Source organism: Ochotona princeps, chromosome 7, assembly GCF_030435755.1.
Source record: "Ochotona princeps isolate mOchPri1 chromosome 7, mOchPri1.hap1, whole genome shotgun sequence".
Taxonomy (NCBI): domain Eukaryota; kingdom Metazoa; phylum Chordata; class Mammalia; order Lagomorpha; family Ochotonidae; genus Ochotona; species Ochotona princeps.
Genome location: NC_080838.1, coordinates 44,913,798 through 45,050,378, shown reverse-complemented (window position 1 = coordinate 45,050,378; position 136,581 = coordinate 44,913,798). Strand labels below are relative to the sequence as shown.

Sequence of the window (136,581 nt, the reverse complement as noted above, 5' to 3'; positions counted from 1 at the left end):
ACTGGCGCCCATATGGGATCCCAGTACATGCAAGGCGAGGACTTAAGCCACTAGGCTACCGCACCGGGTCCTCTACACATTTTAAAGTTACCATTTCATCATATTTCAAATAAAATTTCCATCATTAGAATCAAGGACAAAACTTTATAAGGAAAGCATACCACCTTAATGTCTAGCTAATTCATTTAGTATTTGGAACAAGGACTGAGGAGAATTTAGCAGTGAGATACTATTTTTAGTGCAATAAGTGTTTAATCCACACAAAATTCCACATTGGCTTTATAATACTAGATTGAAAAAAATCAACATATTTAAGATACAATTCAGGACAATGGCTAGTGATACACACAAATTGTCCGTGGAAAATATAATTATCTGCAATGCAAACCAACTCACATTCACTCCTCTTTTTTTTTTTAAAGATTTATTTATTTGATTACAAAGTCAGATATACAGAGAGGAGAGACAGAGAGCAAGATCTTCCGTCCGATGATTCAGTCCCCAAGTGAGTGCAACGGCCGGTGCTGAGCCAATCCGATGCTGGGAAACAGGAACCTGTTCCGGGTCTCCCACACGGGTGCAGGGTCCCAAAGCTTTGGGCCGTCCTCGACTGCTTTCCCAGGCCACAAGCAGGGAGCTGGATGGGAAGTGGAGCTGCCAGGATTAGAACCGGCGCCCATATGGGATCCCCGGCGCATTCAAGGCTAGGACTTTAGCCACTAGGCTTAGCCGCCGGGCCCCTCTTTTTTTTTTTTTTAAAGCAATAAAAAGAGAAGGAACAAATCAAAACCTATGCTAGATGTTATGCTAGGAACAAAAGCATTTCACAGGCTCTTTGTTTTTTCCAACCTTAGCTAGGACCAGCTGCTAAAGGCCTCGGTCTGGGATATCGGTAGTGCTAACTACTCTGGACGGTGAGTTTGGGCTTGAATAATGGAGACAACTGCTAGCTGAATGGTAGAGAATGAAGGGAACACAGTTTGGTCACAGCTAGGACATGGCCCCTTCCTTGCACAAATGGTGGGGGTGGTCTACATTTGATCATAGACTTGCCTGTGTTTCTCGACAGGTGGAGACTGTGGAACTCATCGCTGTGCATGCTCCTGAATCTTCACATCCAGTGGTTTTAGCTTCATCCTTCATGATTTATAACTGAGAACAAGGAAGCAGAAAAAGATCTTTTTGAAGGAGAAACAAAATAGAGACAGAACAGCAACTTGAACATCTTCAGACGTAAATGAATAAGCTCTATTATTTCTTCCCTTGGACTACTGAATGGCAATGGAACTATCCTTAACTTTCAAATGATAATCTTCTGTTTGATTCAAATACATTAGTCTCATTCTTACTCAGTTTTGACTTACATTGAAAAAGCCCTTGTTGACCGATCAATTTTCATTTCTTCCCTTGCGCCTCAATTTTTGAGGTGTATTTCAGGCATCCTGAGCAATAATCACTACAAAACCATTCCCTTTAATGGCCCAACTTGATGAATCTGGAAAATTCCAGCAATTTTCCAAGGCTGAATGAGTCATCAAGGGGAAATATCTGGGTTCCATTACATTCACAGACCGGTGTTACTACTTCCTGCTTGATTTTCTAAACTAAACTTTAAAATATAACATCATCGACTGTGTAGCCACAGGGTCTAGACACTCTGTAAATGCTGCAGAAGTCACTGACAGTGATTGTAGACAATTCAGCTGTCACCAAAGCACATTCTTTGTCTTTCAAAGGCTTGTAGTATTTTAGGAAAGCTCACCCTATACCAAATACCCGAAGTCCTGTAAGCCAGCCTGGCTCAATACACAACCACTTCAAATATTTCTGCCTTGACTCTCCACACCACAGAGGCTGAAAGGACAAATACTCCAAAGCCACTTTCATAGGTAGAAGCAGTCCTCTGTCAAAGGGCTATGCATGAAGGGCTATGGGAGTCTTTGGAGAAGCCTTTAAAGGATTATGATTTTCCTAAAATTTACCGTCTAACATTTCTCTTTCTAGAAGGTAAATACCATGACTAGTGGAGAAGCAGTCATCTTCTAACCTTGACATTAAAAGCCCCATGCCTGGGATAGTGGATATGTAAAACAAGAGGAGCTGGTTTCTTGATGAAATCTGTTGAGTTGCTACTTAGGCATGGGCCCAAGCTGACTTCAAGGCAGTTGTTGAAACCACTTTTATTCTATTTTTCTTCTCATGAGTAGCTAAACTTATTCCACATGCAATAACTAGAGTGGCCTTTATAATAGAGGTACAAAATATATTTTAATAGAACCAGAGACAAAATTATATGAGAGAAGGGAAAGTCTAATTCAACATACATTTGAAAGCCTAGGACCCGGTGCGCGACAGCTAAAGGATAAATCCTTGTCTTGCATGTACCTGAATCTTATATGGGCACCGATTGGTGTCATAGCTGCTCCACTTCCATCCAGCTTTCTGTGGCTTGGGAAAGCAGCAGAGAATGGCTCAAAGCCTTGGGACCTGTACCTGTGTGGGACACCCAGAAGAGGCTCCTGGCTCCTGGCTTCGAAACAGCTCAGCTCTGACTGTTGCAGACATCTGGGGAGTGAAGCAGTGGATGAAAAATCTCTCTCTTTGTATCTCCTTCTCTGTGTAAATCTGTCTTACCAATAAAAATAATTTTTTTTAAGAGAGAGCCTAATATGTGCCAGTCAAGACAATAAGCCATCAAGTCAGGGATGAGTCAGGCAAGACTCCAGGCTCAAGGAATCATTTTCTCAGTTTAACAAAGTGCCAAGGAGTTTGTGCTTAAAATTTCAGAAAACATCATAATCTCACCAGCACCACAATCACAATGATTTTTCTTCTGCAGAAAACACAGTAGCTTTTTTGGCATTTCAAAAAATCTTTTTATTCTATATAAAATAGAGTATATTTGCTATATATTGCCATTTGTATATATATAAATTTTTTTAAAGATTTATTTATTTTATTACAAAGTCAGATATACAGAGAGGAGGGACAGAGAGCAAGATCTTCCGTCCGATGATTCACTCCCCAAGCGACCGCAACTGCCGGTGCTCGCTGATCCGAAGCCGGGAACCAGGAACCTCCTCCGGGTCTCCCACGTGGGTGCAGGGTCCCAGTGCTCTGGGCCGTCCTCGACTGCCTTCCCAGGCCACAAGCAGGGAGCTGGATGGGAAGTGGAGCTGCCGGGATTAGAACCAGCGCCCATGTGGGATCCCAGGGCGTTCAAGGTTGAGGACCTTAGCCACTAGGCCACGCCGCCGGGCCCTCATGTGTGTATATATAAATTTTGAAGTTTAAAAAGTTACTCCAAAATTTAGATTGACAATGATAAAAATAATTACTTTAATAGGAAGATGCTGGACTCAGAGCATTGGCCTTCAAGGCATGGGGCCTGCAAGTCAGCACAGCATGAGGGGAAACTGTGACTGTGGCAGGAGGCTGACAGTGATGGGAGGTTATGCATTTGGGATAGTATCTCCCAAAGCACAGCATCTGTTCATCACCTTCAGAAGAAGACTACCCCTCCTAACAGCATGGTAGGTAATGAGACCTTCTGGCTCTGGAGTTGGCCAAGCCTGCATCTAAAGTCCAGCTCCAAACTCCTTGGCCTTTTTGTGACTTATTCCTCAGGAATTAAATGGAGACCAGTATAGTTCCAGCTGTGCATGCGCGTGGCATTCAATAGCATTGGCTCCTGCCACTCCGAAGCTTTCTCCATGACTATTGTAAACTGTCAGGAATCTTCTGCCTTTCCTACTGCACACGACCAGGGCTCCCAAATCTTGAAGAGGTTACTGCTTAATAACACTGACTGAATTTGATCTTTAAATCTCTCTTTCATGATCAAGTTCTTGAGTAGGTGGCTATTATGCCAACCACGGTCATTTTTGTTCACCTTTCTTATTGTATAGAAATTCTTGGCAATTTCACGGAATCACTTCTTCTATAAAATTCACAAAACCAGCCAATTCTGACTGAAGAACCTTTTAAAATAGTAACCAAACATATGACGTTAAAATGTTAAAATGAAAGCTTCAGGAACTGATTTTCTCAATCCTATTTATAATCCCTTTGCACATAAACAATAAGAAATTTGCCATGTTGTATAGTATATGCTATCTATAGGAATTTATATAGTTTCATAGTCCAGAAAAATCTCCCTAATCTTCCATAATCTCCACTATGGTGTTTACTGGAATTATTAAGAAAGAACTTTCTTTTTGCTAAGGTTTTTTAATCCAGACTTGCTATTGAAAATATTCATTATGCTCAAGAAAAGCCTTCCAAAGAAAGAAGTGGCCACAAAGCAAAGCTGATTCTTTAAATGGAAAGAAAGAGAAATTAATCACCACATTGTTGGAACATCTAGGAACAAATATTTTTCAATCAGATGAGCCAGTTTGTTTAATTAATCCAGCTGGAGCCGGGTGTCTGACTCTTGCTTCCAGATGAATCCTCCCCAGCAGCCTTCACGCCAGGCTTGGCACTGACAGATTCCCTGTAAGCCAGCAGTTGTTTCCCAAGGGCTCTCGGCTTCAGCTTGCCGAGCCTTGGTCATGATAAACTCTGGGACAGTAAATCAGTGGGGGAGAGTGCTCTGTCTCTAACCCTCCGACAAATACATTTTCCTGAAAAGAATTTATCTGAGTGTCTGGAATAGGAAAGTTAAAATGTGGGGGAAATACAGAGAAAGCAGCTTGCTGCCAAAGATCATAGGTCAGTGGACTAATGAAAATTAGGAAGGCCTTTAGAGGTTATCTACTACCTCTTTAAAATTGAAATAAAATTATTAAGGCCTAAAGAAACTAAGTGGCATATGTCAACTTACTCAGTTAAGTCTCGTGGTAAAATGTCTAAATATGCGAAGTGACACACCTTTTAATATGCATCCCTGACTTCATGTCAAATCACTGTATTTTACATATGTATGTATGTGAACACAAACAAGTTTACATGACATCAGTTTAGATGCAATATATAAACTTTGTATAACATACATATATGATAGCTTTTGCTATATTTTAATATCCAATTTTTAATGGATTTATTTTCACTGGAAAGGCAGATTTACAGAGAGAGAGAAAGATCTTCTGTTCTCTGGTTCTCACTCCAAGTGGCCACAATGGCTGGAATGGAACTGATCCTAAGCCAGGAGTCAGGAGCTTCTTCTGGGTCTCCTACATGGATGCAGGGTCCCAAGGCTTTTGGCCATCCTCTACTGTTTCTAGGCCACAAACAGGGAGCTGGATGGGAAGTGGAGTAGCTGGGACATGAACTGGCACCCTATGGGATCCCAGTGCATCCAAAGTGAGGATTTAGTCATGAGGCCATTGCGCAGGGTCCAAATTTGTAAAAAGATTTATTTATTTTTATTGGAAAGGCAGTTGTACAGAGAGAAGAACAGAGACAGAGATCTTCCACCTGTTTGATCACTCCACAAATGACCACAGCAGTTAGAAATGAGGTGGTCCAAAGCCAGGAGCTTTGAGCTTTTTCCAGGACTTCCATGTGGAGTTTCTGTTCCTTTCTCAGGCACATTAGATTTCTAAGGCATATCTAAAACAAGTTTTTATCTAGTAAATAATAATTCGAAATATGTAATAGTATTTATCATGTGAATAGACATCCCCTTAATTTTGCTGACTTTCTGTTTATAATAAACTCTGTAACATTTGTAACATGGGGAGTATCTAATTACAATTTTTTAAAAATTTTTGTTTTGAGGGATTTTTTTAATTTCAGAAAAGCAAGCTGAGAACTAGCAGGATAAGGTACTTGTTAAAGAAAACATCAAAGTGCCTATATACAGAAGTAGCCAATTTTTTTCAAAATAAATTATTTTGACTGTTAGACAACCCATAAATTTTATTGGTAAAAAAAATTATTCTGCTTCAAGTGGCAAAATTTTGTAAGTCTCACAAAGTTAGTAAATAATGTGAATACAGTGAGCTTTGATCTAACCCAAGGGACTTGACTATTTTTTCAAAGATTTATTTTTATTTGGAAGCCAGATTTTATAAAGGAGAGACACAGAAAGACCTCCCAATTGCCTGTTCATCCCCCAGATGGCTGCAGCGGTCGGAGCTGAGCTGATCCAAAGCCAGGAACTGGGAGCTTCTTCTGGGTCTCCCACGTGAGTGCAGGGTACCAAGGGGTCGGGGTATCCTCTACTGCCTCCCAGGCCATAAGGAGAGAAGTGGGTCAGAAGCGGAGTATCCAGGATACCAACCAGCACTCACATGAGATGCTGGTCATAGGATTATCCTACTATGCTACCACACCAGGCCCCAGGCCCTTGGTCATTAGACCACTGTGATTGCTGTGTTTGCCCATTTCCCTGGACATTAGTAGGTCAAGTGTTTCTACAATTATAAGGAAAGGTTACTGACCATGTATGCTTCTCCTTAATAAACCCAGTATTCAGAATTTCCTACAGGACTGATATTTAGCAGGAATTTGGCTTAATCTGAATTTCACTTTCCAATGCTAGGGACACATGTCCCCAAAATGATAGAACTGTGGACTCAAAAAGGAAAATTGCCTTAGTGTTTCCTACAGACTTGACAGAAAATTGAACCTAAAAGAGCAATATGAGTTCTTCGTCGGTAATGAAATAATAATAATAATAAAATGTTAGCAGTAAGTGCTTATGGGAAGGAACACAATTAAGGCATGCATTTCATTTTTAATTTTCATATTGTTAAGATTTTAAATGAAGATTTTCTTATGAATATTTAAATACATCTTTTAAAAAAAGAATCTGCAATTATTGAAACTTTCGAGCAAACAAAATAACATAATTTTCTTTGGTAATATTTTCCAGATACATTCTGGTTACTTGATTTTAAGTAACTTAATTGGCCCATTCCATTATAGCCTTGGGTCATTTATTGCTCTGATGGCTTTCCAGTAATGGGACACTGCTTAGGCTCTTCTACAGCAGTGACTTGAAGTTTTAAGCCAAAAATCTTTCACCAAATGAAAGCGCATTCTTTTGTTTTAAGGTTTATTTATTTTTATTGGAAAGGCAGATATACAGAGAGGAGGAGAGACAGAAAGGAAGATCTTCCATCCACTGATTCACTTCCCAATGGCCAGAGCTTAGCAGATCGGAAGCCAGGAACCTGGAGCTTCTTCTGGGTCTCCCACGCGTGTGCAGCGTCCCAGAGTTTTGGACTGTCCTCTACTGCTTTCCCAGGCCACAGGCAGGGAGCTGGATGGGAAGCCGTGCTCTGGGACATGAACTGGTGCCCATATGGGATCCTGGTGCGTGCAGGGCGAAGATTTTAGCCACTAGGGTATTGTGCCTCGAAACCTTATTCTTAAATCCAACAAATGGACAGATCGTGGCAGAGCTACAAGAGCCCTAACTACTAACTTCTTTGCCCAGTACATGCAGCAGCCTTTGAAAACCATTTCTGTCACTAAGCTTTCCATACAGACATAGAGTAAAGTAGCTTTCTCTCCTGGCTGTTTCATGCATCTAAACATTTAAACTTATTTGATTTCAGAGAAAGCAAAGGAATTATCAATTTGTAAGTGTGCTCATGTGCTGGATCAAGTAAAACATGTAAAGTGCTGTCCAATTAGTCACTGCTGAAAGATGTGTGCAGGGCTAAAGTCTGCTTCTTGTCTTGTGGTGTGTGCAATGGATGGCCTGGCAGTGAACGGGGGAATCTTACTGAGAAATGCCATCATTATTTGCTATTGAATGGACATGTACCTCCCAAATTCAAATGTTGGAGCATAACCCCCAAGGGATGGTTTCGGAGGCATCATTTTTGGGGGAGGATTAAATCACAAATGCTCCGGGCAATGGCCTAATAGCTAAATCCTCACCTTGCACATGCCTGAATCCCATATGGATGCTGGTTTGTGTCCTGCCTGCTCCACTTCCCATCCAGCACCCCGCCTGTGGTCTGGAAAAGCAGTACAGGTTGGCCCAAAGCCTTGGGACCCTGCACCCACCAGGGAGACCCAGAAGAAGCTCCAGGCTCTTGGCTTCGGGGTTGGCTCAGCTCCAGCCATTGAAGCCACTTGGGGAGTGAACCAGAAGATGGAAGATTTTACTCTCTGTATCTCCTTCTGTGTATAAATCTGCCTTTCCAAAAAAATAAAATACATCTTTTAAAATGGCTTAGCACTTTTTTTGAAGAGGTCGAAGGGTTCGCCACAAAAGGACATTGTTGTCCCTCCCTTGTCCCACCTGCCCCTGGGGACAGAGCAGGAAGGCGCTGACCTGCGCAGGCCAAGACCTGCTCAGACACTGAATCTGCTGCAGCCTCATCCTGAACTTCCCACACTTGCGAGCTGCCAGAAATAAGCTTCCATATTTTCCAAGCTCCCTAGTTTGTGTTTTAGTCACAGTAGCAGGAGTGGACTAAAACACTGCTGGTGCTGTGAGTTACTCATATACATGAAACTGCATCCCCACACCTGTTCATTAAATATTCTGTAATGTTATAATAGCAAACCTCTACTTTTGATCTGGATCCATCTGTGTGTTGGAAGTCACCTCTCACACACTCTCGTTATATAGGTCATGTACAAACATTTCAGCTCCTGGTTCTTTTTAACCAATTCTAATGTAGATATCCCTTTCCTAAAAGGAAGCCTACCCAACAGAGAGGAACTCATTTCTGATGGCACAGTGGGCTGAGCTGTCCCTGACAGCCACTAAAATGATTCAGAATGCTTCCCTGAAACGCTTTATGTGAAAGTGTGAGGTGTGTCAGCCACAAGGTTACCAAAGAAACAATCGCTATTTGGTTAAACTGGTGGGTCGGTTGACTCATGAACTCAACACACTCTATAATGAGATACGAAGGAAAAGAAATTATCGCAAGGTAAGATGGAGCCCAGTGTTTTACTCTCTCCATTCGATACCCTCTGCCCACTGAGGGGGAAAATATATTTATTAAAACTTTAAAATGTTACTTTTTAGATTTACAGAAGACCGACTCTCCAGAAACCGAATGTCTCTAAGTGTGGCAGCAGCATGGCTCCCACCCACACAAATGGATATACAGAGCTCGTGTGGTACAAACTGTCTTTAATTTCCACCCGTGTTTCCTGTCCTCACACCCATAAGGCACACAGAAGACACAGGGGTATTTGCTGATTGGAAACGTTCCCTTCACAGACTTCAACGCAGGCAACAGCAAACACAAGTGGAACTCCTTTCAAAGACCGGCAGAGGAAAGCGGTTAGGCATTTCTGAGAAGGCGCAGGCTCTCCCCGCAGCAAAAGAAAAGGGCGGAGGGCGGGGAGAGGGGGTGCAGAGAGGGTTCCTGTTGTGAAGTCTTTTAGGACAAATCACACCAGCATCTAAGCTGAGGTAACCAACTGATGCCACCAGTGCGTAGCGCGCTTCCAGCCCGCGTTACAGCCACCAGCAGCAGGGTCTCGCGATTGCTAGCACCTCCTCGGTGCTCGTCCAGTCCATAAACGCCAACAACTCCGGGTTGATAGGAGAACCAAAACAAACCGGGAGAACCAGCAGCAGCAGACACAGGCCCGAACCCGCAAGTACGCCCGCCACGGATAAGACACCTCGTTCCGCAAAGCCTTCAAAGTGCCCCACCCACGCAGGTGCCAGGCTTGCCTGCCCACTCGTACCCACTCACAAGTCAGCCGGGCGTGGTAGCCGGGTCCGCTCGGCCGATGAGGATCCGGCTAACGGGGCTGCGGAAGGCGCGCCGCGCTGCGCGCTTCGCCCCAGGCCGACCCGCGCGCAGGCGATGACTGCCGAGAGCTGAGCGCGAGCCGGACGGCGGTGCTGGCTCTGCTTGCCGGGGCCTCGCCGCGGCAGCTCTGCGCCCGGGGCGCCGGAGGGGACGGTGGGGCGCGCTCTGGCGCTTCCGCCGCGGGGTTTCTGTTCAAGATGCGCAAACTCAGGGCCCGCTGTGGGTTACCAGGGGCTACTGCCACCAAACCCCACACAGGCCCAGTTCTCAGGGCGCGCCAGGCGGGTCCCTGGCGGCAGGACCAGTGCGCTCCCCAGGGGAGGCTCCCGGAAAGGCGCTCGCTCAGGGCGGGAGGCTCCTGCTTGCACCCCGGGCAACGCCAATGGCTTGCTTTGTTGGTCTCTAAACCAAATCTCTTGGTCCAGGCGAGCCTTTTCAGCTGTGGTGGGACCAGTTAAGCGGCAGGATTAGACTCATTCTTATCCTTATCGTATCTAAAATGCATTCCCTTGCTGTGGTGGCTTATCGTTGTGATTCCATCGAAAGTTGTGATTCTTTTTCATTTAATCCCTCCACCCCCATTTTCCTGGTTCCTTTTCTTTGTATGTTACCCTTCAGACGCGTGTGTTTTGTGTGTCTGTGTGCTCAAGCCACTCACCTGTTTCTTTCTTCGTGATGCAAGCCCCGGTTTTCTTCACCTCGACTGGGGCTGGAAGGACTAACCCCAGGTACATTAATGTACCGGGAGCAACTCCCTCCCCTTCCTGGATGCCATCCAGTATCCTTCTTAAGAGCATCTAAGATGATGATTTTCCTTAACTCTTCCTAAAGCGTTCAAAAAACGTCTAGGGCTTTCCAGCTTCCTCTTAGCGCAGGAAATATGTTTTTCCTTTTGTGCCAGTCATATGATCTTCATTCACACACCGCCCGATTCGATGGACATCATTTTTATTGCTTGTGATGTTTTCTACTTTATGGTGAGCCTAGAGAAGTAGCACACAGCAGTTGTTGTTAGAACCTGCCGTGGAGTTCATTGTGTTTATTGGGAATTCATTCCTTCACAGCCTGCCTGCATCTCTGCTCACAGCGGACAGTATTTTCTGTTAATTCTCCACGCTTGCGTTTTTTTCATTTCTTAGCTGAGCAGCTACAGGGGCTGCCACTGTGCTGTAGTGGGTTAAGCAAGGCCTGTGATGCCAGCATCCCATATGGTCACCGGTTTGCCTCTGCGCTGCTTCCCATCCAGCTCTTTGCTAATGGCCTGGGAAAGCAGTAGAAGATGGCCCAAGTGTTGTGAGCCCCTGCATCCAGTGGGAGACCTGGAGGAGGCTCCTGGCTCCTGTCTTCAGATGGGCCCAGTTTTAGTCATTGAAACCGTTTGGGGGTGAATCAGCACTCCCTCCCCGCACCCCCCCCCCCCCAATACCTACTTCAGAATCCCTGAGCAAACCTAATAATCAAGGGATTCTTTTAGGATGCTAGTCAAAATCCTTTGCTGGGAATTGCAACTCAACTACGTGCACAATATTCTTCCTCATGCATAAAATGCTATCTTGTTGTTTATTTCAAAATTTTCCCTGGTCTAGAGGGAAAAGGCAAAGAATTACTACTTAGTTGTTATCAAGGACCATCATACCATTTGATCTTTTACAAAAGTTTTTATTTATCCTCACTTTATTTGAAAGGCAGAAAATGAGACAGAGAACCTTGCTCTGGTTTATTCATTCCAAATGCCTGCAATATCCAGGGCTGGGCTGGGGCAAAGCCGAGAAGTTGGAACTCGATCTGGGTCTCCTGTGTGAGTGGTAGGAGCCCAACTGCCTGAGCCATCACCACTGCTTCTGAGGGTGTGCATTGGCGGGAAGCTGGAACTGAAGCAGAGCCAGGACATGAACTCCAGCATGTGGATTGATATAGGTGTCCCAAGTGGCATCTTAACCATGTGCCAAATGCCTGTCCCCACTTGGCCTTTAAATATATATATATATATTTAAATATATATATATATATTTGTATAAAAAGCTATGGGACAGAGATCTTCCATCCATTGATTTACTTCCCAAATGGTCTGGGCCAGGCTTAGTTCAGGAGCCTGGGACTCCATTTGGGTTTCCTGTGTGATGGCTGGGGTCCAAGCACTTGAGCTGTCTTCTGCTGACTTCCCAGGCACATTAGCAGGGAGCTGGAGTGGAAGCAAACCTGCTGAGACTAGAACCAATGTTCCAATAGAGCCAAGGCGCAGGCTGCACCCTAACGTGCTGTGCCACAACACTGGGTCTCCCTCATGGCCTTGATAGTTCAAGATAGCAAGAAACACAAAACAAATGTAAGCCTAAAATGCAAATCACAAGACTTCTTCCCTAACAATACTATGGAATTATCATTCATAAATTGAAATGTTTTCTTGATGTCATTTCTTCAATTCCATTTGTTTCTTATTATGGTTTATTTATATTTAATTATCCAGAGACAAATTTTAATATCCAAGAGATTTATTTACTGTTATTTGAAACACAGAGTTACAAGAAAAAGATGAAGAAACATTTGGAGAGAGATCTTTTATCTTCTGGCTCACTCCCCAATGCTGCAATGACCAAAGCTGGGCATGTCTAAAACCAGAAGCCAGGAGCTTCTTCTGAGTCTCCCACATGGGTGCAAGGTCACATGAACTTGGGCCATCTTTCAACTGCTTTCCTGCTTTCCCAGGCAATTAACAAGGAGGTAGATCACATGTGGGGCAGCCTGGATTGCAATCAGCACTCACATGGGATGGTGGTACCGCAGGAGGAGGCTTTTCCTGCTATGTCACAGCACCAGCCCCCAAATTCCAAATTCTAAATCGTATGTCTTCCCTGGAATTTGCTTTTTCTTTTTAATACACACACACACACACACACACGTATATATAAAACAAATTTATTTAAAAGGTGGAAAAGATGAGAGAGCAAGCAAGCAAGCCACCTCCCATCAGTTGTTCACTTCCCAAGTGGTTGGGACTATTGAAGCTGGGCCAGGCTGAAGCCAGGGACCTGGACCGCCATTCAGTTTTATATGAGCATAGCAGGTGCCAAAGAACTTGGGTCATCTACCCCCACCTTCCCAGATGGTCAGCAAGAATGCTGGATAGAAAGTGGAGCAGGTAGGATTTCAACTTTACTCCAATATGGGATTCCAGACTCACATTATGCCACAGGTCCCTGGAATAAGAAATCTGTACCTATCGTTTAAAAAAATCCTCAAACTGCCAATCTTATCAGTTAACCATATATTTCTTGAGCCCACATCAATTTCATTGCTTAATTTAATGAGGATTGTTTAGTTTTCTAGTCTTTAGTAATTAAAAAGTAATGACATTAAGTGTAAAAACAATATATATGTGTGTCTGTCTATCTATCTACCTATCTATCTATAAGTTACTGGGCCTGGAGCAATGGCTCAGTGGCTAAATCCTCGCTTTGCACACGCCAGGATCCCATAAGGGTGCTGGTTTGTGTCCCGGCAGCTCCACTTCCCATCCAGTTCCCTGCTTGTGGCCTGAGCAGGCAGTAGAGGACAGCCCAAAGCCATGGAACCCTGTATCCATGTGGGAGACCTAGAGAAGCTTCTGGTTCCTGGCTTTGAATCAGCTCAGTTCTGGCTGCTGCAGCCACTTGGGGAGTGAAGCAGCAGAAGGAAAATCTTTCTGTCTCCCCACCTCTCTGTAAATCTGCTGTTCTAATAAAAACAAATCTTTTTAAATAAAATCTAAATTACTTTTGCTGCGCTTTATTGTAAGTTATTGAGGTCACAATTTTTCCTACCTTTAAGTGTTGATTTATGATGATGGAAACATTTTAAGTTAGTATCTACACACAGGACAATGCGGCATTATACAAAAATCTTTGAGTGCTAGAACATGGAAAAAGATAGAAATTATTTTCCCTTAGGATATTTCTTTTGAGAGGGTCTGGGGGTGGGTATTTGGCGTGTTAAAATGTTGGTGTTCCCTATCAGCATTCCTGGGTTCAACAAATACTCTGATACCTTGTTCTGGTTTTGTACTAATGTGGACTCTGGAAGATGGCAATGACCATGCAAGTAAGTGGGTGGGCTGCCACCTACATGAGAGTCCTGCCTTGAGCTCCTGGTTTTCTTTTGGTCTGGATCTGGCCATCGGGACCATCTGGGTGCTGAGCCAGCACGTGGGAGCCCTGTCTGTATATTCCTGTCTTTAAACTAAAATTTTAAAAATTTCTTTTCTTCATAATCAACTAAGCTGCGATGGACTGATCTTTACAATTCTATTTTGAGGGGCAGAGGGAACACTTTCACCTGCTGGTTCAGTTCCCAAGTACCTGCAATGGCTAGGGGAGCTAAAGCCAGGAATGAGGAACTCAGTCCAGCTCTTCCACGCGGGTGGCAGGGATCCAAGGACTTAAGCCATCGCAGCCACTTCCTAGATCCAAATTAGTAGGAAACTGGAGTCAGGAACTAGCTAGGGAGTGAGCCCAGGAACTCTGCTATGCAACACAGGCAACATAATGGACATTTTAACCGCTAGGCAGGATGCTTGCCTCTGACTGAATGCTTGTATCTTGCCCAAATCCATACTTTGAAGTCCTACTACTTATGATGATGATATTTGGGAAGTGGGACCTTTGGAAGGTGAATGGGTCATGAGAGCTGGAGACTCATGGATGGGGTTAGTGTACTCAGAAGACACGAGAAAGCTTGCTAGCTCTTATTGCCTTCGCTATGGACAGGATGAGATGTGCATGTGCAGGCCAGGATACAGGCTCGCACCAGGCCCTGGCTCTGCTGGTACCTTGATCTGTTACTACCCTGTCTCCATACTGTGAGATATAAATGTTGTTCTTTAAGACACCCCATCAGGGACTTGATGCAGTAGCCTAGTGGCTAAAGTCCTCACCTTGCATGCACTGAGATCCCATATGGGTGCTGATTCTAATCCTGACCACGCCGCTTCTCATCTAGCTCTCTGCTTGTGGCCTGGGAAAGCAGTCGAGGACGGCCCAAGCAGAAAGCAGCCTTGGGACTCAACATCTGCATGGGAGACCCGGAAGAGGCTGCAGGCTCCTGACTTTGGATCAGCACAGCTCGGGCAATTGCAGCCACTTGGGGAGTGATTCAGTGGACAGAAGATCTTTCTCTATGTCTTCTCTTCTCTCTGTATATCTGACCTTCCAATAAATATAAACAAATCTTTAAAAAAAAAGACACCCAGTAAACAGTAACTGCTTGTAGTAACCAGAACTAATGACAAATCAAAGTTTATTTACACAATTATTCTGCAATGTGCTCAATATTTTTTTACTTTCTCAATTTACATTGATTTCAGAAAGGATTAGAAAGAGATTAATATATTGAAAGCATCAGACTGTTAGAAAAAAATATTAAAAAGGGCTTATTTTGATTCTCATGTCGTTAACAGGAGAGAGCTGATCTGTGTGTGTTCTTCATAGCCGAGCTCACTGTGTGTAAGAAGCTCCTGCCTCCCCCGCAGGGAGCTCTGAAGTCACAGGCTCCAACCTCCATCGATGACGACAGGGTTACCTGTGACATAGGCAGACTGCAGTGACAAACACAAGGAGACACAACAATTAATGAAGGTTGACAACGGGCTGTCGCTTTAATTTTTCTATGACTGGGATAACTCAACAATTTATTCATAAAACAACAAATTGTACTTATGAAAATCCAGATTAAATTTAACATGATTTTGAGCATGAGTTTGAACTGTGATCCAGAGCGAAGTGGCTTCTGGCTGGCATCTGAACACAACACGCCCTCAACAGGGCTGTTCGGGGTTTGCTCTCAGAGTCACAACATAAACAAAGGTACTGCGCAGCCATCCTCAATTCAAGATGAAATGCAGGCCCAAGCAGCACATGTTCATTTAGAGACTCAGAACGATTGGACACATAAACTTCTGGACCTAAGGGTATCAGTCAGGCAGCCACATGACAGCCAAACAATATAATAAATGTCACAAATATCATATATTTTCTTGACCAATACATAACAGGGACAGATGGGCACGAGATGCATTTTTTAAGCTTATGTGAAGAATAATAATTATAATCTATAAAAGCATTTCATTCTAGTTCCAGACATCTACATCCATATAAAATAAAGGATTACTATATAATTACTGTTTATCTTCACAGAAGTTTTCATTTTCCAAAGAACTGAAAGCCAAAATGATCCTTGTGGTAGAAATTTAAAACATCTTTCACTCAAAATGAGACATTTGTAATCTGGGTTTTAAATTGTTTCAAAGTCTGGAACAATGGAAAGATTAAGAAGGGAAAGCATCGTAGTATGAGTACAGCAATGTTAAAAGTTCAAACTAGGGGGCCTGGCACAGTAGCCTAATGGCCAAAGTGCTCACCTTGCATGTGCTGGGATCCCATATGGGCGCCAGTTCTAATCCCGGCAGCTTTGCTCCCAACCAGATCCCTTCTTGTGGCCTGGGAAAGTACTGGAGGACGGCCCAAAGCCTTGGGAACCTGCACCCGTGTGGGAGACCCAGAAGAAGCTCCTAGCTCCTGGCTTCGAATTAGCTCAACCTGGGCCGTTGCAGCCACTTGGGGAGTGAATCAGTGCATGCAAGATCTTCCTCTCTTTCTCTCCTCCTCTCTGTGGATCTGAGCTTCCAATAAAAAAAAAATGTACATTTTTTTAAAAAGCTCAAACTAGGAACATGATGATATAAAGGAAGAGAACAGGGAGGCTACTAGTCACTTTACCAAGGAAATAGCTCCAACAGCCTGGACTCTTAAAAAGGAAGCCCCTTGCTGGTCACATGGATTCTTCTAGGCCCCTTTAAACAGCCCAGGTTCCTTCTGTTAAACATTGGAGCCACAGCATCTCCAACTATTTAGCAAGCTAAGCTCTGGCTAGATAAGGTTAATTTTCTTACCAGGAGCACCTCCAAGTCAAATGAGCTTCTCTGAAGGTCTGGATTTAGAGAAACTCAAAAGCTAATACAGTTGGCATTGATGATTTGTTTAGCCATTCCCCAAGCTATTTTTTTTTTAAGATTTATTTATTTTTCTTGGGAAAGTAGGTCAGATTTATGTAGAGAGGCAGAGAGAAAAATCTTCCATATGCTGATTTACTCCCCCACTGGCTGCTATAGCCAGAGCTGAGCTGAGCTGAAGCCAGGAGCCAGGAGTTTCTGGGTGTCCTATGTGGGTGCATTCCAAGGCTGTGGGCCATCCTCTACTGCTTTCTCAGACTATAAGCAGCCAGGACACAACTGGTTGCTCATACAGGATCTGGGGCGCTTGCAAGGCTAGAATTTAGCCAATTGAGCCATGATCAGTTGTTAATAGACCTTCCCCAGCTGTTAACAATTGGTATTAACGGTCAAAAGGGATATCCCCGTCACTCATACATTTTAACCCTTTATTTGCCACACTCAGCAACCATGAGGTATTTACCATGTTCTGTAAGAGATGCTAACTCATCAGGAACACCTATGTCCACTCTGACCTTCTCCCCTTTCCTACTGATTTCTCACCCATTAGTTTTCTGTTTGTGTAATATTCAAAGACACAGAGCATAGACAGACATTCCTGTGTTCTTGATCTCATAAACCTAGTTTTTGCTTTCTCAGATGGATACCAATTAAAAATACACAATAGCCATTAAGAAAACAAGTGATGGGGCCAACTTGGTGATGTAGCAGGCTAATTCTATGCCTACAAGTGCTGTCATGCTATATGGGCACCCATCTGTGTCTTGGCTGCTTCACTTCTGATCCAGCTCTCTTCTTACTGCCTGGGATATCATTGGAGGATGGTCCAAGGTCTTGGGTTCCAGACCCATGAGGGAGGCTGGGCAGAAGCTCCAGGCTCTCAGCATTGGGTCAGCTCAGCTCCAGACACTGTGGTCATTTGGGGATGTGAACCAGCAGAATGAAGATTCTCTCTTTCTCCTCTCTCTGTAAAAGTCTGTCTTTCCAATAGGATGCTGGACTTTCTATCATTGTGTATACCTACAATGCCATGATATACTTAAATGGAAGAATGAAGGACTTGTAACTGTTGCTGATGAGCTACAGTACTGTAATAATAAGACGGAAAACAGTGAGAGAGAGGAGGAACAGAGAAGGTGGAAGGGGAAATCCCTCTAGCCTACAGTACTGTATCATGAAAAGAAAGTTTTAAAAAATCTGTCTTTCAAATAAAAATTAACTAACTCTTTTTTCCCCAATTTTTATTTTTCATGATACAGTTCCATTTAGACTCAGGGATTTCCCCTTCCACCAAAAATAACTAAATCTTTGGCAAAAGAAAAAACTAACCAGATGCAAGGTGGAAAAAAATAGAATTAGGAATTTCCATACATGATGATAAACAAGAATTAACAGGAAAAAAAGAGCCAGTGGAATTCTCCCAAGGAAGTTATCCATAGAACTAAAACACTACTTGCCAAATCCAAACTTTTCAGACACAGTAAAGTCTGGCTAACCCTGTTGTTATTTTATCTGGTGTTCTTGTAATACTTTGAATTCATTTGTTTGACTTATATTCAGTGAAGATTTCCCCAACTATACTTTTTGTAATTATCTGTCAGAAAATTGAGCATTTTTAATTTTTTGGTCTTCCATTTTGCTTGCTATAAGAATTTTTAAAAGATAATTATTTATTTTGAAAGGCAGAGCAATATAGAAGGAAAGAGAAAGAGAGATCATACATCTGATGGTTCACTCTCCAAATGACTGAAACTGCCAGGCCTGATCCAGGACAAAAACCAAAGTCTGGAATTCCATCCAAGTCTCCCACAGGAGTGACAGGGGCCTATGAGCTTGGCCCATCTTCTGCTGTTTCCACAGACACATTAACAAGGAACTAGATCAGCAGCAGAGCAGCCCAGGGCTCCAATATGAGATGCCAGGATTGCCAGGTGGCAGCTTAGTTCACTGAGACTCACACCAACCCTGTTACAGATTTCTTTAATTAATGAATTACTAAGTTAATTTATTTCTGAAGTGCAGAGGGAGACACAGATAGTGATCTCCTGATTCGTTTACTCACCAACTGCCCCCAGTTGTCAGGGCCTGATGGGGCTGAGTCAGAGAGCCAAGGACTCTGGGTCTCCCTCTTGGTGATGGTGACCCAACGACTTGAGCCATCACCTGCTGCTTATGGGATGTACAGTAGCAAGAAGCTGGGATTGGGACCTGAAATGGGACTTAAACCCAGGTGCTCTGATAAGAGCTTCACGTGTCCCTAACTACATCTTTTTTTTTAAATCCCAACTTGATTCTTAACTGCTATACCAAATGCTGGTTCCTCTAAGATTCCTTGACATGTGAAATTGAATAACAGACTAGTGGCATAGAGCAAAGTTGAGTAAATCAAATTAGAATTTATCCCTATATTGTGGTGTAGCATCTTAACACAGCTGCTATAAACACTTTTAAAAGGGCATTGTTCTAATGAGCCAGCAGTGGCCAAGTGTGAGTGAGGACAACAAACTCCCAAGGAAGAACTGTGCTTACTTCATCAGAAGCCAAATAGACGCAGAGCAGGGCTATTTCTTCTGCAGTTGCAAATCTTCCCGTCTTTTGCCTCTTCAGGAAATCATGCAGAGCCTGTGACCAGAGATCACCCCAGATATCAGTGATGTGAAGTGATACATGTGCTTATCTCTAACTCCCCAAGGGGTCAAACCAATATAAATTTGAGGCACCTGGGGTTAGAGTGATTCAACCATGCTACTCAAACTATCTGTCTTGTGTTGAAACCCACAGATACCCCGATGGATCACAAAGGTGAATTTAAAAAAAGAGGGCATTCTTTTTTTTTTTAATTTGAGAAATTATGGTCAAACACACATAAAATCTATCACCTTAATAATTTTGCATGTGTAGTCCAGTAAATGACAAGTGTGCCACCACCCGATTCCAGAGCGACTTTTCCTCTCACAAAACTGAAATTCTGTGCCCATTAAACTGTAGCTCTCTGTTGACCATTCTTCCTGTCTCTGGAACCACCATTCTACGTCCTGGCTCTGTAAATTTGTTCTGGGAAGACATTCTCTTTTTTTAATCAAAAGGTTTAAACACATTTGCAACTTGTATACCTCTTCAGGGTTCTCTCTGGCTTGAATTCTTTCTTGCAGTGATGGCGTATCAACCGTTCCTAAATCAAAGGGTGCATAGAGTTTAGTTAATTACTTAAACTGAAAGAGAAACGCATTATTAAACTTCCCTTCCATACAATATAGCAACCAACAAGCTCTTTGTACTTTATATTAAAATGACAGGTTCATCTCTGCCTGATCAAACTTATTTAATTACAACTTTTAATAACACTTTGATTTCTAACAACACGGAATATGATTCTTTGTAACAGGAGGAACTCTGATCCTTCTAGCACTCTTAAGGACACAGTGAGTTTGCATACTGCTTTATAAATCTTAAGCATTTTTGCATATCTTATCTTGGCTAATCCTCACAACTACTTTGAGATGTGAGGATTGTAAAAGAATACAAGCACTTCACCAGTGCAAGGACTCAGTCTGCATCATTGAGCTCAAAAACTACCTTTGCTGTCAAGTTCATGGGAGGACCCTCAGAGACAACTGCACAGCCCCTACTGTCGCTGGTGTTGGGGACACTTCCTCACCATCTTACCCATTTTCACTAGTTTCCAATTTCTATTTTTAGCTAGTGTTTCAAGTTTCAAATAAAAAAGCAATTTGAAATAATTTCACTTTAAAAAAGAATGGCACTAAATTTAAAAAAAATTATATGGTTCACACTCTCAGTTCCTCAGAAATTTTTGTTAACTCATAAATTATGGGCCCGGCGGCGTGGCCTAGTGGCTGAAGTCCTCGCCTTGAACGCGCCGGGATCCCATGGGCTCTGGTTCTGGTCCCGGCAGCTCCACTTCCCATCCAGCTCCCTGCTTGTGGCCTGGGAAGGTAGTCGAGGGTGGCCCGAAGACTTGGGACCCTGCACCCGCGTGGGAGACCTGGAAGAGGTTCCTGGTTCCCGGCATCGGATGGGTGTGCACCAGCCGTTGCGGCTCACTTGGGGAGTGAATCATCGGACGGAAGATCTTCCTCTCTCCCTCTCCTCCTCTCTGTATATCTGACTATAATAAAATAGATAAATCTTTAAAAAAAAACCTCATAAACTATATAAATTCTCTTTGGAGGGGGCCTTTTCAGAGTGAGAAAAACCTCGGGTGGTTGTAGCAAATTATTTTAGTCACACCACCAGCTTCATCTTCAGATCATGCTCCCAATCTTTGCTCAGAAGTCCCCTTTTAAAAGTTTACTTATTTCCATGTACTTGAGAGGCAGAATGAGAGTAAGAGCAAGAACAAGATAGCTTTTGTCCACTGGCTCACTCCCCAAATGTCCATAGTGACTAGAGCTGGGCGAGGCCACAGTCAGGAACCTATAACTCTATCCAGGTCTTCCATGTTGCTGCCACTTTTTGCCATAATTTATTGTTTGCCAGGATGCATTAATAGTAGACAGGATTGGAAATGGAGTAGCTGGGACTTGAACCAGTATTCTGACATAGGATTGGGGCACCGCAGGAGGCAGTTTGACCTGGTGTACCACAACACCCATACCCAATTCCTCCCTCCTTCCTTTCCTCTCTTCCTTTCTTCCTTTCCTTCCTTCCTTCCTTTTTCTCTCTCTCTCTTTTTCTTTTTTACTTTCCCCAATCTCTTTCTTAATTTTAGTGTCATTTCCCATTTTTCCAGGCAGGCTGAGCATCTTTACAATTTGAACTCCTGGCTCCTATTTGGGACCCTTTCTTCAGGTTCTCTCTCCTCCTATTTTAGAAACAGGCAATATTTAAAACATTCTGGATGGAAATTTCCATAGCTAGAGCTCACAGGACATTAGAAGCATTTTCTACTTCTGCATAAATTAGGCAAATGTACTGAGAAATTTTCTGAAATTATGTAACAAAGATCCCCTTTCACTCAATTTCTGATAACATTTAATTCAATTTCCTTATCAACAGTCTCATTAAAACCCTAAATTTCACCGACAGAAACATGTCATCAGCACTAATTTTCAAAAAAACTCTCTTCAAACTCCTTGCAGTTTGGGGGGTGAGTGTTTGATGCAGGCTTGGTGCAACTGTATCCAGTATCCAAGTACCTTGTCCAAGTCCTGGTTCTGCCTTACTTCCAGTCTCCTGCTGCTGTGTGCTCTGGGAGCTACTGCTGCCCATGTGGGATACCTGGATGGAGTTCCAGGCCCTTGGCTTTGCTCTGGCTTAGTCTTGGCTGATGTGGAAATTTGGGAAGTGAACCAGTGGTTGGAAGATTTCTCTCTCTCTGTCTCCATTTTTTTCTTCCTCTGTCTCCTTCACTGTACTTAAAAAAAAAAAAATTACAGCTTTAACAACTTCATCCCACAGAATTAGATGAGCATGAGATCTTAGATACGGCTGGTACTGATGGCTGTTAAGTAGAAATTGCAGAGCAGGCCAAGCCTGCTACTGGACTCTATTACTACTTGACTCTATCGTGTCCGTGACATGGAAAGGCACCCTGTGCCCATTTGTAAGTTTGGCTGGAGATTCATTGCCACGCCAGCCACAGTCATTATTCCTCAGCTTTTCTCCTATGACTGCTGAATCACAAGTACTTCCTTGTCCCAGAAAGTCTGATAACATATTTTCCAAACTTTGAATAAATCCAGCTGCTAAAACAGCCAAAGTTTCCAAATCATTTTGCCTTATACGCCCCTGGCTCTATGGCTGCAAGAACAGCCAGACACAAGAATCACTAGATGAAAGAATTACCAGTATGTGCAATGGAAACTCAGTGACTCTCCTGTGTTCTCCTTTCTGGGATGGAAAACCTTTTTATCTGCCAAGGGTCTTTTGGGTAAAAGCATTCGTGGGACGTGGCATGGTAGCCTAGTGGCTAAAATCCTTGCCTTAAACACGTTGGGATCCGCTCTCTGCTTGTGGCCTGGGAAAGCAGTTGAGGACGGCCCAAAGCTTTGGGACCCTGCACCTGCGTGGGAGACCCGGAGGAGGTTCCTGGTTCCCAGCTTCGGATTGGCACGCACCGGCCCGTTGCGGCTCACTTGGGGAGTGAAACATCGGATGGAAGATCTTCCTCTCTGTCTCTCCTCTCTGTATATCCGGCTTTCCAATAATAATAAAATCTTTAAAAAAAAAAAAAAAACCACTTTGGGATCCTATATGGGATCCTAATCCAGCTCCCTGCTTGTGGCCTGGGAAAGCAGTCGAGGATTGCCCAAAGCCTTGGGAACCTGCACCCTCCCGCCCTCCCTGCGTGGCAGACCCAGAAGAGGCCCTTGGCTCCTGGCTTCAGATCGGCTCAGCTCCAGTCGTTGCGGCCACCTGGGGAGTGATTCGGCAGACAGACAATCTTTCTCTCTGTCTCTCCTCCTCTGTATATCTGACTTTCTGATAAAAATAAATAAAATCTTTAAAATATATAAATAAATAAAAGTGTTCGTGGGCCATAGAAAATGAACAACTTGCAAAATAGCTCACTATATAGTTTTCAGATGTTCCAGTCACCTCTTTGGTTGCCTCGATAGGGCCAGATCAGATGATTTTGTGTCTCATGTAGCCTGTGGGTTCCCAACCCCCGGGTGTATCTGTGTTTACATTTCTATTTTGAGAAAAATGAAAGAAAACATCTTGATCTTTCAAATTCTGCAGCTTGAGTGATATTTAGTAGTTTACCCTCTCTAAGTCAGTGATTATCAACATAAGATTCAATGTGAACTTCCTGTGGGACTTTGCAAATGACACACTGTCCTCTCCATCAACTCCTCCATATTCTTATAAGCCCTGATGTTCAGAAAGACCCAGAGGTAATTTTAAATTAATTAAATTAATTAAATTAAATTTTAAATTAATCCCCCTGTATAATCCCCAACATTGTCTGTGAACAAATGACACTTTGATTCTAGACTTATAATATTTGATTTCTTTCCAGAGGACATCAACCTTTATTAAGCATCATGCATCCATCTTGGATTGGTGAAATGAGATGAAAGACAGATATACTGGTAATTTATATTGTTTGTCCTGAATTCAGCCTGAAGATGCTTCCCCATTTGAGTCCTTCCATAATGAACTGCAGCCTGGCTTAGCACGTCAACTTAACTAAAGACTCAACTTACAAAACTTGTGACACATGCAGCTGACTTTAGGCCAGTTATATTAGCTGAATATCAACCAGTCACAGAGGGTCAATTTTTTTATTTCAATAAGACCAACTGTGAGTTGTGAGCAATTAAGCTTTTTTTTTTAAAAAAAAGATTTATTTATTTTTATTGAAAGGCAGGTTTATAGAGAGAAGGAGAGACAAAGAGAAAGATCTTCCATGTACTTGTTCACCCTCCAAGTGGCTGCAACAGCCAGAGCTGACCAATCCGAAGCCAGGAGCCAGAAGCTTTCTTCCTGGTCCCCCATGTGGGTGCAGGGTCCCAGGGCTTTGGGCCGTCTTCTGCTGCTTTCCCAGGCCACAAGCAGAGCTGGATGGGAAGTGGAGCAGCTGGGACACAACAATCTGGTGCCTATATGGCATCCCAGTGCTTGCAAGGTGGAGGATTAGCCAATCAAACCATTGTATCAAGCCCAGGCCGTTTTTATACTTCACTTCCATTTTCTAAGTATAAATACTTCCCAGTCACATTGCTGACTGGACTTCTTATAGCCTGTTCTGCTTCTGTGAGATGTCGGCTTCAGAATCTGAGTTTGTCTCCCTATATCCTAAATAAAACAGGGGGTAATGCAATGAAGGTCTTTCGTTTGGACACTACTTAATAGACATCCCACAACTGTTAAGAAAAAGAAAGTTCTGCCTTCTTTTCTTTATAGGAGAATCAACACATTTTGGGTAAAGATCCAGACAGTCCATTTTTTTTTCTTTTTGGCATTCATATCATATACACAACCACAGTCAATACTCATAGGTGTGGATGTGTTCCAATAAAACTTTATTTAATAAGTGGTGTGCCAGATTTGGCCTGTGGATCATGGCCTGCTGGCTCCCCAGGTACAGCATTAACAAAGGTTAATGCCTCCTTTTGAACCTCTGGGTCACTTCACTCCTGGTGATTTAAATAACTTTAGCAGTTAACCCCTTTTTGCTGGGAGGTTCCTCAATTCTCTCCATTGTTCTGTGTACAAAGTCTACTCTTTTCCCTGACATCTCCGCCCACACAAAGTCACCCCTGGTTTGCTTCTAAAATGGCTAGCTTTGGCAAGTTTGTCTCTCAGCCAATTGATCCTCCATTGTCCCATGTATGAGTAGCACTTAAACCCTATGCATCTGTGACTCATTTCTAATGATGTAGGATCTCCATTCCTACTGACCACTGGATGGTTAGTTTACATAAGACCAGATTCTCTTTCCTTTGAAATTCTCCCAGTGATGGAATACAACACAACATGTGGTAGACAAACTTATGTAGATATCTTTCACAGTAGCAAGCAGGATGTGAGAAAGGACAAGCTCAGTGCCTGACAGGCCTAGCTCACCTGGGCACACACAGTTGCACCTGATTCCTTGCTGGATGAAGTCTGCAGCCACAGCCTTGGTGAGACCAATCACTGCTGCCTTGGTTGTGCTGTACACACACCTGTTCACAACTCCTAAGGGCAAAGATATTGCACAGTGATGGAAGGGATCCAAGTCAGGACCAAAAAGAACTCAAGCACATTTCCCCAGGAGCCACTGTCATACTGCCTCACCTTTCAAAAAGGTGGGATCAGATTTCTCTCTTAACAGAGCCTGTTTTTAAAACTAGGCAAATAGTATTAGTATAGGCACAGCTTAATCGAGATTTAGGTATTGAGGTGCTGCACTTATTTAACAGTGGTTGTGTGTGTTTTTTTTTTTCTCTCAGCAGTTACCCTTAAGCTGATTCCAAAAGAAAATAAACAATAAAAGAGACCTAGGCACTTTTTTGCACTCCCCTCTTAGGAATACTCCATGTGTAAGAGAAGGAACAGTATCTCAGCAGCAGCTATTGCTGCTTGGACTCACAAATCCATTTGAGTCAGGCTGCAGCAGGATGTCCATATTGCACTGCTCTCCTAGCCCTGCAGCTCACCGTACTTACTTCTCAGGGTCCCAGGAACGTGTTTGTGAAGCAATCCTCAAACCCATCACTGGGGCGGAGCCACTTCCTCCACAGAGTGGCAGCACTTCCCAAGAACCTGTCACCATTCTCACATTCTCAACAATACCACCCTGAAGATGGGTGTTTGCCTGACTCGACCCCGTCCCCTTTTAGACTGAATTCTGAATGCCTATGAGTGTCACAATCCCCAGAAGGAGACAGACTGACCTTTGATGCTGGAAGCCACCGAGGACATGTTGATAATGTTGCCAGACTTCTGAGCAAGCATCTGCCAAAAACAAGACGCATTAAAAAAAGAAGAAAAAAGAAAACAACAACAAAACCAAACAAAACAGAAAAACCCCTGCACTCTTGCAGGCTGAAAATACATCTTCAAAAGACTTTCCCCATGATTTGCAGAACAGAGCTGCTCATCATATTACCCATTAAGTAAAGTGGTCTTGACAGTGAAACTCCGGCATCTCACCCCACTACTGGGCCTGGATGGCCTGTGTACACGTACTCTTAGAGCTCCATGCAGGATTACCACCTTTCTGGGGTAAAGCAGCATCAGCAAGATCAAGAACCAACTCTGAGCTAAACGGGATGTGAATGGATGTCAATCATTATCACGTGTTTCTGCTGTTGGGCGACCATGACTCTATTTAACACATATCTGTTGTTGAATGTCTATGGTGGCCAGGTATTGGGCTAGGTCTAAGGGATTCAAAGATGAACAGCACAGTCCCTAGCCACAGGCCATCTGAATGACAAGACCAGCCACACTGAGTGACGTTAGAGAACTTCGCAGGGATTGAAGGGAGATCCAGGGCAGAAAGGACCTATCCAGGCTGAGGGGACACCGAGCCAAGCTCCTGAGGAGGAAGTCTGAGGCTGAGATTTGAAAACCAGAATGCTGCTCAGAAAAATAAAACTGCATTTCAAGGAAATGTTAGTACATGCACAAGAGGATTCAAAGTGTTCGTGGAAAAACATAATTTAAAAAAAAAAGCTTACTCTGGTGCAAAAACGCTGAAACTCATGACTCATTTTGCTAAATACACATTTCTCATGAACTTTTTGAGATCTGCTCGTGTAAAGGCTCCAGCAGCAGAATGGAGGATGGGTGGGTTGGGTGGCATGCCTGAGTGTGGGAGAAATGAGGCTGTAGAGGTCAACAGGGCTAACGTTTTAGAACTTGGGTTTTATCCTGTAGGAGACACCTTGGACTCAAAGGTCGGAAATGGAGAAGCAGCAGCATGTTCAGAATCGGGTCTGTATAGATGATGATCCTGGCACCATGTAGAAGGGACCAGCAGAGGCTGATGTGATGGTTTAGGCCAGGCTGGCAAGAGGCTTAGGGCTGCAGGAACATCTGTGGGTGATGGAGGTGATTACTGAAGTAGGATGGGCTGCAACGATGGTGAGCCTCATTTACTTAGGGTTGTGTCCTAAAAACATAGAATTCCCTTCCTAAAATGAGAATTTTTAAAAAGATTTATTTATTTTTATTGGAAAAGCAGATACAGAGAGGAGGAGGGACAGAGAGTGAAGAACCTCAGTATCAAAATCCCAACCATTAAGAAACTATGTGAGCTTGTAGGACAAACGGCCTATGTGAGCTTTAGCACTGATTGGCCCCAATTCTTATGAATTAAGGCCCACCTAAGTCTGGTTATCTCACAGGTGGCTCCGAGTAATTAAGTGGGTGTTTCCCTTAGTTGCTGGAGGCATGGGCTATCCAGCCGAGATAGGTAGGGAATGTGTGGTATTTCCCCTCACCTTGCAGGCTATTGTGAATTGCCTCTTTTCAAGCTATTGTGGACTGCCCCTGTAAAAACCCTATGAATGTGCCATTAGGGGCCACACTCTGGTAAGGGGTGTTGGTCCCAGCCAGCCAAATGGTGCTCTGCCAGCTGCCTGCTCTCAAACAAGAACCCAGGCTCGGACATGCCGATCTTGAATAAATCATCCTGTGCACTTGGATCAACTTCAGACTCCTGGTGATTTCTGGGGATCTCAAAATCTGGGCACAGCAAGAGAAAGATCTTCCATCTGCTAATTCCATATCCCACCCAGTCATTAAATATCTTTAAAAAAATAAATAAATTTTATTGGTTCACATAGATTATTGCTAAGATGATTTAAGTCACAGGCAAACTAATTTCCAAGTTGGCATTTATGTATTTTAAGATTTAACACAAGGTTAAGTTTCAGCTCCACTATGACCCACCCAGCTTCCTTAACTAGTATTTACCAAGTGTGTCACACAGGAAGTTGACTCGTTTTGCAAGTGAGTCTCATTCATGTGCAACAGTCTTGCCCACTGTGAAGTAAGCGCCCCTTTCACCACAGCCTCTGCTCCATTCCCACAGCCAGTGATGAACATCTCTGACTTCCAAAAACATAGTCCACACAACATAGTTCCAACAACATGGGTTCTCATACACTCCAATAGGAAAAGAAGGCAATTTGCTTCTTGAAAAAATTGCTATCTCAGCACTATGTGGGCTCACCCACAGATTCCTTGTAGGCACTAAACAGTATTATTACAAAGTCAGTTTCTCTAATTTTCCTGCCAGAGTTCACCTGGATCTTCCTTGACATTGGCTTGGATACCGACAGCTTAGATTCAGCCCTGCTGTGCCATTGAGCACGCTTCTCTGCCCCGAGCTGGATAGCAGTTAGTATGGTCAGCTATCAAATTCAGTTGGAATTGCCATACAAAACTACTCTTCTGCATTTCATCGGGATTTAATTTACAACTCCAGGCTGCACCAGAGAGGAAATTTACCAACCCCAGTAGCCTGCCAAGCCAGAGAGTACAGGTCAAAGATCAGTCTCTGAAGTCAGGTCAATTTCCAAGGGCAGGAGACAGGTAAACCAGGACCTGAGGATGAATTCCTCTTCTCTCTCTCTCTCTCCCCTTCATTGCCCAAGTGTAGGCTGTCTGGCTATTCCTGATTATAAGCTCCTTTGAAGTTTGGGCTGTTTGTTTCCCACATTTTCCTCCTAGAGCACACAGAACAGTGTTTTATTACCAAGGGGTGTTTAACACTTGTTTGAAAATGAAGTTAGAACATGGATGAGTTGTGTGATGGTTGGAAGATTCAAAAGAAGCCGACCAAGGAGGAATGTTGTCTTCAGCACGAGCTAGCTTTCACCTGTCCAGGACCTCAACAGCTCAGTTTGAAACAGGAGGGAAAGGAAGATCCTTCAGAGAGAGAAAGGCGATAGGAACTCCTGTCTGGAGAGTGTGTGCCTAGGCACTGAAATTCAAGGAGAGGCTGGCCTTCCCAGCTTCAAACCTCAGTTCAATAGCCACTGGCTTGTCAGGTGACCTTCGGCGAGTTACCTGACTTCTGCGTTCTAGTCTGTACAGTGGAAGTGATGAAAACATCACCTACTTCATAGAACTGTTCTGGTCCCATGTACCTCCCTGCTGGTCCCTCTGCCAGGAATTCTCTCCCCACTTCTTTCTGATCTCTATGAAAATTTCACCTTGTAAGTAAAGTCCAGGAGGGCACTTCATAAATGTTCCTTGAATGGATGAACTGGCAAATTAAAGGAATTCATTTATAGTGCCTTCATGCAAATGTGCCCTGGGTTTCAGCTATTAGTTTAGCTCTGACCACCCATCAGCACAGGGAGGATCTTTCTTGGGGGTGGAGGGATATCCAGCATGGAGACCTGACGTGGCACTCATTTTGGTGGTGGTGGCTGTCTTACTTTGGGGAGGAACGCCTTGATCATCAGGTACATGCTGCGAACGTTGAGATTCATTGAGAAGTCCCAGTCTGTCTCCTCACAGTCCAAGATAGTTCCATGATGGACAAAACTGCAAGAGCAATTAAAGAGGAGAGAAAACTGTCACTACAGAAATTTCTAGTCCATTTGCTGTTAATTTCTATGGTCACTTGTTGGTTTATGCCATTGTGTTCTTCCTTTTACCCAAACTTTAAGCAATTGAACATAGTATCACTTAATACATTAGGTTGTTAGGAATCTAAAAAACTAAGTTGCAAAGCTTGTTATCTTAAAAAAAATCCTTCTTTTAAAAGAAACAGGCAAGAGTTTGGGGTCAGCAAACATAAGAAGGTGTACGTCAACTGTAATGGAACACATCCAAACCGCCAAAGACAATCAACAAATCACTCAGGACTGAAAATGTGCCCTAATTAGCTTCTATTTCCAGAGCAACACTGCCCTCAGGTGGCAGAGATGTATCATTCTCAAGAGAAGTCAAAATTGCAGGGTAAACAAGCGTCTCCGTATCTTGGGATAGCAAGATGATATAGCTAGTGAACAGGTATGCTTCTATCATACAGAACAAACAGGTAGAATAAAACATGACTCATACACGAACTTCCACAACTCTTCAAAGAAGCTTGCAAAACAGCAAACTCTTTACTGACTCAGTGGTTTGAACCAAAGTTATGTGGCTAATTACAGAATGTTCCCGGTGGTTGAGACCTGTGCCCCACAGCACTTGTGTGCGCAGTACCCTAGAATGTTGGCCTCCTGATGGCAGGAATGCCACGCTGTGTCTGCCCATCATGACACTGCTGACAACACAGCACATGCTCAAACTCTGACTTCGCTATCGCAGGTACTTGGATATATTTCTATAGGAGGATGAGCAGGCTATTCATGCAATAAATGATCAGAAATCGCTGCTTTAATCACACATTGCAACACACAGGACAGTTTTGTAGACATTACAACACTGGTTGTGCAGACTGTCACTGCCCTTAAGCCCCAAGGCCATGCCCACCCTTCAGGCTACCTCATTTGTTGAATCTTATGAGTCATGAAGTGCTTTGTGAAATCTAACCATATTTCCCAGGAATTTTATCATAGTTCAAAATGAATATTTACTGTCATATTACCAACATAAACTTAAATAACATTTCTAGAAATCTTTTTCCAGGAAAGTGACATGAAAAAGGGTTGAATTACCCAGCAACATTAAAGAGAACATCAATTCTCTCAATTTCATTGGCAAACTGATCAATTTGTTTCTTCTTTGTGACATCCAGAACACGAGTTTGAATACCTGAAAAAGTAACAGACATAGTTTATCTACAATCACCCAAAAAATGCTTAGCATCGAAAATTGTGTTGTGTTGAGACAGGAAGTGTGAAGATTGTAACATCTATCCAGGTAGGCTTCAAAGAACTGTCTGCTGCTGCTAGGGTCTTAAGAATCTTATTCAGGGCCCGGCGGTATGGCCTAGCGGCTAAAGTACTCGCCTTGAAAGCCCCGGGATCCCATATGGGCGCCGGTTCTAATCCCGGCAGCTCCACTTCCCATCCAGCTCTCTGTTTGTGGCTTGGGAAAGCAGTCGAGGACGGCCCAATGCATTGGGACACTGCACCCACGTGGGAGACCCGGAAGAGGTTCCAGGTTCCCGGCATCGGATCGGTGCGCATCGGCAGTTGCGGTCACTTGGGGAGTGAATCATCGGACGGAAGATCTTCTTCTCTGTCTCTCCTCCTCTCTGTATATCTGACTTTGTAATAAAATGAATAAATCTTAAAAAAAAAAGAATCTCATTCAATTTTTAAGAAAGATTTGTTTATTTACTTATTTTTTTTTTAAATGGCAGAGCTACAGAGAGAGAGAGAGAGAGAGAGAGAGAGAGAGAGAGAGAGAGAGAAGGCAGGACAGAGAGAGATCCTCCATCCACTGGTTCACTCCCCAACTGGCTGAAATGGTCAGACTGAGTTGATCCAAAGCTGGGGGCCAGGAGATTCCTCCAGTTCTCCCACATGGGGGCAGGAGCCTAAGGACTTGAGTCTTCTTCTGCAGACTTCTCAGGACATAAGCAGGAGAGGTTTGGAAGTGCAGCTGCAGGGACTTGAACCGACCCCCACTTAGGATGCTGATGTTGTAGGTGGAGGCTCAGCTTAGTTTGCCAGGGGGCCACCCCACTAGTACAAACCTTGTTAGTGGCTCCATGTTAGCTGCTCCATGCCCTAAACCCCATAATAAGCTCACCCCTCTCCCTCCTTCTCTCTTTTCTAAATTGAGTAGGAGTTATTCCTGAGTACTGCCTTTATCACCAAGTCCCCCCTCTGCATTAGGTGTTTCTCAAAGTCAGCAGTAACTCCTGGGGGCTCATGTTAACCATTTCTAGCTTCCCTCCTGAGGTTTCCTTCCACTTTTTAAAAAATGGCTACTAGAAAATGGGAAATTATGTGCTGGCACACTCCGACCTTGAGGAGGCAGCAGGGAGCCTGTGGGGCCTATGAATGAGGGGTTGGGGCGGGGGGTGGGGGGCTAAGGGTATAGCACCAATGGGCATGTGGAGACCTGGGAGCTCACCTCTAGGCAGGTGGAGCGAACCTGGGGGTTTTCTCGTGTGCTTGGTCCTGGGCAACATGAAGAGAGCACAGGGAAGCCCCATGTCAGCACGCTGCTCTGGTGTGCTGGTGGATTAGGCTTGGAGACTTCAATGGGCCTGGATTTGGGGTATGTGGAGGGTTAAGGCACCAGGCCAGCACATGTGTCAGGAGCTTGGGAACATGGTGGGTGGCAGAACACTGGACCAACCTACCACCCACTGTGCTTCAGATGGTTGGACCGGAGAACCCATGCATTCCTGGGCACAAGGATTGTGGGTTGATTAGGCAAAGGAGCAAGGGGATATGGAGTAGTGAGGATCATCCTGGGAATATCTTGCAGGTGAGAAATGACTCCTGATGGATTCCCAACAAAAAGGCCACTGTAACTTGCAGGTGAGTGAGGGGACTGAGACCTGGTAGTTTGGAGGGGAGAGACTGGAAGACCTTTATGGGTCAGACCGATGCCCCAGCCCACATGGGAGACCTGAGCTGGGCTTGTTAGCATGGAAAATTGCTGACTGTCACATGCCAGCCCACATGCAAGCTAGGACTGGGGGCCTGTCTGGCAGGACTAGATCCCGGCACCATTAGACTGGGCCATGACACCAACCAGCATGCAAGAGAACCAGTCTGGGGTTGGATTCTGTGGGAGATATTTGGGTGCAATCCTATGGAATTACAAGTCCTGTTGGCTAGCTTAAGAGTTGGGGTGGTGATGGGCTGAGTTAGGCGTGACCATGGAACTCCACCGACTCACATGGGTACTAGGGCTGGGAACAGGCAGGGCAGGTTCAGGCTGCACTATCCACATGAGCACCCTAAAACAGGGTGTGGGGCAGGCTGGGCTGCAACATCCACCATCCCATACAAAGGCCGGGATGAATAGGACAGGCCATGCTGGTTAAGAGCTTAGCACCTGTTGGCATATGTGAGATCTGGGCCTGGGAGTGGACCGAGTGGGGGAACTTGGAAAACTCACCTAGTGGGTCATAGCTCTCACTGGTGAGCACTTGGTCCAGAAATGAGCATTGAGAAAACTGGGCAAGGTAGCTTCATCCATCGGCAACTGTGGGAGTGGCTTTGGAAGGGGGCAGAATGGGCAAGGCCAAGCAAACCTTAGCCTACTGGCAAGTGTAGAAACCAGGATGGAGTACAGGTCATGCTGGGATAGGCTATCACATGTACCAGTTTGCATGAGCCAGGGAATGGGAGCAGACAGCAGGGCCATGTTCCAACATCCGCCAACAAGAGTTAGGACTGGGGGCCAACTGGGCCTGGCCAGGCTACAGCATCTGAAGGTAAAGGCTAAGATAGGGCATGGGCTATGCCAACCTGGGTCAGAGTAACCACTGGCAAATGTGAGATCTGTGGCTGGGAACAGGCCTGGTTGGGGAGCTAAGGGGAAGCCCTGGCTGGGTTGTGGTTCCCACTTGTGAGCGCAGGGACTGGAGTGGAGGCTGCTATCTGGTCTGGACATGGCTGCAGTGTCCCTCGGCATGGGTATGGCTGGGTGTGGGGTGTGCAAGAGTGGGCTAGACTCAAGCACCCACTGGCGATCATCAGAGCCAGGGTGAGTATAGGATGAACAGGACCAAGTCTCTGCCCTTGCTGAGCCACGCGTGAGCTGTGTCTGGGTGTGGACTAGGCTTGGCTGGGTGTAGCATCCAACAATAAGAACCAGAATGGATGACAGCCAGTCAGGAAAGGCTACTATTCCTGCTACAACAGGAGATGGACTAAGTAGGTTTGGCCCATGGACCCAAGGAGGGTGTGAGATCTGGCATTGGGAGGGATTCTGATGGAGGAGCTTGGGGAACTCCTCTGTTGGGACAAAGTCCCTGCAGGTGAGCACAAGAGCCAAGAAAGAGAGCAGTCCAGACCAGGCTAGGTAATTATATCGACCAGCATACTTTTGGCTCAGGTCTGGGACAAGCCAGGCTGGGCCAGTGCATGTCACTGCTGGCAAATCCAAGAACCTGAATGGTATGTAGGTCATGCCAGGTCAGACCATAATACCAGCCAGCTCACATGAGGGCCAGGACTTGGGGCTGGCTGGGCTGGGCTAGGCTGTAGTCCTCACAAGCATGAGTTGGAACTGAGGGAAAGCTGGTCTGAGCCAGGCTACAGCACTCACTGGCAAATGCCAAGGTGAGGCAGGCCATGCCAGACTAGGCTGCAGCACCCAACCAGCACAAGTCAGAACCAGGGCTAGGGGGTGAACCTGGTAGTGGGTGTGTCAGGGGGCTCCCCTGTTGGGCCACTACTCCTACTGGTGAGCGTGAGAGATGGGACTGGGGACAGACCAGGCTAGGCAGGGCCACTACACCTATTGGCTTGAATGTAAGCTGGATTGGGGAAAGCCAGGCTGAGTGGACTGTCCCTCCTGGTACATGCACAAGAAGGAGTGGGTGTGGGTTGATTGGCAGATGCTGGCAGCTGGCAGATGCTGATACGGGGTGGGTGGGCAAACTCTGTCAAGTTAAACTGAAGAACCACCTGGAGAGTGCAAGATCTGGGAGTGGGAGTAAGCCCATTAGGGAAATAACAGGCACCTCTCTGACAGGCTGCAACTCCCTCTGGTGAGCATGGAAACCAGAACCAGAGGCATGTATGGTAGTTAAATGGGATATGGGATAGACTAGACCAGTCTGCTGTTCATGCTGGCAAGCGCAGAAACCAGGGCAGGGTGCAGGCCTGATGGTGGTTATTGCAGGTTGCTCCAACTAGACTGCAGCTTCAACTGGTTTGCTTGGGGGCCAAGTGTGTGGTGGCCAGGATCAGGCTGGACTGCTACACCCATTAGTTTACTTAGAAGATAGAGCTGGAGACAGAACTGACCCAGCAATTGAAACTAACAGTGTGTGTAGGCTGATTTGGGCAACTAACCCTTGATTGGCATGCACATACAAGAATCAAGTTTGGGATCACCTCATATAGGTTTCTTGGGGAACCCCTCCCCCCAACTGAACCAATGGACTCAGAACTCCAACCATGGAGAGAATTTCAGGTTCCATGGTCTGACCACGGAATTCATGTGTCAGAGCTGGGCCTCCTCAGTGGCTTAGAAGGAGCAGCGGACAGCATATCCAGATGCATATGGAGGATTTGGTGTACACTGGAGCCTGCAGGGAACACCTGGTGCCATAACAGAGGGCAGAACAAATTAATTAACTACCCCAGCCAAGTTTTGGCAGTGAATAACCTGGGTAGAGACTCTAAAGTCGACTATGTCAGCCAGTGGATTCTGGAGAGAGTTCATCATAATTGGAGTGGTGAGATTTGCAGCAATACAGACCTTTTGAACTATCAAAATCACTTGAGCAGGACTCTCGGAGCAAGCCACACACTGGGACCCAGGGATGGCTGGGAGGCTGGGTGTAGCTTCTCCCCTTATCTCCCCCCAGAGAATGTGAAAAGTGAAAAGAATGGTCTCACCCACTTTCCTCTAGTCATTGACCCTTCACACCCTAATCAAACATGTGAAACTTATCAAAAATAAAATTTAAAAAAAAATTGGAAATCACTCATGTGGATCCGACCCTGTTGCTGGAGGACAGTGCCAGCCTAGGGGAGTGGGGCTTGAAGACCTTGCATAACCACGTGGATCGTGCATGAGCAAACAGAAGAGGGCGCTCCACAGTCATGGTGTGAGTCCCAGGGGGCAAAGGCTGAGTGCCATGTTCCCAGCACATATTGAACTGCCACACTGTACTACACACATGGGGACAGTTACTGTTAATCAAGCAGTAACTTTTAAAAGGTAACACAATAACTGTTAAACTTTCAGATGTAACATAGTAATTTGGAATCAAATCCCTCTACCTGCTGGATAAATCTTGACCATACAGGGTTTTCTACCACTACAATGCCAGGAGACAATTAAATAGAAAAATGTTGGACTTGTGACTGTTGCTAAAGGACTATACTATTGTAATAATATAGGGGAAATCAGTGGGGTGGGAAGAGGGAAAGGGGTGCATGCGAGGGGAAATCTTACCTGAGCCTATGGAACTATATCATAAATATATCATATATACCGAGCCCAGCATGGTAGCCCTAGTAGCTAAAGTCCTCACCTTGCACGCTCCATGATTCTACATGGGCATCAGTTCCTATCCCGGCAGCTCCACTTCCCATCCAGCTCCCTGCTTGTGGCCTGGGAAGGCAGTCAAGGACGGCCCAAAGCCTTGGGACCCCGCATCTGCGTGGGAGACCCAGAAGTGGCTCTTGGCTCCTGACTTTGGATTGGCTCAGCTCCAGCCTTTGCAGCCTCTGGGGAGTGAATCAACAAACAGAAGATCTTCCTCTCTCTCCTCTCTGTATATCTGACTTTCTAATAAAAATAAAAATAAATCTCTAAAAAAATTTGAAAAAAATTAGGCACACATTTTCAGATTTTTCTTAAACGTTGGAGTTCAGAGACTTCTGTTTGTAGGCTCACAGAAGGTACTGCTGCTAAAAAGCAGAGCAGGGGCACTGAGTAGCTAAGAAGTTTTCCTTACATAAGTAGTATCCTAGCTTCACTACAGCCAGCAGAGGCCAACTTCCTAGTTCCAGTTGCTGAGTGGCTTACCTGGGTACTTTTCCAGTTCCTGGAGTTTGGACTCATTAATATCTGTGGCTATGACTTTGGCACCTTCTCTTGCAAAAGCCTGGGAGACAAAAAGTATACATCAAGCCTGTCTTTACTTCATTGAACCTGAATGAAGAGAAAGTGATTTGGTCTTTCCCCTTATTTATTGTGTTTTCATTGTTTTCCCCATGACATAGGTGCAATTTCAAACTACCTAATCTCAATTCATACATTCTCATTGTTACTAATTTTACCATTAATTAGCACTTGTCAAACATCTTGCTAACCATTTGACTTTGCTCCTTTGAATAATATAAAACAGAATTGTGACTTTTTGTAAAACAATCATCCTTTCTTTTCTTCTTAAGGCTTGTTCAGAGTTACAGTCAGCGCGGGAGAGACAGGATCATGCCTTGGTTCACAGTGAAATGGCCACAATGGCCAGGGTTGGACCAGGCCAAAGCAAGGAATTTCATCTGGGTGTCACATGTAGGTGTAGGGGCCCAAGCACCTGGACCATCTTCCATTAATTTCCCAGGTCATTAGCAAGGAACTGGGTTGGAAGTGGAGCAGCTGGGACACCAACCAGTGTTCGTATGGAATGCCGGCATGGCAGCAATGACTTAACTTGCTATACAATTCTGACCTCGATAATTCTGTTTGTAATAACTCTAGTCTGCTTATATCATATTATTGAGAAATGACTGAACTCCAAATAAGAAAACAATGGGTTACTTCAACACTTCTCTGAAGAGTAGATTGAGCTTTCTTAAATGTCGAAGCATCTCTACCATTACACTTGTGGCACACTGTTAATGCAGCTGAGGGGTATAATTTGGGAGAAATCTATATAAACCAGCACACAGAGTAAACTGATTGTTTTATATCTGGAGTTCTACATTTGCATGGGCACAATTTCAGAAAGCTACATAATTCAAAGGGCTCCTGCTCTGAGTTTCTATGGTGCAAAGAAACCGAGGCAGATAAATCAGCTTCTCAGAATCAAAGCTGTGAGTGACGCCGCACCTGTGACACATGAAGCATCTGTGCCTTCATCTGCCTCGTGGGCTGTGACTTCAACTTGTAACTAAAGACAGCAGAAGCACAAAAGCCAATTTCAAAAGAAGTAGAGCAGAATTAAAGAACTACATCATTCAATACTTCAAAAGTGAGTAAGGGAACAAAACAACGAAAGCTAGTAACTTACCAGGGCAGCTGCCAGGCCGATCCCTTGCGCTGCAGCTGTCAGGATGATGATTTTTCCGTCCAGCCGCCCCATCACGTGACCTGTAATTTCATCCAGAGATGTCAGGGGTTTCTGTGCAGGCAGTGACATCTAGGCAGGCAGCTCATCGTGTTCCCCTAAGGAACTGAAGATAGCACCTGTGTTCAAAGAAGCCTCCCCACCACCCGACCTCTTGAAGAATGCTGGATACTCAGCTTTGTACAGAAAGCCCACTCAGCCCTCAGCTGACAACCCTTCAGCTCCTGGAGAGGACAGCCTCTGAGTAGAGGCAGCAAATCTTCTCCAGCACTAGCCTCCCAGTGCCCCTGCACACATTGCTGGGGCAGTTTGTGTCCTAATGGCTGGGGGCTGCTTCTCAACGTCTCTTTGCTGAACCTGCACTGCAGTGTGAATTACCAAAGTCTGTGGTCTCTCCTGCCCCTTGGAAACGTTTGGCCTCAGAAAGTCATTGAACAAAAGGACTGGAAGAGGAAACCATAGATGAGGAAACTGCCGGGACCTGCCCAAGGCCACAGGACCTATTAACAACAGGGGCAGCTCTAAACACAGGTTTCCTGACCCTTGCTCTGTGAACAGTCCACCCCACAATTCCGCTGCTCCTCTTTGAAAGCTTCACCATGCTTAAGTGCTCTAACAGACACAATAGGTGGTTGCTAAAAGGCAGAATGGAGAAATTCTGCTGCAGGGGAAATTTGATGTGTACGTGCTATTTGTCCAATGCTTGGATCATAGCTCACGGAGCTGGAGGAATGCAGCCATGAGCTGGGGTGGGGAAGAACCCAAGGACTCTGGGATGAGGTTGTCCTCACTGACCCAGGCTCCTGCTCCTGCTCCATCTGTCCTTAATGTATGCCATAATGTACGTACAAACTCACAGCATCTGTTCTGCTCCAGGCCATTGCACCCACATAAAGAGTAAATTGAAGGATGACACAAAAGCCAACAAGCCCAAAGAAAAGTCAGCCTAGATCTCATTGGCCAGATCTGTGTGAATTGGCCAACCCAACAGCAAAGGAGGCTAAAAATTGGAGAGCATTGTTTCCCAGCATTTGTAAACACAAGTGGGTGGGTTAGGAGAATACAGCGGCTGTGGTGACAAGGACGGTGGGATGGAGCTGGGTGGTGTTGAGTGAACCACCTTCCATCAGTTGCAGGGATCAAGCTGCTCTGCTTTAACTGCTACCCGAAGAAGTACAGCTGCTGCCCTTGTCCCCAGAGGCATTTCAGCAAGTCCTTTCTGTGCTAATGCAGTCCCATTCCCAAGAGCCAAACTTTCATTTTCATTTTGCTGTTCCCAGTTGGCCCTTTTTGCCTTTGACACCTCCATTACCTCGGTGGAAACCTTCCACACTGACTGGAGCAGGGAGAGAGATGAGTGGATCTGCGAAGCAGTTCAGTGACAAGCCACAGTGCCCGGTCACACCAGGTGCTCATTTCAAAGAGATAAAGTGGTTTGCCTGGTCTTCCACAGGTCTGATATCAAATTTGGGCTTTACGATTGCAGGGCTAAAAGAAGACTTCCTGCAGAGTTGTCTCCAGGTACCTGCTGGCCCAGGTCTGGGCTCTGCCTCACAGACCCCACTCCCCATCACCTCTGCCACCAGGGAGAGGGCGAAAGTGACTGTGAGATCAGGCGTTGCTGTAGCAAGGCTGAGTGGCTGAGCCTGTACTGAAGCCATTGTCCTCCATGCATGAATACACACGGCACAGAGGAGTGATCATGTCCTGGGGCTATGTAGCTGCGTAGCCACGGCCCAGCTGGCTGGCAAGGTCCAGTTGGTCTTGGGGAAGCTCACCAGACTGTGCTCAACTTGGCCACACCCCCATCTTCCCTGTCAGTGTACCCAGCCTTGCCTAATACTCTGTTCATTTTCTCTCACACCAGCATTTCCAAATCCATGCCCATTCATCTCAGTCTGCTTCCATGAGGACCAGACTAACACGACCACGTTAGAGGAACTGGCTGTTGCCTGCATCCACGTCAAGCCGGGGGTTTGGGGGGGGGACGCTTGCTTTACAGTGCCTCACCTACCAGGATGCAAGGAACTCACACTATTTTTTTTTCTCCTTTCAAAACGAGAGATAAAAATTGCACTTTGAACACAGACAAAGTTGAGAGAAAAATTCAGTATATTTCAACATTCTCCCCTGGAACCTGTGACTCCCCAGGAGCCTTCACTGAAACACTTTCTGCCCTCTCTGAGCACCAGCCCCCAGCCAGCTCCCCTGTTGTTCTGGGATCAGATGTTGGGGCCAGTGCCTTAGAATCAGATAAGCTGCAGCCTCACACTCCACTGGATTTCTTTGGAGAAGCGAGGGTAAATATGGCCTGGAATAGAGAACAAGGAGACTCTTAAACCCAGTGTGAAAGCAGAGAACGCTGGCTCCCAGACTCTCAATGTTGGGATGAGCATGGTAACTCTTGATGAGCAGAAACACAAAGAGAACAATCTCAGAAGTTCTCTGTGTAGTCAGGGGTCAGGAAGAAGGTGTCCACTTAGGACAGATACTGTAAAAATTCTACTTTTTAAAACTGTAGCAAATATGCCAGAGCTGCAAATTCCTTACAACCCACTTTTATCTTGATTTATTAGCTATGATTGATTCTGGTAGGCAATCCACAGAACAAGCAACGTCTCAAAACTAAACCTCCCCTCTCCCCCGTCCAAAGTTCCATTTTTAAACTATTAGGAAATCTTACTTTACAGCAAAGAATGGACGGCGTCCTCCAGTTCCCGGCAGGAATGATGGACTTGAGACCTTTGTGCAGAAGCAAGTCCCGTGCTTGATAATGAATCCTGGGATTTGTAGTTCAGGTTCTGTCTTCAGGACATGGGTTCAGTTTCTCTGGGTCTTTAAAAGGTTTTCCGATGATTTATGCACTTTGCAATCATGCTGCCACCTAGTGGAATCTGGATAGAACTGTTGACTCTCATTAGAAGGGTCAAAGTGTAAAAGCAGGCGCCGGGTGCGGCACAGTGGTTAACACTTGGAGTTGGGTATTAATTTGGGTAGTGATTCAGTAGATGAAACATTGACACTGCTTTTTCTTCCTTTTTCACTAAATAAATAAATATTCAAGAACTGGATAAGTGCCTTACAGCTTCCTTGGGATGTGGGAATAATTGTGTCTCAACTGCTGTTCTGAGGCAGTCAGGGTTGGATGAACTGGACACTCCACGTGGGAAACAACAGAGTAACAAAGCAGAAGGAACATTCCAGGTCATTCAAGTTTCTGGATGCCCTTCAGGCCATGGACCTGGACTGTTTTGAGGGAGCAAATTGAAACCTCTCTTGTGTTTAAGGCACTATGTGGGCAATTGCTTTGCCATGCTCCATTTATCCTAATACCAGCATCCATTTAGTGGCAGAATGCCAGCTGGATTGGCTACACTGAGGTGGCCTCATGGACACATGGAGCTGGAGTCATAGTGTGGAGGCTTGTGAGAGAGGAGTATAACAGCCAGACCCAGGGTCGACTGAAGAGATCCCAGCAGGCCATAAAGATGGGGTGAGCCCTATGCACAGGGGTGGGAATTCTTGCTTTAGCAGTGATTGAAGGCTGTTTGTCAATATCGACTGCTTTCCTCAACACCTTCCAGTTTTCTTTCCTCCCACCTTTCATGCTAAAATGACTAGAAAATGGCCTGGCTTGATGGCTCAGTGGCTAAATCCTCACCTTGCATGCACCGGAATCTCATATGGGTGCTGGTTCATGTTCTGACAGCTCCATTTCCCGTCCAGCTCCCTGCTTGTGGCCTGGGAAAGCAGTAAGCTACGGCCCAAATCCTTGGGACCCTGCAACCACCAGGGAGACCTGGAGGAGGCTCCTGGCTTCAGATCGGCTCAGCTCTGGCCATTGCAGCCACTTGAGGAGTGAATCAATAGATGGAAGATCTTTGTCTCTCCTTCTCTCTGTAAATCTGCCTTTCCAGTAAAAATAAATCTCTTTAAAACAATGGCTAGAAAACAGAGCTCCAATTCCCAGGTTCCTTTGCTGTTAGAGGTGTCAAAGCTTTTTTTTCCTGAGAATGGCTTCCTCCCTGAACAGAAAAGCTTCAGGCATTAGAACCTCCCTTCCTTTCTAGTGGAAAGTGGATGAACGTCCTGGTTCAGTGCAGATACTCTGTGCATTTAATACCAGCCAGAGGGCATACAGTAAGGATGGACAGAGCAAGGTCTGCGTGAAGACGTCAAATCAAGAGCCCTATAAGGGGTCCTCCGGACATCTCATATTAGGTGAATAAGCTTGTGCTGGCCATTGCTGTTCCAGTGTTGTTTCCTGGATCTTTAATAGTCACAGTGGTTGAAAACAAAGACTGGAGATGATGGCGTTGCATATCCTTTTGTCACTGGTTACCTGAGTGAGTCACTTAACTCTAAACCTCAGATTCCTCCACTTGTAAAATGAAGGGAAATAGCATCCACCTGCGGGATGCAGTGAAGATGGACTGCGTGATCCCATCAGCACAACATTGGCCACAATGACAGCAATTATTATGATGGAAGACTTTGCTACGTAAATTTCCTGAAAGTGATGGTAAAAAGGGCCTTGCATAGTGCTTCCACATGTCTTCACAAATGGTCTTGGCTGTGGCACTGCAGCTTTGGGGGGTCCCCCATGTGCTCCCTAGTTTCCTATCAGCAACACTGTTCCTCTGACTTGTAACAGACTTGTATGAATAGGAGAGTTTTCTCATAGAGGCTGACTCCAACACTTCTTGTTTCCCTTTCCTTTAAAAATATTTCAAATTATATAGACAAGCACAAAAAAGAGTTCAATAAGCATGCACAGATTTAATAATGTCTAACATTTTTGCCACATTCACTTGCTAGGCACACATTATTTATATACACATGCATACTGTTTCTATTTACTCATTTCCCCTGTTTTATTTGTAAGGCAGAGAGACAGAGACAGGCAGACTCAGAGAGATCTTCCATCCATTGATTCACTCTCCAGCTACTGCCAATAGCCAGGGCTGGACCAGCCCAAAGTCAAGAGCACAGAACTAGAGGCCTGGCCCAGTAGCCTTGTTGCAAGTGGTAGAAGTTCATTTTTATGCCTAGCTAATACTCAATTACGCATATATACATTTTCCTTATTGATCCATTGACATTTTGGTTGTCTGTTTCTTTGCCATTGTAAACAGAGTTGCTAAGAGCTTGGAAATGCAGGTATCTCTTGCATGTCCTGGCTTAATTTCCTTTGGATATATTCCCAGAAATGGGATAGCTGGATCAAATGGTAGGTATATTTTTAGTTTTATTAAAGAACATTCATGCTGTTTTCCAAAACAATGTAATAATTTGCATTCCCATTAATAGTACATAAAAGTTCCCTTTTCTGTATAACCTCACCAACACTTGTTCTTTTATTATTTTTAAAAAAAGATTTCTTTTTTTATTGGAAAAGCAGTTTACAGGGAGGAGATATAGAGACAGTAAGATTTGTCTGCTGGTGCACTCTGTAACTGGCTGCAATGGCTGAAGTTGAGCTGATCCGAAGCCAGGAGCTAGGAACTTCCTCTGGATCTCCCATGCAGGTACAGAGTCCCAAGGCTTTGGGCCATCCTCCGGTAATTTCCCAGGCCACAAGAAGGGAGCTAGATGGGAAATGGAGCAGCTGGGATATGAGCCAGTGCTTATATGGGATTCTGCTGCTTGAAGGGAGAGGATTAGCCAATTGAGCCATTGTACTGGGCCCTATTTTCTTTTTGATAACAGCTATTCTTTTTTAAGGATTTATTTGTATTTTTAATTGAAAGGCAGTTACAGAGATAGGAGAGACAGAGATCTTCCGCTTTCTGGTTCAACTCCCCAAAATGATCATGATGACCACAAGCTGTGCTGATTTGAAGCAGGGAGCCAAGAATGTCCTCCAGCTATCCCACATTGATGCAGGGTCTCAAGGAATTGGGCCATCCTCTACTGCTTTCCCAGGCCATAGGCAGGGAGCTGGATGGGAAGTGGAGCAGCCAGGACATGAACCAGTGCCTATGCCTCCTAATAACATAAAAAGTTATTCTAGTTGGAGTGAGATATTAACCTCATTGTGGTTGTGATTTGCATTTCCTTGATGCTGATATTGGTGACACCGAGTAGGTTTTGTTTGTTGGCCATGTGTAATTCTTTTAAAAAATGTTGCTGTAGTTTTCTTTAGTGATCTTCAATAATGTTTCTTCTAAAGGTGCCTGAATCATGAGGTATTTTGAATTCTCACTCACTCCCTTGTATTGGCACCAGATTAAATGTCTTCAAGGCTAGGGACCACATCTCCCATGCCGTTACATTGTGATCAACTCTTCATAAAAAGCATGTGAGCCATTTATAATTTGAATTCCACACTGGCAGCTCTTTTCAGTGTCTGAAAGAATGATTGGCACAAAATAGATGCAGAATGAACAGCAGGCTTTTGAAACTTCCCTGCATATAATGCCTGTGATGGTTAATTTCAGGTGTCAACTGACTAGATAAAGGTACATCCAGGGGCATTCAGCCATGGTTTCGGGGTGTGTCTGTGAGGATGATACCTTCCATTGATAGAGGGTGTGGACAGAACAAAAGGACAGAGAAAAGGGCACTCATTCTCCTGCTCGTGGATACTGACTGAAGCTCCCGGTTCTCCAGCCCTAGGATGCCAGGATTCTGCTGGACTTTCAAGGCTATTGGCCTCGAGCTTAGTTACATTCTTGACTTTCCTGATTCTGAGGCTTTTGGACTGAGCCACATTAAGGATTTCTCAGCTTGCAAATGGTTTCTTGGCCTTTTTAGATTCCATCACTGTGTCAGACAACTTCCCTAGTAAATCCCCTTTGCAAATCTTTATCTTCTTATTGGGTCTGTTTTTTTGGAACCCTTGACTAGCACAATATGACTTGTGTGTAGTAGAATATTTTGTCTTTTCTGGTCTGTCTTTAAAGATGATCACAGTGTAGTCCAACCACGTTATTGCTTTTTAATACTCTTCTAATTTTCACTACTGGTTTTCATCATCTTTATTCACAATCATTCATGATGTTGAAATTTAGATCATTATAATTAAACAAGATTCTGGGGAGGGGAGATAGCAAGATGGTGGACCAGGAATCTCAGCTCTTACTTTTCAGAAGCTACACTGACTGAACACCACCGTGCAGACTCAAACGCCTTCATGGGGACTTCAGAAAGCAGTGAAGAACTTGCAACACACCAGATGAGTGTGAAGTTGACAACAGCTTCACCGAGATGGGTATGAAGAGCTGTTACGTGTTCTTTCCCTTCTCCCTCCATGCCATCACACCTCATTACTCTTCCAACGGGCTCTCCCTGGCCAGGGCAAGAGTGGCATGTGTGTCCAGCATTCTGGCTATATGGAGGGCTGTCCACGGGGCTGGTTTCTCTCTTTTATAACTTAAGAGTTCTGGAAGAACTGGCATAGTTTAGAAATCTGGGGAGCTGCTGAAAGAAAGGGAGAGAGAGAGCAGCCTCCTGTGGCATGGCAGAGCCAGCAGTGCTGGGAAAAGCATCAAGCATGGCTCAATACAATCACAGTATAATTACAGTTGGAAGAAGGTGCCCATCTTGGGCCCAGCATGGTAGCCTAGTGGCTAAAGTCCTCGCCTTGCATGCTCCAGGATCCCATATGGGCACTGGTTCGTGTTCTAGTAGCCCCACTTCCGATCCAGCTCCCTGCCTGTGGCATGGGAAAGCAGTAGAGGATGATCCAAAGCTTTGGGACCCTGCACCCGCATGGGAAACCTGGAAGAAGCTCCTGGCTTCAAACTAGCTCAGTTCTGGCAGCTGCAGTCACTTGGAGAGTGAATCAGAAGATGGAAGATCTTCTCTGTTTCTCCTCCTCTTTGTATATCAGACTTTCCAATAAAAATAAATAAATCCTAAAAATAAAGTGCTCATCTTGTCTCTTCTTTCTGAGAAGGGAACAAGAAGGGTGGAGAGTGCACCCTGTGTGTGTCTTACTGTCCTGCCTGACTTGAGTTGACAAGGAATGGCATACTTTGGATGTCCAAAGCCACTGACAACTAAGAGTGGAGTAGCCTGCTTTTGCAGCAATAAAGAATCTATAGTACTACAAAGAGATGAGTGTGAGCTCCTGAAGACGCAGCAAATCTGAAGCAGGAAGTCATATGTACAAGCTGAGTAGATGCAGTGCCTCAGATTTCAGAGGTCCCAGGAGCCTCTTATCAGGCTGCTTATGATCTACCCCGAAAGAAACCAGTTCATGAATACTGAGAGGTGGTGATTTTATCAAATCATTATACTCAGGAGAAAAAAAAAATCAGAAGAAAAAGGAAAATATGGCTCAACAAAATGACCAAAATGCAGGGGTCTTTTATAAATTTGCAAAAATGAATAAAAAAATTTGGTGCCAAAATTTTGGAAATTCATTCATAGTTTTTACATAATAATTTTCCTTGAGCTGTTTTATGATCCTTCTAACTCTCCACAAATCAAAAAAAAAAAAAAAATTTATGAGTTACCATGTACAGTTCAAATGAATTACTTTAAAGAAATTATCCCCAGGAAAACATAGACTAATGACATCAGGGCTGAGCAAACCTTAGCTCAGCAGAAAGTGCAGAAACCAGGCTAGAGCGCAGGTTATATCGGGCTAGGCTACCACCCTACTGGCTTACATGAGCCAGGGATGGGAGCAGAATGAGCAGGGCCAGGTTCCAACATCCACAAGAGAGAGGACTGGGCACAGGCTGGGTCAGCATCCAACGGCAAAGGAACTATGCCAAGCTGGGTCAGAGCAACCACTGGTATGCACAAGATCTATGCCTGGAAACAGGCCTGGTTGGGGAACTAAGGGGACATGCTGGCTGGGTTGTGGTTCCCACTAGTAAGTGCAAGAGCCAGAGTGGGCGCTGCTGTCTCTCTGGCCATGGCTGCAGTGTCCCTTGGCACAAGTGTGCACTGGATCTGGGGTGTGTCAGACTGGGCTAGACTCCAGCACCCACTGGTGGTCATGAGAACCAGGGTGGTTGTAGGAAGAACTGGGTTAGGTCTGCCCTTGCTGAACCATGTGTGAGCTGTGTCTGGGTGTGGACTAGGCTTGGCTTGGCTGAAACACCCAACAGTAAAAACCAGAATGGGTGAGAGTCAGTCAGGAAAGGCTACTGTTCCTGCTAGGACAGGTGGATTAAGTAGAGCTGGCCCATGGACCCACCGGAGGGTGAGAGATCTGGCATTGAGAGGGGTTCTGATGGAGGAGCTTGGGGAACTCCCCTGTCAAGACAAAGTCCTTGCAGGTGAGCACAAGAGTCAAGAAAGGGAGCAGTCCAGACCAGGCTAGGTAATGATACCTACTGGCATACTTTTGGCTCAGGTCTGGGGCAAGCCAGGTTGGGCCAGTTCATATCACCTAATGGCAAATCTGAGCACCAGAATGGTGTGTGCGTTGGGCCAGGTTGGGTTACAGCACAAGCCAGCTCACATGAGGGCTGGGACTGCGAGCTCTCTGGACTCGCAGCTGGCTGGACAGGGCTGGGCTGGGCTATCCTGTAGCCCCACCAGCATGAGCTGGAACTTGGGGGTGGGCAGGACCAGGCTAGGCTACAGCACCCACTGACAAATGCCGAAGTGAGGCAGGCCATGACAGACTGGGCCTCAGCACCCAACCAGCACAAGTGAGACCCAGCAGGGGAGGGGGAGAACCCAGAATGGATGCTGCATGGGGCTCCTTTGCTGGACCACCACTCCCACTGGTGCTTGTGAGTTGGAATGGGGGCAGATCAGGTCATGCAGAGTTATAACACCTTTGGCCTCATGTGAGCTAGATCAGGGAAAAGGCAGGCTGGGTTGACTGTTCCTCCTGGTGCATGCATAAGTCAGAGTGGGTGGGGTTGGATGGACTTTGCCACAGCATCAGCTGGCTGATGCTGGCAGGGGTACAAATTCTGTCAAGTTAAACTGCAGAACCACCTGGAGAGTACAAGATCTGGGAGTGGGAGTGGGCCCACTAGGGAAATAATGGGCACCTCTCTGATGGGTTGCCACTCCAACTGGTGAGCATGAGAACCAGGACTAGGGGCAGGCATAGCAGAGACATCAACCAAGTATGCTTAGAGAATGGGGTGGGTGGTTTAATAGAAAACATGAAATAATTCACACTTATAAAATCTGAATAATTATATTAATAAAAATGTGTACATTTTATGTTTCTGTAGAGGGACCAAGAAATTTCCAATAACTTTATTTAAAAATATATAAATAAATAAAATATTTCAACGTTTCACATGCAAATATCTCCATGTGTGAGAGGGTACTGCAATAACCACTCTAATTATTGGAAAGCACTGATTTTGTGTTCCTTCATCTTCAAACTCTAGTGGCAAAGTGAAAACTAAATTGAGATTAAGTTAGACTGTGATATCATTTCGAGGGATAGATAGTTCAAGTTCCTCACAAGAAATGCCGAGACTCCAGAGGGGTCTGCTACTGAGTTCTGCACTCGGGCCCATCTTTCTCTGAGGAGGCGTGCCAAGGTGCCGGCTGAGGATCCACATTCTCTGCTTCCACAGTTTGTTCCTCTGAGAAAGAAAACCACAGCCAAAATTAATTCTATTTAAAAGGCACAAAAACCATGCATAATTGGAAACAGCAAAGTGTTAAGTAACAGGTGTATATTACTTCATCAGACCTGAGAATGAGCTGTTAGAAAAATGCTAGTACACATAGAAGCAATAAGCAGTAAAGGTTTATTTGGAACACATCTATCTGAGAGTCTAAGTGAAGCAAACATAAACTCATACTTCCTACTTTGCTTCCTGTAGTCAATTGTGGTCCAAAAATATCAAATGGGAAATTTTATTAATAATTTTTCAAAAAAATTATTTTTTATTTTTATTGGAAAGTTAGATATACAGAAGAGGAGGAGAGACCACGTGGCTGCAATGGCCAGAGCTGAGCCAATCTGAAGCCAGGAGCCCGGAGTTTCTTGCGGGTCTCCTATGTGGGTGCAGGGTCCCAAGGCTTTGGGCTGTCCTCAACTACCCCCCCAGGCCAAAAGCAGGGAGCTGGATATGAAGTGGGGCTGCCAGGATTAGAACCAGCGCCAATATGGGATCCCAGCATGTGCAAGGTGAGGACTTTAGCTGCTAGGCTACGTGCTGGGCCCAAATTTCACTAATAATTTATACATTTTAAATTGTACCCTGAAGTAAATAGTGTGAAGAAACTGTGGTGTTGTTCCCTTCTGACTCTTGTCCAGGGTACACATGTCACATGTGCTACCTGACAATTGCTCACCCATTGTCTGCCAAGGTCAGCAGATTATGTCGAGGAATTAAAGTGCCTATGTTCCTATAATAACACTTGTTTTACCTAAAATGTCCCCAAAGCAATGCAGAACAGTGATGCTGACAATTCAAATTGCCAGAGAAGCTGTAAAGTACTTCTTCTAAGTGTATTAGAAGTTATTTACATATGGGAAAAAACACAGCATATATATACTGTATAGGGTTTGGTACTGTGAACAGTTTCAGGCATTTATTGGGGGCCTCAGGATGAATATTTTATGGATTTAGTTATTTTTGGAAAACTGCCTCTGAGACTTTAATAATTAGCACTTCAGCTGTACATATATATCATGTTTATCTTGAAGTTTTATATTCCTAAAGCTAAATGCAGCATCATCTTTAGAATTATGATTTGGTGAGATAATTTAGATTATCACTCACAATTAATAGTAAAAATGAACATTAAAAGCTTTTTAGATTGGTATCACTAATTCAAACTGAAAGTATTTTTTATTGTGAATTTATTTTATTTTATTATTATTTTTTAAAGATTTATTTTATTTTTATTACAAAGTCAGATATACAGAGAGGAGGAGAGACAGAGAGGAAGATCTTCCGTCTGATGATTCACTCCCCAAGTGAGCCACAACGGGCCGGTGTGCGCCAATCCAAAGCCGGGAACCTGGAACCTCTTCCGGGTCTCCCACGTGGGTGCAGTGTCCCAATGCATTGGGCCGTCCTCAACTGCTTTCCCAGACCACAAGCAGGGAGCTGGATGGGAAGCAAAGCTGCCGGGACCAGAACTGGCGCCCACATGGGATCCCGGGGCATCCAAGGCGAGGACTTTAGCCGCTAGGCCACGCCACCGGGACCAAGGTTTCTTAATTCTTAAGCTCTAAAATAAGTTGTGTGCATGTGTGTGTTTGTGTGGAGTGTTCAGTAGAAGCTTCCTGTGTGTTACCCAATAGAAGGTCCTTAAATGTTCAATGCTACTCAGTGAAGAGAAAAGTTCTAACATTTGCCCTAGTGTCCTATTGTGTCCCCAAGAGCACCTTCTGATCGCTAGGCTGATGCAATTTCCATGCGCATCTGAGAACAGAGACCGGAGCTGTTATAGTAGAGCTCACATGTGCTTCCGGAAGCCCTCTCGAGGCTCTGGGCAATGTGCAGCTGCCTTTCCCCGTGAACAATTTTGTTACTTTAGATTTCCATAGTTGCAGAACAGAGTATTTCTGATAGGCAGGGTCACCAGGGGCTCTGCCTATGCACACCGGGCTCATAACTGTGTGGAAAGGCCACAAGCAATGTAATGATACAGAGCTTCTTTGGAAATGCTTGCTCTCAGCAGCCCTGATTTACGGGGATCCTTGGACCTGTCAAAATGAGGCACTCTGCATTGTTTCTTTTATTCCCAAATTTCTAAAATCTGCCTACTTCTCTCTACTCTATCTCACTCATCTCTGCTATTTTATCTTAAACAATACTGTATAGTCTTGCTCCATTTGTTAGTTACCTTACAGCTCAAGTGATGTTTTCAAAATTTGTAACTTATGTTCAGTGGCCATTACTTAGAATCTTTCAAAGGTTTCCTCCATCTGCTTCCAAGATGACTAAAACTTCTCTTATTTTCAAAAGTACAACACATTGATTCATATCTCTGGTCTCACCAATTTTACCCAACAAGCCTGAACTCATTGTGCTCAGGACAGACCACCTCTTTCCATTCTTTCCCTGGCCATTGTTCCTTCAACCTGCAGGCTGCCAGGGTCCCAGGTGTCCAAAGAGCTTCTCCCCTCCTCTGTTTTTGAAGCAAACACATTACCTTCTCAGATTTTACTCCCTTTCCTCAGGGAAGACTGCCTTAAAATTCCTAAAATACTTATTTTATGACATTAACCTTCCCTTTGAAATCTTCTTGTACTGACAGACTCTTGCTTTTTCCTACAGATGTTCCTTGACTTACAGCGGGGTTGTGCCCTCATAACCTAATGAATCTACCTTTAGTTGGAAATATTTTAAATTGAAAGTATTTAATGCACCTAACTGACACCATACTGAGCTAAGTCCATTTTAGAATAGTGCTAAGCATCTCATGTAGAGTGTTGAATACTGTACTGAAAGTGAAAATCAGAATGGCCATGAGATAAGCTTCACCTCAATGTAATCCCATACCCCATCCAATTAGACTGTAAGATCTAGCAAGGCAAAGACCATGTCTGCTGCTTCTTAGCAATATGCCATCAGGGTCTGATATCTGCATATAGTAGAAGCTCAAACAATTTTGTTGATTGACTGAATGTAGTGTATGATGCAACTCTATGATATGGTTGTTTAAAATGAAAATGTTTTTAGAAATACTGGCTCCATCAAAACACGAATGGATAAAAAATCTACTCCATGGAATAATACTACTCAGCCATTAAAAGAATGACATTCAATCATTTACAACACAATGGTCCAAACTAGAGACCATTTGCTTGGTGAAATAAGGCAGTCCCAAAAGCACAAATACCATATGTCCTCTCTGGTATAAGGCAACCTTCGTGCAAAATACAAGATCAACTGATGCATAGGTAAGCGTGTATATACATCTTTTTACCTAGAGCATCTGTATAATGGAGGCAAGTATACCATGAGGTACATTGCAGTATGCAATGCTACTTCCAAATCAAAGATTAACTCCCACTTAAACTGTTAAATATAGCTTAACACTAGAATGCTGAACCTCACATTATTCTCTATACCTACAATGTCAGGATATACTTGTAGAAGAATGATGGTCTTGTGACTGTTGTTGAGGGACTATACTATTGTAATTATATAGGGGGAAACAGTGGAGACAGTGGAGGGCAGAGAAATCCCTGAGCCTAAGGAAATGTATTATGAAAAAAAAAAAAAAAAAACAAACAAACAAAAAACCAAACCAAAACAAAACAAAACAAAAAAACAAGAAAAAATACTGGCTCATGGAATTATAAAGTTTTTTCTTTTTTTAAGTTATTTTGTTTATAGGGTAATATATTTATTTCTCAAGAAACCTGATTTCTATCTCTGTGGAAAAGCTAAAGCTAAGGACTCAGGAGGCAGAATGGAGATTTCATGGGTTAAAAAATGATTATATTTCCAGTCTTATGCATTTTAACACTTTCTTAAACACGCTGGGCAAATGAGCCCATGTACTGTAGCTTGCTCAGCTAAACCTGACTTTGTCTAAACCCGATTCTTATGGCTACATATGAAAGGTAAATTTCAGCTCTCACCCTCTTATTTCTTTTTTTTTTTTCCAAAGATTCATTCATTTTATTACAAAGTCAGATATACAGAGAAGAGGAGAGACAGAGAGGAAGATCCTCCATCCGATGATTCACTCCCCAAGTGAGCTGCAACGGGAACCAGGAACCCCCTCTAGGTCTCCCATGCGGGTGCAGGGTCCCAATGCATTGGGCCGTCCTCGACTGCTTTCCCAGGCCACAAGCAGGGAGCTGGATGGGAAGCGAAGCTGCCGGGACCAGAACTGGCGCCCATATGGGATCCCGGGGCGTCCAAGGCGAGGACTTTAGCCGCTAGGCCATGCCGCCGGGCCCTCACCCTCTTATTTCTAAGTACATTTACTTACCTGGGCAAAGGCCTAAACCCGAGTTATCAAAATAGCGAGCTGGATGAGGTGATGGTAAAGACTTTGGTCGGTTATCAAAAAAAAAAGATTTTGGTGATTCCTTTGGCACAGGATCTTGTAAGTTCCGTTCCTTGCATTGGGAAGGGATGTTTGGCCTCCTTTTAGAATCTGTTCTAATCACTTTCGGAGACTTTGGAGAATTTTCAGAAGTCACTTCTTTATAAACCTCTTTCTTAAGAGTTCTTTCCTTCCAAATTTTGACTTCATTGGACAGATGATGATTGTTGCTTAAATATAAAGGGAAAAAAAGGAGATTCAACAGTTGAAGTATATTCACATGAAAAAACTAGGAAAAATGTTAGCAGAAACAATGCCATATTTACTACTTTATCACACTGGCACTTTACATTTCAAACTAATGCTTCCTATGTGGACAGTTCAGGAAATGAAAATGTCTACCAAAATAAAAAAAAGTGAAGTAAAATTTGGGATCATGCAATCTTTTTTTTTTTTGATCACACAGTCTTAAAGTTCAAGGTAAGATATCTGAATTGGTAGACTGTAGAATGGCTTATTTAGTGATTATTGTAATACTTGGATAATCGGTCTTCTGGATAAATGATCTTTTTGTTTTAAAAGAAGTATCACACTGCCTTTCTAGACTGAATAGTTACAATCTCACTGCCTAGGGTAAACACCACTAGCATGTATTTACTTTCTCCATATAAAAACCAGGGAAGCAGCCATGCAGGCCGAATCTGTATTCCTGCCAGCTGTGCTAACAATCTCACAACTTTCTTTAACCCTTTCTCGTGCCATTCTAATCTATGTAGAAATTCTCATTTGCCTGGACTACCAAACAGATTCCTAAACTGGGTTTCCCTAAGATGTTATAGCAAAAAAGTCATGATTTCATCAGGTCCCAGCTTCATGCCTTCAGTGCAGGTAGCCCTCCCATTATATTTGGATACCACTCAAATTTCTCAGAACCACCTATAGAGCCTGTGTGATCAGTAACTTGGTCTCCCTGCCTACACAAAGGCTACTGTGCACACCGTTCAGGCCCACCAGCTGGTCATTCTTGCTGACTCAAAGCCTGTGCATAAGGTGTTTTTGTGGCCCAAATGACTTCTCTTTCTCTTTCTTTTTTTCCAAATTCACTTTTCTACTCATTTGTGAGATCTAGTCTTAGTTATTAGTTCCTTTACCATTCCTCTACCTCCAACACCTAGAATAATTTAAATCTGTTTTATAACCGAATCTTCTCATGATATTTTTAAGGGTTTTTTCAGTCTTGTTTTATTTTACAGCACCTACTATAAAATATCAGTTATCAGCAGAGTTCTTGGTACAAAGACTTCAATCTTCCATGATGGTAGAAAACATACGAATCTGTCGGATTTGTTTATAAAATAAAAGTAAATAGGCTATAAAAAATGGTCTTAATTGGTTCTTTGAGTACAGCCTCACTGACCTGTGTGTCTGGACTTGCACTGTAGTTCAGTTGCCTTGGCTTAGTTAAAAATATATCAGTTGACGGCTAATAAACATTTGGAATGGTAATATCATATTTTCGCTTCTTTAAAGAAACCAACACAAAAACATGTACATGTATCCCTCCCACCATACATAGTTCTAGGCATCCTAGGCAGGTAGATCTTACCTTAACAATTCATTCTTTTGCTTTGTAAGATGCTCATTTTGCTGCTTTAACTTAGAAATTTCCTTTTCTAGCCTTATATATTCACTTTTCAAAATAAGTGCTTTTGTGCTTTGTACGATGCCACTGCCACCGCCACAGGTTAAGGGTTTATTTGAAGGCTGGGTATCAACATGTTCTGATATTACTGTGGGAGGCAAACATAAATATGGATCATAATTAATCACCAAATTTCAAAATAAAGAGAATACTACTAACTGTAATGATCACTATACAACGGTAGACACCACAACTACCATTTCGCTCGGAGTCACTTTTTGTTTCTGCCTTCTAGCTTGTCCTCTCTGCTTCTTCAGTCTTCAGTTCTAAATGTCTCTAGCATATCTGGCTCATCATAATCTGTCACCTTACTGCAGCAAGAACAACCTATCCTGGTTACAGGTGTCTCTCAATGGCCAGTTTGTTAGTTCTCACCTGGGGCTCATCATGCCATACAGTATGGGTCAAACTCTATTCAGTGTAAGTACTCAACACATACTTCTTAACAAAATACACCTTAGAATACACTAAAGCATATACTAGTGTACACATATCTTTACCATGTGTATTAAAGTAGCCCAAAGACTGTGTTTTGTAAAATGTAGGCAAAATGGCATAAAAATGGCAAATGCTTATAAAGTGAAATAATCCAGTGGATCACCGGCAATTCACGAAAGAGTGCTATGTGGTATATGTGGGCGTGAGTCTTAGTGTCCATTTTATTGAGAGTTTAAATAGAAAATGTGCCTCAAGTCACCTACAAATCAAGTGTAACTATCCTGATCCTTCAGTAACACAGAATCCTTGCTTGAATTTTTACACACTTAGGTTTTTCAGATAAAAGCAGAGATTATCCTGCAATAAAACACCTGTGAAGTTCCAGCTACAACATTATTCCTAATATTTTTTTAATGAGTGGAATAATACTATAAGCAAACCTCATCTACTACTGTTTAGGTTTTTCAAAGTGCTTTCGTACACAAATTTTGCCCTGATCCTTATGATAAGTATATATGAAAAGGTCAGGTATTGTATCTTTCATCTCACTTAAGTAAAGGGAATAGGTTTAGAAATGTGGCCCTTTTACTTTAATGCTTATTTTATCACACAAAGTTGCCTTAAGTACTGGCTGGCATTTACTTACCTTTACTACATAGCAATGATCACTTATTATTAGTTGCAAACAGTTACAAATATGTTAAGACCTATGGGGCCCAGTGCGATAGCATAGTGGTTAAAGTCCTCGCCTTGAATGTGCCGGGATCTCATATGGGTGCCGGTTCTAATCCTGGCAGCCCTGCTTCCCATCCAGCTCCCTGCCTGTGGCCTGGGAAAGCAGTCAAGGATGGCCCAAAGCTTTGGGACCCTGCACCCAAGTGGGACCCAGAAGAGGTTCCTGGCTTCAGATTGGCTCAGCTCCAGCCGTTGCGGCCACTTGGGGCGTGAACCATCGGATGGAAGATTTTCCTCTCTGTTTCTCCTCCTCTCTGTATATCTACCTTTCCAAAAAAATAAATAAATCTTAAAAAAAAAAAAAAAAAGACCTATGGGAAGGATACTTCTATCTTAACAGTTTTTTTTTATGGTAGCAAAGATATCTTCTGAAATATGGAAACAGTTGATAATACAGAAGTAAAATTCATATTACTCAAGAATCTACAATATATTACAGATAACTGCAACTACAGTAAATTAAAAAGATATCACCACGCATGTTCACTATGAATTCATGTTAAAAATGGATCAGAACTTAATTTGGATTAAGTCTTGAATATCACACATATAATACAGGTTGAGCATACAAGATATAAAAATGCAAAATCTGAAATATGAAATTTTTGTGTGCCAACATAATGCTCAAAAAGTTTAGGATTTTGGAGCATTTCAGATTTGGGATATAAATATCCCCAATTCCAAAATATTGTGAAATCTGATGCACTTCTGGTACCAAGCGTATCAGATCAGGATATCCAGCAGTGGTCTTCAAAGTGTATGAGTGTTAAGGAGTAAAATGGAAAGAATAAAAAAAAAAAATGTGCGTTTTCCACTTACTTGAGGTATCCTGCTCATGCTGATTTCTTCTAAGATTTTCTCTCAATGCTCTTATAACTTCTTTTTGATATTCTACAGTGGCTTTTGTAGACTTAATTCTGGCAAGAATAATAGTTAGATGTAAAAAACCAGCAATTGTAGTACTTTTAAAATTTTAATTTATTTTTCATTTTATTTAAAAGACAAAAACAAAAAGAGAGTTCTTCCATATGTTTGTTCACTGCCCAGAAGCCCCCAGCTGCCAGGGCTGTGCTGGGTCAGACAGGACCCAGCAGTCAGGAGCCCAGAACTCAGTTTATATTGGAGTGGGTGAGTCCATATGCAACTTCTCTGGTGCATAATTTCACTGAATGGAAATATTCTGTTTGCTTGCAGGGATATTCCAATTTTCTTAAGGCTGAGAAACTAGTTCTTTTAAAATTTTAATAAGTCAGAAAGCTATTAATTAGATACTCAATAACACTTGTAGGCTTCAATAAATTACTGTGCTGGTGCCATAGGTTTCTAGAAAAATCCTGACTATATAATTACCAGATCATGAAATTTCTATTTCCTTTCCATTGTCATGAAAGTAAATCCTGTCTGTAGTTCTGGTGTGAGGTAGAGTCAAGGGCCAAATTCTGGTCACTGTTACCCGCTAGAAAGACATTTTGTGAATTGTTGGTTTAGGTATTAATCATAATACTATGAAATACAATGCTATGTAAGCATCTGTTGATTCTCTTAAGTTCAACTGCTTTTTATAAACAAGAACCCAATGGGCATAGGTTATACTGAAGCCAACAGGTCTTAGCAATGAAAGCCTCGCTGGAAAGCACAGATTTATGGAGGGCTAGTTCCTTGGCAGACCTACAATTCAACTTTAAATAGTCATTTACAATTTATAGTAAGAATGAAGTTTCAGGAGATGGAAAACATTTTAACAAATCTTCTAATATAAACTTTTGCTTTTATTGAAAAAGAGCACGGGAGATAACGGATTAATAGCTTGTTGAAGGTTATGCACTAACAATAGAAACATATACCCAATTTAGTTTCCTTGACTCTGATTTAATGTTCTTTTCAATATTCCATTCCATAAGGAATTTTAGATATGCAATTATGTATAATATTCCACATAAACTAATCAATAAAAAAGGTTTGGGATCTTGGAATCTATAAACCATAAAGAAAATATAATCTTCAGATAAAACACAGCAGGAAGAACAAATGAAACTTTGAGAACCAAAAGAAACTTTAGTCAAGGTGCTAAATCTATGACATAAAGTTTCTGACATTTATTTTCCATCAGACAGGCCATTAAAGAAACAAAGATATAGTTTACCAGAATTCTTCTCAATTTGAAAATCTGTGGTATATTTTCAAAACAATAACATTTTAAAGAATTATATAGAAAGTTAACTTAAAGCAAAGAAACTTAAATAGCTTAGAGTAAAACTGATAAAGCCATACACAATTAAATTAAGGACATACTGTTCTTCAAATTCCTTGGCATTTTTCACATTCTCTAGATCAATTTTCACCAGCTTTGTTTTGAGATCTTCAATTTCTTCTTTATAGGGCTTAGCTCCTAAAGCAATTTTATCCTAAAAAAATATAGCAAAGAAAAACCAGGAGAGCAGTTTCAATTTCCCCAATTTTAAAGAATGGTTACCTACTTTAAGAACATTTAAAAACTGGGCCCGGCGGCGTGGCCTAGCGGCTAAAGTCCTCGCCTTGAAAGCCCCGGGATCCCATATGGGCGCCGGTTCTAATCCCGGCAGCTCCACTTCCCATCCAGCTCCCTGCTTGTGGCCTGGGAAAGCAGTTGAGGACGGCCCAATGCATTGGGACCCTGCACCCGCGTGGGAGACCCGGAAGAGGTTCCTGGTTCCCGGCATCGGATCGGCGCAGCACCGGCCCGTTGCGGCTCACTTGGGGAGTGAACCATCGGATGGAAGATCTTCCCCTCTGTCTCTCCTCCTCTCTGTATATCTGGCTTTCCAATAATAATAAAATCTTAAAAAAAAAAAAAAAAAAAAAAAAAGTAACATGCTTAAAAAGTAAGAGTTGAAAACAGTGAAACGGTAGACAAAGGCAAATCAGGAACACAAAACAAGAAGGTGCTGGAGCATAAACGGAAACGTGAAGCGAGTTCTGCATTTCATCCATAAAATTGAAACTATTGAAAATATTTTTTTTCCTGAAAACATAATCCATTGACAAAAATGTCAACTTTTCATTCTGGGTGGAAAGTAGATATAACACATGCAAATCAAAGGAAGCAGGTCAGATTCGACGCAGAGGTTACCAGGTAGCACTCAAAAAACCATTAAGAAAGGCACTTCATCCAACAGTATTATTTAGTCAAATAAAACACAGGTTTAGGAAAAAAAAATACCCCAAACATTCTAAACTATACAGAACAATACTGTCCTTAAAAATTACTTTTTTAGTATGATAAAAATATTTTGTATGAAAAATATAGTCCCAGCAATTCATTTCTAAACCACTTTTTAAAGCATTGTTTGATTATTCAACTTCTGATACAGGTTGTGGGAAAGGGAAAAACAGTATCAAATGCTTTAAACTCAACAGCAATGTTTTTTTTTTTTTTAAAAAAACCCTTCTATTTACAAAATGAGCTTAAGTTACCTGAAGTACTTGAACCATTTCTTTTGTTTTTTCAAGGCATTTATTTGACTCATTAACTTTGGCTTGAAGTTTTGCTATTATGTCATTAGTCATGTCAAGTTCTTTCTGCATCTTTACAATTTTGCCTTCCTTATATATAGCACTTTCTTTAGCTTCATGTAGTTTAGTTTCCAGCTCTTTAATTCTCTATTTAAAAAAGTATGCAGTCATTAGATCCATCATAAGGACAAGCACAGTATGTAACTGAGACAGATGATATTATTTAATCTTTAACAGATTAAATTAAACTGACAGGAAAAGAGCCAACCTGTAGATGTGTTATTTCATTTGGAAGACGGTAATCTTTGAATTAAAAGGTTTTAAAACAATTCATACATTCTTTCATGTAGATGGAAAGTGCAGTGGCTGTATTATTTACTGTTCAGCATGGTGTAAACAAACTAAACAGGTGCTCATGTTTTAAACTAACACTACGTAAAGTACCCTTGTTCACTGACTAAAGAAATGCATGTGACATATATTTTCCTTCAGTTTTAGTAAGCTTTGAAATTAAAAATTATAAATATGTGGGAAAAGTTCAGAGGTGTACGATGAAGAGTAGAACACTTGTTCCCACTTTGGACCCCAGGTGACTGTGAATCAATGACTACGTTACTTCTTCAAGTATACGCGTTCAGATATTTCTTTGTGTATCAATGTGGACAAACAGTTCATAAAAACAGTAACAATACCATACACAGTTCTGCTATTTTCTAAAACCTACTGAACATATGTTTTACGGATTTTTCCATTATGAACACATTCAGATTTATATTGTTCTGTTTCTGCATCTCATTTCATGAGGTCTAAAAAGTTGTTTAGCCAGTCATTTATAAATGAACACTTGGGCTATTTCCAGTTTTTTCCCAAATATAAATTTACTTGGGATAAAATATCAGAATGTTTTCATGATTATAAAATTACTCATGTATATACTTTGATGTTTAATGTGAAATCTGGTTAAAAATTATTTCATTTACTTGAATGACAAAGAGAATGAACATTCTCATTTGCTAGTTTACTCAGCAAATGGTGGTAACAGTTGGGGTTGAATCAGGCTTAAGCCAAGACCTGGGAACTAAATCCAGGTCTCCCACACTAACAGCAGGAAATCAATGTCACCACCTCCTAGGGGTGCACTAGCAGGGAGCTGGGATCGGGAGCAGAGCTGGGACTGGCACCAGGCACTCTGATACTCAATAAGGCATGCTGTGCATTGTGCTGCTGTGTCAAATATCCACCCTAAAATCTCTACTTTTTTTTGTTGAGCTACAATTTAACTTTTTTTCTGATGAGTTAGCTTCCTCTGAGGGGCCACCATTGTGCCGTAGCAGGTAAACAACTACCTGTGATGCAAGCGACCCATTAAGTTCACACCCCAGGTGTTCCACTGCCAATCCAACTCCCTCTTGATGGTTTGGGAAAAGCAACATTAAGATGGCCCAAGTCCATGTGGCAGACCTAGAAAAAGCTGCTGGATTCAGACTTGCCTGGCATCAGCAGATGTAGCCATTTGAAGAATGAACCAGTGAATGAAAGATTCTCTTTGTGTAACACTAACTTTTGAATAAATAAATAAATCTGTTAAAAAAAAAAAAATACCCAATTTTTATCTAGAGGACTAGTCTGTTTCAAATCATGTCTAAAGTAAACCAAATTTGCTCCCTGACTTAAAGTTATTATTTTCTTGTATTTAATTTCCACACTTAAGTTAGTGTACTTCTGAATTCTATTTCACTCCTCTACTTGTTTATTCCCACATCATTATCTTATTATTCTGATTGATGTGCATATTTTACTGTGTTTGAGATTTTCTTGGGTCTCTGAAGATGGAATTTCATCTGATGCTTTAAATTATTGATTTGATAGATGGATTTCATCTTTTCTCTATTTTACCTCTACCAGCTAAATTCTGTGATGATCAGCAAATCAAAACAAAACAGAACAAAACAGAGCTGCATACTAGTTTTTACTGGTAACTAATGATTAAATCTGTGGTTAATGCCTCATTATGTTTATGTTGGTGAAAATGATAAGTTACAGTTTACATTGGGTTCTCCAGTAAGTCCTTTTTTGTGCTGAAAAAATAAAGTTTATTCATTCATGCTACAGATTCTCAAGAAAATGTAGTTAATAAATCAACATGTTAAATACATTCGACATTATAATTTTTCTCTGAACTCCGTGAAGAAGCTGCAAATCACAAAACACCTATGACAAATCATATACCTCTGTGCTTAGTTGTGTAGTTCTTGAAGTAACATGAGAATTCTTAATGTCTGGCACAGCAGGAACATGGGCACCAGGTACCATGGAGATCCTCAAGGCCTCATAGTCTTTAAACAGCTTTTTACTCTGCTCTTTCATTGATTTCAGGTCATGTTCCCACTCTTTCGATACAGCAGCACTTCTTTCTTCAAACTCTGTAGACTCATTTATTACAGCCTATTGAACAGGAAAACACAATTACAATCCTAAAATGATTCTTATGTGTAAAAAAGCTGGGAAAATGGTTCTGGAATGTTGAAATTCATTAGGATGAACACACTAGGATGAGAACACCTTAGTCTAGTTCTTCAAAAGTATGTGAACTTTGCATCAGTTTCTGAAATTTGAGATGTTGGATGTTGAAGACGACAATAAGGACTGGCAAGGAATCTGCAAGATGATAACCTAATTTATGAGATATTTACAGCACGCAGAGAAGAACTGAAGAACTGTCCAAGTGCATGATATTATATATCTCATGGTTAATAATGAAACATTGATATCTAACAGTATAGCATGGCTAGCAAACTTGTTAATTATCAGTTCCAGGTTCATTCCAAACTTCAATATTTATAAGGAACAGCCCTCTGATTTTTAGTAATCAGTCTAGGGATCTTGTTTTTCTGTGCAGGGACTAACAGTCCGCCCATCAATGCTCTTTTACTTCCTACCTTTTATGGAATGTAATTTTGACTGTTACAAGTGTTTTAGTGATCTCATCTATAACATCTGTATGACTTTGTGTCCTACACCTAGGCCCATCTGAGACTATGTGAGGAAAGTGCTCAGGATTCCACAGAAACAATGAGAACAGGCAGGCAAAGATAATTTAGTGAAGTATATACCTCAATAGTTAAATGGATACATTTAATTATCTTAAGGGAGAGAACAGGTGTTACAAAATCTCTTGTACTCCACAGAGCATACATTTTTTTCATACAAACATATTTAAAATTAAGTCTTTCTAAACCCTTTGAAGAATAAGGTAGACAGGAAGAATGAGGCAGCATAATAAAAATCAATACTCACAATTATTTTGTTATTATAGAAGTTATTTACTTGACAAATGCTATCATTTTCTTTTTGGATGCCATTTGTAAGTTTTTCTTCATCAAAGTGAATTTTCAACCACTCTTCTAAAAACTGAGTCATCTCCTTCCTGTTAGTTAGCATTTGTTGGAATTCAGCCTTTATGCTGGGGAAGTCACCTTCTGAGAAATCTTTGAGAATTTCCTATGAGAAAAATGAACATCAAATTGCCTAAATTCTAGGAAAGTTCTATCAGAGTATCATACAAATATTAAAAAGGGGAAATGATCTATTGGATTCTCTTTCTTCTTGTTTTAAAGTAAATTATAGAATTACTTCTCGGCCTTTTGGCTAAGATCAAGTGTAAAGTAAACTACGAAACAATTCTAATTTAACATGTCATTCAAGATCTTAGCACAATAAACTTTTGGCAATATATAATGTACCAGAATTGCATTTACAAATTGCATTAGAATTAAAACTGTCAAAATGAGAAATATGTGACTTATTTTCACAACCAATTAAGTATTTCTGGAGGAAGGATTTCTACTCTATGCAGCAGACCTTACAGAAATGTTAGGAATTAGATGCCAGTCTTATATTGTGAGGTGAGACTAAGACATCCTATGTGGAATTATTAGAATAAAAAGGTTTCGGGACTCCCAATTACAGATGCAGTTTTAGAAGGCATTTGCAAATTTAAACTGGAATTTCAAGAATTTCCAATTGCTACAGTTAAATGTTGTTTTTTGCTTGTTTTTAGCTCTGAAGGATAGTTGGTTCAATACCTGGCAGTCCTAATGTTTGGCTAGTTGTCATTCCGCTATTCTGGTCAATGAAAATGACTTTAAGCCCGTGGAAATGTTTGCTTGTATTTAACAAAACAAAACAAAACTTAAAACGTAACTAGATTTGCTTAAAGTAAGTTATACCTCAATGTGTTGATCCAGATTCTGCTTCAATCTGAGGACCCTTTCGTCTTTAGATGGGACATCATAATCTTGTTGAAGGTGTTTTATTTTAATTAGCAATTCATTTTGCTTTTCCACTTCATTGATAAAAGCCATTTCAAATCTATTGATGGATTCATGTTGTTCTTCCTTTATTTTTGTAACATGGCTTAACACATACTTGTAGAAAATAAATCAATCAAGTTAGAAAATAAAATTATAATCACATTTACAAGACGTTTTTTAGCCAGGTAGAGATCTTGAAGTAGGGTAGTTTCTAATTTCTCTAATCTTCTAATAAGAATTATTCCTCTTAGCATGAGAATTCCAGACCTCATCTTCTATTTTTTATTTTTTTACTAGATAGGTCTTATGCATATTCTACAACAGATAATTTGGCATTTCTCGTTCCCCTACAAACTTCTTTTCCATTGTTCATTAACTATACTTTGACCACAAACGTTTACAATGTAGACACCGCAGATTCATTTTCAACATCCTCTTTGTTTACTTATACTGGGTGACTGATAAAATAATTACATGCATCAAGATTTCTTAGCCACGCATGTTTAGCTGTTCAATGCCATGTGCTTATGGACCACATTAACTACTTCTGGTATATGAGAGCCAGCCCAACTACAATTTTTTATGTGACATGTCATGCTCACAAATACTTTTGCCACTGTACTTACTACATGTTTATACAACTGCCTCATCCTTTGGTTATGAGATCTTTGAGATGTTGCTTGTACCTATTCCCCAAACACCTTGACAGCTTCTCAGCCCCTAGGCAGAGCTCAGATTTAGCTGAACAAATGAACACAAGTGTCCAGAGAATCTCGTTACTACTGTTCTCAGAGCTATGCAATCCTTAGCTTGGTGCTAAGTACATTAAATAACAAATAGGTCAATTCCAAAGCAGGACTTAAAAATAATGATGTTTGAAACTGAAATGTATGGCAATGTTTACATGTATATTACTAAAATAAAGAAGTACCTTAAGTTTCTTCATGATTCTGTGGAATTCCATGGAACATCTTTGGTTTGCAGTAAGAAGTTTTTGAATCTGTCTCGCTTGTGGACATGAAAGTGCCAGGTTTGCTTTTATTCTAATTGAAAGCTCTTTTTGGGTTCCAATTTCCTTCTCCAAATCCAAAGACATTCTATTCAAGCACTCGTAATGATTCTCCATCTCTGAGTATCTCTTTAGAAGCTCCTAAAAGCAATTACAATCCATTCATTCAAACTGAACATTAGCTAGTTCCAACCCTAGAGCTGTGGAGAAACTTTACCATAATTTTGGTGGAAAAGAAATTAATTATGATGTTTTTTACAGGGAAGATATTGAGATTGAATTATAGAAAGAATACATAATTATTGTGGAAATTTAAAAAGTTTAAGCAAATACAATAAAGGGAAACCAGAAACAATCATTGTCATTTTGATGCCTTTTGAACATCTGGGATCTGAATGAGCACTAATCAAGCCTGAGGAGAAATCGGCTTGAATTCACTGCACTGCATGTCGTACCTTAAGGCTGAATGCTGGTTACGTTTACAGAATGTGGTGAGAATAAACCAATGAAATTAGGAACAAGCACTTAAACTGCCTATTTGTCAATTTTGAATATCTGACAACTTCATTTCTATTATTTGCCTAGCTATTTTGTACCCTTATATCAGAGCTAGCCTACACAGCGTCTGACTCTTTCACTTCTTGACTGAGGAAATTACTGATCCATTTTTTTTCAACAATAATTGCCACAGAATTTTCTAGGAGATCAAGTACGGTATATAATGTGTGTGTAATATAGAAATCAATATAGACTCCCAGCTTAAAGGAAATAAAATATATCTGCACCTATGTTGCCATGAAACGCATCTCAGAAGGAAAAGCACCTGTCATACTGCAGGTACGATAACTGTCGGTTATCTGCCAGATTAACTAGGAGCTAAGCAGGTGGCACCCTGGACAGAGCACAGGCGGAACAACAGGGTGAGTTTAAGCTGCTGCAACTGTGTAATAAGTAGTAAGTTTACTAAAAGGAGCTGAATGATAGAACAAATGGCTTCCATTTTCAGCAGTTTAAGAAAAATTAGAGGCTAGTCTGGGCTGTTGGTACGGACTCTTCTCCTCGGTGTGGAGGACTCTTTCTGTGTGTGCCAAGTCACCACTGCCTCTGTAGAAATCATTGAAATTAATCTTTCAAATGGTCTTGTGGGAGACCGGCACTGTGGCAGTCAGTAAATTTGCTGCCTGAGGTGCTGGCATCTCAAATTGGCAATGGTTCAACACCTGAGTGTGCAACTTTAGGTCCAATTTCCTGCTAATATGCCTAAGAAAGTAGCAGAGGATGGTACAAGTGCTCGGGTCTCTGTCACCCATGTGGGAGACCCAGAGGAAGCTCCTGGCTTCTGGAGTCAGATTGGTCTGACTCTGGCCATTACAACCATGTGGGCAGTAAGCCGGAGGATGGAAGAACTCTCTCTTTGTAATTCTGCCTTTAAAATAAATAAACAAATAAATACATTGAACAATGGGTTTTTTGCTTGCACTCCATTCAATGTAACAGTCAGTTATCTACTTAAAGAGTAAGGCAGAGCATGCCTCTGACCTCCATGGGCCTCCAGCTCATTCTCTCAATACCATAGTTCTTTCAAGTTCCCACAGCCTGCCTCCTCACTGCCTGCCTTCCTTAACTTCTATCCCTTGAGTAATGGTTTCACACCATTTTCTCTCTCTGGGATGTGTCTCTTCCTTCACACATTAGAATGGCTCCTTTTCTTCTTTTAGGTATGCACTCACCTTTCTAGAGAGGCCTTTATAGTAATAAAAAAACCCAAAAAGCCACAGACTCCCATTGTTCTGGTCGTGCATATATGTAAACATGCACATATGTAATACCTGAACTAGATTATATCTCTTGGACAATTACTGAGCACAGTCCATTCGAATGAAATTCCTATGACTCTTTTCAGGCTGCAGGAAGCCTCTGAAAGGGATCTGACAGTCATTTGTTGCTTTAGCAAGAGGCACTTACTTTTATCCTAATGCATTTTTCTCTCAGGTTTTCTGTAAGATGTACTTCTTCATCAGCCATTAACAGTTTCCCGTGTCTTACTGGCTCTGTGTGATTCTGTGTGGTACAAGAAATAAACAGGGTTTCAGCTACCATTATATTCACATGTAACATGTAGCCAAAAACTTTATTATGTATTATACTGTTTCAATAGTAAAATGAAGTATCCTATTTGTAACCAGAAATACAATGTTCAAATGCTCAGAAAATTTTGATAGTGAAATTAACTCACTGGAGATGTGGTAGGAGAGAGTAAGAGAAGCATATATAATTTAGAGATATGATCTCTCCTTTAGAGTTGCTAATTAACTTTTAATTTATTCCTGGTTTCTGCTCTTCAGATCTGTGCATCAGACTTATTGCTATCAACTAAATATTCCAGCAAAACATACCTGTCTATAGTGTTCCAAGCCCTATTTATATATATCTTTTCCAGTACTGTGGAAATTCATTTACTGCTTATAGTTTGTATTTCAGATTAAAAGCATAAAATATTATCTCCAACTTGCTTACATTGTTCATTATAGTAGCTAGAGAATTATTGCTCAACAATTACTTATTTGATGAATTACATCTGTTTATACATTTAATTAAGGCCCATTTAAACCTGAAGGGTTGAGAATTCACTGAGATTGCAAAATGAAAAGTGTTTTCTACATTATTACTAAAAAAGCCTTTTTTCTGTGTTGGGGGGCAGATGTCATGAATTATTGTCTGACCTTCCTGGATCAGCATTGTGGCACAGCAGCTTAAGCTGCTGCTGGCAATGCAGGCATCCCAGACAGGTATCAGTTTGAGTCCTGGCTGCTCTGCTTTAGATTCGGTTCCCTATGACTGTGGAAGTTGTGCAAGTTGGTCCCACTGCTTGGGTCTCTGTACCTACGTGAAAAACCTGATGAAGCTCCTGGTGGCAGACTTTGCTCTGGTCCAGCCCTGGAAGATTTCTGTCTATCTCTCTCTCTCTCTTTGTAACTCTGTCTCTCAAATATATAAAATAAATCTTTTTTAAAAAGGTTTATTTTATTACAAAGTCAGATATACAGAGAGGAGAGACAGAGAGGAAGATCTTCCGTCCGATGATTCACTCCCCAAGTGAGCCACAACGGCCGGTGCTGCGCCGATCCGAAGCCGGGAACCAGGAACCTCTTCCAGGTCTCCCACGCGGGTGCAGGGTCCCAAAGCCTTGGGCTGTCCTGGACTGCTTTCCCAGGCCACAAGCAGGGAGCTGGATGGGAAGTGGAGCTGCCGGGATTAGAACCGGCGCCCATATGGGATCCCGGGGCGTTCAAGGCGAGGACTTTAGCTGCTAGGCCATGCCGCCGGGCCCAAAATAAATCTTAAACAAACAAAAAAGCCATGATTCCGAATATCTAAAAATACACATCGCAGGCTAACTTTTTTTCATGTCTTCACTTTTCTCCTTTTAATTTCAGCAATAAGAGCTCATCTCTACAATTCTTACATAAAGGTAGAGAAAGGTAGAAAAACATTTTGTCATTTAGAATAATGCTATTTCTTTGTTTCAAAAAACTAAAAACGTGGAGCCAGTACTGTGGTGCAGTGGGTTCAGCTGCTGCCTAAGATGCTGTGACCCTGTTTTGTTTTATGGCTGCTCCATTTCTGATCCGGTCTTGTGGTAATAAACTGGGAAAAGCAATGCAAGCAATAGAAGGTGGCTCAGCAGGGGCCCCTGACACCCAAACGGGAACCTGGATGAAGCTCTTGGCTCTGCCCTAGACCAGATGGCTCTGATGCCCACCTGGAAAGCAAACCAGTAGATGGAAGATCTCCCTTTCTGTAACTTTCAAAATAAATAAATTTTTAAAAGAAAGTTTAAAATACAGCACTAAGGAAAACAGTCTGCTTTACATCTTAGAAATTAATACATTACATTTTCTTAAGTACATTTTGACTTTTTAAAATTGGTTCATATTGTGTGAAAAGTAGTTTTCTCATTACCATTCATAAATAATAGAAACTTCCAGAAATAACTCATGTTGTTCCCCCCTACAAAGACTGGTTATTATAACTGGTTACTAGATACGCAAAGATTCTGAACTCACTCTAGCTATCATTTTTCTTATGATTTCTCCAAATTGGGTTCTTTCCATTCTGAGAGACTCTTTCGTCTTCCTCAACTCAATGCTTTCCTTAGCTATGGTTCTGATTTCTTCATGATTTTCATAAGGCTTTTTGATGAAATGTAAGTTATCTTTATTCACCCTTTGGACAAATAAACTCTGAGCCCTGAACTGCTTCTTCAAATGTTCCATTTCATTCCCCTTTTCATGAGTTTTACTGACATCCTCCTTTATTTTAACAAGTTGAAGCTCTTTTTCCTGGAATTCTTGGATCTTGAGATAATTACAGAACAAGTTAGATTACAAATAGAATCTTTCAAGGAAGAAAAATAAGATTGTAATGTATCTATGTAAATACAGGTTGAGTATCCCGTATATGAAATACTTGGAAACAAAAATGTTTCAGCTGCTGTGGACTTTTGGATTTTGGAATATTTTCACAGATTATATTGCTTAAATATTCCTGATGTGAAAAATCTAAGTTTTGCAGCATAATGTTCTTGCTCGATAGGTTTCAAATTTCAGAGTTTTGGGTAAGGATGCTCAAGCTATACCTACACCTACGCGTTTGTATCTTTTCTCATTCTACAAATAATTCTGGACAATTAACTCCCAAAGGAACAACAAAACAATGCAGACCTTTTCCTGTAATTCACCTTTTGATTCATCTAAATCTTTCTGAATGCCTGTGCCACTAGCCTCTCTCCTATTGCCAGGACATCTTTCTAAAACACAGTGCCCAATCTTATGCTTAACATTTCAACATGCAGTTGAACTCCTTATTGTCTTTTTGGTGGATATTTGAACTCTTTTTCAGATTTTTGTCAACTCAGTGTTTTAGTGAGCACTGTTGTATTTTTGTGTGAGTATACTGTTAGAATTAACTGTTCCAAATGTACATGCTGATACATTTTATAAAGGTATTGTTGGGCCTGGCATGATAGCCCAGTGGCTAAAGTCCTTGCCTTGCAAGTGCTGGGATACCATATGGACACCTGTTCGTATCCCAGCTGCTCTACTTCCCATCCAGCTCCCTGCTTGTGGCCTGGAAAAGCAGTCAAGGGTGGCCCAAAGCTTTGGGACCCTGCAACCACACGGGAATCCTGAAGAAGCTCCTGGCTTCTGGCATTGGATTGGCTCAGCTCTGGCCGTTGTGGCCTCTTAGGGAGTGAACCAGTGGACTTAAGATCCTTCTCTCTATCTTCTTCTCTCTATAAATCTGACTTTCCTTTCCCCATCCCCCCAAAGAAGATATTGTTAAAATTGTCTCCCACAAAGATTATAATATCTACTTTCTCCGCAACATATTCAAGGAACAGAGCTCCTTACATTAAGAATAGCAGATTTACGGGTGAAAAGCAGAAACACAGACTCACTCTAGCTATGGTTTCCTGTAGATTTTCCTTGAGTTGGTCTCTCTCCAGCCTGAGGCTCTCCTCTACTCTCTTCAAACTATCTCGTTCTTTCATTACAGATTTCATTTCCTCAAGGTTTTCATGAAGTTTCTGGGCCAAACTTAAATTCTCCATTTCAATTTTATTGAGAGTTAAGCCTTGCTCTTTCAGTTGTTTTTGCAGTTCACGGACACCGTCTTTTAATTTACACAGCTGATGGTCGTTTGCTTTAAGTTCTCGATCCTTGAGATAATCATAAAATAATGTTAGGATACAGACAACTTTCAGGGAAGCACAATTAATAGTTTTCAAATGGACAAAGATTCCCATTTTACTCTCATGATCTTAACTGTACAGTTCAAGTATTGTTGATTGGCTCCCAATGTGGCTGAGCCATTTTACATCTCTGTAGGTTTTGAGAATAAATCAAACGTGCAAATGTGCAATCAAACAACCCGCCACAAAGTACCTTTTCTTGTAATTTAGCATTTGACTTTCCTAAATCACTTTGCATAGTTAGTATTTCACTTGTCTTCTCAGAAATAATCTCTCGGAGTTTATCAACAGTTTCCTGGTGGTCTTTCAGATCCATATGAGCAATACTTAGTTCCTCTTGTTTTCTCAGATCCTTTATTATTAGGGAATTTTAAGAACAATGACATATTCTAATGTCAATAGGTATTTTTAATGAAGTAATAATTTTCTTAGTAAATCTAACAACACCTTTACTTCTTACTCTGAATACTGTTCTGAGTTTTTTCTCTTCCCTTCTTTTCATCTTATGTTCTATTCCTACTTTCTTGTGGCAAACATTTTATACAAATCCTATTTTATAATTTGTGCTCCTCTGTAGATGTATCTTTGGCTTCCAAACAGGGCATTCAAATTGTTACATTTGTTTAGAATACACAGAGCTTTGACACACTGCTCATATCTACCTAGGTTCTTTCTGAATAACATTTAGATTGCTTCCCACTTGCAAATTGCAAGTCACAATCAGAAAACCTTGTGGAGAACTTCAGAAGGTTCACGGAGAATGGAATTAAAAGGTAACTTTATTTTGGAGCACAAAGATAAAGGCCTACAAATTTGATAACTATGGGACATGTCACCTTGAGAATCACAGGCATACCCTGTGTACTATAATATGCACTTTTTGTGAATTTTTTGAAGTGTCATCATGTAGTTTTCTTTATTGTTACCAGTGAATTCTGTGGGCACTGGTTGCAGAACTAGTAATTTTTAAAACAGTGAATTTATCCGTTTGAAAAGTTCTATCATTTCAGTCTTGCAGTTTCAGCATTTGTTTGGAAGCAGGGCCTGCTGCTCTGAGGAAACAACACATTCACCTGCAAGGATGAGACATGAGCAACTTACTTTAGCTTCTGTCTCTCGAAGGCACTCCCTAAGTTGGTCTCGTTCCACTTTGAGGGTTTCTTCTGTTCTTTTTAGGTCATCATTTTCCTTAGTAACAAATTTTATTTCTTCAAGGTGTTTATGAAGTTTTTGAGACAATCTTAACTTTTCCATTTCTGTACTTTCCAGAATTGAATTCTGGGACTCTAATTGCTTCTTCAGTTGTTCTGTTTGATACATTTTTTCTTGGAGATCATTTTTTGCTTTAATAAGTTGACATTCTTTTTCTTCAAGTTCCTCGAACTACATATAACGATGTAACAAGAGAGCATAGTGAAAGATGCAGACCAAAAACTAAATAGTATGTACTAAATGGAAAAGGTAATTTCTCACTGGTCTTTAACTTTAGGGTGATTCCTATTCTATTTCATTACACAAAGGACCCAATTCATACTTTCAATTACTCAAACAAGTAGAAAACAAAGCATACCTTAGCTTTTAAGGTGGCATTTGAGTTTTCAAAGTCCATTTGCAAATTTGCTATTTCATCGTTCTTTTCTGAAATAATCCCTCGTAGTTGTTCAACAATTTCTTGGTGTTCTTTCAGGTGCATGTGTGCCATTTTTAGTTCCTCTTGTTTTTCCAGGTCCTTTATTAGAGAAAAGAAAATAATACATTGGGAGTAATCCAATTCAACCAGTACAGAAATGTATGGAATAAGAAGAATCACTCTGCCGTCTTCCTGAGACATTTTGGTCCTTACTCTCTATTTCCAGTTATCAACACATTCTAGGCATACTACCCTGCAACTTAGCCCTATTTCCTAACAAGTCATGTAAATTTAGCACTACAGTTCTTTCCTTTATTCAGGTTATAAATGTGGTATTCAACAAGTTCTCCATTAAGAAATAGTTAAAATTTCCCTTGCTTTATATGGTTAATATAATTTTCTGTGATGAATATGCCTCTATAAATATCTCTGCCAAGCTACATACATACGTATACAATGAGGAGTCACAACTGGACTTTTAGGTTACAAATAAACTTACAAACGTCGGTTGAAAACAAGCTCACTGAAAAATTCCCTCCCTATCGCGCCCAACCTTCCCCAAAGCTGGAAGCATTTCACCCTCCTACCAGAACTGGACAAGAAGGTAACTCACTTTAGTTATACTTTCCCTTAGGTTTTCCTTGAGCTGGTCTCTTTCGGTTCTGAGGGTCTCACCCACTTCCCTAAGGTCATCTCTTTCTTTTGATACAGATCTCATTTCTTCAAGGTTTTCCTGGAGTCTCTGATTCAGCTGTACGTTCTCCATTTCTACGTTTGCCAGAACTGATTTCTGGGTCTCAAGCTGCTCTTTCAAGTGCTCTATGTCACGCACGTTTTCTTGAGATTCACCAACATCTTTTACCTGAATATATTGCTGTTCTTTTTCTTCAAGTTCCTGGATCTGAGAAAATAATTTAGGATATGCACAGAGCTTTTTTTTTTTTATTGGCTAGCAAAGGGAAGAATTATTCCTAAACAAAGACACTCATCTTTACATTTTAGTCTATTCTTTCATAAATGACACAAGAAACTAAAAAATCAGACGTTATTTTCTAATTTTACAAAATTGAATCTACTTTTGTCTACAATTCAGTGTGTAAAAACTACTTTATTTCTGTGAAATACTACCTGGTTATCAGACATGAATGTAGGCAGCTTTTAGTATTTTTGTTTCCAGTTCCTCTATAATTATAGGAATAATGAATAAATCTTATCAGTGAATACAACTAATGATCAACTTACACCTATTTTTGTACTCAAACAAACAAAAAACAATACAAGAGGAAAACTTACTTTATTTGAAATTTCTTCAATCTTATTTTTTAGCTGTTCTCTTTCTATTTCAAGGGCCTCCTGCACCCTTTTCAATTTATCTCTTTCATTAATTACAATTCTTACTTCTTCCTGACTTTCTTGAAGTTTCTCAGTCAACTTGACCTTCTCACTTTCTGTATTTTGTAGCATTGATTCTTTGGCTTTGAGAAGTTCCTTGAATTGTTCCAATTCATTTATTTTCCCTGGAGTTTCACTAATTTCTTCTATACTAATAAGTTGTTCTGATTTCTTATGAAACTCCTGGATCTGAAAATGATAAAATAGCCAAAAATGTGGATAGAAACACACACACACCTACATACCTTTTAAGAAAACAAAAACAAAAACAAAAGGCAGGTTATTCCTTGACAAAAGTTAGGGCACAAACAGCAATCTTTATTTAAGAAGCAGAGAATCAGTGAGGAAAGAAGAAAGGGGGTGAGAGAGCTTCCTCATGTGCTGGTTTCTTCCCCAAATACCAGTAAGAACTCCAGGCTGGAGACCACAGCCAGGAGCTGGGAGCCAGTCCGCGTCTCTCATGCAGGTTGTAGGAACCCAATGAGCTAAGTCATTCCCACCAGGAGTGGAGCTGAGTGAAATCCAGGAACTCAGACATGGAATATAAAGGTCTTATTTTATTTTTATAAAACATTTATTTATTTGAAAGGCAGAGTCCTATCTAGAGAGGAAAGACAGGCAGAAAGACAGATTTTCCATCCACTGGTTCACAGTGGTCATGGTGGTCACGGTGGTCAGGATTGGCTCAGGCAGAACCCAGGCGCCTGGAACTCCATCCAGGACTTCCACATGGGCAACAGGTGTTTGCGCTATCCTCTATGGATCAGCAGGGAGCTGGTTCAGAAGTGGAGCAGCCAGGAATTAAACTGGTGCTCAAATAAGATGCCAGTGCACAAAGCAGAAGCCTAACGTGCCGCAGCACCAAACCAGTCCCTGAAGGCCTAACTGGCGACCCACCCATTAGGCCAAACATGGCATATAACCCAGACGGTTCCTTCAGATGTTCCCTTATGGTGCTGCCACCTTCACCTACCTTTTTCTGTAATTCAACACTGGTTGTTTCTAATTCTTTTTGTATGCGTGAGACTTCAGTTTCTTTCTCTGAAAGATTCACTCTCAACTTATCTATAGTTTCCTCCTTTATTTTCAGGCAACAACGAACAGCTTTAAGTTCCTCTTCCGTTTCTAGGTGCTTTATTTCAAGAAATTTGTGGAAACATTGTAAGCTTTATAATTGTTTGCAAAAGTTCTCACTCAGAATATTTACTTATAGAAAGTCAAAAAAGCGCATGCTGTGAAAACTGAAACTTACCTTAGCTCTGATCTCTTGTGTATTTTCTCTAAGTTGATCCCTTTCTGACTGAAGAGCTTCTTGTAGCCTCTGCAGGTCATCTCTCTCCTTGGCCACAGACTTTACTTCATCTTGACTTTCTTGAAGTCTCTCAGACAATTCCAGTTTTTCCATTTCTAGTCTTTCTAGCGCCAAATCTTTGACTTTGAATTCTTCCTTCAATTTTTCCATCTCATTCATGATTTTACTAGTCTCATCATCATCTTTCATAGTGAAGAATGTTTCTTGCTTGTCTTGAGTCTCTTGAAGCTTAAGTGAAACATAAGACAGTTTAGTTGATATCCAGAGATACTTTAGTTTAGAGGAGAAGAAACCAGGACACTTTCTACAATTGTCAGGGAAGGACACAGCAATCTTTCCACCTCTGCCACCCTTCCATTATCTAAGCATTTAACCCTCTTTAATGAGGGCTCACTGCGTCAGCATTCTTCTTAGTGGTTGGAGACAAAATGGAAAATGAGGCTTGATGTGATTTCTGTTTCTGAGACCTCCAGGTTAGGGTAAAAGACAAGACTTAATGCAAAACTTTACCAGAGCACTAGTGTCAACCTACTTCAGTGCGAGTGCTTAGGCAGGGCTTTGCAGGGAATAGAAGGCTTCTGTTGTGATCTGGAGGACTGGAGGACTAGCTAGGCAGAAGAGCAACTGGCAGAACCATAGGCAGAGAGACTGGAGTGTGAGAGCCATGAGGTGCAGGGCCTCATGAGCAGGAAGCGTGAGCTAAAATAAAGTTGGAGAGCAGCTAGCATGTAGGAGCCTGGTCTTTGTTTCAATTATACTAATAAGACAGCATAAGAATTTAAGAACACTTGGACTCAGCATGAGGAACAGGTTAGAGAAATGTGAACATGAACATGAGAAACCAGTTAGAAAAAAAAAAAAAAACGATGCTGTGAGTTGGATTACATACACATATATACATGCACACGTACAGAGGGAGAAAGGATGGGAGGGTAGGAGGGAGAGAAAGTGGGAGGATTTTCACACACACACACACACACACACACACCCCAAACACGGTCTGGTCACTGAATTAAGAGGTGAGAGAAGAGTATGAACAGAGATGGTTTCCAAGTTTTTGAGTGAAGCAATAAGGAAGACTAGTGCCTCATGAGATGCTGGAGAAGCAGATTTAAAGGTAGAAAGAAAATAATCCAGTTTTGGCTTTTGCCTTTCCTGTAATTTAGCACTGTCTTCTAAATTATGTTTGAATGCTTAAGAAAATGGCTGACTTCTCTGAAACTTTGTCTCTTGGTATCAACAGTCTTAATATTTATGAGCATTTTCAATTCTTTGGCTTCTGATCTCTTCATGATTGATACTTAAAGAAAGGTGCTAACTACACTTTGACTATAAAACAAATGTCCCTCTGCAAAGACTCAATTCTTATAAAATAAAATGCTAAGTAAATGGGAGGAAATTTACCTTAGCCAAAGTTTCTTGCATGCCTTCTTTCAGTTGGTCACATTCAAGCTGAAGTGCTTCTTTTATCAACTTAAGGTTATCTCTTTCCTTCGTTAGAGACAGTATCTCCTCCTGACTTTCTTGAAGTTTCTCAGTTAGCCTTTCCATTTCTATGTCTGCTGGTGTTGCTGACTCCTTGCTTTTGAATGGTTCTTTGAGTACCTGCAGCTCAGGCGCTGTTTCCTCAGTCACACTGGCTTCTTTCACATCAGCTACTGGCTCCTGTTCCACATGAAGCCCCGATTTCTAGCAATATTCAGAAAGTACCAACATTACTATCTGGAGATAATCATTGTGATTTTCAAAGTTGACTTTTAGGAAGCAGAGAGAGAGAAAGAGGGAGACAGAGAAAGTGGATCTTTCCTATACACAGCTCTTCCCTAATGCTCACAGCAGCTGGGATGGGCAAAGCCATGAGCTGAGAACTCCACCCAAGTCTGTCACTGGCTGTGCGTGGCAGGGAGGGACCCAAGCACTGGAGCCTTCACTGCTGCCTCCCAGGGCACGCACTGGCAGGAGGGTGCGATCAGAAGCTCAGCTGGAACTTAAACTCTGCACTCAGGGAGTGGAGGGGGTGTCCCAATCACTATGACAAATGCCTGCTTGCCCCTTGCAGCTCCAGCAGTTGAGAGCGTACTATTCATAGCAATGATCTGGAACCTTAGAGCCTACCTTGATCACACAAACTTGTACTTCATTTTCCTTTGGTCTCACTGAAGTTATTTATTTATGACTTCTTTGTTAGTCATATTTTGTTTTAGCTCTCTTCACAGGTTAGATTTAAAGTCAACCAGTTCTTACATTTCATTAACTGTTAACTTAGCTGTAAGCTTTTTATTTTTTAGTTCCCAAAGGCTAGGACTACATAATGTTAGAGTTCAGTATGGTCCAATAAATGTGTGCTCCCCACCTTTAGGTGGAAACCATTGCTATCTGTCAATTTTTTGTCTGTACACGCTGAATCCTCATTCCCATGATTATACCTTGTAACATACCCATGGGAAAGTGCCATGTAATTCTATGTATATTTCTACATGCACCATATTGAAATTAAGGGATTTTAAAAAAGATTTATTTATTTTTATCTGAAAGGGAGATTTACTAAGAGAAGGAGAGACAGAAATTTTCTATCTGCTGGTTTGCTCTCCAATAGGCTGCAAAGGCCGGGACTGAGCCAATCTGAAGCCAGGAGCTTCTTCTGGGTCTCTCACATGGGTACAGAGGCCCAATGATTTGAGCCATCCTCTACTGCTTTCTCTGGCCATGAACAGAGGGTGGGAAGGGAAGTGTAACAGCTAGGACACAAATTAGTGCCTATACAGGGTGCTGACACCACATGTGCAGGCTTAGCCTACTAAGCCATAATGTTGATCCTAAACTGAGGTTTTTTTTCTTTTTAAAAGTATTTATTTTAGAAGCTGAGTTACAGAGAGAGAGACAGAGAAAGAGACCTTTCATCAAGTGGTTCGCTCCACAAATGAATGCAATGGTTAGCGCTGGGCTGGGAATTTCATCAGGGTCACTCATGTGAGTGGCAGGGACCCAGAGCTGGGCCATGTGCTGTTGCTTTTCCTGACACATTAGCATGGGCTGAATCATAAGTGGAGCAGCCGGGACTGAAACAGGGGCCCATGTGGCATACTGGCATTGCAGGCAGTTTACCTGCTGTGTCGCAAAGCTGACCTCAGACGATATTTTTTAAGATTCCCCTTTTATGGGGAAAGAACTGTGTTTTATTCATAACTTAATGGTTGGCATAGACTTTAAAAATTTTTTTACAGGTTATTTATTTGAAAGACAGTCATAGAGACAGAGAAAGACAGAACCACTATCAACTGCCTCTCTGGGCTTTCACTAGCAGAGCTGGAGTCAGGAGAGCTGAAATCGTCTGGGTTAAACGTGTTCCCCAGAGTAGCTTTTAACACAGGTTGGTCTGGTTATGTTCAACTCTAACCTCCAGAGCATTTATGATTACCTGATGTTTTTCTCAATTAAAATTGCTTATAAACTACATCCTTCCACTTCAGATATACGGTAGGATCTTATGAATCTTGTCTATTTTATTCCCATCAGACTTTGGTAACTCAGAACCAGGCCTTTAGTCAACAAATTTTGGTGAGGCCACTTGGGAAACCTGCACTTCATATTGGAGTGTTTGGGTTCAAGTTCTGCTTCCACTTCCAATTTCAGCTTCTTGAGAAGTGCACCCTGGCAGGCAGCAAATGACGGCTCAGGTAGCAAGTCCCTGCTGCTCATGTGGGAAAACCAGACTGATTTCCAGGCTTCTGCCTTCAGTGAGACCAGGTCTCAGCTGTTGGCTTTTGGGGTGAACCATGAATGGAAGATCTCTTTCATGTGTCTCTTTGCCTTCCAGAATAAAATGGATATAAACACTTAAAAATGCCCACTAATCGAATGAATCAGGACTTAATTACTACTTACTGGTTATTTTTCCTTCAAAGGTTCAAAGGAGAAAGGGAGAGGTGAGAGAGTACGCAAGAAAGAAAAACACCAGACCTTTTCTTGTAATTTGGCGCTGGATCTCTCGAGCCCCTCCTGAGTATTTTTTATCTGAGCTGTCTTCTCAGAAATGTTTCTTCTTAGTTCATCAATGGTTTCTTGCTGTTCTTTTAGATGCATGTGAGCGATTTTTAGTTCCTCTTTTGTTTGTAGGTCCTTAATTAGTAAGTAAAATTTAAAGAGTATTATAACAGCATTGCACCAACACCGCATCCCTCTTTCTATTTGGCTGTTTCTAAAGGAACATTTAATGAGTAAAGGCAAACAGTAGACTTACTGCAGCTTCAATTTCTTTTATATATTCTTTGAGCTGGTCTCTCTCTACTTTAAATGTTTCCTGTAATTCCTTTAGGTCATCTCTTTCCTTGGTTATAGAGCTCTTTTCTTCATAATTTTCTTGCCGTTTCTGAGCCGACACAAGCCCCTGTGTTGACGTATGTTCCAAACTTAACTCTCGATTCTGGAGTTCTTTCTTTAAATTCTCCATTTCACTCATCTTCTTCTGCATCTCGCTCATCTCTTCTTGCACACTAAGAAGTTGTTGCTGCTTTTCTTGGAGCTGGTCACTCTTTAAGATTTATAGTTATTACAATTACTATTTTGTTTTATATTTTCTCAAAAACTCTTACGCAAATCATCAACATAGGCCTACCTATCACTCCAACATAAATGGGCTAGTAGCATGAAAAATACATACATAGTGTCTTTGTGGATTAAATGGTGTCCCATTGAAAACCCCTGTCGCCACAGAATGTCTGGATGTGAACTTACTGTGATCAGGTAAGGAATGAGAAAAAATCCCTAATGCATTAGAGTGAATTCTTAGTGTAACAACAGTATGTTTACAAGACAGAATGGACACAGAATGACAGAAAAGAATAGTATGTGAAAACAACGGGGAAGAGAGAGAGAAAGGTTTATACATGTGGGGATGTATGTATTATAGCTGGATTCTGGTTTTCACATATCAAAATTTATCATCAAGAAAATTTAGTAAGGCAAAATGGTAACGAAGAATGGAAAACTTACCTTTTCCTTTAATTTTTCTTCGACTTCTGCCAGTTTCACACGGGCCCTAGAAAGTTCTTCTTCCTTCTTTAACGTATGGTTCTTTTCTTCTGCAACAATCTCTTGTTGCTTTTTCAGTTCATCTGCAAGAATTCTTAACTCCTCCTGGTTTTCAATAGTCTAGAATCAAAAACAAATTGAAATTAAGACAAATATTAGATCACATTTGTGAAGTCTGGTAAATCAGCAATTATCTCAGCCTGCAACACAAAAATGCACAGCTTTAATTTAATCACAGGGTGCTATGTCATTTCTTTATAGCTAGATTTATATTTCTGTCAGGAGAATTAGAATTCAACTTAGCAATTTGTCATGAGAGCACAGTTCACTGCTGCTCCCAAAACCCAAAGAAACAAATTGGTTTTTTACAGGATAGGACACCTTTTTTTGGTTTTGGTTAATAGACACCAACAAGATGAAAAGTGCAGTGACCATCTGTTGGCTTGATTTGGCCTAATCCACGTAGCAAGACATAGAACAGTAACAAGAACAAGAGAATATAATTATTTTATTGCTTATTTATCTGCTTTTATATGCCCAATTCTTTTGGCCTCATAGAAAATAACAAAAAATACAGAAAATTAAAACAATGTGACTTCATATACTACTGTGATCTATAGGGAATTTCTCTAAATACTGATTTCAACATGTACACATTATGTTGCCTCTGAACAGGTAAACATACTAAAGTAAGTAACGACATAGGTAAATACCAACAACAAACAAATAAAAAATGAAATATAAACCTTAACAACAGGGCTCGGCAGCGTGGCCTAGTGGCTAAGGTCCTCGCCTTGATCCCATATAGCCGCTGTTTCTAATCCCGGCAGCTCCACTTCCTCTCTATCTCTCCTCCTCTCAGTATATCTGACTTTGTAATAAAAATAAAATAAATCTTTAAAAAAAAAAAACCTTAACAACAGTTAAGTATAAAAGAGAAATCTTTAGGAGCAAATTAATAAACTCTGTACATGGTGAAAACATATAAAAAAGACATAAGATGGTCAACAAGCAAAAGCGTTCTTTCTCTTTAGTCATTAGTGAAGGCAAATTTGAAAAGTTATACATTCCTTAGAATGTACAAACTTAAAACCAAAGATAAGATGAAATACTGCTGATGGAAGATGTAGAGTGGACAAAATTTTCTTAATTTGCTGAGAGGATTGCAAAATAACAGAATTACTTTGTAAGTCAGCTCAGTAAATTTTTATCAGGTTGAATATACACTTTTGTATGGCCCAGCAATTCCATTTAGATATTTATCTTAGAAAAATGAAAAGCACTGTAATAAGAATGCCGAAAATATCACTCAAAGTAGTCAAGAATTGGAAGTAACCCACATTTCCATCAAGCAGAAAAGTAGTTTGAACATGTGGTTAACTTATATGATGCAATGCTACTCTGTAGTCAACATGAATGTAGAAACCAGTGAGACACAAGAGCTATGCACTATGTTAATTTCACTTGGGAGATACTTGGGGTGGAGATGTGGCATGGCTGCTAGCAGCACAGGGTACTTTTGGGGCTGAGAAAATACAGGTAGAGACATCTGTCAGAAGCCAACAGACTGCACATTTTTACCAGATACACTTGGTGCTTGTAAATTACTACCAAAAATTGATAGAGGTAAGAAAAACCAAATGAATTGGAAACACACATTACTAAATCCTACCATTTCAATATTTTCTTTCAGGTCTGACTTCAACTGTTCCTTTTCTAATACAATACTCTCTAACATTTGTTGGAGTTCATTTTTCTCCTGTATTAAATCTGCAATGAATGTTTCAGATTTTTGGTCTTGCAAATTCTGCTTATCTATGGCAGCCATCTAAAACATAAACAAAGAAGGATTTAAAGTAGTTACTAAGAATATTAATAATGAGTACAGCCAACATGTACAAATATATGGTTACACATGGTATTGATCACTTACTTTAATACGGTTAATCATTATAACCCCACAAGGTGGCGCTATATCCCAATCTGACAGACTGAGCACACTGATGGACAGAGAGGCAAAGTCACTCGTTCAGGGTCACTCAGAGACAGGTATAGTTAGGATTTGAACTCTACCTTGCAGCACAGAAATATGTTCCTGTGTCTACTCACCTAAAAAATTTATTTATTTAGGCATTCAGAGAAAAGAAGAGACAGAGAAAGATCTGTCTGCTGACTCACTCCTCAAGTGCCTACAACGGCTGGAGCTGAGCCAATCTGAAGCCAGGAGCCAGGAGCTTCTTCTGGGTCTCTCACATGGGTGCAGGGTCCCAGGGCTTTGGGTTGTCCTGCATTCTGCATTGTTCTTGTGCATCTATGTTCTTCGCTAGACACAAGCAGGGAGGTGGAAGGGAAGAGGGGCAGCTGGGATATGAACCCATGCCCAGATGGAACCCCGATAGATGAAAGGTGAGAATTTAGCTACTAGGCTTTCGTGTCAGGTCCTGTATCTATTCACTTTTAAGAACTAACTCTGCAGCTACAAATATCAGCAATTATCTCAATAAATGATTTCAGGTGCGTTCATTATTTCAAACCAATTATAAAAGATATTATCTTTCCTTTCTCCATATTTTCTAAGTCTCATACTAGTAATATGTTGGGTTTTACTACTAAATAAGGAACAAGCAACCTTAAACACTATTTTCTCCCTGAAAATAGCTTAAAAGCATTTCTTATTTCATATTCCTTGAAAATCTTTTTTTGTCAGGCAGTTTTGTTCAGAAAAAAACTGGAATCTTATTATATATGCTGGAAAAAATAATTTTGTTAAAAACCTATTTCATAATAGTACTGCTCATCCTAATTTATATTTTATATACCACTTGATTAAAGTGTATTAGATAAATTAATTTATGCATCAATAAGTCATCCATGCAACGACACTAGACCTAAAATTGAGCTACATACTTAAATATGGTTAAGGCGGTAAATTTTATGGTATGTATATTGTACAAATTGCAGCAACAAAAAAGGTTTAGTACTCTAAGCTAGATGTACCAAGGATTATTTTCCTATTTTCCTATTGAAAAATGTTTTAGCAGTAAATATTTTGGATTAAGCAGTATGATGCACAATAAAAATGAAGTATAAAATACAGTTCTTCAAAGTTTGAGCTAACACTTTTTTGGCCCTTTCCTTTCCAAAATCATTGTAGGCATTTATTTTCAAAGTAATCTTAAAGGTATTACAGTTAAACTTGAAAAATTAATGTTAGTTAAGACTATTCTGAATAACAAATAAAATTAAGATGACCCTTGTTTATTTAAGTTTCTTAGTTTAAAGAGCAAGCTTTATTTATACAATAATATGAAAACTCCGAAAATAAACACGCTTTACCTTTTTCTGTGACTCATCTTCTGTCTCTACCATGTTCTCCTCCAACTGCAAATTCCCGGCTGTTTCCCCAGAAATTTTCATTTTTAGTGTGTTAATTGTTTCTTGGTGTTGTTTCAATGACTCAAGAGCATTCCGCAATTGTTCTTGTGTATCTATGTTCTTTGTTGGAAAACCAGAAAACAATTTCCATTAAAATGTAAAATAACAAAAATAATTTTATAATTACTAGTTGACTGTAAATAATAGGTGATGGGTCTGGCAATATTTCCAAGAGGCTTCAATTTTCCAAAGTTTGACCAATCTGAAACCTTACCATGTTCACTGTGTCCTGAATATCACTTCTGAGCTGGTCCCTCTCCGTTTGAAGGCTCTCTTGGAGTTGCTTTAGGTCATCGTTTTCTTGGCCTAACATTCTCATCTCCTCCAAGCTTTGCTGAAGCTTCTCAGCCAGCAGAGTTTTCTCCCTTTCAGCAGTCTGAAGCTTCAAATCTCTGGTTTCTAACTGTTCCTTCAGCTGTTCCATTTCATTTAATATTTCTTGCCCCTCACTTGTTTTCTGGTTAAGCTCTTGAGTCTTGTGAGACAGCTATAAAAGAAAAGAACTAAATGTGATAAAGTCATTCTGTCATAAATATAAATATGACACAGATACATGTTACATATGATATGTATAACATATTAAAAACAGTATGCAGATATGTGTCTTGATAGGATCTGGTACCAACCTCAGACTGCAAAACTTCCAAACTTGAACCAAATTTTTGTGCTTCTTCCGAGAGATTTCCAATTTCTTGATTCAATCTCTTATTTTCTTCTAAGACCTTATCATACTTTTGCTGAAATTCCAGATGAAGGTTCTTGAACTCTTGTAATTCTTTATCGGTGCTTTCATAATTCAACTGAATAGTTGCTAGGTCATCTTTAGTTTTTTCAATTTCTTCAAGTAAATCTTGAATTCTATTCTCTTTATGAACTGTTTCAGATAATAATTTGTCCTTTTCTGATGCTATTATGCATATCTCTTCAGATTTATCATTTAACTATGGGTAAGAAAAAAATTTCGGGATGTTAGTAGTGTATGATCTACTGAAGCAGTTTAAAGAAAAATAAAAAGCTTCATCTGTGTGTGTATCTGTATATGTATATGTGAATAAATATATATATATATACATGCCATTTTAGCATTAATTCAGCTTCTTTAACTTTAGACTGAACGTTTTGTTTACGAATGCTTTATGGGTGTAGTAAGCATTACATGGAAAATAGTCAGTAAGCCATTATCTAACTCATCTGGGTTGACAGCATTTTATTGGTCTTAGAATTTGAATTATTTTTCCCTGAAAATATTTCAATGAAATTCAGATCACTATAAACTTAATTCATGAATACTTTATGTTACAGTTAAGAAACAATTTAAACACTTTGAACGATAATGTCTGAAGAAGAAGAGAAACCGGAGCCTAATGACTGCCCAAGGGGCAGAGGGTCCTAAGAGCCTGCCGGCGGTTCCAATCCCATGCTTAGGAAGCAGATCCGGGCAGCACCGTCACGAGGCTGATAACTGTTAGGGTTAAATTTATCAAGCCCACTATATTCCCAAGGTTCTTTAGCATGGTATTTTCCACAGAGGATGCAGTTGCATTCCTGCCTTTTTCTTCCAGAATGGTAGAGAGAAAGGAAAGGCCAGGGATTTACGGTATCCAGAAGCCTACAGGATTTACCCTGGACTCTGAAACTTTACCAATGACACTTCCTTTATCTTGTTACTTTCTTTTACAGTAATACGATTAGTACGAATTAGGAAAAAAAAGGAAGAAGAAGTCATAGAACTGTTTAAGTGCATTATCTTAGCATTATTGGCTGTACATGGATTATGGTAGGAAGTTTATTGTTAAACATAGTTTTGAAAATCCAACCTTTTTTTTCTTCATCTAGTAGCCCAAGAACAAGTAAGAGGAACTATACTGATTTTTACTGGTAACAAACTGAGGTGAATAGAGTCAGTGCCTGCTACTGAAATGTATATTATAACAAAATATGTCTTATGTGGTCACAAGGGGTTCATTTCAAAACAAGAGTTAATCACTTAAAATTCATTTTACCTCTTTTCTTAGCATTTCTATTTCAGGGATTGAAGATTTCCTTTCTGAGAGCAAATGAACTTCTTTTCGTAAAGCTTCATTTTCTTCAACTTCTTTTTTCAGTTCTCTCTGGAGATCAGTAATTTTTTTTTCCAATTCCAAATTACAAAGCAAATCTGGAAAGTTTCGTTAAATTAAACATCAGTGTTAGCGAACAGGTAATCTAATTTTTTAAAAAAAGATTCATTTGTTTAATTGGAAAGACAGATTTACAGAGAAGCAGACAGACAGAAAGATCTTCTATCTGCTGAGCAGTTCACTCCCCAAGTGGCCGCAACAGCTGGAGCTGAGCCAGTACAAAGCCAGGAGCCAGGAGCTTCTTTATCTCCCACACAGGTGCAGGGTCCCAAGGGTTTGGGCCGTCCTCAACTGGGTTCCCAGGCCACAAGCAGGGAGCTGGATGGGAAGTGGAGCAGCAAGGACAGGAACCAGTGCCCACATGGGGGAACCGGCGTCCAAATGGGATCCCAGTGCTGTAAGTCGAGGACTTTAGCCACTAGGTTACCAAGCCAGACCCCAGGTAATCTAATTTTAATATTTCTTATATTATCTTTTTCAAAATCAGGCCTACTTTACTTGAAATTTTTAAAAATTCGATGCACATGGTAATCTATGTAAATACTGATATGAAATGATAGTATAAACTAACATTAGGTTACTAAAAAAGAGAGCATAATGGAATTTTAATCACTAGATTATAGTTGTCAGTAGGTTAATTTCTGGAGGAAGTCAAAGTATGTAAAGGGATTTCTAAAATTATAAAATACCTTTTGGAACTTTGCCATCAATAAGAGATGTCAGTTTTGATATTTCATTAAAAGCTGATTGTAATTCTTTCTCCAGGTCAAATTGAATTTTCTTTTTTGCTTCCAATTGGCTTTGACATAATTGAACATCATTTTCCATTTGCTTGCACGTACTTGCAAGTTCTTCCTTTTGGAAGAAATAACACGAATTCACAAAAATGAACTGATTGTTACAACCCCACTGTAATAATTAGTATAGAAAGTATTTACCATTTTCTCTTTTAGCTCCAGATTTTCACTTCTGAGAAATGCTGATTCTCTCTTGGCATCAAGGGCTACAGTTTCAGTGTCAAACAGAGTCTGTTTCATTTGTTTCAAGTCTTCAATATTCTCCTGGGAAGATGATAATAGCGATTCAGTGAAACTCAATTTCCTCAGATTTGGCAAGTGTTGTAGAGAATGTGTACATAGATGCTATTCTTTGGTAATCAAAGAGTGAAACTGTCCAAGTACCAAGTAAATGAAAATAAATACATCCCATAATGAAATCACTAAAAAAAAAAAAATTCTAGCTATATTTCTTCAGTGAGTATAAAAATGTTATAAGTTGAGAACCTCTTTCTGATTAACAGAAGGTTAACAATTGTAATTCAGCTAGGTTGAGGGTCCCTTTGCATTTATTACTCCCTGCAACACTTGACTGATGTTAACTATTGTTAACATGAAAATTTAGGACATTAGACCTCAAGTTGAAAAAAAGAAATAGAGTGAATAGGCAACTCTCAGAAGGAAAAGCGTAAATGACAAACGCATGAAAATACTGGCCATCCCAGTTTTAGAGGAAAGCTGCGTTTCAGTGTGAGTCTGGCTTAGGTGAAATGAACCTACATCCTTGCCAAAAGATAAATGTATGAATGAATGACTAAATGAATCAAGAAAAAAGAAGAAAGAAATGCACATTTTTTAATCCTTGCTACTCTATGAACAGAAAACTCCATGAATGTGTGAAAATGTCTCCTCTTTCAGGGCCTCATACCAGTGACAGCACACAGTGCAAATCATTCTGTCACAAAGAAGGCAACAGAGAAATACCAACAAGAGGCAGAGTACTTTTAAATACGCAAATGAAAATCAAAGAACAGAAACCAATTCTAGACAGAAATGACTGCCTTTAAAAAAAAGGGGGAGAGGGTGTTTGTAAAAATAAGAACCATATTGAAAATTTCTTGAAATAATAAGGAAGAAGGAAAAAATGAAAAGACGAATAATTCAATCACGTGATCTAATTTTTTATAATTACCTTCATTCTTGTAACTTTCATTGCCAATGATATTTTAAGAGATTCAGTGAGTTTTATATATTTCTCAATTTATCTAGATTTATTTATTTACAAGGCAGAATAGAGAGAGGCAGAAAAATATATTCGGACCATATTTCCTTTCCAAATGGCCACAACAGCTGGGTCTGGGCCAGGCTCGGGTAGGTCTCCATGTGGGTACAGAAGCCCAGGCAGTTGGCTCACCCGAGTGCTCTCCCAGACACATTAGTAGGGAACCAGATCGGAGGCGGAACATCAGAGACTTGAACTGCTGGCCATACAGGATTCTGGAACTATAGGCAGCAGTTTAACTAGCTGTGCCGTAATGCCAGCCCTAAGGTAAACTGCTTCTTAGTGCAAAGATTTCACACTAACTAGAATCATCTGAATCCATAATTTTCTGGCAAAAAGATTCACCAAATTGTTAAAATTGCTACTTAAATTATAATGCACGTCTTATTGAAATGACATTTATATAGTCATGTTTCGCTACCTATGGTACATACTTAGAGTTCCAGTTACACAGCAATACCAGTGTACGCACTCATCTCAAAATCCTGTCTATACACATCTATAAATATTTGTATAAAACCGAAAAAAATTTCAAAGTTTTCTAATTACTGATGTTAAAAAATGATTTATTTATTTTTAACCTGAAAGGCCGATTTTACAAAAAGAGGAGACACAAAGAGAGGTCGTCCACCCACTGGTTCACGACCCACATGGCTGCAACGGGCAGCACTGAGCTGATCCAAAGCTGGGAGCTGGGAAAGTTTCCTGGTCTTGCATGTGGATACATGGGCTGTCTACTACTGCTTTCCTAGGTTCATTAGCAGGGAGTTGGATGACAAGTACAGTGGCTGAGACACAAACTAGCACCCATATAGAATGCAGGCGCTGCACGTGGAGAATTAGCATGCCCCACCATTGCACTGGCCCCAAATTATTGATTTTTAATAGATGCTTATGCTCCATTCTCTGAGTATCAACTCATCTGTAAAATGGTAATGATGTTAAGAGTGTCTCATCTGGCTGATGATTAAATGAAATATATAAACTGGTTACAATAATGTGTAGTATCTAGTGGATTCAAAGTAAGCATTTGCTGTGGTGGTGGCAGTGATGATATAATATAAATGCTAACACGATCAAATAACATAAACTTGATTTTTACCAATGAATATGACGAATCCATTTTTATACTTTCTGCCTTCTGAGAGTCTATGTATTTCTGTAGCTTCTTAATCTGGTCTTCCTTTTCTTTCAGCAGCTCTACTTTTGAGCTCAGTTCATTCTAAAAGAAAAAATTAATAGTGACAAACAACTTTGTATTCGATTTGAATTCTTAAGGATTTGAGGAACTTTCAAATAATTTAAATTGACAATGAACTGTCAAAAGTATAGATATATAAGAATATATAATACCTGTATGTTTTGAAATCATGTTCAATTACATGGTTATATGTTTTAATAATTCTGGTTATCAATAGGAATAGCACATGAATGCTCACCTCAAGATCTTGATTATATGCTTCTGCATGCTTAACTAAATTCTTTAAGTTGGATATTTCATGAGTTAGTTGCATCTGCAAGAGCATGTGAACAGGCAACAGAGCAAACCAACAGTTAATAAAGCAAAAAAGTAGCATTCATTTACTGCTGCAGCTACAGAATTACCCAACATAATAAGAGGAGACCAAGATCAACTGTCCAAGTTAATGCAACAGAGAACCAACCTCATTATTTTAAAATGCAGGAAATATTAACCAAATAAACGAAAAACCCATAAAACCAGCAAATAAGAAAATCTTTCAGCATGACCTCAAAAACAGCTGCGTTAATTGTTAATAAAGCTAAAGTTAGTATTTTTCATTTGGAGGAGGTAGTAAAGTGATAATTAAACTTGTGAAGAATTAGATGTTTTTGGTTTGTGCTGGTTGTAGAAATATATCCATCCTTGTATATATTTTTCATTTCTAAAAATTACTCATTTAGCTTTATGTTAGCACATTTTAAAAAAAGTTCCAATTTAGAATTGGTGTGTATTACGACTGTTCACACAGTATCTTTTTAAGAAAGCTACAAAAGTTGTATGACTCTCAATTCTCTTGTTGCTTCACTCTATAGGAAATATTGAAAAGATGATGCTACTGCTTACTGTTCAATTGTCTAAAAATGAAACGGCAGAAGAAGTGCGTCTACTAAGATTTCCTTCCTATCAAAATATTTGAGTATCAAGGTTTTTTGTTCAAATTAAGTAAACCATAAGTGACCAACATAAACACCTTTCTTTACAATTGCTCCATTTTCTTAATCAAATAGCAAGGTCTAACGGAATATAAGATATGTAAGAAAGCCATTTCTTGCTTAAATATTTTCTGGATGCTTAATTCAGTCCTGACTAATTTTAGATTTCCAACTAATGCCAGTGTTCATTAACATCCCTATTTTAGGCCAATGCTGGCCATCAGAAATGTAACCCGAGTTACATGTGCAATTTACGATTTTCTGGTAGATGCATCAGAAAAAATACAAAAAGGTAGAATTAACTTTAGTAATATATTTTGTTTAACTTACTACATCTGAAGTATTATGTCTCCAGGTTATCAATACAATGTAAAAAAGAAAATGTTTTTCATTTACAGATGACTCAAATCAAGTCAGATAGGTTTCCCGCCCCCCCGCCTTTTTTTAAAGATTTATTGTATTTTATTTTTTTCAGACTGGTCTGGTCCCATTTTAAGCACTCAAATGACAAATGTGGTTGGTGGCCATCCTGCTATACATGAAACATTAGATACTTTTATTGGTTTTAACTTAAATCTGTTCCATCTTTTACCTTTCGTTCCTTGCCTAATTCTAGCTTTTATGTTAAAAAAAAAAATCACATTTACCAATAAAGAAGAATCAAAGGATTAACCTTAACTTCTGAAAATATTTAGCAAATAACCATTTAGAAATAAGTAGAGATAAGTTTTCTACTTCTCACTTCAAATGGCTCTTCATGTTAATAAGTTCTCTCATAAACCAACAACAGGAAATCTTTTGTACAGATAAAAGCATAACCTACCTCTCAATGACATATTGTTCAAGATGTGGAGCATAAAAAAAGTGAAAAAGCATAAAAATGTGAAAAAGCAAAAATGACTTATCCATAAAATCTAGCAGTTAATTGTTGCAGGGGTGGCTAGCCTCTCTAGCTACCTTAATAATGCTCTATTTAGAAAGATACTTTCCAAAGAAAAAGAAACCCACCGACCTGTACAATTAACACATGGTACACAAAACAGCCAGCTATTGAAATTCACAGGGTGGTATTTCTGGAATGCTCAATAAAATAAAATGTTGACAATACAAAACTAGGAAAATTATTTCCACAAGACAATTTCATCTCTAGGCAGATCCGCTAAACCATCTCAGATGGTCTTAATCCCTTCTTCTCTTATACATATTAAGCATAAGAGAAACAAATACAACAATTTTTAAAACAACATGAATTAAATATTTCTTAAATGGTTTACAAAAATGATTAATTCATTACTACCGCAATCTTATGAATAACTATCCTTGAGAGAATACTATTAAATGAGATTTTAGTTTAGTTTCTCATCTCCATCTCTTACCGCTTGATCTTTTTCAGTTCTTCTTTCTAGAGCCTCAAATTCATCTAAATCATGCTTCTCCTTTAATTTCAACGTCATTTCTTCATTTTCTCTTCTTAATTGTTCATAATCTAATACCAGATTGTCATATTTAGCACGGAGTGAGCTCAATTCACTTTCAAAGTTTTCCTATTATAAAAAGATTTTACAATTAGAATCCACACCATACATTCTCTATCAACCTAATTAAAAAGTTAAATAGGATTACATAGTAAAACTTTGAATTATTCAGTTTAGACCATTTTCTTTCTCAATATCTAATATTCTACATGTTAGTAAACTTGCTAATTTAGAAGAGTATTTTGAAAGGATAATAGAAAATATATTTGTAAATAAATCATAAACCTGCTTGATACACATAGTTCAACTATGGAGGTAAAATGAGCATTAGGAAGTCTATACAGTCACAAATCTTTAATCCGTAATCAAGTGATAAATTTAATTCTCCACCTGACTGAAATGGCTTTGAATTCAGAAAGGTAAACACAGTGTTTCTTGAACTCTAAAATTCTAACAAGGCACATTTCTACTTTATGAGCAGAGACAAACTACTGATTACCATCACCCTTCAGTAATGAATGGATCAATGTGGCACATATGTATCATGGAACAGTCTTCTACAGCTGTTGAAGTTCTGTGTACAAAATGGTGTAGTATTTGCTTATACCTGAGTACTGCTTCCCAAATACTTCAAATCATCTGTAGAGTTTTATAATAGCTAATAAGATAGAAATGCTATCAGTAGCTTAGGCACTGTATTCTTTGGGAGATAAGTAAAAAAAGTGTGTTCAATACAGATAGAACCTCTGTAAGCCTATTCGTTCTGTGGGCTGCTGAATACAGATGAGGCACTCACTGATACACAGGGTCAACTGTAAACAATCTTAGCAAAATTTTAAGAAATGAGCAATGCCATAAGGAATGTTTTAATACGCTTAGATTTATATTTCCTTTAAGATTGCTCATTTTTTTTAAAAAAGATTGATTTATTTTTATTGGAAAGTCAGATATACACAGAAGAGGAGAGACAGAGCGGAAGATCTTCCGTCCCATGATTCACTCCCCAAGTGTGCGCAATGGCCGGTGCACGCTGATCCGATGCCGGGAACCAGGAACCTCTTCCGGGTCTCCCACGCGGGTGCAGGGTCCCAATGCATTGGGCCGTCCTCAACTGCTTTCCCAGGCCACAAGCAGGGAGCTGGATGGGAAGTGGAGCTGCTGGGATTAGAACCGGCGCCCATTTGGGATCCCGGGGCATCCAAGGCAAGGACTTTAGCTGCTAGGCCACGGCGCCGGGCCCAAAGATTGCTCATTTTTAAAAATGTACAGACGTATGCATGGATTCATTGAATAGAATTTGTCTTTCTTTTGGAATACAATTGTAGAACTTCCCGGTATTTATTATTATGATTAGTGCTTTAGTTGAAAAAAAATTTTTTTAAAATTTTTACTGACATATGAAATTGTATGTACTTTGCACTGGACTTATACTTACCAAACTATGACTCATTATTCATTAATGTGAAAATAAGTCCGAGCCAGTGATGTGCTTCAACAATATCCAATAACAAAATAATTTTAAAAAGAGTAAAATTTGCGTATATTACCTCATTTAGTATCTTTGTTGCTGAATTCCACTCCACCTCAGTAAATGTATCAAGCGTGCTGCTGAAGATATCAGATTCTAAGCAGAGAGCTACAATCAAGCAGAAAAGAAATTTAGACACACATGTTTCTAAAAAAGTTCATTTAAAGATTACTAAAAAAATTCTGATTACATGTAATCAATAAAAAGCTCAAATTAGCTGGTATGTGCTCAGACTATGTATCTCAAAATAAAATAACAACATATGTGATAATTTATATTAGCAGAAGAATTAAAATTGCTAACTGGAATTAATGATAAAATCTAGGATTTAAAAAAAGAGATTTATTTACTTATTTGAAAGGCAAGATTACAGAGAAAGAAAAGGATAGACAGAGATAGTCCAGCTGCTAGATCACAGATCACTTCCCAAATTGTAGGAGCTGGGCTGGTCCAAAGCTAAGAGTTTCATTTGAGCCTCCCATGTGGGTGCAGGGGTCCAGGTGCATTTGCATAGAGCTGGACTGGAAATCGAGCACTCACAAAGGATGCTGGTACCACATTCTACAGCTTTACCATTGTACCCATAGCACTGTCCCTGATACTCTTAGTACAATAAAGAGGGCAAATTCTGAATTTGAGTTTCATCATTACAAATTTTAAAATGCCTTCAGGAAATAGATTATAATGCGGATATAATTTTTAGACAAATTTTTGCAGAAATGCCAACCCCTCAGGATTATCAAATTAAATGTTAGCTGAGTATTACAGTAACCTGACTGGATAAGAATTAGATGCACTTAATGCTTCAACTGCAGTACAACATTCTTAAGAGATCTAGAATTAACAGAGAAAGGGAAAACTTTTTTCTTAAATATCAAAATATCCATTCTAATTATATGAGGACATACACCTAATTTAAATGTTTATCATATTAATGGAGTCTTTAATATGTCTCTCTTTTATAATGAAAGGATATTCTACTTGAAAAAATACTCACATTCATCAATTTCTCCTATTACACTCATGGGAGTCTTCATTTTTGTTGTTACATTTTTTGGCAAACTGAATTCATTTACATAGTTCGAGTCCTTCATTTTGCTAATTTTGCCAAAGCACCAAGTAACTCTTCTCTTTCTCTTAGCCTAAAGACAAAGAAATAAAATTAAGTCTTGCAGTTTTGGACCACAGTATACTGCAGCTTCTGTTTCTAAAACCACTAACTAGGTAGTGGTAGAACACTGGTTAAGAGAAACTTAATATCTTACAAGTCTAAGGACATTCTGAGATAAGAAAATACACAAATGTTTTAAATCAGTGTTTAGCTCCATAATACATTTGTAAAACTTTTTAATTTTCATATAAAAGTTTTATTTATTTGAAAGGCAGAGAAAGAGGTCTTCTACTGTGATTCTTCCCCAAATGCCCACATCTACAAGAGCTGGGCCAGGCTTAAGTCAGGAGCCCAGAACCCAATCCCAGGGTCTCACATGGGGGGCAGTGGCATAAGTACTTCCGGCAGCTCTTGCTGCCTCTCAGGGCTTACTGGAATCAGGCCTGGGGCTAGGATTCGAACCCACACATTCTGATACGGAACATGGGCATCCAAAGCAGCATGCTAACTGCCTCACCTCATTTTCTAAATTTGCCTGTTATTGTGGGACTTATTTGAAAGGAATTTGTTGACTCAACACATCATTCTGGTGTTACACAGGACAGCTGTTTCTGCCATCACCACATTGACCCCCAGCTACACTTTCAAGTACCCAGCTCCAGCTGGGAAGGTAAAGATGGGGCTAATATCACAGATAGCCCATTGGATTTTCCTTCAGCGAATCTGTCATAGGGTCCTTTACAATGCTGATTCCTTCTAATGTGCTTATCAAAACAAAGCCTCCACCAGTGCTCCCAGTCTTACTCCTTCTACTCCCGAGACCTTGCTCCCTCAGATAACTGCTCATCCGTTATCTCCACTGGTTCTCTCCTCTCAGCCTCGTTTACATACTCAAGCCTCTCTGCTTTGGTTGTTTTCTTAAAATAATCCATTTTTTATTCACTTACTTGAAAGTTAGACAAAGTCAGTCAGAAGAGGGAGAACCCTGATATGCTGCTGCATTCTCCAAAGCCAGAAACTGGGGACTCCAGGTTTCCCGTGTGTGGAGGAGCTCATTACCTGAACCAGCTCTACTGCCTTCCAGGGTGTTTATTAGCAGGAAGCTTGAGTTAGGGGCTGGAGCCGTGAGCTGAACACAGGGACACCGATACAAGGTACAGGTACCTGAATTGTGATGTCAGATGGTTGCCCTCACTTTCACTTTTTTTTTTCCTTAATTTTTCGTGTCATCCTTGCACAAGGGCCATGCTAATTTCTGTATCATTCCAACTTTAGTATATGTGCTGCTGAAGCGAGCACTCTTTAATTTTTCAACAAAATGACGAAATAGACTCTTGACTCCTTACTTGGATCAGATTGCTGTTTTCTTTTGATCCCATTTTTTATTCCCTGCCTTTTTTTTTTTAACATTTATTTATTTTTATCTCATCGGCAGATTTTATAGACAAAGGAGACAAAGAGGTTTTTCATCTGCTGGTTCACTCAGCAAATGGCTGTAATGGCCAGAGCTGAACTTATCTGAAGTTGGAAGTCGGGCATTTCCTCAGGGTTTCCCATGAGGGTGTAGGGTCTCCAGCACCTAGGCCATCCTCCGTAGCTTTCCCAGGATTGGCAGTAGAGCAGCTGGGACAAAAATTGGCTCCCACATGAGATGCTGGCATCACCGGGCAGAGGATTCATTTGGTGCACCACTGAGTGACCTCTTGTCCTTTTCCTTAACATTTATCGATTGCTTCCTCATTCCTGTCCCTTGTGTCTTACCAGTTAAGTCATCCTTCCCATTCACTTCACTGGTTTCTCTTGTTCTGCCTGCCTTTAAGTTTGTATCTTTTCAGGTTTCACATAGTTAATATACTTTTTCTTTCTTTTCTTTTACATATTTATTCCAAGGGATGAGTGACAGGGAAAGAGATTTTCCATCTACACTGGTTTATTTCCAAAATGGCTGTAACACTCATGACTGGGACTGGTGAAAGCCACAGCCAGGAAATCCACTTGCCTCTCCCATATGGATGCAGGGGCTCAAGCCCCTGGCCATTGGCCACTGCTTTTCTAGGCACATTAGCAGGGAGCTGCAGTGGAAGCTGGGCTTGGAATCAGCACTGTCATGGTATGCTGGTTTTGCAGGTGGCAGCTTACCCTCCTTCACCAGAGCATTTGCCCTGGTCACTATTCTCTTTTTCCTTTTTCTGGGCACAAGGGTCATCTGATGGCATTTAATCCTTTCCACATACTTACAGTTAGGATCTGTTACTACATCATTTTTAAACTAGCAAGTTTGGAGGACTTGAGTAAGGCTATATAGCCAGTTGGTGGTTGACCTCATGTCTATGTCTTCAATAGCTTACCCATGCATCTGGTCCACCACAATGCTACCCAAGATGACCTGTCCTCCCCAGAACAGACTGCACGCCTCACTACATGCTGCCAGTTTGCTGGAAATATCCAGACCTTTCTATCACCTACACTGTAAAAGCTGTCATAAATAACTCCCTGACTCCATTGTCTGTCCACGTAACTCCACTTGCTCCCAAAGCCATATGGAGATCTCATCATAATTTATGACTAAATGCATAAAAATGTCAATTCTATTTTGTGTGTTTCAAGTTTGAGCTGCCATCTTACACATTTTACCTTTAACTCCTGCTGTGATGTAAGGGAAGAAGAGGTAACTAGCATACTTGTTAAGTTTTGAATTTTTTCATCCTGTACTTTTTGGAGCAGATCTTTTTCATCCAAAAGCTGGGCCAACTGATCTTTTTCCATTTCCTGGGCCCGAGTCCTTATATTTACCTAAATGATAGAGCATTGTTAATAACACACGTAGCTAGAATAAAATTTTCTAAGTGGATGAAAATAAAATTAAATCTATGTGTGAACCATGAGACTTCTATTGAAATAAGGCATATCCTACCTGAAAAACTCCAATATAGAGTTATAAATATTTCTCAAACTTTTAATGTAAAATAGGTAGTTCTTCTCATGTCATTATTCTATACTTCAGGCATAAAACTACAGTTCTGTTAAAATAATTCTATTAATTGCCTAAGAAAATATGAATAGGCAGAGATACAAAAAAAAGCAGGTGATCATAGACAAAGTATAGATGTTCTCATCTTATAAGGCTACTTATTACCATTTAATATTTATTTTTTAGAAAGACCACTGGAAGGCAAGGTTTTTACAATAGGACCACAATGGTTAAACTGAACAAATAAGAATAACAGGTTGATTACACAATATTATTAGATTGTGATTGCTGCATTAGAAGAGGAATTCAAGAGAATATGAACAAACAGAAGGGAGCACTGAGTAACCGCTTTTGGTCTCCTTAAATCAGATTTTATAGTAATTGTGAAAAAATTTTATAAAGTATCTGCACTTGACTCATTGAAAAATTTCAAACTCTGCCCTTTGGGAACGGAAAACAAAGACTAAGAAAATTCCAAGAAACGGTCTTTCACACTGCAGTAAATTCAATTAAAGCTTTTATGAATTGATTTACTCTGAAGAGCATTTTAGTTGTAGCAGCTCAGATACCGATGAATTAAGCTTGCCAGCATTTGGCAGTTTTTCATCATAATTTGGTTGCCATTTTTTACTAAAATAAATGACTCATACATACCTCCTCTAATTGTCTCTTCAGGTCCACTATTTCTTTCCTATATCTTTTCAGGAGAGCTTCATCACTTGATACTTCATTAACATAAGGAGTATTCTTCATATATTTAGCAGTGCTGGCAAACTGGGAAAAAAATATAACTGTAAGGTATTCAACCCCAGTCAAATTTCCTAAAGAGAAAAATCAATACTCTCTCTATCTGGTTTAGCACTTTTTAATATGGTGAGAGTTTTATATCACTGATGTTGGCCAACTGTTCTCAAGAGAGAAAAAAAAATTCCAGTGGAGAACTTACAAGTACAGGCTTATTAGAATCTGCCTCTTAGGGTCTAGTGCGAATGCTCTCTACTGAGAAGCTGCAATTTTAGGCAAAAGTATCTTTCCTTTGAATCCTATCATACTTATCCATCACTTAACTCCTATTCAAAGAATCATGTTAGAAGATACATCTCATCTGCCCCACAGATTCTGGGAAGACAGGGACTATCTTTCCTGTATGCATCTTTAAATGATAGGTAATAGCCATTTAAAACAATGTTTCTCAGGGTATCAGGGACAGAAATAATTTTAAATGGGTACCCAGAATTGATCATTAAATAGCATCAAATCTTTCACTGACAAATCTTTCATTTTCTTTTTCCCTTTTAAAGAGAAAATGCAAGCCTTTAGGCTTAGTTAATAGGAATTTAAGAATTACATAACACATACAACACGCAATTTTTGGGGGGTTTATTTTCTATTTGTGGCAATTGATAATAGCTTTTCATTTCTAGAACTAATATAATAATAGTAATAAAGCAATAACAATTACTTTACTAAATATAATTATAAAGAATTAAGCATAATTAAAAAACATATTAAAAAATAGTATAGGATTTGGCAAAAACTGTGGAGATGGGATACAAATGATGGGACTTTGGGAAAATTAAATAATGAAACTATTTAGCAGACAATGTATGTATTATAATGGGTGTTACATCAATTAAAAACTGACTATACTTAATTTTGGTAGTTTATATTTTTGATGATTTCCTCTCAAATTAAGTTGACAAGAAAACAAAACTCACCTGCAGAGTTGTAAGTGTTTCATCAAAAGATGCTGGAGTAATTGTGCAGATAATACGTGTTTTTGTATTTCCTCCCAGAGAATTCTGGAGAATTCGTGTTAATTTGCTATCTCGGTAATTTATGAAACCACTTAGCAAGAATTGAGTTTGCAAAGAAAAAAAAATTAAAGAGTTTTTATATAATAAAAGTTGATTTTTGATGTACAACACACAGTTATGCAGATCAAAATTACTGATGGAGGTATGGTGTCTTAGTGCAGTGGGTTAAGCTGCTGCTTCTGAATCCCCCATCAGAGCACCATTTCAAATCATGAGTGCTCTCTTTCTCATCCAGCTCTGTGCTAACGTGGCTAGGAAAGTTTTGGATGATAATCTAAGTGCCTGTGTTCCTATAACCCACATGAGAGAGCCAGATGAAGCTTATGGCTGGTCTTTCTCGTTCTGTCTCTGCCATTCAAAAAAATCTACAGTAAAAGTTGCAAATAAGTTTAATACGTCACATCATTACGATAGCATACTCAGTTAACCCCTAAAACTTTTGATCATATGGAGATAAATATGCCAGAACATGCCTGACGTATTGCAATATTGAATATAACAAAAGATACAAAATTTGCTAAGTGTACTGTGGGGATCACTTACCCAACTTGTCCATCACTAAGTTTCTTAATCACTTGCCCCAAAATAAATAAGCTTCGATTTATGTTGCAGCCTTCCTTGAGTCGCACACCTGAGTTAAACAAACATGAAAACCAAATCTATATGAGGTGATGAACTTACTTATCAGCAAGCTCTGAGAGAAATCAGAAACTAAAGGGTCAGCTGCTAAAGTCCACGCTTTGCATTGGACCTGAGCTCAATTTTACTAAAACTGGTAGGAGCTCCTGTCCTACTCCCCCCACTTGTTAAGTAAATCAATAAGGTTTGCCCTTGAGAGAAACAGCAAAAGGATGACTTAGGAAGAAGACAGAAAAACTGTTTCTTAAAAGAGTTCCTCTCAATTCCTCAGTTCAAATATATTTTTCCCTCAAATACTTAAATGAAGACATCTATGAGTTTACAAACAAATCAGTCCCTTAGTTGTCACCTGTAATATGCTTTCATGGGTCAAAAAGTTAAAAAAGAAAAACATGCGCACTCCACAAAGCACTTTCTACTTTCATCTCCCACTCAACCAGTTCCTATCCTTGCTAGAAACAGTTGTCATTCTTCCACATAATGTAAAAAATGCATGTCACCTTCCTTTATTACACAAACAATAACAGACTGCATCCACTATTTTGCATTTGGCTTTTTTAACTTGGCAAAATATCTCAGAAACAGGCCAATATCTTCTAAATTATCTTTTATCAGAATTTGCTAATTCAGTTCTCCATTGAGGATATACATTTTTGATTTGCTGCAATACAAAATTACTCCAATAATAAGTCTGAGCAGATGTTATCTCATAGGTACATCATTTAGCTACCGCTGTAAGACTGCTACCTAGCAAAGCAGCATAAAATAAGCACTTCTTTCTTGCTCATGAATGTGAGTGTGTCTTGATTTGGTGGATGCGGGCCAGGCCCAGCTGAGCTGCTCTACACGGACTGCAGGGTGAAGTGAAGCTTGTTGTACAAATCCTTGAGCCTCCTGGAATTCCTCACTCTTTAATGGTATATCACAGGAGTGCTAAGGGGGTTCTCAAACATTATACATTATTCAATATTTACTCACACTCTTTGCCCAGTTTCCTATATGTTATTAGTCTTTGTTCTGGAGTTCTGGGACCTTACATAATAGAAAATTTCCTTCTCATTGCTCATTGACTTCCATTAACTCTTACAGTGCTTTACGTCGGATTGCCACCTACAATAATTACCTGCTGTACAGATGTCATGTTTGTATCCAATTTATTTTTTCCCCAAGTGACAATCTGCTCATAACACATATTTCCCTCATGAATCTAAAGGACTGTCTTTATTATAACTAAAGTTCCATATGTTTAAGGGACTCTCGCTGGACCTTCTAGCCTGTTTCATTGGGTTGATAGTTCACACACTGGAGCCATATTGCTTTGAGTGTTAAGGAGTTAAATGCCTTACTGTGTTGTAGGGCTAAATTCCCATTCACTTATCTTTTTCAGAATTTTCTTTGCTAATCTTGTCTATTTAGAAGTGTACAATTCTTCATATTTTTGTTAGGACTGCTACATCTAGAGATTAACACACAGAGGCATGAGATTTTTGTGATTTTGTCTCTTCTTATCCATTTTGTGTGCCTTTTCCATTTTTAAAAAAGTATTTGTATCCTTCAGGTCTGATCTGAAGCTTTCTTGCCAACAGTCCTGTGTAATTTTTGTGCCTAGGAGATGCATTTTTAAAGTTATTCAAAACTGTGTCATTTTGTTCATTTAAGCATCACAACTGGTTTTGCTTGAGAGCATCTTTAAATTAAGTTTATATCTACTTCCTTTCTTTCTGGATTTATTTATTTATTGTGGCCTTTTGGCTTTGCATATATTTTATTGTATGGAGAAAGAGCACTACTACATTCCCAGCGTTCCTTTGCAAAATTAAATTGCAAATAGCTCAATCTATCACCAATCGATACTCTCTCCTTGATGGATACACATGGATGGCATGTAGTACTATTTTTCAAATATTAGAAAAAGATTCTTCATGAACTGATTTTAGTTGCTGTCTTTTCCCATGTGTATTATGCTTATCAATCACTTCTGAGAAGAGTCCATACTACTTTTGGAAGCACAAAGATATCAAGAAAGATTGAAAAGCAACAAAACAAAATCAACATTAGGGAGAAAAAAGAAATTAACAACACCATGCAGTTAAATAACATGCTGCTAAATGACTAACGTGTAGCTGAAGAAATGAAAATCAAGAACCTTCTTGAAGAAAATGACTCATTCTTGATTTTGTTTTGTGGCTTTTCATTTAAGGGGATGTATAGTAGCTGTGTAATGGAGACTGTCATATGTAGTAACATGTCATTTAACTTCATGGCATTGTAAATTTCTATTTTTCTTTCTATTGTTGATTTTGTATTATGATTTTTCATTTGAGGGGATGTACAGTAGCTGTGAAATGGAGACTAACAATATCCAGATGTGAGGATACAATGCAGTATGCATTTCTACTTCCAAAGACGGACTTACAATGAAACTGTTTACTATATCTTGACAATAGGATGCTGGACTCTCTGCCACTGTCCATGCGCTCAATGATGGACATATGACTGTGTATGAAGAACTATACTTTAGTAATGATATAGAGGAACTAGGTAGAGGGGGTAAATTGGGGCTGGGATAAGAGAAATACCAGGAGCCTATGGAACTCTATCATAAAATGAAAATAATAATAATAATAATAGTAAAATGTAAAAAAAAAAAAAAAGAATCAAAGCCCCCCCCAAAGGAAGATTTTATACATGTTATAAGCACTTCGGAATCCTATTGTTAGAATGTTAGTGCTGGAAAAACACTTTCCATTACTTTCCTTAATAACTTCACAAATTAAGAAGCCTTATGTTTCCAGCTATATAATCCTATCCGTTGCAAGGCTTTAATTTTTTAAATGATGCTAAAATAGCGCAACATACATAATTAGCAAGATGCACATGCTGGTATTTATTTTAAGGACTTTAGCAGAAAATTACTATTACTTAGAAACTTCACCATTTTCTTTTCTTTTCTTTTCTTTTTATTACAAAGTCAGATATACTGAGAGGAGGAGAGACAGAGAGGAAGTGGAGCTGTCGGGATTAGAACCAGCGGCCATATGGGATCAAGGTGAGGACCTTAGCCACTAGGCCACGCTGCAGAGCCCCCAGAAACTTCACCATTTTCTAAAAATGCTTAATGGCTTTCTAAAAAATCCAATAAAAAACCAGGAAGACATCAAGGTTACATATTTCAGAGGTTCTCATTACCTTCAGCTCCTGTTTGAGCAGCTCTCTCACTGCCTGCAAGGTCAACCAAATTCTGTAAGACAAATAAAGATAGATTATTAGGAAGGATACTTGAACTGGTGAAATTCAAACTATATTTAAAACATATGGCATATCCGAATATCCCATTTATATCCATATCTCCCACCCCATTATTTAGGCATTTCATTTCTCTGTGACTCATACTAGTCTCTGTACTTTGTTTCTATTTTTAACATCCTCTATAATGTTGATCAAGTAACTTTGTATCCCACACTATGTTCAAAATTGCACCTTGGCAAACAGGATTCTCTCCAAATTGGCACACTTGATAGCAGCTTATGTTGTTTCATTAATAGTTGTTCTAGTCTGCCCTTACTCCTTACTCAGAGATAAACTATTCAAACTATGATCTAACAAAAAAGGAAGCCAGTCATGAAAAGATCAAGGGAAACTGTACGTCAGACATGTCACACGCAAAATGCACTTGATGTGTTAAAAGTCAATGAGAGGTGCTGGTTTGTGATACAGTGGGTTAAGCCACTGCTTGCAGGAGAGCCCTTTTGAGTCCCATCTGCTCCTTACCCAGATTCCTGCTAACAAGCCTGTGAAGGCAGTGATGGCCCAGGTAGGTGGGTCCCTGTCACCCAATTAGGAGACTTGGAATTCATGGCTTCTGGCATTGCCTGGACGCAGCTGCAGGCATCTGGACAATGAACCAGTGATGGAGGTGCTCTCTGTGACTCTTTCAAACAGACATGTTTTAAAAAGAATCTAGAAAGAGTACTATGGCATAGTTGGTATAGTGAACATTACATAAGACTGAGTAAAAGTAAGGGGCCAGATTATATAGAACTTTGTAAATAAGAATAATAACCAAAATTTTTAAGTGCAATATAGTGAGAGTCTATGAAAAGGCATTATAACCTGATTAAACTTTCTAAAGGACCAGCTGTGGCTCTGGGCGGGGAATGACTTGGAGAGTGGCATGAATGGTTAACAGATGGCCCAGTTAGAAGCCTGGTTCAGTTGAGAGATGGTGGCAGGTTGGGCTAGGGAAACAGCAGCGGAGACTGGCTGTGAGTAGCAGTGGAGTATCTTCTCTATTCTTTCAATCTCAGAGTACAGTGTGCTCAGAACATGAGGCATACTTTGTAAATATCCTGAGTGCCTTAAATCAAAATCGAGCTTTGACCGTTTCTCTGTGGGGAATTTCAGGTGGTAGTAACAACTGCACTCCTGCGGGACAGTCCTATTTCAGATAATTCCTTCTCTGAAATGTCTAATAAGTGGAATTTTCTTATGTAGTACTCATTGGCAGATGATTTAGATAAAGAATAAAACTGTGGTGATAAAGACAGTGGTGAAAATATAAAAATGGACTAGGCATTCATACTCAAAACTCCTAAGTGGCCTGTCTTCTAAGAGAGGAACACCATGTGGAGTAGAAGAAAGCTAAGAATGGCCAGCTCTTAGAGCATTACTTTTGTACAGCTGGTTACGTCGTCGCTTGTGATACCTCCATCCCAGATAGAGTGCAGGTTCCAGTCTTGGCTAATGTTCTCCCTGATAATGTGCTTCAAAAAGCAGTAGAAGACAGTCTAAGTACTTGGGTCACTGTCATCCATGAGTGAGACCTGGATGGGGTTCCAGATGCTTGGGTTTTGCCTGTTTTCAGCCTCAGCTGTTGATGGCATTCAGGAAGTATACCAGTGGATCAAAGACCTTTCTGTGTCACTCCGTCTTTCAAATATAAATAGATCTTAATAATAATAAAAAATATCAGGCCTTATATCATTTCAGGAAGTGGCATAATAAAAATAGTACTTAGTAATAACAGAAATTCACTGATGGACTGCAGCAAGAACAACCAGTCAAGGAGGCCAAGTTCTAGGAGACTACTATACCAATTCAAGAGTGATCCAAATGAGTGCAACACCACAGGAATGTATAGAGCTGGGATCAATAAGATAAAAGGATACACAGAAAAAGACAAGTCAAAATTGACTTGAGTCTTCAGTCTATCTGATCAGGATAATGTTGGTGTTATGTGGAAAACAAAATATTAGTTATGTAGGAAGAAAGTGATTTTGACTTAGATATATTAAGTTTGAAATCATGATTATAACAATGTTTAACAGGATACAAATTAGAACTCAGAGACTGAATAAAATAAATATATGGCAGTCATCAGCATAGAAGTGACGACAAAATATGTGCAAAAACTTGAATTAAGAAATTAATTCGGGGGGGGGGGGCTAGGTATAATGGCACAATTGGCTAATCCTCTGCTTGCAAGTGCTAGCATCTCATATGGGTGCCAGTTCATGTCCCAGCTGCTCCACCTTCTATCCAGTTCCCTGCTTATGGCCTGGCAAACAGTGGAGGATGGCCCAAGTCTCAGGAACCCTGCATCCACATGGACACCAGGATGGAATTTCTGGCTCCTGGCTTTGAATTAGTTCAGCTCTGGTCACTGTGGTGATTTTGAGAGTGAACCAGCAATTGGAAGATCTTTCTGTCTCTCCTTCTCTCTGTAAATCTGCCTTTCTAATAAAAATAAATAAATAAATCTTAAAAAAGAAAGAAAGGCCACAGTAGACAAGGTTCAAGTTTAAGGAAATATGGATATTATCACCACACCAAAGCCAGGAGACTATCAGGAAGGATTACCCTCAAACATACAGAACCTGACTCCTTGGGAATATTCCTTCCCAGATTCTCACAGTAATGGGTCCTGTAGGGTTGGACTAGATGTTGGTAGATGACTTCTGAACTTCTGTCTTAATTTGATTTTAACATCCCTGACATACTCAGTGATCAAAGCATGTGAGAAAAATAACTAAAGAGATAACGGAATATTCTCTGGTGTGTTAGTTAAAATTATAGGGAATTATCACATGGTGGGATGTGAAAACAGAGGCTAGGTTACATTTCTTTGTTAAACAAAATTAAAGTCTATTAAAATAAGTGACACACTTTAACAGCAAAATGAGTATGTTGAATTTAGGACTGGCTATAAAATAACTTAGAATTTTTAAAAAAATAATGTGAAAATGAATAAATACTGTATTTTCTTATCGTACTTAAAAATTTTTAACAATACTATTTACATTTCAATCATCTCACCTAATTTTTGTTGATCACACAAGTGTAAGTTATATAAGCTAAAATATAAAAAAAAAAAAATCCCAAATTATAAGATTAAACACTTAAGCATACCTAGAGAGAAAAATCTTGCTTTGCTGGTGGGTAAAGTCTTAACAGTTCTTACATCTAACCTGCAGGAAATGGCACTCGTGATCTAATAGGAAGAAAGATTCTCTACCTTTAGGTAAATGGCCAATGTACAGCTTTTATTTGCGTATTTAGTTAACAGTTCTTATTAAAATGCCTAGTAGGTTAATTCAATCTTGTTTTGGCTTACAAGGAATGTTATCATTGTTCTTTAATACTCACCAAATGGGAAACTTTGATAGATCCTTCACAACTAGATGGTTCGCCTTTCTCTCTGCTTTCCAAAATCTAGACAGAAAAGACAACTTGTAGAAAAATTAATGCATTCCTATGTGGAAAGAACAATAGAAAAATAAAAGTACCTACCATTCTAAAAATGGTATGAGAACGACTGCTTCTTTGATTCATTTTGGTAATTCCGTAATGTCTGTTTTCTGTAAAAAGAGTTAAATTTCATCAGCATAATACATTAAAGTATAAAATAAAACAATTTTTTTTTGGTCTATTAATCAGAGGTATGACTGGAAGACTATTTTATCTTCTTAAAAAGTATGGCTCAGCACACCAGTAGTGAGGCCGAGCAGTCTAAGGTGCTGGACTCAAAGTGTGGTTTAATTGGAAAGACAGTTTCTATAAATGTTTTAATGAAGAGTTTAGCATAGTCTTACTTTCTCCCTTTGTGATCCATTTCAAAGCCATCTCTGATGTATAAATAACTTCTTCAGTAAGATCAGAAACATATACATTCCTCTGAAAGAAGTTTGGAAAGGTTAGAAGAACAGTAGTCATAAAAAGGTACAAATTACAATACAATTTGTGCAAAAGTAGAATATTGAATTATTAGGATTTATTCTTCTCTAAGAAAATATCAAGCCAATTGATGAAGACTCATAATTGATTTCACCAAAGCAAACCAAATTCTAACCTATTTATCACCTTGCTCTTTTGAGCACTTAGGCTAAAATATTATACTTGTTGTATCTTAAAATTATACATACATCTGATTAAAATATGAATCTTGGTTCCGGCCTTGGGTTTGGGGGCAAGTGCCGCTCCTCACAGTGTGGCGGCTATGGGGGGTGGCCCTGCCGGGTCGGACCCAATGCTGGGGGCTCACGCCAAAGACACTGCCACAAGGCAGTGAACGAGTCCTCGGCCTCCCCCAGGACCCAGGAGAGCTCTTTCCTCAGGGTAAGTGCGCCATGAGGGAACTTGGGAACTGGGTTAAAATTCCTAGCTCCGGGCCCGGAGACATGGCCTAGCGGCTAAAGTCCTCGCCTTGAAAGCCCTGGGATCCCATATGGGCGCCGGTTCTAATCCCGGCAGCTCCACTTCCCATCCAGCTCCCTGCTTGTGGCCTGGGAAAGCAGTTGAGGACAGCCCAAAGCTTTGGGACCCTGCACCCACGTGGGAGACCTGGAAGAGGTTCCTGGTTCCCAGCTTCGGATTGGCGCGTACTGGCCCGTTGCGGCTCACTTGGGGAGTGAAACATCGGATGGAAGATCTTCCTCTCTGTCTCTCCTCCTCTGTGTATATCTGGCTGTAATAAAATGAATAAATCTTAAAAAAAAAACTTAAAAAAAAATTCCTAGCTCCGCCCACCTGCTAATATCCTGCTGCTGGGTGAGTTTGGGAGGGGTTCGGGCCTTGGGTTTGGGGGCAAGTGCCGCTCCTCACAGTGTGGCAGCTGTGGGGGGTGTCCCTGCCGGGTCGGACCCAATGCTGGGGGCTCATGCCAAAGACACTGCCTCACCCAGAGCGGCCCTTGCACCATGCGGTGCCAGGCTTTGCCTGCTGGCCACCCGGCGGCAAACTCTGGGGTTTTTAAGATATGTCTGCTGCCTGGGGACACCCATGACTAAGTCCAATTTTAGTGTAGGTGAGTAGTGAATCTTGGGTGATTCCCAGTGACAGGGTTATGGAAGGTTTAGGCATGCGTGGGGACTGAGACCTGGTGGTTTGGAGGGAAGTACCCAGGAGACAATTACGGTTAATCAGATACACCAACCCAATTCGGAATACAGAAATGGCCTGTTTGCCTAGAACATCACTGATTATCACACACCAGCCCACACCAATGCTATGGATGGGGGCCTCTTTGGCAGTGATGGGTACCATTACCCAACTGTTTGTTGGAGTGGTGGAGTGGTCACATTTGGCAGGGTCAAGACTGTATCCAGCACGTGAGAGAACTTGGTCTGGGGGTAGACTCTATGGGGTTGTGTGGGCCCAACCCTGTGGAAATACAACTTCCCCTGGTTAGCTCGCAAGCTGGGGTTGGGATGGACTAAGCTAGATGTGACTATGCCACCCGCCATCACACACGGGTGCAGGAACCCAAAACAGTCAGCGCAGGTCAAGGCAGCAGCACCTGAAAGTGCATCCATTAACAGGATGTGGGGTGGGCCTTGCTGCCACTGGAAGGGGACAGAATGGGCAGGGCTGAACAAACCTTAAGTCACAAAAAATGACAAATCAGGTTGGAGCACAGGTCACGCCAAGTAGGTCCTTGCACCTACTGATCTGTGTCAGACAGGGATGCTAAGCCACAGCATCTAAGGGGACAGGACAAGAGAGGGGCTCTACCAAGTTGAATCAGAGCAACCACTGGCCTTCATGAGATCTAAGGCTGGGAATAGGCCCAGTTGGGCAGCTAAGGGGATACTCTAGCTGGGTTGAATTTCCCACCATTGAGCGCATGGGCTGTAAATGGGGTTGCATTCCGATCAGGATATGAGTGTAATCCCACTTGGCACAAGTGTGGACTGGGAATGGAAGCACCAAGCCGGGCCAGACTCCAACACCATCTGGTGCTCTGCAGGACCAGGGGAAATGTATGACAGACTAAGCTAGGTCTCAGCCCTTACTGAACCATGTGTAAGCTGTATGGGGGTATGGAAGAGCCATGGCTGGGTTGAAACATCCAACAATAAGAACCAGATTGTGTTGAAGAACAGTCAGGAAACACCACTGTTCCTGCTAGGACAGGAGGTGAACTGAACAGGGCTGGCTCATGGACCCACTGGGATGCGCAAAACCTGGCACTGGGAGTTTCTGATGGAGGAGCCTGGGCAACTCCTCTGGCAGGACACAGTCCCTGCAGGTAAGCGCAAGAAGCACAATAGGAAACAGCCCAGAACAGGCTATGGAAATTATCCCACTGGTATACACATGGCATGGATTGGGGGCAGACCAGGCCGAACCTGTTCACATCACCCGCTGGTGAGTCGGAGCGCCAGGACAGAGTGTGGGTCGAGCCAGGTTCAGTTGTGACGCATACTAGTACACAATAAGGAATGCCAAGGTGAGATGAGCCGTACCAGATGTGGTTGCAGCGCCCAAACAGCACATGTGATAATCAGGGGGAGGAGGCAAAGCTGACTGGGGAATGTGGGCTCCCCTGCTGGACAACCACTTCCGTTGGAAAGCGTGAGTCGGGATGGGGGACGATCAGAACAGGCAGGGCTGTTACACCTGTGGGCCTCATGTGGGCTAGATAAGGGAAGGGCCATGGTGGGCTGACTGTTCTGACTGGTGCAAGCAAAAACTAGAGTGGGTAAGGGTTGGTTGGGCTAGCCGCAGTACTAGCTGGCAGAGGCTGGCACTTGGAGCTAATTCTGTCAAGTCAAATGCCAGAACTACCTGGAGAGTGCATAATCTGGGAGTGAGTGTGGCCTAGAAGGGAAATAGTGGGCACCTCCTTCGGGGTACCACTCTCATTGGACAGCACGAACACCAGGACAGGGGCAGGGGTGGCTGTACAGAAGGGCACCTGCCAGTAGGTGTGTGGACTGGATAGTAGGTTGGTTGGGTTGAGCTGGGCTTCAATGCCCATCAACACGTGCGAGAGCTAAACAGGATGTGGGACAGACTTGACAAGCCTGCGGTGCGTACTGGCAAGCATGGGAACCAGGGTAGGGGGCAGAACTGGTGGAGGTTATGGGGAGTCGCCCCAACTAGGCTGCAGCTCCAACCGGTTTGCGTGAGGACCGAGTATGAAGTGGGCAGGATCAAACTGGACTACAACACCTGCTGGTTCACGAGGAAGACAGGGCTGGAAACAGAACGAACCCAGCAATCCCAACGACCAGCATGAGCATAAACTGATTGGTGTGACGGACGGTGTCAGACTCTGTACTAGCAAACTCGCGCAAGAATCAGGCCTGGGATCATCTCAGATGAAGTTTCTTTGGAGATCCCTCCAACTGAACTGCTGATCTTAGAACCCCAACCATGAAGAGACTGTAAGCCTGTGGATTCTGAATAGGGTTCATTGCGATTGGAACTGAGAGATTGGCAGCAATCCAGAACTGATGAACTATCAAAACTGTATGAGCAGGACCCTCAGAGCGCACCTCCCGTTGGGGATCTGGGATGGGTGGGAGGTTGGGTAGGGCTTTTCCCTTTGTTTTTTTCCCTGACCCCAGATACAGGGTAAAATGATATTGATGTGGAAACAATGGTATTACCCACTTTCACCCTGTAGCCCTTGACACTTAGTTCCCTAATCAACTAAGTAAGATTATTAAAAAATACTTAGAAAAAATATGGATCTTTATACATAGACAAAGCATAGAAACAGAAAACACTTCAGAAAAAATTAAAGGTGAATATTCAAGAACAATAACCCTGAAACTGTATTAAAACCACAACTCTGTTACTTACATTGATGTCCTCCCGAATTATTAAAGGTTTCATTTTTTGAGTATTACAAAGTAAATCTGTGATGGTTTCATTGTATATCTCCATATAAGACACACGTAGAAGAAATTCCCTATCAGGAAACTGAAAGGAAAAATTATGTGAAAATATTAGAAAGCATCCAATTATAAAAATGTAATGCTGAGTGCTTAAGTACTATAACTTAAGAGGTAAGGAATTATTTCTGTAAACAAGCATGACTCACACCTCTGAGTATAATAAACACAAAGATACAAAGAAGCACTGTTTCAGAAATAATAAAAAGTATGCTATGATAAAATTCTGAGAGCAACTAGTCTAACTCTCCAGGATCAAAATAAAACCCAACCAGTAAATTTTATTTTAACATAAATATTAATTTAAAACTAATTCCTACCTAATTAGGCTTTCTATTTGATTTGCTTCTCTTTTTTTACCTGCTTCTATTATTTATTAGTTCCTTAGTAACTATAAGTAGCTAAACAAAGGCAAGGATTTTGATATGAGTTTCCTGTTACATCATTCTTAGTTTTTGTTGAAAACTATTGTAAGATTTGAAAGAATTTGTTTTGAGAGAAAAAATTTTAACTTCTATACAGTGAATATACCATACCTTTCTTCTTTCTCCAAAAAAAATCAAGATATACCTCGAATCATCATCACAGGAGAAAAACACAAGACTGTTATTAAATCTAATCAGTGACTTTTCCTGCATACAATAGGAACTCGGCTAGCTTATTTACCTTCTTGATTTTTTCGAAGATGTCATGGATTGCTCTGGGTATAACTCCTAAACAATCTTCTGACCCCATCATAGTGTGTGTTTTTCCTGAGGCAGTCTGCCCATAGGCAAATATAGTACCTGTTAAAACACAGCACACCCATGAGAGATTAAAATGAGTCTACACTGGGAAAAACCACCAATGTATTGAACAAATATCCAAGACTAAAACGCCTGCAGCGTGGAGTGAATACACACCATTGTAGCCTTGTATGGCAGAGTCAATGATCGGTACTGCTATTTCCTCATACACATGTTTAGTGGTTTCATTACTGTGAAAGACACGATCTGAAAACAAACAAAAAATACAAGGAAATGAAATATGTCAAGCAAGTTGCATTCTGAATTATTAATTACTCTCCAAAACAAAACTGCCAGAATTTAGCATAAAATAATTAAGGCTCAGTATTTTCTGGTTTTCTTTTAGTATGCCTTACTAATGTAAAATGTGTTGATACAAAACTATAAGAAAGTCAGCTGTCCCATATGTTTCAAGAGGTAGCACAACGCAGTGGTTGCATAAGGGGACTTGGCATCTGACGATCTACATGCAAATACTGATCCTGCCACCAACAAGCTGTGTGGTCTTCAGCAAGGTGGCTACTGCTTCTGTACCTCTGCCTCTAATCTGCAAATGTGCACATTATTTTTCTTACAGACTTCTTGTGGAGATCTAGTTAATATTACACTATTACTATTTGAGAAATTTTTAATTTTAACATATCTAGCTAGAATGTTTAGCTCAAACCAAAACAAGGAATTCAGAGATTTGAGGGAAAAATAACACAATTAGAGAGAATGAACAACTCTCTAGCAGCTAAAGATTGGGTTATAAAATAGCATTTGTACTAATGAATTCACTAGTCTAGTCTGATTCTTTTGTTTAATGGCATAGCTCAGTGGGCACAGACACAGCCACCAGAACTTGTAGTACCTGAGACTGAATGCTTGGGTAGCCAGGCATTCTTGGTCTCATAATCTTTGGCACATATTGTTTTACCTCCTAAAAAGAAATCACATTCATAGCACAAAAGACTTTTACCAGAAATCACTTTAACTTTTCTGTTTATCTCTGCTATAAAACGCTGTATCTGATTTCGGGTTTAACACTCTAATTACTCAATCCTAAGGCTGTCTACTGGACCTCACTGTTGCTGTGTGCTGTCTTTGCAGGGATACAGTGAGGCAGCTACAACACACCATATCCCTCACAAGGTGATTTTGTCATTAATTGAGTGCACTTGCTTACGGTGTTTCACACCACTAATAAATAAGAGAAAATGTTACTTTCAGTCATAAGGCACTATGGTTTAAAACATCACTTTACTATTTTACAGAATGAATAATTTGTTTTCAGTGAAGAGAAACAACACATCTAATATTTTTAATAATCCTTTGGCACTCTGACTAGTAAAAAGATAACTAACTTTTAAAGCTACTATATACTTACCAAAATTGAAAGATTTACTCCCATCCACTTGATAAATGGCATTATTGTCAGCTTTCCAATAAACTTGAGTAGCGTCACCAAGTTCTTCTCTGAAATAAAAACACAGCATTTCTGCATGACTGGTGACAACAGTTGTATTATATGAAGGCTATCTTGAAACACCTAATTTTCTGGAGACTATTTTAAAAGGTGGCAAAGTAAAAGGAAAACCATCTTGGAAGACCTGACTCCTAGACTGGGCTGCGGTGACCGCTTTGCTCACACCCTCTCCTCCAGTCCTGGCAGCTGAAGGGAGAGACTCAAAGTCCAATCCCGCTGTTGCTTAAAACCCTTGGCAAAAGATACCTGGGATCATATTGATTCCCTCTTCAAATCGTCTTCCTCTATCTTCCTGTATACAGCCTAGTTTACACAAACCAACGAACCTGGAGGTCTTCCTAACATGACAGGCCTCAATTCTGGGCCTGGAATGCCATGACTTTTCTTCCCGTTCGCCCCGGGGACCTGTTCTTCCATTCACCAAAGCGGTCAGCACTTTCCCAACTCCAGCCTGCTGCACTCAAAGTCATCCTTGCCACGGGCTGGGGACTCAGGCAGGTCACCCCGCACGGCAATCCTTTCCTCAGCCGGCTGACTTTTCTCCCACAGGAGCTCCTTGAAAGCAGGAAATTCCCCCATCTCCACATTCTCACGTATTAAACGCTCAAGAAAAAAAAAAATCCCAAACACAAGAAGCGTCAGCATTCTGGGCTGAGAGCTGCGCTTAAGGCTTCGTTGACCCGTCTTCCCGCTTTTCTACCACCGCCTAACATTCCGTTTGTTTTGCTCCACAGAGAGATCAACAGAGGCACGGACTGTCAGGCAGAGTACAACGCACTTAAAAAGAAAGAGTCAATATCGACACGTGTGAATGAGGCCTCCAGTGCCCGATGAGCCACAGGCGAGGCGGCCGGCTGGGTGTGCAAGCACTGGGGACGGCGTCAGGATGGCCCTTCCCCCCAGGATTTGTGAGGGGCGAGGGGTGCGGCCTTCGGCGCCCGCCAATACTGCCAGGGGACCAAGGGCAAGGATCGGCTCCCTGAGACCTCGCGTCCTGGCCGGCGCCTTGACACCCCGGGAGCCCGGAAAGGCAGGTGCGGCGGCGGAGCCGGCCTGCACCGGCTGTGGGCAACGCCCGCCGCGGCCGCCCGCGCCCGGCAGCCTACCTGCTGTTGAGTGGCCGCACTCGCACGCACACGGCCACAGCTGCTTCCTCCGCCATCCCGCACCGCGCCGTCCTCGGCCGTCTGTCAAGACCCTCCGCAACACCCGGGCCCCCGAGGCCCCGCACCGGCCCGCCGGTAAATTTAAAATTTCCCAAACGCCGCGCCTGATTGAGCCGCGGCTTGGTGACGTCATGGGCCATGCCATCTGCGGCGCGGCGCGGGGGGAAGGCAAGGCGGCAGGCGCGTCCACCGCTAGAAGGTGGAGGGGGACCGAGAGGCTGTGAAGAGAATTGGAGCAGGGGTCGGAGAGAGCTGACTGGTAAGAGGGAAAAAAACTGTTAGCGGCCAAGACACCTTTCTGAAACAGTTTACAGTCATGCACAAGAAAGAAGCCAGATGCTTATTATTTCCAAAGAAAACTACGGTCTTTGAAAAAAATCACTCTATTAACTGGAAAAAAAAAAAGCCTTGAAACTCCCTGTCCAATTCGTGAACCTAGGAAGCTTGTTGTGTTCATGAGAAGTTTTAAGTGTGGATTTTTCTCTTTTTACTTAACTCCTGTTTTTGTTGCCTGTTAGTACTTAAGAGGCTTCGTGGGAAGATGACTGGAAAAATTCAGTTAGTGTTGCATGAAACTTCTATTAGCTCAAACCGGAAAGTGGTGCTAAATAATTCTTTCTCAGAGTGTTTGATTTTTCCTTTGTCTTAAATATGTTTCATAGCAAAGAGATAATATTTTCTTTAGGAGTGATTTCAGTGCCTCTTCTCTTTTTTGACTGAATGAAGGATGCTTTGATGAAGCTGTTTTGGAAAGTAATGCGGCAATATCAATAAAAACTGAAGATGTGTATGCTCTTTATGTGAGCAATTTTATTTTCAAGAATGTATGCATAGGGACAGATTTATGGCACAATGGTAAAGTGCATTAGAGTGCTGTTTCAACACTTGGTGCTGCCCAGTGTTAGGAGGAGAAATGAAGTGAAATCAGATGATAAGTAAGGTAGGAATGGGGGAGGTCTGGTTTTTTAATGAAGTATTCTTGTGGCAGGAGCTGAGCTAATCCGAAGCCAGGAGCCAGAAGCTTCTCCCGGGTCTCCCATGTGGGTGCAGAGTCCCAAGGCTTTGGGCCGTCTTCTACTGCTTTCCTAGGCCACAAGCAGGTAGTTGGATGGGGAGTGGAGCTGCTGGGAATAGAACCGGCGCGCATATATGGGCTCCCGGCACATTCAAGGCGGGGACTTGAGCTGCTAGGCCACAGTGTCGGGCCTAACTTTCTCTCTCTCTCTCTCTCTCTTTTCTTCTTTCCTTCCTTCCTTCCTTTCTCTCTCTCTCTCTCTCTCTCTCACTCTCACTTCCTTTCATTTTACTTATTTTATTGGAAAGACAGAGTTACAGAGAGGAGACACAGAGAGAAAGATCTTGCATCCTCTGCTTCACTCCCCTAATGATGGCAACAGCTGGAGCTGACTGGATCCAAAGCCAGAGTCAAGGGCTTCTTCTGGGTCTCCCATGTGAGTGCAGGATCCCAATGACTTGGGCCATTCTTCACTGCTTTCCCAGGCCACATGCAAGGAGCTGGATGGGAAGTGGAGTATCCGGGTTGCAAACTGGTGCCCACATGGGCTCTCAGTGCTTGTAAGGGGAGGATTCGCCAGCTGAGCCGTTGTGCCAGGCCGTCCTATAACTTTCCTCTTTGCTGTCTCCACTCCATCCATGCAGCTCTGTTGGCACCTTCTGAGGGCCTCTGCATGTGCGGTTTTCTGAGTGGTGGATTCTCGTCCCAGTTATGCATATTGGCCTCCTACCTTTGATCCTTGCGTTATTCAAATCCTACTTCACAGAGCTTTGTCTGTTAAACTGTGACTGCAATTTCTGCCTCTTGTTTGTTCACTTTTCTTCTTTAAAGATGTTACTTACACTTTTAAGAAATATGAATGCTTGCGTGTTGATTTATGTGTGTATTATCTCTCTTCCCAATAGAACATCAGCTCTGTGCAGTTAATGATATAGTTTTGTTTACTCATCCCCTGTACCTAGAAAGATACTTGACAGTACCTTCAATGAAAAATCGTTTACTCAATTACTCAGTAAATCATAACTGACATAATTTTATAAAAGGCACATGGAATACACATAGCTTCCTTTGGAGGGGATAATTCATTTGAAAAATAGATTTACCTTACATTGTGTACAATTTCATAATTATTACTTGAGCCACGTGAAAATTAATTTCTCAAATTAAACAAAGTAGTTAATTGATAAAGGCAGAAACTAAAATACATTCTAAAAATAGAATCAAAGAATAAAAACTACTCAGCCTACATGTGTTTTTGTTAACCATCTGTGGGTAATATATATCACCCTTTAAAAAAAATCTTCTAATTTTCATTTTAACATTATTTACCTAGTTGAGAGGGATGTACACCCCTGTGGGCCTGATTAGGGTGTGGAAGGTCAGGTATGGAGGAAGGTGGGTGGGACAAATGTTTCAGGTTTTTTTTTCTCCTGTGGCCTCGGGAGGAGTAGGAAGGGGGCTGCTTCTTGTCCTCAGACCACTTCAGCACCCAGGGATGGAGGAGGGTTCTTTTGATGTCTTAGAGACACCAATGTGGGAAGAGTTGTTCTGAGGGTGTCATTTGAGTGATTTTGATAGTTCTGAGAAGTTACTGGTTTTGTTGCTTCAGGGCTCAGAAAGTATTTCCAAGGTCTATTGGTTGAGAAGGTCCACCTTAATCATCCATAGACCCAGGAATATGTTGCAAAGCTCGTTCCGAAGATTTGTCCAACCTGTTCTGCTTTGCATCTTTGAATGAGGCAGTTTACATCCCCTGCTAGCCTAGATGAGTGGGCAGTCTTGTCCCCTGTGTGCATTTGAACATGCTGTCTAGTGCCGGAGTCCAGCTCCGGCCGAGGTTCGGAACTCGTGAAATGTGCGTGGAGTCGACGCAAAGAGAGAAAGAAAGAGACGGACCACCAGAATTCCTTGATGGTAGTGGACTCTGCTTTATTTAAGCAGAATCAGTCAAACTCTGGCTCATACTTTCCACGTCATGGTCAAGTGGGTGTTTCTAAGGACAACCCTGCCACCTGCTTTACCCAAAAACAATAGAAGTTCCTGCTACAATTCTTTTTTTTTTTTAAAAGATTTTATTATTATTGGAAAGCTGGATATACAGAGAGGAGGAGAGACAGAGAGGAAGATCTTCCATCCCATGTTTCACTCCCCAAGTGAGCCGCAACGGGCCGGTACGCGCCAATCCAATGCCGGGAACAGGAACCTCTTTCAGGTCTCCCACGCGGGTGCAGGGTCCCAAAGCTTTGGGCCGTCCTTGACTGCTTTCCCAGCCCACAAGCAGGGAGCTGGATGGGAAGTGGAGCTGCCGGGAAAAGAACTGGCGCGCACATGGGATCCCGGGGCTTTCAAGGCAAGGACTTTAGTAGCTAGGCCACGCCGCCGGGCCCTTTTTTTTTTTTTTTTTTGATCAGGTATTTCTTTTTTTTTTTTTTTTTTTTTTTTTTAAATTATTTATTATTTAACTTCAGTAATTACATTGTATTATGTGACACAATTACATAGATTTTTTAAGATTTATTTATTTTATTACAGTCAGATATACACAGAGGAGGAGAGACAGAGAGGAAGATCTTCCATCCAATGATTCACTCCCCAAGTGAGCCGCAGCAGCCAGTGCTATGCTGATCTGAAGCTGGGAACCAGGAACCTCCTCCGGGTCTCCCACGTGGGTGCAGAGTCCCAAAGCATTGGGCCATCCTCGACTGCTTTCCCAGGCCACAAGCAGGGAGCTGGATGGGAACTGGAGCTGCCGGGATTAGAACAGGCGCCCATATGGGATCCCGGGGCTTTCAAGGCGAGGACTTTAGCCACTAGGCCACGCCGCCAGGCCCCCTGCTACAATTCTTATTCTACAACTTAATCTTGTATCACAAAGAAATGGAGAACCTAAAGATCAAGGAAAGAATGACACCCTAAATACAGGTCCCTTGATTAGCATAAGGTCAATGGGGACAGCCAAGACAGTAGGAATAATAGAAGGCCCTTTTGTAAGGGCCTTCTATTATTATTGACATTAACCTCCAAGCTCACATAGTGTAAAAAGCCAGCCTCACAGTAGCAAAAATGCCTGGATGGATTAGAATTCTTCCGCAGGGTGGTCTGGTATCCGTGCAAAGGAAGGTGGAGCTGCATCCAGGTGGCTGTAGATATCTGCTGGGCCCTGCCTCAGCGGGAAGTTCCCTGTGGCCCTGCCTACAATGGAACAATGTCTTCGCACCCTCGTGTCCCCCACATCCACTGCACGGACCCCAACAGTCTAGTGCACGGGCAGCAGCAACTGAGGAGGCCCAGTCCTGATAATCCACTCCGAGGTTGAAGCAAACATCTTGTGATTTTCCTTGCTGTCCAGAGATCCAATTGGGGAATTCTCCAAGAAACCTTGTTTGGAGTGACCTCAGAGTCTTGTGTGCACCAGCCAGTGCAGGGGCAGGTTCAGTTTGTCACCTGTACCAGCAAATGCATACACTGGTGGATGCAGGTGCCTGGACAGTTCTGCCCTAGCCCCGTATTTCACATGAACTACCAGGTGCTGTGGCCCAGCCCAACCACAGGCCTGGTCTTCATGCATTCCAGCTAGTTCTGTGGCCTGGTTGGGATGGCCCTCAAAAACTTCCACCAGGCCCACACCCAGCTCCGGTTTTGCACATGCCAGCCTTTGTTGCAGCTTAGGCAGACCCAACTTGTATCTCTTCCAGCTCTTGGGCAGACCAATGAGTAATATGACTTAGTTTAGCCCAACCTTCCCCCAGACCTGGCCTTCATGTGTGCTAACAGGTGCTGCCATCTTGTACATTCTAACCTCCCCCCAGCCCTGGTTCTTATGTTCACCACTGAGAGGTACAGCCCAGCAGGGGAGTGCCCACCATTCCCGTGCCAAGCATGCTTCCAGTCCCGATCCTGCACCTGCCAGGGAATACTGTGGTCCAGCCTGACATCATGATTCACACCATTTCTGGCACTTGCCAGCTGTTGCTACAGACTAGCCTGGCTGCCCCCAGTGCTAGCTCTCATACTTACCAGTGGAAACAGCAGCTTAGCAAGGGAGTCTCTGAAATTCCCCTACCAAGCCAGCTCCCAGCCCTGGATCTTATACATGCCAGTGGCGCTGTAACCCAATCTGAGATGGCCTGTCCTCAGTCTCAACCTCACCTGAACCCTCAGGTGCTACAACCTGGCTCAGCCTCTCTCAGCCTGTGCCTATGCTCAGCTCTCGTTGGCTGGTGCAGCATCCTAACCCACCCTGGCTCAGCCCCAGCTATTATGTGGATGCTATGGACTGGTCTGTCCCATTGCACATCCATTCTAGCTTTGATGAACACTAGTGAGTGCTGGAGTCTAACCCAGTCTAGTGTGTCCCCAGACCCAGCCCACACAAATGCTGAGGGTGTTACATCCTTGCGTAGCCTGTTCCACTACAGTCTTGGCTCTCACACTCAGCAGTGGGAGCTGCAGCCCCTTAGGGGACTCCCTAGAGTTGCTTTACCAGTCATGTTCCCAGCCCTGGACCATCCTTTCCAGGATTCCCTTTGAGCTACAAATAAACATTCACTTTCTTTCATTCTCGTGGCCGGCCCCTGAGTTTTTTAAAAAAAATTTTTTTAAATCATGATTACATGGCTGATCAAGGGGGGGAAGAATTGAGGTTTAGGGAAAATTGGGTGAATTCATTACTTCAAAATTTGCTTGTTTCTTCTTGTTCCTGGGGGAAGGGGAAATGCAAAGGGGGAAACCACTCACAACTTTTCACATGTCCCAGTACTCAGGGATGTGGATCTGCCACCTCCTATCAACCAGAGTCTCAGTGTGTACACGTTCCGAAGGTTCTGTCCAAGTGGCTTGGATAGTTCTGAAATGCTGCCGATTTCACTGATCGCAGGATGATGTCACCCTCCCAATGTCCATTGGCTCCATTCGCCGAAATTTTTTGCTGTCATCGTTCGTTTGGGGTTGTTGTCCAGTTAGTTCTGTTCTGCTACAGTACCAAATATACTGCCATATTCTCTTTTTACAACAGGGCCTGTGTCCACTGCTCCACCTTTTTCATTAAGTAAGGCATGTTCTTGCAGGCGAGTCCTAGTACCAGGGCCAGGTGTCCCAAGCATCGCCAGATCGCCCACCCCCGGGGCTCATGAACCTGACATCCACCTACTAGGTGGGCCTCAGGGCCAGGGGCAGGAGCCCCAAGCCCCACCGAATCCCCTACCCTGGGGCTTATGAAGCTGGCACCCACCTAGTAGGTGAGCCCTGGCACCTGGGCCAGGCAACCTAAGCCTTGTCAAATCCCCCAGTTCTGGGGCTCACAAACCAGACACCCACCAAGTAGGCTGGCTGCAGAAGCTGGGCCAATCAACCCACACTCCACCAGTGTCCCCGAGTTTTTATGAGATGTGTATCTACTTCAGTGCCTTGGCTGAAGTTTTCTTCTCATCTGCATTATACAACACGCTCCCCAAAAATATCTCCCCACTCTCTGAAATATGGTTGACTTCTCTTTCTTCAGAGTTAGTTGCTTTGCAAAGCTTGTAAAAATCCACAACCACCACACTTGCCATTAGGCAATAGAGACATAGTAGTTATAAGAATTAGTTATATTTACTATCTGATTTACCATTTTTAGTCATGTAGTATTCATTATACTCACAGATTATTGACAGGAGAAACTTGAGGCAGTTAATGCCTCTGAACATTAATTTCTCCTTTTTTTAAAATAGGAAGCTAAGATTAGTGGTTCTTAATGATAAATTTCTCTGCTGATTAAAATGTTTACAGTAAAGGACATACACTAAAGACTCAATAAAAAGGTCTTGTTAAAAAACACATTCAAATAGAACAAGAAGATTCATAATGAAAAATTTTCTTTGTACATTTGTAAATTGCTGATCTAAATATTGCGGCTAAAGGACATGTAATAAAGAATAAAATACTTTTTGCTATTAAACAAAAACAACATTAAAATGGAGCAAGAAGATTTATACTGGGAATTTTTCTTTGTACATTTGATCTTTAAGGTGTCATTTGCGTCTCTGTAGGCAACTGTACCATTTCTTAAAATTTTATCCGATTAATCTACAGAAAGGCACATGTAAAGATATCTTTCTCTAGATTGCAGATGTTTGGACATAAATAGGCACCTACTCTACTTGCTGTGGTGTATATTGTTTATTAGGGTATTCATAAGTAAGTATTTTAATTTAGTTTGGAGGGAAAATGGGTTTGTGAGGCAAGTCAATGGCACATACTTCAATGTTGATGTTTTGGGTCTTGAGCTTTCCCCTGGACTGCATAATTTACGTTCAACTGCAGAGGGCACTGCATTCACAGCAAAAAGCAGGGAACAGCCTTGTATAGCCTTCTGTAGATCTTGAATGTGAGGCAAATTTTAGGATTCAAAGTGACTTCTAGTCCTGTAAATTCACATCAACCCAAATCATTCATTTGCATTGACTTATTTTAGGTATATCATGTAAAGTTAATTATAAATTGTTTATATCATGCCATTATGTATAATAGGATCAATTTCAAAAATTATCATTAAATTTTTGTGATTAACATGTAATATTTGTGCATCTTCATGGCATAAAATGTGCTGTTTCACTATGTATATACAGTATCAATAGATTTTAATGTCCTTATTTTTAATGTTTGCAATCTACCAGTTCCTGTCTTTTAGTTCTTATAGAATATGTAATACATTGTGGTGAACTGTGTTCATTCCAATGGATTATGGAACATTAGGACTTAATAATTTTATTTGATAGTGTTTATAGAGAATGGTTTCCTGACATTTGTAGTAGAATGAATGAAACTGGAGTTCATTATGTTAGTAAAATAAGCCAGACAGAGAAAAACGGAAATCATATGTTGTATGTCCTATGTGAACTTGACTGGTGAACTAGACATGTGAACTAGACATTAGGGTAGTTGGGGATAGTGGGAAGTTGTATAATGGCTGTCGATAAGAATGATTTTTGTTTAGTTGATGGTGTGCTTATTTCTAAAAATAATTCTTTTTAAAATCTGGAAACATGTTGTAATGATCACAGGCATACTATCTGTTTGGTTTTATTTGTGGTTGCTAAGATGTTGTGTAGCAGCACAGAAATTGCTCTGACCTGGGTCAGCCCAACTCTTCCGTCAGAAATGCATTTATTTCTGAGTCACTATTTTCCAAAGAACAGAATGAGGAATTGGGTGAGAGGTATTTTAAGGACCTTTGTGGCTTCAATAAATTTATGATGTCTTCATAAAACCAAAACAAAAACAGAAAGAAACTTGAATGGCTAAGGTAATAGATTTTTAATGTTTTTACCACAAAGCAAATATAAACTATGTGAAGTAATAATATTCATTCACTGGATTCAGCCAATCCACAACGTATGCATATTTGTATTTGAAGACATTAGGTTGTATACCATAAACGTTTATTTTTATCAATTCAAAATAAATAATAAGGTATTTTAAAAGAAGCTGACTCAAATTCAGTATAGATTAGTGTGTGGATGAGTGTAAACCTACGTATAGATGTGTGAGGGGGGAAAGCCTTGATCTAAGTAACAGAGAAGGTTCCAGATAGCCACAGTGTGGCAGATACTGCAGTCCCCTGAACTGCATTCCCCTTTTGTGTGACAGCAGGACTATGTCCCCAGCCTGTCTTGTAGTTTTGGTGCCACTTCTAGACCCAGCATTTTTTCTCCTTCGCCCATGATGGAAATCAATGCCTGTTCTAAGCCTTAGCTACTTTGCTGTTGGCCAGGCACTATCTTCATCTTTATTGGGGTTCCAAAGCCATTAGTCTGGGACAGGCCAAATGTCTCTACCTACTCCCCTGCCCTCTCTCCTGTTCTGCAACAGATTTTTATACTTGCTAATTCCCATTCTATACTTCCACAGTATGGGGTGTCCTTCCATTTATGTCTTTGATTGTTTTCTCTACAATCTTGCTTAGGACTTTGTTCCAGCAATTGATTTGGTCTCTATTTTTATAAAAATGCTAGGAAGCAATGGAAAGAAGACGCATGGAACTCCACTACATTGAAACAGATTTCTGAAATCGTCAAAACAATATTCCTTCTATCACCCACTCATCAAAGTTCATCTTCTTTTGAAGTTTCCTATACTTTCTTTTTGACCTGTTTCTGTATGCAAGAAAGAAATGCACATGTGTGGATAACCACATGCTCTTATATTTTTTCTTTTTTTAAAAAAATTATTTTTATTGGAAAGGCAGATTTCCAAAGAGAAGGAGAGACAGAGAGAAAGATTTTCCATTGACTGGTTAAGTCCCTAAGGCTGCAACAGTTCGAGATGAGATGATCCCAAGCCAGGAACTGGGAGTCTCTTCTGGGTCTCCCACACAGGTGCTGAGTCCCAAGGACTAGGGACTTTTACCACTACTTTGCTAGACTGTAAGCAGGGAGCTGGATGGGAAGTGGAGCAGCTGGGGCACAAACAGGCACCCGTGTGGGAGGAGCGATGCCAGTTCCTGGAGGTGGAGGAATAGCATTTTAAGCCACAGCGCCAGCACTCATACTTTTATATTTTCAAAAAGAGAATCATTAGATATATACTCATTGATCTAAAATTTGCTTTTTTTAGTAGACATACAATATACAGATCTATCTTTTTGATTGGCAGCATAATATTTAAGTACACAAAGGTACTGAAACTTATTCAATTATTCCTTTATCGATATTTAGATTGTTTTCCATTTAAAAACATTCCTTATAGTACAGGAAGATTCTTGCTCATATTTACTTCCTGTGTTTTTGTTTTTATATACAAGATTACTAGAATTTGAATCACTGAATTAAATGATAATTTTGGTTATATTATAACCAAGTTTTTTTCCAAATGGTCTTTCATTCATACTATAATAATAGTATGCAAGTGTCCATTTATTCATTATCACTGAATATTACCAATGCAATTTTCTATTTTAATACATTTTACAAGGAGAAAATAATATTTTATAATTGCTTTACTTTGTAATTCCAAGACTGCTAGTAGGATCAAACATCTCTTCATTGCTTATTAGTAATATTTGCATATTAATTTTTGAGTTGTACACTTGGATTGATTCTTTGCTCAATTTTTCCATGTGGATTATCTTTGCTTGCTCATGTGTTGGAATTCTTTATTTATTATGGAATGCTTACTTAACAAATATTTCCATCTGGCCCATCTTTTGTCTTTTATGTTTGCTACATATGTGGCTTCTTTTTTGCTTCTTTACTTTTGTTCATGTAAATAATCATCCCATGCTTCAAGATAAAGGTTTTTTTATTTTCACTTTTGTGATTTTTGTCTTCAGTCTATTTTATGTATAATTTTAATGATATTTGTCAAACATATAAGGTTTTGTAACTGTCATCAGAATCATGATTTGTGCCTAAATTCTTTCTTTCTAGAATTTATAAAAATGATCATTTCCTTGTGTTTGTATTTGATAAAATTTATATTGAAAAGGTAGTTTTATGTCACTAAGTTGTTCCAAATAGTTGTAATTAAAATTATTTTGCGTTGTTTCTTTGTAGACAGTGTTCTCTGGCACATAAGATTTGGAAACAACTGACTTGTACTGCATATTTCATTTTATTTTTAAAGTTTATTTATATTCATTCATTTGAAGAGCATAGAAACTGAAAGAAGGAGAGAAACAGAGAAAGAGAGATCTTCCATTTATCATTTTTTTTTTTTTATCCCAGTGGCTGCAACAACCTTGGATAGGCCAGAGGGAAGCTGGGAGTGTGAAATTCCATCCAGATCTCCTTTGTGGATGGCAGTGACCCAGGAGTTTGAGCCATCATCTGCTGCCCCCAGAGTGCACACCAGCAGGAAGCTGGGCGGAAAGCAGAGGCAGGAGGTGAGCCCGCGCACTTTGATATGGGAACCTACATGGGCACATCTGCCCCTGGGCTTGACTTCATTCACTTAACATAAGATCATGTTCTTTGAATATACTGCAGTTTTTTTTTTTAATGTTTACCAACTGAAGGATATTTGGGTTGTTTCAGTATTTAACAATTTTGAGTGAAATTTCCATGAACAGCTTTCTCTATCTCTTAAATAAAATATGTAGATTTAATTGTAGAAGAAATCGCCCCAACTCTGTTTGAAAGTTGATGCACATTAGATCTTTACCAGTGATCAAGGAGAGTTCCATTTGCTTCACATCCTCCCGTTTTGACGCTGTTAGTGAAAAAGAAAAGAACCAGCTAACTCTTCTAATAGGTCTGTTGTGATATCTCATTGTGATCTTCACTTGAATTTCAATAATGGCTAATAATATTCGGCATAGTTTCACATACTTATGTGCCTTTGCTATGTCTTCTTAATGATGCATTTGTTTAAATATTTTGCTCCCTTTTAGAAATCTGTTTTGCTTTTGAGATTTATTAGGTTCTTTATACCATCTATATTGAAATCCTTTTCAGATATGTGATTTTCATGTAAATTTTAGTCTATGGTGTCTCTTAATTGTTTTTCTATTATAATTGCTTTTCATTCAGTAGATATTAATCTTGGTGAAGCCCAGATTATAATTCTGTTTTCTTTTAAAGCTTGTACTTTTGGTGACATACATATATATAAATTCTCAGCTGACCTTAGGATTACAAAGGTTTTCTCTTATGCTTTCTTCCTCAAGTTTAATAGTTGTACACGTTAGTTCTATGGTGCTGGTGCAGTTTCCTAGAGCATTCAGTCCCTGCCTGCAGCGTCTGCATCCCATATGGGTGCCGCTGGAGTCCTGGCTGCTCCCTTCTGATCCAGCTCCTGCTCAAGGCCTAGGGAAGCAGCAGAAGTTGGCCTAAGTCCTTGCACCCTTGTGCTGACATGAGAGGCCTGGAAAAAGTTGCTGCTTCCTGGCTTTAATCAGACCCAACTCTGGCCGATGTGGCCATTTGGGGAGTGAACCTGCAGATGGAAGATCTCTCTCTGTCTCTGTCTCTGTCACTCCTCTCTCTGTAACTATGATTTTTTTAAAAAATGATATCTTTTTTAAAGAATAAAGTAGGTTGTCATCTATTTTGATTTAATTTTTATGTAAGGTATGAGCTGGGAGTCAGTGTTGACTATTGACATGGGGAGAGTCATTTGTTCTGGCACTGTCTAAAAGATTATCTTCTCTCCATTGAATTACTTCTGTAGTTTTGTTAACAAAATTACTTGCTATTATTTTTTTAACCTTATTTATGGATTCACTGATATAAATGTCCTAAGTCTGTATCTTTAATAGAACATGCTACCTAAGCTTTAGACTTTTTGTCTAACCTTCTTTAATAGAACATGCTAAGCTTTGGACTTATATGTCTAACCTTTCCTGAACATCAGTGAACATCTCATAGTTATCTCAAGGTTCAGAAACTAGTCTCATATATATATATATATATATATATATATATATTAAATGAAGTCTGCCTTCTGTGTTATAATTTTTAGTTGCTTCAACAACAATGAGATTCTCTCAGGAGAAAATTGGAAGTTATTTTTAACTCCAGCACTTGCTCAGAGTCTGAAACCAATCCACTAGTCCTTTGAGTTGTTTCTTCCTAAAATGTTTCCGAATCAGTGCCCTCTGTGTTTCGGTAATATCACTGATACGTTTCAGGCTCTCCTTTCTGTAACAGGCTCCAACTTTTTCCTTCCAAAACCAGTTCAAGCATCATTTTTCAATAAGTTTGTCGATTTTTGCCCTTGGAATTCCTGTCCTACTGTATGTTGCACTTATAATTTTGAACTTTGTATTCTCAGTTAGGCAGTGACCACTTTGTAAATAGGACTTTGTCTAAATTTTCATTATATCCTAATTTGTTAAGTTATCTAAAATGTTTTTTTGTATATTATTTTGAAATGCTAGTTGATGGTAATTATCATGCCCTCAGCAGCTTCATTCCATCCCAAGAAATAGACAAGAATAATGCTTATAAAAATGGCTTTGTTTTTCTTGATAATTGTTACTCCAAAATAATATTTCTGTACTGAAACAAAACGCTGAAAATAAAGATGAAGCAACTGCCTTAATGAAAGTGGTAATAATTCTCTTACACTAACTAACGTGGTCCTGGGGTGTGTGTGTGTGTGTGTGTGTGTGTGTGTGTGTGTGTGTATTAAAGATTTATTTATTTTTATTACAAGGAAGACATGCAGAGAGAAGGAGAGACAGAGAGAAAGATCTTCCATCTGCTGGTTCACTCCCCAAGTGGCCACATGGCTGGAGCTGAGTCAATCTGAAACCAGGAGCCAGGAGCTCTTCCGGCTCTCCCACGTGGGTGCAGGGTCCCAAGGCTTTAGGCCATCCTTGACTGCTTTCCCAGGCCATAAGCAGGGAGCTGGATGGGAAGCGGGGCTGCCAGGATTAGAGTCAGCACCTATATTGTATCCTGGTGTGTTGTAAGGCAAGGATTTTAAGCTGCTAGGCTACCGTGTCTGGCTCTGATGTATGTATTTTTAAAGGTGGGTAATATGAAGTCTCTGTAGAGCGTGTGTATGTCTCAGTAATACTGCAAACCAAATCACTTATTCCGGGATCTGTGATGGGCATTGCATATGTAATTAACAAAACTGACCAATAGGCAGGGTGATTATTTTGCATCTTGGAATTTTGTACCCTTTTATGTATACATCATTGTATAAGAGGATACACTGAATTTTATAATGAATCATTTAATAAATTTGTTGGTGTATAAGATCTACTCACCAAGAAAAAAAGCTTGTTTTTACTTTATATCTTTATTTTATTAATATAAAGAGAGCAGATTTTATTCATTCCATAAGTACAATTTTAAGAAGACAATAATCCCTTCACTGCCCTGCTCCAATCTTCCCTTCTTCTTCCTGTCTTCATCAGTTTTTGTAAATACATAATGTAACTGACTCTGTATTTGCTAATAAGCATAATATTCAACAAGTAAGATGTAGTATTTCAAAAAAAAAACCTTAGTTTTAAAAAAACTTGTAGAAACTCTAAAACTGGGCAATAGTAAGTTATAATTTCTTTTCTTTTTTTTAAGATTTATTTATTTTTATTGGATAGGGAGATTTTTAGAGAGGAGAGACAAAAAGATCTTCCATTCGCTGTTTCATCCTTAGATGGTCCCAACAGTCGAAGCTGAGTTGAGCTGAAACCAGGAGCCAGGATCTTCTTATGGATATCCCCCGTGGGTGCAGGGTCCCAACGCTTTGAGACACCCTCTACTGATTTCCCAGCCATAAGTAGAGAGCTGGAAAGGAAGTGGAGCAACTGGGACACAAACTTGTGCCCATATGGAATTCTAGTGCTTGAAGGAGGAGGATTAGCTAGTTGGGCCATTACACCAGCCCCCCATGCTGTCATTCTTTTTTTTTTTAACTTTTTAAAAATTATTATCATCATTTTATGATATAGTTCCATAACCCTGGGATTTTCCTTAACCCCTCCTCAGCTTCCCGCCCCTCCCCAGTTTGTTCCCCTCTATTATGACTGTAGTATAGTTCTTCATACACAGTCATTTGTCCATCATTGTGGGCATGGGCAACGGCAAAGAGTCCAGCATCCTATTGTCAAGGTATAGTTAACGGTTTCATTGGGAGTCCATCTTTGATCTGGAAGTAAACATGTATACTGTATTGTATCTTCACATCTAGATATGATAGTCTCCATTATACAGTTACTATTCATCTCCTTAAATGAAAAGCCACAAAACAAAATCAACGACAGGAAGAAAAGATAGGAATTAAAATCACCATGAAATTAAATAACATGCTATTGAATGACTAATGTGTTGCTGAAGAAATGAAAAAGAAAATCAAGAACCTCCTTGAAGAAAATGATGCTACTGTATGATGTATGTGTCAGTGAAGAATTTAATGAGGAAGAAAAGAATTTTGAGGAGATGAAGCTAAATAAAAAATATAAAAATCTGTGAGATATAGTTTCCGCTGATCTTTGTGAGATATGTCTTCTGTAGGCAACAGATAGATTGGTTATGTTTTTTAATCCAGTCTATTAATCTATGACATTTGATTGATGAGTTTAAGCCATTTACATTCAGGGTTAATTTGAATCAGTGGTAATTTGGTCCTGTCATTTTAGCAATGGGTTGTTGTTTGATTTAGTCTTCTTTTACTGGGATGTTCTTCACATTTGCTATTGATTTTCATAGGTGCTATTCCTTTGCTCTGTCAATGTCTTCCTCAGTGAACTCTGATGTTGGCAAAGGATTTTGCTCCTTTGCAGGGGAATTTTCAGTAATATTCATTGTGCCTTTGTCTCTTCTTTTGCTCTTGGTCATTGTGCTTCTGGTTATCAGATTCTTCTCCTTGGGGCAGGTTTCTAAGCTGTGTCACACACAGGTCTACAGTTCAATTTTACTTAATGTGGTTGGTACATTTCTCTTCGTTTGCAGTCATTTGTGCCACTCCCTCCAGTGAGTTCCAGGTCTGGGTTCTTATGTTAGATTTCTACCATGGTCTCCACAGCCCCAGCTCCTGGCTCACCAATCTCCACTTTCTGTGATACCATGCTGAGCCTACACCGCTGTCTGTATAACCTTTCTCTCACTTCTCTCCAACGATTGGAGCAGGTCCCAGGATTAGGGAGACACCAAGTGTCCTATATAGCTAGGTTATTGGTGGTGTTGATCTTGCCGGAACCTGTTGGTCACTAGGTCTGAGGGCCACACGAACCTATTTTGACCAATACGGTGCCATAGTCAGTATTATTTTCCTGTGGGACCAGTGCAATACACAGAACTCAGTGAGTTCTTGCTGAGCTCAGAGCATGCGCAGATCACTGTTGTCCCTGTAGTCCACATTGTACAAAATGGCCACTACTAGGGTTCTTAATCTGCTGGCCATCAAGTCTGAGGGCTACCTGGACCTATCTTGGGGGGAACCTGTAGGATGCCACGTGATTGCAGTTCACTGAGCCAGAAATGAGTTCACTTACAGCTCAGTGCATGTGCAGTACTAGCCATAGCCTTTGCCTTTCTATACAAAATGCACCTGATTTGGCACTAGAGGGCAGACTGTGCTGTGAAATCCACCCTGTTCCTGCACTGCCCCTCTGGGAGGACCTGCTGCTGTAGCTCTGCTCCTGGTCAAATCAAACAGACCAGCAGGAAGAGCAGTTCTTTGTCTGGGCTCACCTCCTGTGCTCCTGGTGAATGCCCTTTCCCTCCTTGTTGCTGGTGGAGTTCCACCTGCCGGTGCAGTTTAGATTGCCACTTGCTTAATGCCCCTGGAGTATCGGTCATTGCAACAACACACTGTTGTGATTGCTGCATTCCTGTGTCTGTCAGTCTCCAGGTGCCCCATCTGCTGTCATTTTGTCCTCTCCTATTTCCTGGAATGTGCCTTCTCTGCTTCACACTGGCTAATGTTTCTCCATCTGTTTAAACATGTCCCTACCCTATTCTGCCATCATAATTCTCACCATTCTATCATTTTACCAATCTTTTTATGTAGATCACACTTTGTTATTTGACTTAGAGTATTTGGTACTGGAGAAAAATCTGTCTGGAATGACTTTCTCGTGTATGGTGCGAGTTGGTAAAGAGAGGGACTTAGGTAAAGTTACTCTTTTCTGCCCACTGCACAAGTATGACTTGCTCTGAGCCCTTTATGTTTGGAGGCATTGGAGTCGGAGTCAGTGAGATTCATCAGGTTCTGCAGACAACTTCTAGGAGTTCTGCATAGAGTAAAATATTTAGGGGAATAGAATGTGGGCTGGCTACTCTGGATTCTAGAAAGAGGAGGTTTGTAAGAAAAACGGCAACTCATGGTGTGAATGATTCCTATTGAGAGCAGGTGCCTCTAGATAAATCTTTCAGCTGTTTCTGAGAGATGGCTATGGATACTATTCTTGTTTCTCTCCAAACCAAATTGTTTGAAACTATTTTCTTTTTCCCTTCAGCATCACTTAAAACTGCTAATGCACAATGAGTAAGATCAGGAACCAACGATTAATAACCTAATTGTACATGTCTTATACCTTGACTTGTTCCCCAAAGCAGCAAGGACCTTGTCAACTGTATTGACTAATGCAGTTGATACACTTTGTCAACAATATTACTCTGTTTAAGAGTTATAGAGTATTCTTTTGTGCCAGAAAGTAAGAATCACTTAGGATGCCACTTCAAATGAAACAGATGTGTTTTGTAGTTTTGTGCTTTGTGCTTTTTGGTTTAATTTGCATTTAATAATAGTTCAGATCAAGAGGTTTGGAATTCCAGTGATATCTTGAATTCATATGCACTGTGTCTTCTCAAACTCCCCCTTCTACACGCAGAGTTTGGGATATCTAATGGTAAATATCAAAGTATAGATTTGCTTTTAGTTTATTATCTACTTAGTAGCATATACATATTTCATTTTTTTGCTAAAGGTCAGACACTATTCTTTTTGAATTCTGGTTATGTTTATCTTTTTTATTGCTCAATTGTTTTGATTCTGTGAGATATTTTTAACCACTGTACTACAAAGTTAAAAACAACATTTTATTTTTTGTCTTTTAAGTATAGTAATTTTGCTTTCAAAGCGTTGTGTACTTTCTTTTCTCAGTAGCAGTTATATGAATAAAATCAGAGTTTAGTCACATAGTAATGAAGATAATTCATTAATTTTGTGGTGAACATTATTTAATAGGTATAAACAGAAATAGTAATGGTTATTATAAATTTACTCTTTCGAGCATTTGCTTACTTTATCCTACATCCTGCATCCAAGCTTGTTATCAATAAATAACTAACACCAAGTAGGGATTCCTGAGTCAGAAGTGAATAGCAGTCCAAAGTTTTGAAAAGAGTGGAGCTGGCTCCCTTAGGGAACCAGCTCCTGTGACTCCTCAAGACATGAAGGAGAAAGCCAAATCAGCCTTGGCTTCTATTCAATGACTACAATAGGACCTCTACATTCAGCAGAAAAGACTAACGAAGTCTATTATTAACGCTTTCCGGTGAATGTGTCTTTTTAGGCCTGAGTCTGTGGGGATTTCTGCATTCAAAGTTGTCTCAGGTCTTAAGCCCTGCTTCCTTTTGGTGCAGCAAATTGATCTTCAATATGCCCAATATTAGTGGGAGGCTGGATCTCTGAACAACAAACATGAGATTTAGTTCTTGACTATCAAACTACTGGGAAAAAGAGCAAAGAAAAGAGAAAGGATTTAGGAGCCCCCAAGTAGAGAAATAAGAAATAAATCCGTGTTCCAAATAATGTGGAAAATTAGATTTGGGAAATTTAATTTATCCATCTATTCACAGTAGATGGGAAAAATAAAAGCACAATCCAGAAAGTTCTTGGAATTAAGTGGCTTGAGGCTTCTCAAACATGTAAATGAAGGAGAAGGAAAAGAAAAAGAGGCTTAAATGAAGTAAAAGCATGTGGCTATGGAAGAAATAGGAATCTTAAAAAAATAAGAAGCATAGGGCCTGGTGGTAGCCTTGTGGCTATAAATCCTTGCTTTGCAACTGCCAGGATCCTGTATGGGTGCTGGTTTTTATCCCAGCTTCCCCACTTTCCATCCTGCTCTCTGCTCCTGGCCTGGGAAAGCAGTAGAGGATGGCCCAAAGCCTTAAGACCCTGTACCCGCATGTGGGTGACCCTAAAGAAACTTCTGGCTCCTGGCTTCACATTGGCTCAGTTCTGGCCATTGCAGCCAGCTGGGGAGTGAGGCAGTGGACAGAAGATCTTTCTCTCTGTCTCTCCTGTCTGTAAATCTGAATTCCAATAAAAATAAACAAATCTTTAAAACATATGAAGAATTAATGCAAAGACTTGTGGAATAGTTGGGAAGATGGCAACATATATAGTTCTATCTATAGGAGTTTCAAAATAGGAGTTTCAAAAAAAGCAAATATAGGAAAGGGGTGATGTTCAAAGAGAGATTGCTGAGAAGTTTTTAAAACTTGAGAAAGATGTAATTCTTTTGCTTCAAAATGTTAGTCCTAAGAGCATGTAGGATCACTAAAGATAGCTCTGAACCTAATCACAAAGTTGTAAGTCTGGAGACTAGTCATACATGGAAAGTCTTAAAATCTTCCAGATAGGAAAAAAAAGGTACCTACAAACACTGCCAATTGCATTGAGGGAAGACTTCTCACCAGTAATGGTATATAGTAGAAGACATCATTGTAATTATCTCCAAGGTACTAGGGTAAAAGAACTGCCCTCTAGAATTTTATATCCAGGCAGCCTATTACAGAAATTAGCATGGAATATAGTTATGGTTTAGGAAATAAGAAAACTTTAAAAAGTCCATATTTGAAAGAGAAGATTTGACTTTGAAGAAATAATGATGAATGTAATAGATGTGTCAAAATATGCAGATAAATTTAACTGATTTTAAAAGTTCATAAAAAAGCTTGGCTTTTAGAGAGTGTTTGTTTAAAAAGGCAAAATTCCAACAAATAATATGACATGCAGGCTTACTACTCCCAGGACAGGTAAAGCATGTGGACGTTTTTTGGTTGCTTTGGTGGTGGTGTGGGTGGAGATGAATGGTCCTCTGTGACTTTTGATATCGATGAAAAACTTAGAGTTATTATGAATATTTGCAAATTAGATTTTACAGATCAGTTAGGATCTCTTTTATGACAACTCCTAACTATACTCATTTTATTTTTTCTTAAATTCAGAAATGTGTTTGGATATTGTTTTCTTTGGTGAGGTGGAGAGGATGGGTCCAATGTGTAGTTATGTCTGGGTATATCACACTGTTTCATAATGTGCCATACTGTAATTTCATAACCCTAGATTGTCTTATTTGGATCAGGTTGTGGTGAAGTAGTTTTTGTCATATATACCAAGTGTATAGTAAATATGAGTACATAAGCTAGGAGGGGGACTGAATCAATCTATTTTAGTCACTGTAATAAAATATCTAAAGTTTGGTAACTTTGTAAAGGAAAGAGGTTTATTTTGGCTAATAGTTCTGGAGGTCCAAAGGTGAAGTCCGCATCTGGTAATGGCTTTCTTTCTGAAAGTGTTGCGATGTTGTGTAGTGCATCACATGGCAAGAGACAGGATTATGTATGTGTGCCTGTCTGTGTTATCTGGTACCTCCTGTATAACCACCAGTGTCCAATTGTGGAAGCTCCATGTTGGTGACATTTATTTAGTCAAATCGCTTCCTAAGATCCCAATGATTCCATTCATACTCCATAGTTGAGTTGGGTTTCTACTTTTTTAACACCTCATAGTGGGGATGAAATTTCAACACATAAATGCTTGTGGGATACATTTAACTCATCCAAATCATGGCAGGGACATTTACGGTGACAGGATTTGCAATGGGACTGCAGCACACTTGGTGGTCTCCAGGAAGTGGTTGTGGGGTATGGAGCATGAAGGAAACCATGGTGGACCATCACACTTAGCTTCACAAAGTGTGCTAACTTTTTAGCCCTGCTGAATGGGCCTCTTCTACTAGTACCGCTAAGTAGCTACCATTGATTCATCACTTCTACATTTTTAGTGACTGACAATTATGTAGGACTGTGTCTTAGTAATTTTATTTATTTCTTAACTGGTAACAAACAACACAATTAGTCATCTCAAACACTCAACACTATTTGCTAATTCCTTAACTATGTTGCCTATGTCCTACACTGAATTATCCCAGATGCGCAACTCCCTGTTTCCTTGATGTTCATTAAAAGCAAACAAAAACACAAAACTTGCGCAGTTTATTGTAACAGTATTCATGTAGGCAGTTGATTTTTTTTAAAGATTTTTTTATTTAATTGAAAGCTAGAGTTATGGGAGTTGGGGAAGAGGAAGAGAAAGGTAGAACAAGGCAGTGAATGAGCAAAAAATGTCTGCCAGTTCACTCCCCAAACGGCCCCAATGACCAGGCTGGCTCAGTCTGAAACCAGGGCCTAAAACTCCATCTGGGTTCCCCACATGGCAGCAGGGGCTCAACATTGGGCCATTTTCTGCTGGTTTTCCAGGTGTATTATCAGGGAGCTGGATTAGAAGTGTAACAGCAGGGACTGGAGCTGGCACTTATGTGATGGCAGCACTGCAGGAGGCTGCTGAACTCGCTGCTCCGCCACACTGGCCATAGATATTTTTGAAGAAAAAGGTCTATTTATTTGAAAGGCAGCATGACAGAGAGAGAGGGAGACAGTCACTTGTATACACACTCACAAATGTAGGCAGAGCTTCAATTCACTGAATCACTCCTAAATGCCCCTGAACAGCCCAGTTGAGGATCCAGCCAGGATCTAGCAACTCCATCTGCTTCTACTATATGGGTTGCCTCTGCACTTGGGCCATCATTTGCTGCCTCCCAGGTGTGTCAGGAGGAGGAGGATGGGTCAGAAGAGAAGAAGCTAGGACTTGAACCAGGACCTCTGATGCTCTGATATGGGCTGCAGCTGTCTTAAGCAGTAGTTTAAATCCATTGCACTACAGTGTCTACCCAGGCAGCTGATGATTTTTAGATCTGAACAAATGAATATGGTTTGCATGATTCAAAACATGCAACTTAACATTAGCTATTTAGAATCACTACTAATAGTTCCCTGGTGGCTTTACTTGTAGACCAGTTATCTCAGTAGGCACAGCTATAACACTGTGTTACATGGGGTGTCAGTTTCCAACATGTGAATTTTTGGAGGGACAGCAATATTCAGACCATAGTATCTTTCATAAGAGAAGTAGTAGCATATTTTGTTGTTGTTTACTTTCTTGGTGTCTCATAAGTTGTCTTACCTCTTTTTCTCCACAAAGTCAGCCTTCTTGTCTCCCTTACACTCTTTCACAATACATAACATTCTTGACTAAAAACACCAAAACAAAACAAAACAAAACAAAAACTTGACAAACTAGCTGCTTGTTAGTTTCTTGGTCTCCTCATCTGTCTTCAAATTATGTTTCCTCAGCTTTTCCTTTCATTCTGAATATACAATTTCTTAAATGAAGCTGAACTTGGCTATAAACTTGAATATAGCAATTGAAAAAACTGCCTTTCATATGTTTTGGAACACTTTTGGGTGTATGCAAGTAAACAGAAGAAAGTTATGTATACCACACATAGTATACCACAGATACATGAGTAACAATGTAAATGAAAGACCCATACAAAAATGACCAAAAAACCAGAAACAAATACACATAATGGATGAGGAATGGTATTTTTATATAATGAAATACCATAGAGCTAATGCTACTATAATAACAAATGTAAAATCCCTAAAACCAATGATGGACCAGATGCACAAAATATTTTATTTATTCAGAAATAGGAAAAAGTTCAGAAATAGGAAAAACAAGTCATTAGTTTTAGAAATGAAGATAGATGTTTCCTTTGGGGAAAAGGAGCACATAGTAAAGTGAAAATGAACTTTTGATAGATATTTTATTTGCTGATAATTCTTAGAGGTTGCAAAAATATTCTCTTTTGATGGATATTCTTTGAGCTGTAAATTCATAATTTGCATACTAGGATATGATATTTAATGCACAAAATTCTTAAGAAATAAATTAAGAGCTTTGCTTTCTATTTCACAGTTGAACCAGTTTTACTTATAAAATTGAAAAATACATTCTTATATCTGTTAACTATTTTATGAAACAGTTTACCTAATATTCATTTGTATTATTAAACTTTTCTGACACAGTTCACCCTTTATTTTCTTCCTTTAAAAATAGAGAAAAACAAATACTGTAGGGTTTGTTTTTTGCATGTAGGAGATTAAAAAAAAACCTGAATGAATTGTTACAAATTATGTACTACTATAGCTTAAATGATTTTGTAACTACATTAAAATTTAATTCCTATGAGTGAAATTGACTATTTTCATCTGCCTCTTGTTTATGGCCTTGATAAATCTAGTTTCCAGCTGGACTAATATGGTTTTACTTTTTACTTGCTGAAATTTTTATTCAATGGAGCTGTTAAAGCCTTTGACTATAATGTAAATTATAAATGTTTTCCCAAAAAGAGCAATAAGATAGTCATTACAAAATATAAAAACTCTGGT

At 40.8% G+C, this 136,581-nt stretch overlaps 2 protein-coding genes and 1 non-coding gene across 4 annotated transcripts; all 3 read right to left on the bottom strand.

The window, feature by feature from the left end:
- Positions 1-14,976: 14,976 nt before the first annotated feature.
- Positions 14,977-44,274, bottom strand: BDH2 (3-hydroxybutyrate dehydrogenase 2). 2 transcript variants are annotated; one of them, XM_058666701.1, is made up of 11 exons: positions 44,001-44,274; positions 40,653-40,798; positions 37,913-37,992; positions 36,706-36,784; positions 30,744-30,840; positions 29,514-29,622; positions 26,013-26,073; positions 25,201-25,314; positions 19,779-19,837; positions 19,195-19,287; positions 14,977-15,252 (listed from the first exon to the last, which is right to left on the bottom strand). In XM_058666701.1, exons 3-11 carry the CDS (start codon positions 37,982-37,984, stop codon positions 15,199-15,201), a joined length of 738 nt encoding a protein of 245 aa, XP_058522684.1. In that variant the 5' UTR covers positions 37,985-37,992; positions 40,653-40,798; positions 44,001-44,274; the 3' UTR covers positions 14,977-15,198. The 2 variants fall into 2 exon arrangements, with proteins under 2 accessions (XP_058522684.1, XP_058522685.1); XM_058666702.1 differs by lacking the exons at positions 40,653-40,798; positions 44,001-44,274 and adding an exon at positions 39,282-39,461.
- A 3,858-nt stretch (positions 44,275-48,132) lies between these two features.
- CENPE (centromere protein E) lies at positions 48,133-113,017 on the bottom strand. The gene is made up of 48 exons (XM_058666639.1): positions 112,890-113,017; positions 112,340-112,428; positions 111,088-111,177; positions 110,852-110,970; positions 110,094-110,213; positions 106,097-106,178; positions 105,795-105,862; positions 105,651-105,716; positions 102,195-102,246; positions 98,910-98,997; positions 98,268-98,397; positions 97,204-97,323; positions 96,213-96,371; positions 93,465-93,609; positions 92,487-92,575; positions 90,841-91,008; positions 88,729-88,803; positions 88,392-88,511; positions 86,170-86,292; positions 85,921-86,086; positions 85,115-85,269; positions 83,738-84,052; positions 83,326-83,598; positions 83,013-83,171; positions 81,349-81,504; positions 79,638-79,796; positions 78,886-79,176; positions 78,606-78,764; positions 76,050-76,334; positions 74,586-74,873; positions 74,307-74,465; positions 73,235-73,522; positions 72,555-72,842; positions 71,882-72,040; positions 71,413-71,694; positions 70,505-70,663; positions 70,018-70,278; positions 66,522-66,617; positions 64,479-64,697; positions 63,464-63,661; positions 62,532-62,735; positions 61,464-61,679; positions 59,196-59,381; positions 58,035-58,147; positions 56,562-56,659; positions 54,474-54,657; positions 52,811-53,097; positions 48,133-48,486 (listed from the first exon to the last, which is right to left on the bottom strand). Exons 1-48 carry the CDS (start codon positions 113,015-113,017, stop codon positions 48,392-48,394), a joined length of 7,929 nt encoding a protein of 2,642 aa, XP_058522622.1. The 3' UTR covers positions 48,133-48,391.
- LOC131480882 (U6 spliceosomal RNA) lies at positions 94,774-94,877 on the bottom strand. The gene has a single exon (XR_009245869.1). It is a non-coding gene; the product is annotated as a U6 spliceosomal RNA (small nuclear RNA).
- Positions 113,018-136,581: the final 23,564 nt, after the last annotated feature.

Excerpts from the sequence above, each read along its gene's own strand:
- BDH2 (XM_058666701.1), bottom strand. The coding sequence starts at position 37,984 with ATGGGGCGGCTGGACGGAAAAATCATCATCCTGACAGCTGCAGCGCAA. Across the intron at positions 36,785-37,912 it reads TCGGCCTGGCAGCTGCCCTG|GCTTTTGCAAGAGAAGGTGC; the intron begins GTAAGTTACTAG and ends TTTGTCTCCCAG. Across the intron at positions 15,253-19,194 it reads TCTATTTGGCTTCTGATGAA|TCTGCCTATGTCACAGGTAA; the intron begins GTAAGCACAGTT and ends TTGTCACTGCAG.
- CENPE (XM_058666639.1), bottom strand. The coding sequence starts at position 113,017 with ATGGGGGAATTTCCTGCTTTCAAGGAGCTCCTGTGGGAGAAAAGTCAG. Across the intron at positions 110,214-110,851 it reads TCTTCGAAAAAATCAAGAAG|TTTCCTGATAGGGAATTTCT; the intron begins GTAAATAAGCTA and ends TTTTCCTTTCAG. Across the intron at positions 59,382-61,463 it reads CTACACAACTAAGCACAGAG|AGAATTAAAGAGCTGGAAAC; the intron begins GTATATGATTTG and ends TTTTTTAAATAG.